General features: G+C 39.9%; 2 protein-coding genes across 4 annotated transcripts; both read left to right on the top strand.

Annotated features, from left to right (window-relative positions):
• Window positions 1-17746: 17746 nt before the first annotated feature.
• On the top strand, window positions 17747-68663 carry LOC114666649 (Fc receptor-like protein 5). Of its 2 annotated transcripts, XM_028821586.2 has the most exons (14): window positions 17747-17783; window positions 18006-18041; window positions 32482-32748; window positions 33984-34262; window positions 36462-36728; window positions 40666-40950; window positions 45511-45786; window positions 54423-54710; window positions 57960-58265; window positions 58390-58512; window positions 59906-60013; window positions 61817-61894; window positions 66333-66364; window positions 67882-68655. In XM_028821586.2, exons 1-14 carry the CDS (start codon window positions 17762-17764, stop codon window positions 68098-68100), a joined length of 2586 nt encoding a protein of 861 aa, XP_028677419.1. In that variant the 5' UTR covers window positions 17747-17761; the 3' UTR covers window positions 68101-68655. The 2 variants fall into 2 exon arrangements, with proteins under 2 accessions (XP_028677419.1, XP_028677421.1); XM_028821588.2 differs by lacking the exons at window positions 57960-58265; window positions 58390-58512 and having other exon boundaries at window positions 67882-68663.
• A 10514-nt stretch (window positions 68664-79177) lies between these two features.
• leng8 (leukocyte receptor cluster (LRC) member 8) lies at window positions 79178-96470 on the top strand. 2 transcript variants are annotated; one of them, XM_028822003.2, is made up of 15 exons: window positions 79179-79458; window positions 80859-81009; window positions 81678-81812; window positions 83606-83692; window positions 84644-85136; window positions 85378-85498; window positions 85595-85780; window positions 86968-87258; window positions 87452-87577; window positions 87839-88157; window positions 88374-88475; window positions 88580-88648; window positions 88737-88866; window positions 89650-89857; window positions 93213-96470. In XM_028822003.2, exons 1-15 carry the CDS (start codon window positions 79418-79420, stop codon window positions 93373-93375), a joined length of 2622 nt encoding a protein of 873 aa, XP_028677836.1. In that variant the 5' UTR covers window positions 79179-79417; the 3' UTR covers window positions 93376-96470. The 2 variants fall into 2 exon arrangements, with proteins under 2 accessions (XP_028677837.1, XP_028677836.1); XM_028822004.2 differs by lacking the exon at window positions 83606-83692 and having other exon boundaries at window positions 79178-79458.
• The last annotated feature ends 20365 nt before the right edge of the window (window positions 96471-116835 follow it).

Genomic DNA, 116835 nt, shown 5'->3' with positions numbered 1-116835 from the left:
CATTAAAAAAACTGGAATGGTAACACCAAAATATGATAAATATAAAGTTACAAAATAATTATTGTTCTTACATAAGTGAGTGCACTTGTGACATTTGGCCTATTTAAACACGTGATACAAGACAGTTTCTTCTGAAGCTATTGCTCACTCTGTCACAAAGCCCCCTTTCCAACTCTTGATGAACTAAAACACCAAAAACTCTTCTTTTCTGTTCATAAATCATGTTAGCCCTTCGTCATGTGCACTGTCGTTAGAAAACAGGCCTCTCTCAGTCTCTTAATTAGATTGTTTACCATCGGTGATAGGAGTTTGGTTATGCTTCTGCAAGTCTTTACAAATCTGAGAAGTGCTGTCTGGTTTGAGCACCAGAGCTATTAGGATAGATGACTGGCTGTGGCTAACCTCATTGACCAGTAGATTTCATTTTTTTTTCTGTTCTTCTTAAATATCCAATGTGGTCTGTGATAAAGACGCTTGGTTGGTGCCGACCCGACACAGACTGACACCAGAGGCACGGGCAAAAAATAAACAAAAGATTTATTTTTCTTCACCTGTGGGACACGTCTTCCCCGTAAACCCCACAGGCACAACACAATCCCAAAACATAAATAAAACACCCCAAACCACTCTCTTCTTTCCTCCACTTCTCCCAGGCAGCTTTGTCCTCCTCCTCCTTCTCCTCCTGAATCTGGTGCCCAGAGTAGTGGCTGCAGGCTCATCTTATAGGACCACTGGAAGTGCTCCAGGTGCTCGTTGACTTACTTCTGGCTGCACTTCCGGGTGTGGCTGCGCTCCCACCCAGACGGGCTCGTTAAGCCGTGCAGCTCACCCTGGCGGTGGCCACGGAGCCCAACCAGGATGAGCTCCGGTGTTCCATATTACCAGCCCTGATGCAACCCAGGGGGTCTGCCACGAAGTGTTCTGGGGGATGTAGCGTGCATCCCATGGCTGCTCCCCCGGATCCGGTCCACCACCAGTCATTTTCTGATCACTACCCAGAGTTCTGTTCATATTCAGCACTGTGACGGAGTGTCAAATCCTTGAAGAATATTTCTGTGATGCCTCCATATTAGCATTCTGAGTCCACCATGGATTGGCGGTGTAGATGTGCTCCTTTTTCCTAGACAGCAGTACTAGGAATTCTATCAATTTCTAAATGTTCCCTATTGTGAAAATGACAGATTACAATGACTTCTATGACTTGGTCCTGCAGCTGAGATTGACAGAGCAAGGGTGAAGCCTGAGTTTGCTTTGCCATTTCCAAGTACTCTTTGACTAAATAGCGTATTTTTGGTTTTTTTTTTTCAAATCTTTGCCTAAGATAGACAATACTCAAACACACTTGCATGTGCACTTACTTGATCTTCAAACACATTTCAAGGCTGATTCACATATAACAACTCACATGGTGAACCACTGGAAGCTTACGTTGCTTTTCAAAATGTACCTGAAAATCTCACCCCAATCCTAACCATGTGCTGCAGCTACTTTCTTAAGCTAATTTTTCAATATTTGGCTGAAACATTCAACCAAATCTTCACACTGTTATAATTCAACAAAAAAACGTTAATATTTCCAGAAAAGCCTGCAGCCTACACTCTTTGAAGGGTTAAGGCCTACAAAAAACACTCAAAAGGAGAGGGGAACAACCAAAATCATCAAAAACAAGAGCAAAGCTTGATTCTTACAGTCCAGTGAGGGTTGGACGGTCATAAGGCCTTGGATCCCTGTTCTCTATAGCATCTCACTGGCTTGAGTGTTTAGTTTTCTGTCCTTCCTAGTGTGATTGGTGGCCGGCCATTTATTCCACCCAATACCCCCAGGCCGCCAGGTGGAGCTCTCCTTGCACTATGGAGGTACCCCGAATGCCAGCAGGGAATTATGGACATTGGAGTTTTCCTTTACAACCCTGCTGGATACCACGGGGGCCACTAGTAGGCACTGCAGGGAGGAGCAGTAATTATTTTCCCTACGCCCCGGAAGTATGTCAGAGTCACATGAACAAGAGGAATGACGTGCTTCCGGGGTGAAGAAAAGGATTTTTTTTTCTGACCCGGAAGTGTTTCTAGTCACGTGGACAGAGAGGGTGAAACACTTCCGGGTCAAGGACTATAAAAGACTCAGAGAAACACCAGAGCGTTGAGCTGAGTTGGGAGGCAGGGTGGCTAAGCGTCTGGGAGAGTGGAGGATTGGTTATTGTTATTTGATTATTGATTTGTTATTGAGTATAGTGGAGTGGTGGTGCTTTGTGCACTTTATTATTATAATAAATATTCATCTTTGGACTTTTACCTGGTGTCTGACGTCTGGTCTGAGGGTTCAAGGGGTCGACAGTGCCTCTATCTGTTACACTAGTTATTATATATAGGCTCTGAGGCTAGGTATTTGCACTGGTAATCGAAAGGTTGCCAGTTCAAATCCCGTAAACGCCAAAAGTGACTCTACTTGAGCAAGACACTTAACCTGCAATTGTTCCGTCCTGGGTATGATGTTAATCTGCATCAAGCCCTGCATGTAGGCCCTCCAACCTGCAGGGAAAAACCTGGGGATTGATGGCAGAATTGGCACTCCAGCCACCATAAAAAAAAACCTCACACTGGTTCTGTTCCATCTGAACTGGTGTGGTGCTGAAGTGTCACCCATTGCATGGCTACACTTGGGTCCCAATCTGGGATCCAGAATTGGTTCATCATGTGGTGGGTGCAGCAATGCGCTGTATCAGTGTGTGCTCCTAACCTCCTCCTCCTCCTCCTTCTAGTTATTTGATCACAGCCACAGGATTACCCTTATAATATTAAAGATTTAATAAGTGAATTTAGCAATGTAAGCCATAACTAACAACTCTACCTTATCTGGTATGTGTCTTTATTATGAAAGTGCATATTGATTTATTCATATTTATTATTTTTGGTATTTCATTATTTATTTATTCAAATACTTATTTATCTCTAATACTAGGGGGCTTTGACCCCTGTTTGCTTTGCCAACCCCCATGCCTGCGCTACACACTAGCCTCTTTGTGGTTCTGCCACTCGCTTATGCTTATGCAGAAGTACAATTTAAACAGATTGTTATTTTCATGGGAATTATTACGTATGCATAATAGAAATAACTATTTTACATTACAGCAAGTAATTAACCATATTAAAAAAATAGTACAATGTTATAATTTGAAAGTAAATTATGTTTCATTAGAGTTATTCATTGCGTAATATGTTTTCATTCTGTTTGGCTTCGAAATTAACACGCAAATACTTTTCACGCTTATAGTTTTACTGTAAAGCTTCAGTTAAAACAATTTTTTAATTAAATTTCATTAAATTGATTAAATATTGCATTGAATTTTGATTCTGTGTTTTGACTTTCATTTTGACAACGTAATGTACAACTGCCTGTGATTGAATTTTGTTTCTCTCTATTAAGTAAAATGACTTTTTCTTTTTCTAATGTTATCCCCTGAAGATGCACTACATTACCTTTCTTGGATACATCCTTCTTTCTACAGTAATTCGTGTGGTGGAAGACCGGATGGTGTTAATGGTTGTAGATATTCTTCTGGATATTGTAAGTTCATTTTTTCATCTTCCACATGATCATCACCAACCGTTTCAGCAGAGTCTATTGATACGCATTTAACCAATAGACATTTTTGACGTAAATTTGTTTGACTTTTTCGTTTTTCGGTGCTAGGATTGCTCGTTTACTCATTTTTTCTGTTGATAACCCTTTGTGATGAAATTCTTCAATAAGATTTGGACATAATACGTCTTCTTTAATTGGGAACTTAATGTGAGGAAAATGTTAAAATTTATAGGATCTGAGAGAGCAGGATCTGTGTCTGTCAAAAGCATTCACGCAAATCAGAGTTGAGAGTTCCATGTACATGGTTGAATATGGTTGAGAGGAGGGCGTGACTTTAAAAATTTCTCATGGCCAAAGTCTCGTCTTGCGGGACTTGAAAAAATCTTTTAAAGTCTCGCCTCTTAAAAAGTCTCATCTCGTCCAAAGATTTTTTTATATAATAGAGAGATATTATTTTTCCTTTTTCTTGCGATGAGAAGACAAGCAAAATGACACCTTTTATTGGCTAACTGAACAGATTACAATATGTAAGCTTACGAGGCAACTCAAGCGCCTTCTTCATGCAGTTTTTAATTAGTTAACCTATAACTGGTGTCACACACGGCGAGCAGAAGGAAGCTGAGTGGACCAAGTGAAGGTAATTCCACGCCATGCCAGGGGTGGCAGGGTGTGCTAAACCTACTTCTGTTACCTCTGCAGGCCAGATACAGGAAAACCTACTTGATTTATCATTAACAACGTCACTTCCAGTTCCAGTGCCACAAATGACGTCATTTACGCTTCAGGCCACAGGTGACGTGACTTCAAGTTTTGGCCTTCAAAGCCACCATCATATCACTGCTTCAGCAGTTCAGTTTTGGAACTTAATGAGAACACATCTCATTGTATTTCTATACCCTTTTTCAGCCAGGGACCATATACGGATGGCTGCCCCAAACCTTTTTCTTGTGTTGAACTGATTCTTTTACACTGGTTAGCTTATAACAATAAAAGGTGTCATTTTGCTTGACTTCTCATTGCTTCCATAATGGCTAACATGGTACAACACCCTTCCTTTTATTTGTAAAGCACTTTGAGCTACATGTTTTGTTTGAATGCTACAGAAAATGAATGTTTTTGTTATTGCTGTTAGTTTATTTTCTAAAGAGAAAGTCCAAAAGTAATCCAAAGAAGTCAAAAAACATTTCAAAAGATAGCAAATTTAAAAAATAAATAAAATAAACACAAAAACTAGGAAATCCCATAACAGACAAATTAAGCTTGTTCATTAAGTTCGGTTAAGATTCATTAAGTCAAGTATGAAAACCAATCCCAACAAAAATGGTCAAAGACCAAAAACTTACACAAGGGGAAATCCCAAAGGGAACACCACAAAAATGGAGAGCTAATGCCACAGCATCAAACTGAAGTCAACAGGTGGCTTAAATAGGGCTGCTTAGGTGACACCTGATGGTCCTATTAAATTAATTATGAGGAAATGGAACTGGGCTAGAATTAGAAAAAATCATTACAAAAGATGGTAATGTATTCTGGCCAATATCCAGACTGTGAATTCTAATAATTAAAACAGTGACCACTGAGTATTTAGTTAGGAATATGTAGCAGAGTGTATTAGGATTCTTGGCATTGATTTTTGTTTTCAACATTTCCCTTTTGTTTTGATTTTAAAATTTTTGGGTCCATCCCATGTGGGTCTTGACACAATATATGCACAGCAAGAGTGCTATCTGTTCAACTCATTAGCCTCCAGCTAAATCCATATAAATCGTGAATCTTTATTTTGTATAGTACGTGGTGCTGTTAACTAGCATTTTTGCTATTCTTTCCTTCACTGTCAAATGGCTTTATGTTTTTAGATTGATTTCTGATCAGGTGTAAATTAGCGACTTATGTGCAGGTGCTCATTTGCACGGGTCTATAAAGCAAAGCTTTAAACAAAAGCACTTCATAATTTGAAATGGGAAAGTGAAGTCACTGAAGTTACAGAACAGCATTGTACCAAACCTAAGTATTAAAATAGTTGATTGCTCAATGTTAGCTAACTTCATTTTTTGCTATGAAGACCAAAAGAGTTTGGACAAACAAGAAGCTTGTTTGGTTAGCTAACAGTTAAATTGTCCCAATATCTCCTCCAGATATATTTTAAGATTGTCAGAATAATACAGTGATACCAGAATAAGAATAATCTGCTGGGGTTCTTGTCATTATGCTTTATAATATGCATAAAACATACCAATGACTCATAATGTGCTGAAAGTATTTGATCATCTGGTGTGTCTCATGATCAAAAAAGCTTCATTTCTTGATAAATAAAACTAACAACTTCCCATTTTTAATAACAATTATTTAATATATTTAGACACGGCTAACACAGACTGTGGTAATTCACTTTGACTTTCACAGCACATCAGTAATGAAAAGTAAACTGGGGGCTTTAGCTGATGTCTTTTTTACATTTCCCTGTAGCAGTTATCCATCCATTTCTGAACCCACATAATCTACTTAACCCGTGTGATGCCCAAGGACGTGTACAGCCGCCTTAACCCTGACACAGACAGGCAGGACACAAGTGCAAGCACACACATTTTTAGTTTTCTTTCTTTCCTGTGGGAAACACCTTCGCCTGTTTCCATCGGTACAGCACAGTCCCAAGCACAAAGCACAGGTCAGCACACAACAATCTCTTCTTCCTCTTTTCTCTTGACTCCACTCCTCCTGGTGAGCTTCTCCCACCCGACTCTGGCTCCCAGCGTGGAATGAGGTGGCTCCTTTTATTCAGCACCTAGGAGTGCTCCAGGTGGTTCATCATGATTACCTGGAATATCCCCCAGGTGTGGTGGAAGTCCATTATCGGGCTCTGCAGCTCTCCCTGGCAGCCCCCACGGAATCCAACAGGGCTGTACCAAAGTCCAACTCCCAGTGTGCCCTACGGGAATCCATGGTGCCACAGCTGCCTAAGAGGGCTACCCTCTAGTGTCCCAGGGGAGGTATTGCCTCAGTGATCAGGCCAGATAATGGGCATGGCCACCCATCACTTCTAAACTCAGCCTCATTTTTGTCTGCTACTTTGATTTGACTGGCTTATAACTTCATCCTTTACTAAATATTTATGTTCCACCCCTCAAAATAAAGGCCAGAAATTTCTCTTTCAGAATTTTTTACACCTTGCAGCAGAATAAGGTGAAAAATTCAGTAATGTTTTTACCAAAAAAATGCACTTTGAATATTACTCTTATTTCCATTCATGTTAGAATAAGCTTCCAAACACTATAAAAGTGTCAGTGAACCAGAAGAAATGGTTCTGAAATATCTACAAGTTTACATATCTAGTTTTACTATTTTGAAGTATGGGCATTGCCCATTTTGCTAAGCTTTTAGTGGCACAACAGGGGCCTCATGTATAAACGGGATGTATGCACAAAAATGCTCACATCGCTATGTACAGTATAAAAACTAAACTTGGCGTAAAGCCATGCACATTTTCACGCCAGCTCAGTCCCTTGCGTACGCAAGTTTTCGGCTCGATTTTTCAAACTGGCGGCACCCAACGTCAAAGCAGTGCTACAGTTCCTGTGTGGTTTCCCTTTATTTTTTAGAATCACATCCCTGACGTGGCTTTATCAAATACACTGGAATTACCGGCATATCGTTTCTAAATTTAAGGTATCTGATTGTAATCAACCTGTAACAATATAATGGTCTACGGAATGGCTAAGCTATTCCAAATACCATAGCAGTTTTAGCATTGGTACTATCAGTGTACCACTCAGAGTATTTTAACCTAGTGTATCTGAGTGTGGAATCACAGCTCTACAGCAGCTGATCGGAAAGAGAATTATTGGGATTCAGTATCTAGCACATGCTGCCTCAGCCATGCGTACAGTCTATTTGAACTTCTCTCATATGGCAAACGCTTCAGAGCCTTTGCTGCACGAACCTTGCGGTTCAAAAACAGTTTCATCCCAAGAGATATGAACGCACTCAATCAGTCCATCAAGTGCTCCTGGTAGAACTGTTTGTACTCAGAATTACAATTACTTCGCTGTAAACGTGCATTACAGTTGTGATATCTGCACTATATTTATATGTATATTGTACGTATGCTTTCATATTGTATAATTTCCATTTTCTTATCATTATTATTATTTATTCAATTACTATTTTATAGGAAAATAAGTTTATGTAGGATTTGCATAGTACATCTTATTGTACCATACAATAACAATAAAGGAATTTAATTCAATTTATTAGAAGACAGCGCGTATTTACAGATGTTGACGACTGGCTGCTAAATCGATTTAAACTTCTATGCACTATCTCCTTGGAGCTCTTGATATCATTTTTAAGATGAATTGCAGTAAACTAGGTATATTACATTATACAGATACATTTTTAACTTCATTCAAATAATGTATACTGTTAATAATAATGTGTGGCCATGGTGGCATAGCGATAGTGATGAACTGGCATCCTGTTCAGGGATTGTTCCTGCCTCACACTGTATGCTTGCTTGGACTGGTGCAGCACTGGATGGATAGATGGATGGAATAATTAAACATGCACTACAAAGATATTTCAATGTTCCTTAAAAGTTTTAAAGAATCTGCGTTGTAAGCTTACAGATGGCTTGACATTAATTACAGAGCTGATTGTGTGGTGACTGGTTACTTGGAGAAAGAAAAGGAAGGACAGGAATTGGGGGTTAGTACGTTTGAAAGAGACAGTACTGCTGCAATAAATTATTTCATCGAGGGTCGCGCATGGTGCAGCAAGCATCTTGCAGGAGGCAGGAACAGCACATCTGGGGTGTTATAAAAGGTGCCACCTCACTCCATTAGTGGAGCTGGAGTTGGCAGGAAGAGGACGGATCTTGATGGGGAGGAGAGAAGGCGGCAGAAAGAAAAGAAGGGAGAGAGAAGAGAGAAGGGTCTGAATATTTGGCTGCTTTGAGCATTATGCTGTGTGAACGAAAAAAGAGTAATGAAGTGTGTTTTTGGACATCTAGTGTCTGTCTGTCTGTGTTCAGGGCTGAACCCTCCACATGTTGTAAAATGATGTCACCACGCACAAAGGCAGAATGTTTTTAATACTCAGGTATTATCAAGCATACGAAAACACAACACACCCTCAGCCTTCAAATTTAAGATAAGGCACAAAGAAGTATTGGAACTGAGATACATGTGTGTGCTGTCCTGCTAGCTGAGATGACAGATCTCTATCAATATATGAAAAGATAGAAAGAACAAAAATATGTTACATAAAAAGTACAAATTACTGCATGGCGCAGAGTGTTTAAAAGCAAACCAGACTCTAAAAGTTTGCATAAGTTACAAATCCACATCCTGCGCCAGAACCAACAGGTTCTTTATGTGCTCTCATTATGAGCTCCAGCTGTGTGATGGCACTGCCCTCAAGAAACTGAAGAGTAAGCCACACAGACCCTGTGTGCATTGGCATCATTGGAAGACTGATGCTGTACTCTGACGGTAACATCTATCCATGCATTGCTGTCAGAGTATGAAGAATTTTGGTTTGTGTTCGTCTTGCCAGGCAAACTCCTGGACATTGCAGATTGTCAGTCCATCCATATATAGCATTGTGTGCTTGTAGAATGAGTAAAGGAAAAAAGCAAAGGTTTAAGCACTTTTTAAATGGTAACCCTGTTGTTATTGTGGGCTGTCCCATCTGTCATCAACACTGCCTCTCTATCAATGTCTCTGCATTTGTGAGTCAATAATTTGTTCTTTTTCGGTGTGATTTGATTCCAGAATTGTGCTAACTCCTTGCTAGCTTGTAACCGCAAACACTGTTATGTCTGACTCATACTCATAGTTCAAGGTGCACAGTTCAGGTTAGGTTGGGGAGCATATACTGGTAAGAGTGCGTTGCCGCACCCACCACACGACGAAACAACTCGGGATCTTGGTTGGCAACCCCCCAGACACACACGCGGTTCAGTCCCACCCTCCTGAAATGGCCATCTATCTGCTGCAGCCAGGTGTTACGTGGGCGTCCTCTTGGCCTGGTCCGGCCGCTCGGGTTTTCAATAATAAGGACAGTTCATTGTTCTTAAATTATGAAGGAAAGCTGACAAAGCAGGAGTTAAACAACAGCCCTTTGATTCTCCTTTGTGTTGCACTGAACTTCCACTCCTGATCAAACCTCACCCCACACCACCCACCAAAGAGCATGATACTTCATTTTATATTATAGTAGATAGAAACATCACATGGCATTGCTAGAGTAAGTAAGGATAAGCTCTGGTCATTGTGTCTACTAGTCTGGCTTCAATCTGGTCAGGTGCTTCTGAAGGCAGTGTGGTGTAGTGGCTAAGGCTTTAGACTTCATATCTTGAGGTTATGGGTTCAAATCTCACTATTGACTCTGTGTGACCATGAGCAACTTGCCTGACCTGCCTGTGCTCCAATTGGGAAACCAAAACAAATATAACCAATTGTATCATAAATGTTGCAAGTTACCATGGATAAAGAAGTTAGACAATGAAATGTTTCACTTGCACTAGCCAGGAGGTGTGCAAACAAAAAAAAAAACATGGGGACCCCCCAGGGTCAACATTTTGGATTCTAAAGTAGTCCATATGGTCCTAGAGAGCAACTTTGTAAAATTTGGTTCAGTTTGTTCAAAGGGTATAGGATTGCAGAGGGAACATACTAACAGGCTTGCAATTATAGATATTGATAAAGATATAGATATAGATATACTGTAGATATAGATATAGGTAGTACATTATAGCAATCATAAGTAAAAAAAACAACCAAAGCTTTGACAGGGTTTCTGTTATGTTGCTTACCTGTAATTTGAATTGCAATTTGCCAAAAAAAAAAAGAACTTTATTTAACTGATACTATCGAAAATAAAAAATAATGTAACTCTGCAGAGGAAGACAAATGCTCCCTGGTGGGCTCTTTTTCCACTGATGGTAGAACTGTGGCTGAAAATAAGGTGGTGCCAGTCAAAGAGAGACAAAAGCTTATAAGGGAAGTGAAACTTTGTGATTTTTAGACTGTGCATTGTGTAAAATTAATTTGAAATTATAATAACAATAATTTCTATTTATATTGAACCTTTCTCAAACCAAAGAACACTTTACACAGTATTGAAAAGCTTAAGAAACCCAAAAACAAATAGCAATAACAAAATCCAACAAAAATGAGAAAAATAAACAGTATAGACAAGTGGTGATAGTACAGCATCTCCATCCTGATGCTGACTACCAACTACTGTGCCACAGTTCTGCCCATCTGCATAACGGTTCAAAAATCAAATTAATTAAATTAAATTCATTAGTTCAATTATATTAAATCACATACAGTGCTTACATTTAATTGACCCCAACAGCCAGGGACGATCCAGGCAGCATTGAGCAAAAAGTTGGATGCCTGAACTTTACTGGGCCTATTCACACACACACACACACACTTATACAGGTTCATTTGGAATAGATTATAACATGTTTTGGTTGCATGATGCTCGCATTCGCTGGACTCATGAGGTCTTTTCACTTGGGTTGACAGTGCCACCAGTCAACCCACCCCACCCGGATAGGAATGCCACCATTTGATCAAGGACATATCAAGGACCTATTGGGGACTTGTTGGGTTGAGGATGGTCACCCACCTAACTGCATGGGCCCATTTGGAGTCTCCTATGTGTGATTTGGGTGTGGAAGTAGAAATGGAAATCCAAATGAAAACCAATGCAGACATCTAGAAAACATGTTAACTCAGTGGAGAGAGCAATGATGAATATTAATCGAACCTAGGACACTGGAGCTGTATAGAATAATTTAAATAATAAAATATCATAGATGATACATAATAGATGTGAAGCTAATACTCATCACTCATCACTGTGTACATTATTACACAAAATGAAACTTTGCCTACTTCTGTATTTGAGTGTTGCACCTTTTATTTGTGGAAAATTAAACATAAATTATATATGCATCATGGGTTGCCTAGAAAAAGGATTTCCATGTCTTAGATCACTGACTCTGTCGTTAAAAAATGCCTTTTAGGTGCAAATTAGAAGAAGAGAATTCTTTTTCAGTTAACTGTCATAGAAAAATCTTATAAATTTAATTTTAAAATATAACACCAAAAAATACACTTTATTATATGTAATAAATAATAAGTATTATAATTAATATTTATTATTATTATATGTATATAATATATATTAAACATCCTTCCAAGGCTCTTTACAAGTAGAGGTATATTACAATTGTTCATATATACACTGAATAGACAGTTTTTAATTATGTCCACCTTCTCACTAATGCAAATCTTCTGCAATTCCAAAAAGCCAGTCAGGTAACTGCAACTCTGTCTATAGCACATACACATGGTCAAGAGATTTAGTCCAGTGAATCGAGAGTGTAGCTTTAAAATGAGTTCATCAAGAACACAGGAACACAGTTGGAAACTTGTGAAGGGTAAATTTCACATAAATATTAGGAAGTTTTTCTTTACACAGAGAACCATAGACACCTGGAATAAGTGACCAAGTAGTGTGATAGACAGGAGGACTTTAGGGACATTCAAAACTCAACTTGATGTCATTTTGGAAGAATTAAGTGGATAGGACTAGCAAGCTTTGTTAAGCTGAACGGTTTGTCCTCATCTAGATTGTTCTAATGTTCCAATGAGATACTTTATAACTTTGCCATCACCCTTCTAACCCATGCAGTACTTTATACAAGAACAGAGTGTACAATTCAATACAGTTTATTGATTCTCATAGCCTCATATACAGTATACTACAAAAGATGATACAGACTTTACTAAAATGTTGTCATAAAACTGTTATATTTGAGTTACTAAGAAATACAGATTTTTATTCATTTTTTGAACATACAATACCCTCCATAATGTTTGGGGCAAAGATCCATTTATCCTTGATTTACCACTCTGCTCCACAGTTTAAAATTAAAAAAATCACAAGTACTGGCACACTTATCTTCAATAATGTGAGAACCTCTTTGACTTTCCTTGGCACAGCTCTTGTATGTTGAACAATGACAGCCACAGACTTCAAAGGGTAGAAGCAAGCCAAGGTATCTTATGGCTGCACTAATGTAACAATGAAACACGCCTAAGTAATTAGAAACCCCTGTTACACCAATTGTCCCAAACATTATGGTGGGGACCATGTATAAAAAGTGTTGCCATTTCTATATGGTGTAACTGAAATGTATGCAAAGACCCATAAATGTGCACTATAACCCCAATGTCTGAATTGTTTGATTTGTAATTTTACATTGTGGAGTAGATGCAGTAGGATGCACAAACCAGTGTGTTTCTTCGTGCCGGTCCCGAGCATGGATAAATGTGGAGGGTTACGTCAGGAAGGGCATGTGGTGTAGCGGGTCCACAGCTCATGTCAAAAGGTCACTTTTTAAAATAAATAATCGCTGCACTCATGGTTTGTGTGTGGCCAAGCGGTATCCGGGGAATTTGTGATGCGGGTGGTTCTCACTTAAGTGCACAGGTGAGGAGTCGTCCGAATCCGTAATTGTTCCCAGGAGCTGCTGATTGCCACAGCTGATCCACGTCCCCGTAATAAATAGAAGCCTGAGGTGGCTAGCAGGGTAGATAAAGAAAGAAAGAAAGAAAGAAAGAAAGAAAGAAAGAAAGAAAGAAAGAAAGAAAGAAAGAAAGAAAGAAAGAAAGAAAGAAAGAGAAAGAAAAGACGGATGGAGGTTGAGGAGGAGAAGGTTGGCTCACCGCAGCGAAGGCAGCAGGAGTCGGAGATTTGGAATAGAATCCCCAGCGTGAGCGTCCTGGCCGTTGGGGGAAAGCCAAGTCTCGGTCTGGTAGGGACTAAACGAAACCAGGGATCGGGAGAACACCACACCAATCGAGTAGAGCAAAGAAGGTCAGCTGCATTTAGGGTGACTCCCCTGGTGCATAGCCTGGATGGGAGAAGCAGTAAAAGAAGGCACCGTGCTTTGTGTTTTTAAAAAGACTGTTCCCAGCCATTGTTTTAACTCCGTTGTTTTTTTTTAAAGGATGATTTTTTTTTCCAATGGATTTTAACCGCCACCCTTTTCACTTGTTTTTATGGATTATTTAAATATATGAAGCACTGCACTATTTATTTGGACACTGTGTTGTTTGTTGTTTTTAAATAAAAGTACTTGGCATTTTTGCACCATCCCCTTGCTTTGCTGTGCCTCACTGCTAAGCTCATCGGTGACATTACCGACGGTGTCGGGATCAAGGGCTCCCAGAAGGAAGATGGGAGCGTGGAGCAGAACCCGCTTCGTCACAGGGCATCCAATGTAAAATTTTGCCAGATCAATATGCAGACAACAATACAGATTTCCATACCAGATCGGTCGAGGCCCGCATTAACAATGGCTGCCATCAGTACTGTTAGCCAACAGGATGCTGGTGGAAATTGGGCTACTGTTGGCCGAAGAAGAAGAAGATGAGAGGGGAAATGTGTCTGGAGTCAGAAGGAGAGGAGGAGGAAGGCAAAGAGAGTGGAACAGAGGGTAGGAACTTTGAATGTTGGCAGTATGACGTGTAAGGGGATAGAGTTAGCCGATATGATGGAGAGAGGTGAGGTTGATATGTGGTGCATGTAAGAGACACAATGGAAGGGGAGTAAGGCCAGGTGGATCGGAGGTGGATTCAGATTGTTCTATCATGGTGTGGATGGGAGGAGAAATGGAGCAGAGGTTATTCTGAAGGAACAGTATCTCAAGAATGTTCTGGAGGTGAAAAGAGTGTCAGACAGAGTAATGATCATGAAGCTGGAAATTGGAGGTGTGATGATGAATGTTGTTAGTGCATATGACCCACAAGTTGGGTGTGCGATGGATGAGAAAGAAGATTTCTGCAGTGAGTTGGTTGAAGTGATGGACAGTGTACCCAAGGGACAGGAAGTGGTGATTGGAGTGGTATTTCAATTAACATGTTGGTGAAGGGAACAGAGGAGATGAAGAGGTGATATATAGGTATGGTATCAAGGAGAGGAATGAAGAAGGTCAGATGATAGAGGAGTTTTGCGAAAAGGATGGACATGGATGTGGTGAATGCGTATTTTAAGAAGAGGGAGGAACGTAGGGTGACGTACAAGAGTTGAGGAAGATTCACACGGGTAGATTATATCCTATGCAGAAGAGTCAATCTGAAGGAGATTGAAGACTGCAAAGTGGTGGCAGGGGAAAGCATAGTTAGGCAGCATAGGATGGTGGTCTGTAGGATGACATTAGAGATCAAGAAGAGGAAGAGAGTGAGGGCAGAGCCAATGATTAAATGGTGTAAGTTGAAAAAGGAAGACTTCAAGGTTGAGTTTAGGGAGAACGTGCGACAGGCACTGGGTGGTAGTGAAGAGTTACCAGACAGCTGGGCAACAGCAGCAGATGTTGTAAGGGTGACAGCAAGAAGAGTGCTTGGCATGACATTTGGACAGAGGAAGGAGGAAAAGGAAAAGTGGTGGTGTAATAGGGAAGTACAGGAGAGTATACAGAGGAAGAGGATGGCGAAGAAGTGGGATAGTCAGAGAGATGCAGAAAGTAAACAAGAGTACAAGGAGATAAGGCGCAAGAGGAAGAGAGAGGTGGCGAAGGCTAAAGAAAAGGCTTATGATGAGTTGTATGAGAGGTTGGACACTAAAGAGGGAGAAAAGGACAAGTGGGCTAGTCAGAGGGACCAAACTGGGAAAGATGTGCAGCAGGTTAGGGTGATAAAGGATAAAGATGGAAACGTACTCGCAAGCAATGAGATTGTGTTGAGCAGATGGAAAGAGTACTTTGAGAGGCTGATGATTGAAGAGAATGAGAGAGAAAAGGTTGAATGATGTGGAGATAGTGAATCAGGAAGTGGAATGGATTAGCAAGGAGGAAGTAAGGACAGCTATGAAGAGGATGAGAAATGGAAAGGCCATTGGTCCAGATGACATACCTGTGGAAACATGGAGGTGTTTAGGAGAGATGGCACTGGAGGATTTTAACCAGATTGCTTAATGGAATCTTGGAAAGTGAGAGGATGCTTGAGGAGTGGAGAAGAAGTGTACTGGTGCTGATATTTAATAATAAGGGGTGATATGTAGAGCTGTAGTAACTATAGGGGAATAAAATTGATAAGCCACACCATGAAGGTATGGAAAAGAATAGTGGAAGCTAGTTTAAGAAGTGAGGTGATGATTAGTGAGAAGCAGTATGGTTTCATGCCAAGAAAGAGCACAACAGATTCAATGTTTGCTCAGAGGGTGTTGATTGAGAAGTATAGAGAAGGCCAGAAGGAGTTGCATTGCGTCTTTGTGGACCTGGAGAAAGCATATGACAGGGTGACTGAGAGGAGTTGTGGTATTGTATGATAAAGTTGGGAGTGGCAAAGAAGTATGTAAAAGTTGCACAGGATATGTACAAGGAAAGTGTGACTGTGGTGAGATCTGCAGTTGGAGTGACGGATCCATTCAATGTGGGGTGAGATTACATCAGGGATCGGCTCTGAGCCCTTTCTTATTTGGCGAAGGTGGATGAGTTTAAATACTTGGGATCAACAGTACAGAGTAACTGGGATTATGGAAGAGAGGTGAAAAAGAGAGTGCAGGCAGAGTGGAATGAGTGGAGAAGAGTGTCAGGAGTGATTTGTGACAGACGGGTATCAACAAGAGTGAAAAGGAAGGTCTACAGGATGGTAGTGAGACCAGCTATGTTATATAGGTTGGAGATGGTGGCACTGACCAAAAAACAGGAGACAGAGCTGGAGGTGGCAGAGTTAAAGATGCTAAGATTTGCATTGGGTGTGACGAGGATGGACAGGATTAGGAATGAGGACATTAGAGGGTCGGCCATGCTGATTAGTTATAGAGAGCAGGGCTAATGGCTATGTGGAGGTTGAGCACTGGAGCAGAAGTAATGGAATGAGGCCACAAGAGCTTGCTGAAGGCAAAAGAGGATCAAGGCGTGTCGGCAGCCAAGTGAAAGGCAAGGCACCCTTTCCAGCTGCGGGTTACTGGCTAAAGTGACAGCTCCAGTACCTGAGGGTTACCGACAGAGATGGCAGTTCGGGTCTGCGTGGTTGACCAGGATGCGGTGGCTGCGTTGTTGAGATTCCTGATGTCCTGGTGATGATAGAGAGAGAGAAACTGAAATGGGTTTATCTCTTGACCTGGATGGTTTTAAACATTTTTATTGGATGTACCTATTTATTTGCACCCAGGGACCTGGCATGGTTTTAAAAGCATGATTTATTTTAAAGGAAGAACTGATTTATTGATTTTTTTTATTGAATGCACTTAACTATCATTGATAATAAACTCTACTTTGCTTTTGAGCAAAAAAATCGAACTTGTCGTCTTGCTCTCCCTGATCTATTTCGGTTATGACTATTGATGTTTGTAAACTGAGGGTTGTGTCAAGGCTGCAGGCACAGGACATCACAGGTAGCTGTGATGACTCAATTTCAACTAAAATAAGCTTCCTGAATTTTAGATGCCTTCCTACAGATTTTCCCCTAGCACTGGACCTGTTGTCTTATAACTCCAAATTAAGAACTGCAGTCCTGGTGAATGCCAGTGTGAAAGTTAAACATTCTCCCTGTGTCTTTATGTGTTTTCCCTCCCACATCATAAAGAGGTATTGTTTAGGTCCATCCACAACTTTAAATTGTTTTGAGTGTGAGTGCATGTGACTTACAATGAACTAGTTTCCCGAACAGGGTTTCTTTTCTTTGTACCTGTTGCTGCCAGAAAAAAACTCAAGATTCCTGTTACCATAAAACTGGATTTAAAGTGTTCTACAAATTAATGGATGGATGCATTTTACCTCACTGATTGATGCCCCCTCCAGGGTAGGTTAGTGTCTTTCAGCCTAGCGCTCCTAACCTGTCATGGTATGTTTGTCTTAGGATGTTAAAAATTTGTGTGCATTTTTTGAGGCATTTTAAAGGGTCTGTGTTAAGGTGTACCTTCCATCTATTAATATGCCCACCCACCAGGCTTCAAGCATAAAATTGTAGTTTCATAATAAACCAAAACCTTTGGCCAGATTTGCATTTAGTGAAATGTTGTGCACTTCCTATCAGTCCAATGAGAAATAGATGCTGGGGATTTCCTCATCTTAATTCAATCCAAATCCGAAAGCAAGTGACAGAGTCACTAAAAGAAACTGAGCAGAACTGAGAGCACATGGGCACAGTGCAAAATGATCACAATGCGTCTGTTTTGTAAGTACAATGATTTATTGTCTGCTTTTGAAAATTCAATTCAGTTAGATGAGACAAGCCGAGAGACCATGGTGATAAAAAAGCAATGAAAGAAATCACAGCTCCTTGACTTGTAGCATCCTCTGCTTACAGACGTTCTGCAGCGTTCTGTTTTTTGTGTGTTTGAGGTTGTTTGGGAGGTGACATTTGTTTCATTTGAATTGTTTTTTCTGCTTGTTACAGTCCTGTGCTTGCTTGCAACTCCGGCAGCTGTACACGGTAAGACTCATTTAAATTAAAAGTATTTAATATTGAATATAGTGCAGTGAACTGGCACTACCTGCAGAGAAGGTTCCTGCCTTGTGCCCAACATTTTGTAATCATTTTCCATGCCATGTTAATTAAGCTAAGACATTAAATTATTTCAAATCAATGTGACTTACGTATTACTGAGAAAATGAATTTATCTTTGGATGGTAAAGCTGGAAAAGTTGTAGATCCAAGATATGCAAAGTTCAAGAAGGATAAGATTAAAAAAATAAATAATGGCAGACTTCAGGAGATTCAAAGCCAGAATTATTCCAGTGAAAGGTTAAAAGTAGCTTAGATGCAATGATTGCAGTTATTAAAAACCTCTGCCGAGAGAGAGAAAGGATAGGTGCGGTTAGAGTAGAAAGTTGCAGCAAGTTTGAAGAAAAGGGAAAGAAAGAATCGTGGAGAGGGAACACCCATATAGTGGCAGAGGGCAATGGCCTGAAGACATTCCTAGGAAATCTGGAGAAAGGCGCCAGGGATTTTAAAGGGGGCAAAGATGAAATAGTGAGTCTTGTCCTAATGACATGAGATGTCTTCTCCAGTGGCGTAGAGTACAGTCTATGGACAAATTTAAACTGTTTGGGCTGGTGATTAGGATTTTTAGAACAATTTGTGACATTTGCAAAGATATTATGCCAGTACAATGCAGAGAATGAATAAATGTCTGTTAGTGCATTAGATATGATTGGGAGAATTTGCAGAGCTTTGTGGAGCAGGAAGATTAGACACAAGTCTAGAAGAGGAGAAAGTGTCGACATAAATGACTACAGGGAATGAACAGCCACTGCCATACAAAGTGCCTTTACTACTACAAGACAGTTTATTTAATTTTAGACGCTTTATCCACCACATGAAACTTTGCAAAGTTAATCAATCCATCATGCCTACATTCTCATAATAAAATATTCTCAAACCCACTTAATCTAATTTGTGGGAGATTGGGTGGAAGGCAGGAAGCAAACCTGGACGGGGCACAAATTAAAAACTGCTAATGAAACTGGCACATATACCTTTCAGACGTGGGTGATAAAGCAACAAACAAACCTGTATGAGATGTGCAACTTGAACCCATGAAGCTGGAGCTATGAGGCAGCAGTATGCTCAAACAATCAACTTTTTTTAAATAGTGCCTCTTAACCTCACAAGGTTCTTATAGTGCAGATTACAATGGAGCTCAGCAAGTCAAAATTGGCAACAAAACATTGCTGGAGAGGAATATCACCTTCTTGATTTCACTTTTTCACTTACTTTGAACAAATTCAGAGAAAAATAGAATCGAACTTACTAATTAGCACTAAAATAGGTGAGCAGAAATACAGAGGTCAAGCAGCAGCAGATGTGCATTAGTCCAAAATACCTGCATAACTGAGATATTGGAGAAAATAATCATCAGTGACCCAAAATGTTCATAAAAATAAATTAACCTTGGCTATCCAACAGCCCATCCTCTCCCTATTCATTCATATAGTATGTAATCTGAAAGTGTCCAGTATGGCACAGAAGAGTTTTGCTGGCCTTCTGCCTGTCCCACTTGATCACACTCTCTCATTTGATTTGATGCCAACCCTTCATCATCATCAAGAAGTCTTCAACTCCAAGACTGAGCTTTATCAGCTGCCCTCAAGTGTCTTAGCTTGGAAAAATGGTAAAAGCTTATTCAAGGTGAGGGGTGGGGGGGGCACAATCTCACTGTCAGAGGAGTCCTTTTTAGATTACTCTGTGCATTTACTGTCTGCTAACACCTACATATACCTGCATCTGTCTTACTATTCCCAGGATTTTCTTTGCCAAGGGAACAAGCCCCCTATTTTTGGAGAGTATAACATAACATAACATAACAACATAATGGAGAGAAGAGCTAAGAATTAGAGAACATTATTTGTCCCCAGTGGGAAATTTGATTTTTTACAAAAGCTCTTTAAAGAAATAAATACATAAATAGGTAGTTAAGAAAGTAAATAAATAAACTCCGTCTGAACACACACTGGAAAGACCATAAAGCAAGAAAATTCAAAAGAAACAGATGTTCTGACTTGGTTGTCACAGTCACAGTGAGGCGCTACACAGGCATATCGCTGTTTTATTAAGGAGGCCCTGTTGTATTTCTTGACATACTTCTGCTGAATGATTTGTTGGCTGAAAGTCCTCAGTGTTAGTGTGTTACAGAGAAGATGTTCAGCATTGTTCGTAATGGCACTCAGTTTTGTTTTAATTCTCACCTTCACTATGAACTCCAGGGTGTCCAAGGTGCGTCCCATAATTGAGCCAGCCCTTTTAATTAGCTTGTTGATTCTGTGGGCTTTTCTTGAAGTGATGTTAGCCCACCAAGGGCTATCACAAGAGTTGTATAAGATGTGAAGGATGTCACTTCCCATATAAAAGGAACGCTGTCTCCTTAGGAAAAAGAGCCTGTTCTGCCCTTTCTTATAGAGGTCCTCCAGATGCTTAAATGCAGCCATCCATCCATCATTTAACCCTCTTAGGCTGTTGAGAGTCATAAGAAGTATATTCGTAACAAAGTCGTAACATTCCCAGGCTAAGAGTATTGGATGCAAGACAGTAATGGGCACAACTCAGTTTCTTCATGTGTATGAGAGCCACAAGATGCTTGTTCCAAAATAAACTATTTGAAGAGCCCTTTGCAGTTTTCTGCTTCTCATAGTATGGCTTTCACAGAATGCACTATCACAAGGAGCTTTTGTGGTGCTGACACCTCGGAGACCCCATCATTTAGCTTGCACATTTCGCTTTCCACCATGCATCTAAAATTAATTTGGGGACAATGGTTTCTTTATGAGTCCAATATGACTCAGTTGTCAACTCTGCATCTTCTGACTCAATTGCTACTCATTTTGAGTCTGCATATTTTCTTTGTGTCAGCATGAATCCTCCTGGGCAATCCCAATTTTAATCACATTCGTACATGCTTATCTCAAAGACATTCATACTAGATTGATTAGGAAATCTACATTGGCACGTTATGTGTGAGTTTGCTCTATAGAGCACTATTGTCCAATCTGGTGTTTAACTGCTCTTTGTGCCAAGTGCTGCTGGTACAATAATAAGTTCCAAATGTCCAAAACCTTGCAGGGGCAAAAGAAGGATTATAAAAAGGCTGGACAAACCTATAAACAAAAACCTGTCCGCAAATTTGAATGAATGGATCGATAGTTTACATATAATGCCAGTGGCTAGAAAATCTTTGGCATGCTGTTTGAGAGGGGCAAAGATAAAAGACTGACTGCAACAATTGTTCAGCCAGTCCTCTCATGGCTTGTAGCTTGTGTGTGCCCACTGTCCCCACTAGAAAGAAGATGCCAGAAGGTGCCCTTTTGTTTCTTACAGTAATGCTGCCTGGTGGTGAACCAAGAAATGAATCAAGCTAGAAACTGTATATGGTGTAGCATTCACATGCGTTTGGGGACTTTATTAACTATTTTGAAAGTTGGAGCATTGTTCATTTTTGCTGTTTTTATTTATTTCATCAAAGACTGCGGTACCACTTTTTTTGTTTATTAAGCAATAATGAGTCCTATTAAAAATAATGGTGTGAAAAGAATGTAGTTATGTGTATTAGTAGACTACATAAAATACTTGTTTTTAATAGCATTTTACAATATCATGAAGTTAAGCATCAAGCCCAAATCCACCTGTGGTGGCTGCATCAGCCTTCAGAGACAGCAGATTTCAATTCAAGTGATGCACAAACTGCATTGATTGATGCACCATTGTTAGTTTTTGGTTGTGGAGGATCTGTAGATTGTTATAGTTCATATTTCTTCAGCATAACGTTTATGAAAATAAGTATCCAAAGGATACTTAAAATCTACAGTATGCAGGAGTTTGACCAAGTGAGGTGACATTGATATCTACCACCTGCATACCTCTCTGTTGGCGCTTCAAGAACTTGTGTTGGGATCTCTTTTGACTTTTGGAGTTAAACAGGAAAATAAACAAAATATGCAAGTTGAAACAACCTTGAAGGTAAATAGTAAAAAGCAAAGTAATTGAACTTGTGCAGAATGCTTCTCCGGTTTAAGATAGACCAGGGGATCCCAAGTTCAGTCCTGGAGTACCAACTGTGACTGCAGGCTTTCATTCCAACCAGTGTCACAAATCAGTGGGTCACTCTTACGTCTCATCAATCTAATTGTTTAGCTGGTCTTTTTTGTTTTTTATTCTGCATTTAGAAAAGCGCTCTAGTATGACATTTGCATTACTCCTTTATTTGTTTCCAAATACTTAGTTAGTGATGAGCAGTACAGTCATGGGTGCAAATGACACTGAATGTTAAAGCAGAGCCACAACTTCACTGTTAATATACATTCATTTGTGAGCTAATCTCTCTGTCTCTATATATACAGTAAACCAATAAGATATCTGCCCGTTTGGTGTCCGTACACTTTAGTGGGCGTAATGTCATCCAAGGTCCACAGAAGGGTGGGCACGTTCAGTGAACAAAGGCAAGTCCTGTGGACCACCATAACTGCAGATATCAACTGCCTTTAACTGGACTCCTCCCTTTATTAAGCAAACTGCTATTTCCCATTTTCCACATTTTTTGCATCAATCCAGGAGTTACAAAATTGTACATTTATGTGAACAATGCTTAAAAAGGCAAATTCTAACATTGTGCTAGGGACCTTGAGTAATCTGTCCTTTCCATTTACTAAACCCACATAATCCAATTGGTGGTTTCATAATTCAGGTTATACTGAATGGTCAGTGTTGATGTTGTTGTCCTCTTTTGCAGACACACTACAGGATTAGTGCCAGGGTTCTACAGTATTCTGTCCATCCATTACCTTAAGTCTGTGTTATCTAATTATAGTATCAAAGCTCTTTCTGTATGCTACACACATGTCAAAGTCCTGTCCTGAATAAACTGTGCTCCTTGCAACTCATAAAGGTATCAAGATATCCAGTGCTATTAGTAAAAATCAATGAGCATCTGACCCATCGGAGATGCATGATGGATCAACCACCTCATGGGGCCATACTGTTCACCTGTGTCAGTTTATCTGAAGTTATTGCATTTTATTATATAAGAACGAGGACCTTTGTACTTCAGATACACCAAACTTTCAAGTGTCCAGACGCTATAACTGACATCTGTGGACCTCAATGAAAAGCCTCAGTTAACAGGAAATAATAAAATAACCCTAGCTGCCAGGAAATCCCAAGTGATCGTGTGCATTTTATTTTTTAGCATAACAGGCAGATATGCAAATATAAAAAAGTGGAAGTCGTAAGTGCACGTATTTTTTTTTTTATTAAGAAATGTTCCAGAGCAATATGGCTACAGTAACACAGTAATTGTAAGAATAATCCAGTAGAGAAGAACAAAATGGAGGCAGATTCATGGGAACAGTGCATCCCTAACTTTTCTTTGCACTCTCCCAACATTTTGTGCATCTCCTACAGTCCCAACCTGCTTCTCCTACAGGGTTCCTGTTAATCCAGGACCTTTTGGTCAGTCCAAGTAGACACATATGCTTATGCAATAGTCAAGCACATTAAAAGACAGGAGGGTTAAACCTCTACATCCCACCGTTAAACTGTTAACTTCCTACCATCACCCATCATGACTGTAACACTGAAGTCTTGAAGTGTGTGTCAATGTAAGAGCCACATTGTGGTCTGCAGTTATTCAGTTTTACCCTTAAGGGATCAATAATAAAGTTTTATAAAAAATATTTATTCCATAAATACCTGATCACTCAATCAGGGTACAAAGTGTACAAGGCTAACATGATCATCACAAAGCATTATTCTATGTAAATATCTCCAGTGAGGACATAGATGAGAACTTTTAATTAACCAGCCCACCCTGTAGACCTTTACAACAGAAGGTAACCCCAGAAGTGGCATAGACACCCAAATGAAAACAGTCAGACTCCACCTGCAGCTCCTGAATGCAGAGCTGAATTGAGACTGCTGCACCAAGAGAAAACAGGTGCCAAGAAATTCTGGTTCGAAGGCAACCCAGATTTATACAATTAAGTGGCAAAGATATTCCACCCCAAAAAAGTGATACACTGTAACAACCCTGGCACATCACAATTCTAAGAGAACCTAAAAAGTGTGTGGACATATGGACAGCAAGCAATGACATCACAAATATCTCTAAGGAAAGGAAGAATGAGTACAGGTTAGGAGATCACCCAACAAATCAATCTGACATTTATCACATAGAGTAGAGTAGTCTAATTAATGTTAAATATTTAAAGAATGCATTCCATAAACTGCTGAAGACTACAATTAATGGATATAGACTGATATGGAAAACCAGACATTAGAAATAATATGAGAAACATGGTCCCAGAGAATCAAGGAACAACTGTCTGACACAGTATACATCCTGAGGCCAATTCTACAAGAAAAAAACAAACCTCGACCTCATCACTGCTGCCTCATCTCTAGAATTGATCTGGCAAAGAAATATTTTCCAATATCATGCTAATAAAGTTCATCTTAATTGAAATGACTAATTTAATTTAAGTCTAAATGTCTTAATTGGCATGTATAATAAGAGGACAAAAGATGTAAAATCTTTTGGGAATACATTTTCCTTGTATTGCTTATACAGCAAAGAAACACAATAAAGAAAAGACATTGTGTATCAGTCCCACTGTGCCACCTTCACTCATTGATTCATTCAGATGCCATCTTACCAGTCTTGAAAGGCCAAACATAATTCTAAAAAAAGAATACATGTTTGGAGACAACCCGTTAAAAAGTATGTGGTGAATATCGGTGAAATCCACCTAATTTCGTTGTATTTGTTACAATGACAATAAAGATATTCTGATTCTGATCTGATTCTGCCAAGGTTACAACCACAGCGATTCTTCCTAAACAGCCACCCCCAATTTCTCCTGTTCATGTGTTTTAAACTACCACCAGGGTTTCAGGAAGAGAGTAAAAGATACTTAACAAAAGACCTGACACCAACAACAACAATATTTATTTATATAGCACATTTTCATACAAATGATGCAGCTCAAAGTGCTTTACGGGATGAAGAAAGAGAAAAAAGACAAAATCTAAAAATAAAATTAGGCAATACAAATTAACATAGAATAAAAATAAAGTCCGATGGCCAGGGAGGACAGAAAAAAAAAAAAAAACTACAGACAGCTGGAGAAAAAAACAAAATCTGCAGGGGTTCCAGGCCACAAGACCACCCAGCCCCATCTAGGCATTCTACCTAACATAAATAATTTCAATCAGGCCTCATGGATTTCAGGCTTCACATGGAAGAACTTGATGATGACGGTCATGTGGACCTCTGGCCTGCAATCCATCAATGCAGGGACATCACAGTACTTTGATCAGGTGGTGGTGGCGCAGATTGCCACACAGAAAGCCAGAAAAAGAACAGCAGAGAAAGTAGGTGTTAGTACGGATTTTGGAGCCACCATGAATGAAAATGATAATTAAATGCATATACAGAATATCAGGATTAAACTAAAATGAAGCTATGAGAAAGCCATGTTAAAGTAATGTGTTTTTAACAGTTTTTTAAAGTGCTCCACAGTATCAGCCTAGCGAATTTCTATTGGTAAGCTATTCCAATTTTAGGTGCCTAACAGCAGAAGGCCGCCTCACCACTTCTTTTAAGTTTAGCTCTTGGAATTCTAAGCAGACCCTCATTTGAAGATCTAAGGTTATGATTTGGAGTGTAAGGTGAAAGGCATTCTGAAATATAAGATGGAGCAAGATTATTTAAGGCTTTGTAAACCGTAAGCAGTATTTTAAAGTCAATTCTAAATGACACCGGTAACCAGTGTAGTGACATCAAAACTGGAGAGATGTGCTCGGATTTTCTTTTCCTAGTTAAGATTCTGGCAGCTGCATTCTGCACTCATTGCAATCGATTAATGTCTTTTTTGGGTGGTCCAGAGAGGAGTACATTACAGTAATCTAGCTGACTGAAAACAAAAGTGTGAACTAGTTTCTCAGCATCTTGCAAAGTTATAAGAGATCTAACTTTTGCTATATTTCTTAAGTGAAAAAATGCTGTCTTAGTAATCTGATTAATATGTGATTTAAAATTTAGGTCAGAGTCAATAGTTACCCCTAAATTCTTTCTCTGTCTTGACTTTTAAGCCTAATTGGATCAATTTTATTTCTAATACCCTCATTATATCCATTTTTGCCAATCACTAATATTTCTGTTTTCTCCTTATTAAGTTTGAGAAAATTACTACTCATCCATTCAGAAACACAAGTAAGACATTGGGGGTCAGTGAATTAAGAGAGTCAGGGTCATCAGGCGCTATTGATAAATACAGTTGTCTGTCATCAGCATAGCTGTGGTCGCTCATGTTATGCCTTGAGATAATCTGACCTCATGGAAGCATGGAGATTGAAAAGAGCAGCGGACAGAGGATAGAGCCTTGTGGAACACCATATAAAATATGATGTGTTTTTGAAGTATAATTACCACAACTAACAAAGAATTTTCTACCTGCCAGGTAGGATTCAAACCAATTTAAGACACTGCCAGAGAAGCCCACCCATTGAATAAGGCGATTTCTAAGAATATTGTGATCAAGAGAAAATAATACCCCCAAATTGTGGCTATCCATTCAGGAGCTCAGTAGCATAAGGCAACTGAAGCTTGATAATTAATTTTAAAGTTGTAATGAGTGCTGGGGTAGTGGAAGCTCACACACACTCACACAGACATACACAGACCACTGAGGCTACTAGGCGCCACACTTTTGAGAAGTGCCCCTGTCTGCTACGATATCTTTCTATCACTTTAACTATTTCATTATGTTATGATGTAACAACTGCAAAGTTTTGATAAGCATTTTGCTCTATGGATATACGATGTGTTATAATGTTGTAGCTATTTTTCATGGCATGTTTGTATTTCAACGGTAATGTTAAATTTCTGTAGTTATTTGTTTAGACATGCAGTCAGAAGGTGGATGTTGAGCAACCTCATCTGTGTATCTACTGGTGTCGATAGGCAGACTTGTGGATTCTGATGTTTTGAATACTGAAGTCTGTATCTCCTGTGCATCTCAGTTATCAGCTCTCTTAGCAACAGTCCTTTTCATGCAGTGTGACACACCATTCACTTAAAATGCATATTTTGCCATTTATATCTTCATGAATATTTCTGCCAATTCTTTCAAGCTTACATCAACTCCTACACTATTGCCATAACACTGAAAAACAACAGAGAGAAAAAAAAACAGCACCTGTGACAACGTATCATTTACATTTACCATTCATTCATTCATTCATGACGTTGAATGCCAACATATAATCTGATGCTACAGAAAGGTTTTTCTCTTTGCACCAGGTTATGTTTACTTTTAAAACGTGCAATGTGCTCTCTACACACGTAACATGCATTTGTATGTTGAATTAGGGTTTATTTTTAGGAAACTTGACGACTGTAGACAGTTCATCAGAAACTTGCTGTCTAACAAACCAGGTTAACGAGTGCACCTCTGCTCTTTGCAGTTCAAAAATTACCATCCTGTATATTTTTGCATCGCCTTCATGAGTCATTGGATTGGTTTAGAAATGTGGCACTCAGTGAGCCGTCTAATTGTTCGTACCCAGTTTTAAGCAAATTTTACTCATGGTTGTCTCCAGGCATATATACAGTATTACCTGTATATATCTGGCTTCAGCAAGACTAACATCTTGCTGATTCCACAAGGCAAAATACCCCTGGGGATCTGCAGGGATGGTGTTACTGGCAAGTCAGAGGGAGGCTCAAAGGAATTTCTCCAGGCTGAGATCCTCTTAGCTGTAAAGGATAACAATAAACAGTAAGCTTCTGGTGTTACCTCAGTAGCATCAACCCCAGAGTTGAAGGTGACTAATCATTTTCAATGACCCTGCAGAGCTGGACAGTGACTCTGAAAACTCTGAGGTAGTAGGCCAGGACACCTCAAAACTAGTTCCCAGAATTAAAGTCATAGTAATAGTGGAAGACTCAGTAATTACAGGTTTGCTCTAGAGATAGAGCCTTGTATCATGTGTTGCCTTTAGGGTTGAGTTATAAAGATTAATATTTAATATTTTAATAACTTTGTGTAAATTATCATTTAACAAATAATAGTGACTTAAAGAAAGAAGCAGTTTTCTTTAAGTAAGCCATAGTAATTTCTTTCATTCCCCCATCTTTAGGAATACCATTTCCTTTTGTTAAGATTTATGGTGGGGGATGGGAGAATACATCAAACTGGTTTGGGAAGGGGCTTTGTTATAACTGTTTGAAGTTACATAAGCTGGAACAGTCTTGTAGGTAGCAACATATAGACTCAAACACTTTTCATCTTAATTTTATGAGCACAACGTCTCTCTAGCATCATTATATTTTGTATGCCCTGGAGGGTAGATATTGTTGCATTGTCCAAAACACCCACATCCCTTATTTCTCATCACTGTATTATATTGTTCCTCTGGGTAGGCACTCATTGGTTTTTAGCCCCTAAGACTTAAGACTTGATGCGATTTTATTAGTGCAAGTTGTGCACTTGTAATGTACACAAAACTTCCCATTGGGATTAATAAAGTATCTATCTATCTATCTATCTATCTATCTATCTATCTATCTATCTATCTATCTATCTATCTATCTATCTATCTATCTATCTATCTATCTATCTATCTATCTATCTATCTATCTATCTATCTATCTATCTATCTATCTATCTATCTATCTATCTATCTATCTATCGGTATACCAGTTGTGGACACTAGAGAGTAATGTTGCTCCTCTAACCCAACACAACAGACACCAGGCACAAGTTAAAGCACAAAGATCTTTTTATTTTAAGGAAACTCTTCATAAAGTGTTTCCCATCACCACTGCCACAAGTAAATAAGCAGCACACACAATAAATCTTCTTTCTCTGTCTTTTCTCCTCCACTCCTCCCACAAGCTTCGTCTACCTTCCCCTTGACTCTGGCTCATCGCTGTGAGGATGGCAAGTCATTTTACAGTGGCCAATCCAGATGTACAGTACTTCTGTTCTTCCGCCCACATGGTCTGTATGCACTTTTGGGTTAAGCAGAAACTCCATGCCATATGGCTCCTCCATTTTTACAGCACACCCTGACGGCACCCACAGTACCCAACAGGGCTGAGATAAAGAACTCCAACTCCCATATTGTCCTATGGGCATCCGGGGCACCGCTGCAATCCAGGGGAGCTGCCATCTAGCATTCTGGGGGGAGCAGTACCCAAAAGAGTATGCCTTCCCCCATCCTTTCACTTCTTGGGTGTCCCAGCTGGGCTGGGCTGCCAGCCATCCCTTACACTGCGCACGTGCTTCTTGTCTGGTAATAATAACAATGCTGGTATTGTTACTTCAGTAAAATAAGTATTGTGTTAGGTTACTTGTTATGACTACTTAATTTATATTACCCCAACACTGCTCTTGAGATTGTGCTGCTGAGCTCAGCACTTTATGTTCAGCTATCCAATGTAAAGCTTGCAATTTCTGAAATATTGAGACAGATTATATCAACCAGAAGATGGAGTAATGTGATTGCACAAGCATTTGCCTCAGCAAATTTATCTTGTGGACACTTGTACCTATGACTTTTGAAAGCATGTGTGAAGCTATGTAGATTGAAACAGACATGTGCAGACTACGAAATCATTAACTGAAAACCCGTTAAGGGTTTACAGGGCAAAATAACCAGGTTGCGTGCAGAGAAATCTATGTGTGTTAACCAGGCTTCTAAGAGATCAATAACCCAGTATCTCTAACTGAAATAAGATTTTATGTGGCATTTTAGAAACCAGGGACCATATTTATCATGTGTCTCAGAATTACTCCCAGGAATTGTACTAAAAGTCTTACTAGGATAAGAATGTTTCCTACGTCAGGGTAGGATATAAGAAATATTTATGAAGCACCCTACTCCCAGTCCTAGCTAACAGTAATAATTCCTTGCTATAAATTTCCACTCATGATGATGTTTTGTAGTTTTCTGGTACTAACACTAAGGCTTCATAACAATAATAATAATAATAATATGTATGGAAAATGTATAATATGTATACTTCACGCATTGTAATGGCATTCAAAATTTGCAAAAATTTGAGAAAAGGTGGGTTGTGACATAACAAATCTTTGCTATTGAAAAGCTGAAGCTGCATTTTCCCTTTGGCCAAAACATTACCAATACTTTTGTTTTGGCTGTCAGCGCATGGCTTCTTGATGTAGATGGATCGATCATCATTTGTTACAAATATTATTCCATCCCTGTCAGACAGATATCTTTTTATGAGTTCATTGTTATGCAGCATTTTCAAAACATTCAATCTTTCGCGGGATGAGTGTGCTGATCTCTGTTTGAACTCTTATCTTCTGACAGTCCCTAGTGAGTTAAGATAGCTCACAAGCTCTACTAAATTCTGGTGAAGTTAGGAGTAGTTTCCTAAATTAGGAAAATTGATAAAATGCTTTTCCTCTTACTCCTAAGTGTTGGACCAAATTTGCTTCACTCTAAATATATGGAGCCAAATAAGACTACTTTCCTACTCTGAGATGCTTAATAAATATGGGCACAGTTTCTGTGGATAACCAGGTTATTAAATAGCACGTAAACACACAGATTTTCTGGACCTTAGTGTGTGTTAAAATTGGCCATTCCTTTCTTTTGTACTGCCTAATGTATGAGTGAACAGATATTCACTTGATAAGGTTGACATAAAGACATTCATTCATTCATCCATTATCTGAATCTGCTGTCAACTGTTCAGGAAAGGTGAGGATAAATGCCTATCCATTTAGCACTGGACAAATTTTGTGCCAAGGGAAAGGGTATCAGCCTATCCTAGTGCCTACTCACTCCAATCAACTTAATTGGTAGGGGAAAAAACTGAGTTCTCAGGGAAAACCCACTCAAATGAAGGGGCAATGTGCAAATGCTTAAAAGGCAGTGACCAGGCTGGTATTTGAACCAAAGGCATTAAAGGCAGGAGGAACCAGAACTAGAATATCCACTATGCTGCTATAATGATTTACTAAGTTTATTAAGTTTAATTAGACTTCATACTCAACTTTTGTTTTATCATAAAAGATGGACATTTTGGGTTAGCTGGCCCCAATGTGAGTATGAGTGTGGGTATGTGCACAAGCCTGCCTTGTGAGGATTGTTTTTCATCTGTGTCCCGTTGTTGCCTCCCAACCCTTCCTGAGACCCTGTATTGAATTAATTTTATCATAGAGAATGTATGCATGTATTGATTGGATAAACACATGTGGGATCTGCTCTGAAGTTACTCCAACAAGAGGATTTTCCATTAGCTATGAAATCCACATAAGCTTGTTAGGTTCAGAGAAGGATTTCTGCCAGTGGCGACTGCTCTAAGACTACAAGGGAAGCTCCGCTTCCTCTACTATGTCAGAAAATAAATGCTCATATATGCACTGTCGTATTTATATTGGTTTTAATAAAAGTGCGCTAGAACGCGTTAAACTTCATGACTAGCTCGTTCAGAATCGGGTATTTATTGTAGATTGTTTAACGCGATTTTCTTGTCATACATTTCCATGAAGCATAGCGCGTTAAACCCTCCTGAAGCCCAGCTTCACTGGAGCTCTACGAGCAAGCACAGAGGAGCTTTTTTCACTGCAGAAAAACTGGACGGTAATTGGATAAATGCACCAAAATCGTCACTTCCAGGGAAGCTCAGCTTCTGTGGGAGTGAATGGAGCAGTGGGCGGGCCAGGACGCTGGGCTACTGCATGATGATTGGAGGAGCTGTTTAAAGGGCAGAACCCCTTTTTTGATTGACAGAATTTGAAAGTGTGCTGAAAAGTTATGGCCATTTCTTTGACTCAGGGACACTGATATCTGAACTTCAAGTACTATATTCAGATCATGACTTACAGGGGAGCAGGGGTAAGCTGTGTGATTTCTTGGTGTTTTTTAAAGACATGGAGTTAGTGCAATGCCTCAGCTATACAAGCTGTTGTCGTTAGTGGCAACAATTGGCGCTACATCAGCAGGTGTAGAGAGGAGCTTCTCCTGTTTAAAACGGGTCAAGTCATACACCCGCAACACGATGGGCCAAGATCGTTTGAGCAACCATGCCCTCCTGGCCATTGAGAGGAAACTGGTTAAGTCCCTGGAAAAGACGGCCAATTGGTACGACAGGGTCACAGACCATTTTCTGCAAAAGGAACAGAGGGCAGAATTTACGTACAAATAACATAATGAATTTTATGATGAAGGCCTAATATGAGCTTCCCCTGTTTCAAAAGCTAGCAGCCGCCACTGATTTCTGCCTGCTACCCATCTCAATATTCTCACTATTCACTGAAAAGTATGCCAGATGATTTATCCCAGACACCTTCACTTTATTCATTCATGTATAACTGGTTCTGAATTCATATTTTTCTCCTCACAGGAGGCACAACAGAAGCACTGCTGACCATGCAGCCTACTTGGACTAGGTTTTTTTCATATGAAAAAGTCACTCTAAAATGTAAAATTATTCCTTATAAATATCCATACCATTGTAAATTCTGTGATGAAAGTGGCTATTGCCGTGACGGTGAGTTTTGGCACTACAAGGATTATTGCAGTATTCAAATAACCACCAGATACAGTGAAAAATTCTACTGTGAAGTTAATGGTGGTATCAAGAGCAACACCATCAACCTGATAGTAACTGGTAAGTTATTAAAAACTTAATTTCTGTGGTTATGTATCTCTGTGATGTAGAAATAGTACAGCTACTCTATAAGGTTACTTTGGCATCTATCATTATTAGAAGATTATAAACATATATATTATAAAGATCCCAGTCCATCGCAGGGAAAGGTCACACACACACACATTCTTACTCAAAAGAGCCAATTTAGAGATGGTAACTCACCTTTAATGGATGTCTTTAGGATATGGGAGGAAAATTTATGCAGACACAGAGAGAAAGTGTAGACTCCACACAGACAGTGGAAAGGTACATGATTCAAACCCAGGACACTAAAGGCCTTGTCACATCAGATGACTTTCCAGCAATTTTCAGCCATAGCCTTCATTTACATAATGTTAGAGAATTTGAGACACACGGCAGCACGCTCCCTTGAAGCTGATCACCCAATGTGACGTGCCCAATGACTAAGACTGACTACTCTAATAAAACAGGTTTGAATTTGTCTTTATTCCAGAGGTGGCTCTGTTTGCAGGAGAGCTGAAAACAAGTCAATGCTCATCCAGAGGTTCTCTCTTCAAAATAATAGTTCTTTAATGGTACTTTACATGCATTGTTCTTTACTTTACTGTGTAGTTCCTTGTAGAACCATCGCTTGACAAATAACCATTTGATTCTAGGAAGGGGAATTTGCATATAAAATTGGCTCTTTGGACTTTGAAAATGTTTCTAATATGTGGACAAAACAGAAATCTTTAATGTGTAGTAGGTATCCTAACAGATCAAGAAAACCTAAATCCCAAAAATCTTAAGCCCATTTGAATCATACAAATCTAGTATCATCTTTTAATAATTATTTATGGACCCTGTAATGGATCTGAAGATTGTTTCTAGAGCCTTCATGTGGATAGTTGCTTTGGACACCTCAACTGTGCTGAAATATTATTGCTCAGTTTGTAAATGTTTCATGGGTAGAAATTTTCAATCATTTAAATGCACATCGTCTTGTGACAAGATCAGCAACTGTAGATCAGTGAATCTGACACACCCCACGACTAGATGAGGTGTAACATGACATTGGCTTTAATCCTTGTGCCACAATGCTACTCCCGTTCAAAATAATTAGTCCTGAATATTAGCAAACAAGTCATCACCTTCTATATAAAGTCATAGTTATTCAATGTGTTTGTAGTGGTGATAGGATTGATGGCTCAAGACAAACATTACAAATTTTGATTTTTTTTTCTTTCAAACAGATAACTACAGTCCCCTTTTGACCCTGGAGCCAGAACCAACTGAGATATTTGAAATGGATACTGTTACAATGAGATGTCGTTGTAGATATAACAACAATGTACGGTTAACCTGGTACAAAGGAGGAATGGAAAAGCACAGTAACTCCTCGAAAAGCTCTGCTGGGGTTACATATCGAATTATTTCAGTCAGCATGTCTGACAGTGATATCTACACATGTAGAGGATGTCATTCTTATTATAATTCTCCAAAAAGCAACATAATTACATTGCAGGTTTCAGGTAATTTGATTCATATCTTTAGATATTGCTATAATATAATTTCAAGACCAATAAAGTTTATTGAAATATCTGTATTGATTCCTAGTATATAAGCTTTTAAAACTCAATAGAAAATGTCTCTTAAATTGTGTAGATTTTAGAATTTTTTTTCTAGGTGCTAAATGCTCCCTGTGTAGCAGAGGGTAGTGCTGCTACCTCATGGCTTCAGATGGCTAGGTTCAAATTCTTTCCTAGTCACTGTCTTTGTGGTGTTGGCTTGTCCTTTCACTGTCTGTGTGAAGTTTCTTTTCATGTCAAAAACATGCGTGTCAGCTTGACTTACATCTTGAAATGAGCCTGATATAAGTGAATATACTCTATGATGCACTGGCACCTCATTCAGGGTTGGTTCCTACTTCACATCTGATACTCTGATCTGGATTAAGCTGATTTTAAAAAGGAAGCATGGATTAATGATTTTTTATTCCATAAAGTATGGCTTGCTTTGAGATTTTAGTAATAATAATAATAAAAAAAAAAAAATCATTGCACCACATTAGTACTGTTGCCCTATAGATCAAGCAATTGCATTTTCCTCACATATTTACAGGATTTGTTTTCTGTCTGTCCCAGTTTTTCTTCCACATCCCCAAAAACATGTGAATTGGTGACTCTAAATTGGCCCAGTATGAGAGAGTGTGGATATGGGATGTGAGTGTGCTCTGTGTTAGACTGACATTTCCACAGAACTGGCTCCTGTTTTGTGCCTAAAGCTGTAAGGAAAGGCTCCAGGGACTCATGTCCTTGAATTGAAATAAGAAAGTCTGAGACACGCTACACTACTTTTCAGAGAAGTAGCCCTTATTTAGCAATTTCTATACATGTTTTTAGAAATGTGCAACACTTTAAATTATTAAAATTAGTGCATTTTATATAGAATGCTATCAGTAAGCATTTTATAAAGTAAAACACTGAACCAGGACAATGTCCTCTTTCTCTCTCTCTCTCTCTTTAAATTGCCTCTAACATTTGGCTGTTTGAAAAAGTGGCATCCTATTTCAATGTGTATAGTAATCAAGCATGCACTGCAGCAGACCTGGTGAATATCTCATCACCAGAGACAGACAGAAAAAAAAACCTTCTGTGCATTGGAGATTGATTCAGAAATGTGTAGCAGGATTCTGACTCCAGTATTGTTATTGTTATGCACACTTAGTGTAAAATGAACCTCATAGTTGCACGGTAATTATTTTTTTCTTTGTCCTTACTTTGTTCTTTTGGAAAATTTTAATAAATAGAGCAAAAGAGTAAGAAGTTATCAAAAGAAAAAATTGACACAGAGTACAAGTAGAAAACATGTACAGTATGTAGTATTCCAATGCCCAGTTTAAAATCTTTTGTTAGGTATTAATAACCTTATGGCCTGCACACCAGAACCTTTCAAGCCAGCCTGTGACTGATTTTATTAAATTGTCTAACTGGTTGCTTGCCATGTTCGCAGGGGTTTTTTAGATACTCTAATTTTTCTCCCACATCTTTGAAATGTGTATAGTTGGTGAATTTGCAGTTATGTAATTGTCCTAGTGTGATTAAGTGCAAGTGTGTGTGTTTTTTTGCTAAGCGGAGGTATGGTGTTCTGAGCAATGATTATGCCTGATACTTTAGGGATAACTTTGAAGCTATATTAAGACTAAGTGTAACAGACAATGGATACATTTCACATTTTATGAAAGGCATGATAAATGTTGGAAGCAGGAGATGCTACATACAAAAAGCATGATGAAATAACTCACTATGGTGTCATCTTTTGATACGTGCTCTGGTGAGGGCAGCAGGTGCTAACAGGTGCCAAAATTATTCATTGAAACTGAGGAGCTGCAAACAAATAAATAGTGTTAGTCAATGATGGCCAAAGAATAACAGATTTTATATTTTTAGACATTTTAAGGAATAATGGAAATAAGTAATTTACGAATTTTTATATGAAACCATTTAATTCGTTAGTCAATGGAGAAAAGAAAAGAGCTGCACATAATGAAATGTGAGCAGCATACAAAACAGACCACAACATTTTAATCTCTGATTTAAAGACTCGGTCCTGAAGCACCCTTAGCCTATATCTGCTACGTATTAATTCAACCATGTTACTCGCATTTCAAGTGCAGATGTCTTTTTCTGTTTTGTAGTAAGATTTGTCTGATTTATTCATTTTCATTTCAGAACGTCCTAAGGCTGTCTTGAAAATAGAAGTTGAATGTTCTGACTTTAAAAAAAAGAAAGTGAAACTTCGATGTGAGATACCTGGGAAATACAATGACTGGGAATATGAATTTAACAAAAATAGAAATATAATTAAGACAAATTGGAATAATGTTTTTGAAATTGAACATATACCTAGATATGAATACCAGTATACTTGTCAAGGACATCTGGAAAGACCACCTTCCTACTCAAAACTAAGTGATCCTATCACACTCACACCAGGAGGTAAGTAACATCAGAATCTCAGAATTAATGATATGTCGATGCTAAGCCACAGAGATTCTTCAACTTGAAACATTTTCTCGCAGGAAGCTGCCAACAAACCTGCTGTTACGACTACACACAATGACACATATTTGCTTTTGGCTTTTTAATTCTTGGGCAACTCTGTTATTTGAACCAATGAAAAGCCACTTAGGGTTAGACAAAACTTAGGATGGCACTTCTGCTTCCTAACCTGTACAGCTCAAACAAGAGAGGTGACAATTTCCCTCCCTAGCTGTGCTGGAAGCTTCTTAGATTTCTCCAAACAGGCATAAAAGAATCCTTATTCAGTTCCAGCTCCAGACCAAAATGGTTAAATGGGCACTTGAAATGTATGGGGGTCATGGTTTGATAAAGTCTAAAAAATCTAACATGTAACAATATATCCAACAGCAAGGCTGGTGCGTTTAACCAGCAACAGTTTGGAGCTTCTGGAGTTTTCATAAAGCCATCCGAGTTAAAGAACATTTTTCCTGAACATTCGACCAAACCCCATAATATCTTTATAGCTATATTAGCCATGGGATTATACACTTAATTCACATACAATATGTATTGCCGTACAGACTTTGCATGGTGGCTCTGAGGCTAGGGATCTGCACTGGCAATCAGGAGGTTGCCGGTTCAAATCCTGTAAAATGCCAAAAGAGACTCTGCTCTGTTGGGCCCTTGAGCAAGGCCCTATGCCTGCAATTGCTAAGTGCTTTGAGTAGTGAGAAAAGCACTATATAAATGCAAAGAATTATTATAATGGTGCATTCTCTGAACATCAAGCAAAAAAATATATTTTTTGAAAAATGTAAAACATTAAAAATGCTACAATAAAACTCACTAAATGACTATTAAAAACAACAAAATATATAATATGAACCTTGAGAGGGGCTGGACTCTGTACCACTCTGGAGATGCCCCCGGTGAGAGGCGCTGAGCGGGTGTGGGCATACTTATTGCCCCCCGACTTGGAGCCTGTACATTGGGGTTTACCCCGGTAGACGAGAGGGTAGCCTTCCTCTGCCTTCGGGTGGGGGGACGGGACCTAACTGTTGTTTGTGCGTATGCACCAAACAGCAGTTCGGAGTACCCACCCTTTTTGGAGTCCCTGGAGGGGGTGCTAGAGGGCATACCTTCTGGGGACTCCCTCGTACTGCTGGGAGAATTCAATGCTCATGTGGGCAATGACAGTGAGACCTGGAAGGGCGTGATTGGGAGGAATGGTCCCCCCAATCTGAACCCGAGTGGTGTTTTGTTATTGGACTTCTGTGCTCGTCACGGATTGTCCATAACAAACACCATGTTCAAGCATAGGGGTGTTCATATGTGTACTTGGCACCAGGACACCCTAGGCCTCAGTTCGATGATCGACTTTGTGGTCGTGGCGTCGGACTTGCGGCCACATGTCTTGGACACTAGGGTGAAGAGAGGGGCGGAGCTATCAACTGATCACCACCTGGTGGTGAGTTGGCTTCGATGGTTGGGGAGGATGCCGGTCAGGCCTGGTAGGCCCAAACGTGTTGTGAGGGTCTGCTGGGAACGTCTGGCAGAGCCCCCTGTCAGAAGTAGCTTCAACTCCCACCTCCGGCAGAACTTCGACCACGTCCTGAGGGAGGTGGGGGACATTAAGTCCGAATGGGCCATGTTCCGTGCCTCTATTGTTGAGGCGGCTGACCGGAGCTGTGACGACAATCCCCGAACCCGTTGGTGGACACCGGCGGTGAGGGATGCTGTCAAGCTGAAGAAGGAGTCCTACCGGTCCCTTTTGTCCTGTGGGACTCTGGAGGCAGACCAAGCGGAATGCAGCTTCGGTGATTGCTGAGGCAAAAACTTGGGCATGGGAGGAGTTTGGGGAGGCCATGGAGAACGACTTTCGGATGGCTTTGAGGAGATTCTGGTCCACCGTCTGGCGTCTCAGGAGGGGGAAGCAGTGCAGTGTCAACACTGTATATGGTGGGGATGGTGCACTGCTGACCTCAACTCGGGACGTTGTGGGTCGGTGGGGGGAGTACTTCGAAGACCTCCTCAATCCCACTAACATGCCTTCCAATGAGGAAGCAGAGCCTGGGGACTTGGAGGTGGGCTCCCCCATCTCTGGGACTGAGGTCACCGAGGTGGTCAAAAAACTCCTTGGTGGCAGAGCCCCGGGGGTGGATGAGATACGCCCGGAGTTCCTCAAGGCTCTGGATGTTGTAGGGCTGTCTTGGTTGACACGTCTCTGCAACATCGCATGGACATCAGGGACAGTGCCTCTGGATTGGCAGACTGGGGTGGTGGTCCCCCTCTTTAAGAAGGGGGACCGGAGGGTGTGTTCCAACTACAGAGGGATCACACTCCTCAGCCTCCCTGGAAAAGTCTATTCGGGGGTTTTGTAGAGAAGGGTCCGTCGGATAGTCGAACCTCGGATTCAGGAGGAACAGCGTGGTTTACTTCCTGGTCGCGGAACAGTGGACCAGCTCTACACCCTTAGCAGAGTCCTGGAGGGTGCATGGGAGTTCGCCCAACCAGTCTACATGTGTTTTGTGGACTTGGAAAAGGTGTTCGACCGTGTCCCTCGGGGAATCCTGTGGGGGGTGCTCCGGGAGTATGGGGTACCGGACCCCCTGATAAGGGCTGTTCAGTCCCTGTACAACCGGTGTCAGAGCTTGGTCCGCATTGCCGGCAGTAAGTCGAACCCGTTTCCAGTGAGAGTTGGACTCCGCCAGGGCTGCCCTTTGTCACCGATTCTGTTCATAACTTTTATGAGCTTTTATGAGCTTTTACTCTACTCAGAGTAGAGCCGCTGCTCCTCCGCATCGAGAGGAGTCAGATGAGGTGGCACGGGCATCTGATCAGGATGCCTCCTGTACGCCTCCCTGGTGGGGTGTTCCGGGCACGTCCAACTGGGAGGAGGCCCCGGGGAAGACCCAGGACACGCTGGGAAGATGCAAAGCTCACTGGTTAGCAAGCACACTATGACGCTCCTGTGAAGGGGCCGTGGCTGTGGGCATAAGTGTTGCTTCGCTATAAGGAAAAAGGGAGGGAGAGAGAAGTAGAGGCAAAAGTGGCATCTTCAGATCCAAGACAAGCTGGGACTAATGGCGTCAGTTTAAACTTAATGAGTTCCCCATTAGCTGCTCCATTGTAACTGACATTCTGCAGAGCTTGAAAGGGGCCCCCACTCCCAACTTCTGATATCATTTACATTACACGTGTGCCTGCTTATTTTGAATGGGGATGCCACTCTTCATTATTCTTTGCATTTACATTTGCATTTGCAGAAATTTAAAGGACGACCACATACAACTGAAAATACTTGAGTCAACAACATATACTCAAATCTCACATTATTTCTACTGATAACCTTTTTCAATTCAAAAGAATATATTTTCCAGTAAAATTGAAAAGCAGGAATGTTTTACTTATGGACAATTGTATCTAGTGTATCAAGCTCCATTGACCCAATAATATTATTTCTTGACTGACGCCTTTATCCAAGGTGTCTTACAACATATGAGGTACAATTGGTTACATTCATTTTATTTTTCCAATTAGAGCACAGGTCGGTGAAGTAGCCTGCTCATTGTCACACAGCGTCAGTAGCAGGATATGAATCCACAACCTCAGGGTTTCAGCTCCAAGGTCTTAATCACTACACCACACTGCCTGCCAGTAATATTAACCCTTGGTGAAAAAAATATATATCTTAAACAGAAAAGTAGTTATAGTATGTAGTTAGTTACATAGTACTTCTGATACACTCAATTAATTGAGAGCACAATAACTGATGCCCATTGTCTTATGAAATTTTCCAGGTAACACAGCTAATTTTTGATATAATGATCACTGAAAGTAAAAAGCTGTGAAGAATTTCTAAGTGCCATTTATCTCTGCTTTGATGTTTTTACTGTTTTTTTTTTATTATCAGGAGAGGCCATAACTGAACCCATTCTGGAATTTAGTCAGAACCAAGTCTGGGAAGGAGACCTGGTTACTCTCCACTGTGACACCCAAGTAAATCGATGGTATGCTGTCTCATCACTACGTTACACATATTACAAAGATCAGGAAATTCTGAAAACCGTTCTAAATGAAAGTACATTGGAACTCAGACTCACCCGTTTCAATGACATGGGGAAATATTCATGCAGAGTGACCAATGAGGGAACTGAATGCACAAGATCTAGTAATCCTGTTACCCTCCATGTTTCAGGTGAGTGAGGTTCACTTTGATCTTTTATTCAAAAAATACAAAACATCAGGAAGACAGAAAGCACCACTCATTAGTTTGAATCTTCTTTAATACAATAGGAGGACTTAATATTGTTCAAGACCCTCATTTCTCACTACCCCCCCACCCCCCACCCCCTTTATTTATATAGATAAATGAGCAGGAAGGATTCAAGGGTAAGAATCAAGTGGCAGAGGCAGAATGCTGCTGTGCCCAAAGGGTCTGCGTGAGCCTGTGTGACAGGAAGGTTTCATCTCATTTTATGAGGCAGGACTGCTGACTTGTGCACATCAGCAGTGGTAAATAAAAGAGTAACTAGCCAACTTTATTAAAATTTTTTGGTGGGACAGCATGGGTGTTAAAATCAGTTAAGGTTGCAGTGGATAGAAATTTTCATTCCATCCATGTTCTCCATTATTAAAAAATTACTAATGCTAATGGCGCATATTATATTTCCATAATTTTAAATTACTTGCATCTTATGGGGTGTATTGATAAAGGGAATGAGACAGACGAGAGGAGCTGTCTACATCTTAACATCAGCAAAACCAATGAACTGCTTATTGACTTTCACCTCACCAAAGAGCCTCTATGTCGGGCCACTATTCAAGGAGTGGATGTAGAGGTGGTCCACTCCTACAAGTACTTGGGGGTTCACATTAATGACAGGTTGGACTGGTCTTAGAGCACAGATGAGCTATATAAGAAGGGGCATAGCAGACTCTTTTCTTCTTAGGAGACTGTGTTCCTTTAATGTGGGAAGTCACATCCTTTACATCTTCTACAACTCTTTCATAACCAATGCAATTTTCTACACTGTGCAGTGGTGGACTGGTAACATCAATTCAAGAGATTCCCTCCACATCAACAGGCTAATTAAAAGGGCAGGATCTGTTATGGGACACTCTATGGACCCTCTGGAGGTTGGATCAAAGGAGAGAGTTAAAACACACTGAGTGTCATTATGAACAATGCTGCACATCCTCTCTCTAACACACCAACACTGAGGACTTTCAGCCAAAGTGAATTGTCTGAAACTAAACATCAGCAACACCAAGGAACTGGTTATTGACTTTCTCTGCACCAAAGAGCCTTTATGTCCTGTCACTTTTCAGAGAGTGAATATAGATTTGGTCCACTCCTACATGTACTTGGGATCCACATTAATGGCAGGTTGAACACAGAGGATCAATATATGCTAAGGCAGAGCAGGCTTTTTTTTCCTTAGGAAGACTGCATTCTTTTAATGTGGGAAGTGACATCCTTCACATCTTCTATAACTCTGTTATGGCCAGTGTGATTTGCTACACTATGGTGTGCTGGGCTGGTAACATCACTTCAAGGAGAAAAATCAACAGGTTAATTAAAGGGCAAGCTCAGAGACAGGACACACTTTGGACCCCCTGGAGGTCATAGCGAAGGAGAGAATGAAAACAAAACTGAGCGCCATTCTGAACAATGCTGCACCACCTCTAACTGACACACCAACACTGAGGACTTTCAGCCAACAAGTTTTTCAGCAGAAGTGTGTCAAGAAAAGTATAAAGGGGGCTCCTTTATACCAACAGCAATACTTCTGCTTAATGCCTCACTGTGACTGTAACAGCCAAGTCAGAAGTTTTTATTTCTTTTTAAATTTCTTGCATTCCAGTGATTCTGGTATGTGTTCAGACCAAAGTGTGTGTATGTTCATTTATTTATTTAAAGAGCTTCTAAAAAAAATGAATTTCCCCATGGGGACAAATTAAAGTTCTATCTATCTATTTTAACAGTTTCTCTTTTCTTTTTTTTTAACAAGCAGGCAAACAATAATGAGATGACAAGTGAGATGAACAAGCTAACTTTGATCCCATTTAATATCTCTGTCTTTCATACAATATGTGTCTCAAAAAATATTTGAAAAAAGTGAAGGTTATATTAGAGAATTACTGATCTGTTCTGATCAAAAAAGATATTGGATGGTGATCACAGAAAAAAGTTTTGGAAATGATTAATGTGGTAAAATGATAAGACGAAAAGGAATTGATTGACATAACAGCTTTCATTAACAGACCCCTGAATAAGCTGGTCATCTGATTGCTCACTTTGCATCTCTGTATTGTTTGGGTGCCATTTAAGGAAAGAAAATTAAGTCAATTATAATTTAAACAAATGAAGTAAGTTACATTAGCAGCAGTAACTGGTTAGTAATTAAGAAAGTGGCAGGAACATAAACATGCAGCCACTGCAGCACTTTATGATTCGATTTTAACACCTCTTCTCTATGGTCAATTAGGTTTTTTCTGTATTGAATCTGAATGTTCTCCTTGGAACGCTTTTCTTGGTTTTCCTCTACAGACTCAAATGTCCATCCCATAATATAATGACTTGCTTTCAGGCTATTTGGGCCATGTTAGAAGAAAGAATTGTGCATCAGATAGCACCTTTTGGATCCTATTCTGAATCTCAACTGGAGTCACAACACAAACACGACTTCTGTCAAAGTCCAACAACATCCAGTTGGGTTAATTTACAAACCTTGATTGACCTAATCTGAGAGGACAGTATTGTGGTACAACAAGTAATAGTACCACTTCATAGCTATTGGGTCTTGGGTATATTCTCTGTCAGCTATATATGTTCCTTGTATGGTTGTGGGGGCTTTCTTGTTTACCCCCACATTCCCTCCACATCCAAACACATGTTGTCAGATGTTGTGTTTCAGCTAGGATTCTTTCCCTGGCTGGGGTTGAGATCTTTGTTTAATGTCCTATTTGTCCATTTTTTATTTTTTGTTTACATTGACATTGCTTGTGTTTATTATTTATATTCTTTATTGTTTTATATCTTTGTATCAATGCTTTGGTCATGTTCCATGTGTTTTGAGGGTGGCCTCCCAAGAGATGGGGTCACCTGCCAATCACTATGGCCTATAAATCTGGAGGGACTCCCACAGTTCCTAGTGGTTCACTTTGAATGTGTTTGGGAGGTTTTGATGAGTTTCTGTCTTTCTAGTGTGCTTTTCAATATTTCCGGATTTTTGACATTCTGCCCTGGATTTTGACATCACTCTGGATTTGTGATTTTTTTAAGGCTGTGTTTGTTTGGGATATCCTTATTGCCTAGGCAAATACTTAATATGTTTTGTGCTCTGCAAAGTTTTATTGTTTGACAGAGCATGTTTGTGGAAATAAAACCTTTTCATTTTTATAAAGGTTGGTGTTTGCCCTTGTTACTGGCCGGGTTTAACAGTTTTCCCTTCTAGTGGGCATTTTTAAATGTGTTTGGGACTGCACTCTTTGAAGCGTATTGGGATTTATGTGCTTTGGGACTTCTGTGTCGGATTGATTAGTGACTTTACAGCTGACCATTTTCAGAGGGTGGTATTGTGGTTCAGCAGATACCTAAGCCACTTTAGATTATCTTTTGATTCCTTGGAGATGTGCATTCTGTGTGGAGTCTGCATTTACAGTACTCTGTAAAAATTCATAGTTACTTTGATTTGAGATTCCAAATTGGTCCACTATGATACAATGGCATTGTAGTGTAGAAGATAGTATTATCACCTTGTGGCTCTTAGATCAAATTTTGATGTGCATTTTGGAATTCCTTCTTAATGGAATGTCAGTGTTCTCCCAGTGCCTGTGTATGTGTTTATCTGGAGATTACAGCTACAATCTGAAGACAGGCCATCTTGTTCATTGGTGACTTTAAGTTAGTTTTGGGTGTAATGGTGGCATTACTTTTAGATCCCAATTTAATTCCTAGCAGTGGTGCCTTTTGTGGGTATTTTTCATGTCGTCCCCCACCACACATACATGTTTTCTCATAGTCTAGACAAATGTCATCAATTTAATGCTTTGCTCTAAATTCACCCAGAGTGGCAGGCTGAGACTGTGGTGCAGCAGGTAGCGGTGCAAGTTTATGGTTGTTGGATCCTGATTTGAGTTGCCTTCTTTACAGAGTTTGAAAGTTGTCCCTGTGTTCATGTATCCTTCCTCTCACAGTCAAAAGCCATCTAGCTATGATGATTTAGAAGATATAATTGGCTTAATGAGAGAAGAATATAAGGAGTAACAGTAACAGATCATGGCTCTTGGATCTTCACTTCATTCTTTGCTGGTGTTCTATTTACGTGGAGATTGAATATTTGCTCATTTCCTCCTGCGATACTAGTACATGTTGTCAGGTTAACAGATGACTGTAAATTACCTGCTGTGACGGGCGACACTGATTTGATTGTCAGAGTGTGCATTAATGTGCTATGTAATGTATGGCTACCCATTTGAGTTTAGATGTTAGGAGATGTTTCAGGTCCCTAAGGTCCTGTAATGTCAAACCTGCATTGAGAACATTGATTATTAGTGTTTTTGCCAAATAACCTTGAAGAGTTCAACAGTCTTCATTAGTTTTTAACATGTCTTAAGGTTTTTCTCTACAACCAAGTTCTATTTCAGTGTTCAAGCTTGTGTGTGGCCGGTGGCAAAAGAAAAGTCTTCTTCATTTCAAAACTATTAAAATGTATAGACAAAGGTGAAAGAAACATCTTCTGCTTTATTTCAGAATTAATTTCCAGTGTGATCCTACAAGCAGACCCCACAGCCTTTGTGAGAGAAGGTCAGCCTCTCATTCTAACGTGCAGTGCCAATGTGATGAAGCCTCATTTCACTGAACCCCTGCTATACACGTTTCTAAAGGATGGCGAGCCAGTGAAAGAAAGCAGCTCCTCAGCACAGTATACGACAACTGCCAATGAAAGCCACGCTGGAAAGTATGAATGTGAAGGGCAGTTAAACACAGTGACAAAACGAAGCCTGCCAGTGTCTGTCCATGTGCAGAGTAAGAAGTAATCCATTTTGTGATTTTTCAAGAGCCATGTGATCCACTCAGAGCTGCACTTGGTAAATAAGTATTAAGGTGTGGGGCCAAAATAAGTTTCATGAAGGTTTGGTTAAACTTTAGGAAATCAAAAGCATCAGGAAAAACAGAAACATAAGGGTCACCAACCATGAGGCACACAGTGAGGTTTGGTAAGTATTTGAAGTAAAATTTCCCTAAGTGGAATGAATTATGCCTCACAGTTAGGAGACCCGGGTTCACTTCCCTGGTCCTCCCTGCGTGGAGTTTGTATGTTCTCCTGTGTCTGCATGGGTTTCCTCCAGGTACTCTGGTTTCCTCCCACAGTCCAAAGACATGCAGGTTAGGTGCATTGGCGATTCTAAATTGTCCCTAGTGTGCGCTTTGTGTTTGTGTGCTCGCCCTGCGGTGGGCTGGCACCCTGCCCGGGGTTTGTTTCCTGCCTTGTGCCCTGTGTTGGCCGGGATTGGCTCCAGCAGACCTCCGTGACCCTGTAGTTAGGATATAGTGGGTTGGATGATGGATGGATGGATGGATGGATGGATGGATGGATGGATGGATGGATGGATGGATGGATGGAATTAATTATTTTAAAATTAAGGATGCAAGATAAAATATAGTGACATTTTTATAGGTTTTTGTTAAAGATACTTGCATTCTGTACTTTTATGTCATTGCACCACAGACAGACAGGTGACTATCAGCCTGATCACCAAATTCCCATCTCTGAGCTGAGGTTGTTGGCGTTAACGATTTAAGTATAGAAACTAGGGAGCTTAGTTGTACAGGCAATTGAGATTACCCTAAATGTAAGTCAGCCAGGCACACTGCTTGGCTGCTGTTTCCTCCCAACTTTAGGGCATACCTCATTCATGCGCCTTCTCTCACTGGTCCATTTTTTAACATAATTATAAGTCTGCATGCACCATGTCACTTTGACAGCAGAAAATGACCAATAGCAAATGTAATACAATACTGGTCAAAAGTTTTAGAACACCTCAGTTTTTCAAGTTTTTCTTAAAATGTAGTCAGTTCAAATGCAATGAGTAACCTAAAATGGTGAAAAGGTAAGCAGTAAACTGTTGGAGGTTTAAATTTCAACTTTAGGTTAGCAAACACTGAAAAGAGGCAATTTCAGAATATGAAAAATGGCCCTTCTTCAGGGAACAATTAATAGGTTTCAACCTATAGATGTTCTGCAGCAATAAATGTAAATTAAGCCTTGCAAGTTGAAGCAAACAATTTGCACAGGTGTCCCAACTTCTATTGATTATTAAAAAACCATCTGTGTGTCTTAAAGCAGAGCTGGAACAGACTGTGTTACAACACCCTCTAAAGTCCTACTTGGACAATATTACACTGTACAAAGTTGTGATAATAGCAAGAAAACAGCAATTACAAATTAAATGAGACAGAGCATTATTACACTTAGTATTGTGGGCCTTTCATTTAGAGAATTTGCAAAAAATAAAAAATCAAAGAGTCAGTGAGTCCAGTGGTGTCCTACACAATTCAAAGGCAAATGGAAACTGGAAGAAACTCTGATAGGAGGAGACATGGCAGACCCAGCGTCACCCCACAATCAGAAGTCAAGTTTCTAAGGATCACCAACTTCCGTGACTGGTGCCTCACAGCACAACAGCTTCAAGCACAGCTTAACAGTCTTCTTCTTCTTTCGGCAGCTCCCGTTAGTGGTTGCCACAGCGGATCATCTTCTTACATATCTTTCTGTCCTCTGCATCTTGCTCTGTTATACCCATCACCTGCATGTCCTCACTCACCACATCCATAAACCTCCTCTTAGGCCTTCCTCTTTTCCTTTTTCCTGGCAGCTCCATCCTTAACATCCTTCTCCCAATATACCCAGAATCTCTCCTCTGCACATGTCCAAACCAGTACAATCTCGCCTCTCTGACTTTGTCTCCCAACCGTCCAACCTGAGCTGACCATCTAATGTCCTCATTTCAAATCCTGTCCATCCTCGTCGCACCCAATGCAAATCTTAACATCTTTAATTCTGCAACCTCCAGCTCTGTGTCCTGTTTTTTGGTCAGTGTCACCATCTCCAACCCATATAACATAGCTGGTCTCACTACCGTCCTGTAGGCCTTCTCTTTCACTCTTGCTGATACCCATCTGTCACAAATTTCTCCTGACAATATTCTCCACCCATTCCACCTTGCCTGCACTCTCTTCTTCATCTCTCTTCCACAATCCCCATTACTCTGTACTATTGATCCCAAGTATTTAAACTCATCCACTTTCTCCAACTCTGTTCTCTGCATCCTCACCATTCCACTGACCTCCCTGTCATTTACACACATGCAGGTTTAACAGGGCACGTGACAGTAAAAACACGATTCCTTAAAGGACAAAATGGGCATTGAAATACCAGCTGTAGATTACTGCAGACTTATGGGTCAATGAAACAAAATTTGATATCTTCACTCAGGGTTTTTATACACTGTCAAGTTGGTGAAAAGATGGTCCCTCAGTATGTGACACTAATTGTCAAACATGAACGAGGAAGTGTGATGGTCTGGTGTTCTTTTGCTGGAGACAGAGTTGGTGACTTGCACAAAGTGACTGGCATTTTGAATCAAAAGGTTACCACAGTTTGGCTGTTATATCAGCAAAAGGTGGTTACTTCGATGAATGCAATATTTGAAAAACAGTTGTACACTTAACGATTCCTTGATTTTTTTTTTATTTGCCATTGTTTATTTGTTCTTTGCCTTGATTTCATGAAACATTAAGACATTAAGTTGAGTGCATTTCCATAAAAACTGAAAAAAGTGAGGTGCTCTAAAACTTTTGACATGGGAAACATCTGTGGACTGCCACCTTCAGGTCTCTCCACAGATATTCTATGGAGATTAGGTCTGAGCTTTGGCTGGGACACTGAAGGAAACACAGAGACTTGTCTTTAATCCATTTCAGCATTGTGTTGGCCACACACACTGGAGCAGATTTTCTTCAAGGACCTCTCCATATTTGGCTGCTTTTATCCTTCCATTCTGACCAGACTCCCTGTATCTATTCAATTTTTGACTCATCAGACCAGATAATGTTTGTTTCTCCATTTGCTCTCAGAGTTCGTGCAAGGTGTCATATGCCTTTTATTGAAGAGTGGCTTTTGTCTAGCCACTCTACCATAAAAACCTGATTGATAGAGAGCTGCTGAGATGGTCTTCCTTCTGATAGATTCTCCTATCTCAACAGATGATTTCTGAAGCAAGATAAGTCTGCATGCCAATAGTGTAGTAAATGCAATCACAATTTTTTGTCCTTCTCCACTTTAAGCCAATCTAGAATTACACCAAACACAGCTGTTAATGAATTAGGAGGGATTGGGACCCCAAGGCTGTCTGAAAGGCATTTAAAGATTTTGGTCCAAAATGATGTTAATGTGGTGCAGGCCCAAAACATGTGGCCTAGTGAGTCTGGAACTTGATTGCAATGTTTGCAGGTTGGATCTTGCACTGGAAACATTCTGGACAATTTTTAACAAGACAGATGTGCTCGATATAATGCCCTTCTTTTATAGTTACTCAGTTTGGTCGGACAGCCAACTCTAGGAAGAGTCCTGGTGTATCCAAACTTCTCCCATTTCACAATTTGTGAGGCCACCATGCTAGTAGGAGCACTTAAAGCTTTAGAAATGGTTTTATCCCCTTGTCCTGATCTATGCCTCAGCACAATATGATTGCAGAGTTCTACAGAGAGTTTCTTGGATTTCATGGCTTGGTTTTTGTTCTGAGATGCAGTGAGATTTGTGAGACCTTATATACCTTTCTAAATTATTATTACTTACTAGCTGTGTAAGCCTTTGATGTAAAAAGCCCTCACTCATAGAAACTATTGAAATCGTCAGAAAAAAAATTGAAATGCAGAGTCGGCGGTTCATTTTGTGGACGTGCTCGCCCACCTTTGTCTATCAGCAGGTAAGCGAGTTTTTCTCTCCTTGGAGGTTTCGTTTTGCCGATGTGCTCACCTTGATTATGTATTAGCGGCTAAGCGAGTTTGTCTTTCGTCTGTGGTTTCACTTTGGCGATGGAGTCGCTTTCTTTCAGTTTCATGTTGTAGCCTCATACTTCTTTCTTCTTCTGGCTCGTTAACTTGGGGCCGCCTTACTGGCTCTTTGAGCTTCATGCTGCAGCCTCGCACTTCTGGGCTGGACAGGCAGACACACAGACTTTTACGCGTAGACGTTTTTTATATATGATTATTTGGCTGATGCCTTTATCTAAGGCGACTTACAAGATATGATTGGTTCCATTCTTGTTTTTCCAGTTGAAGTAGAGACGGGTGAAGGGACTTGCTCATAATCACACAGTGTTGGATTTTCAACCCACAACCTCAGAGTTTAAGGTCTAAAGCCATAACCACTATGCCATACTGCCTATCCAATCAATTCTCTTTGACATAGGTAGACTCCAAACAAGTTCTAGACACATCTCAAGGACAATAAAAGCAAACAGGATGCCGCTAAACACCATTTGGAGGGTCACAGCAGAGGGTGTGCACACTATGAATGAGAGATTTCAGTTTTTGATTTTTTAGAAATTCACAAACCTTTTTGAAAACATGTTTTCACTTTGTCATTATGTGTTACTGAGTGCAGCTTGATGGGCAAAAGTGGCAAATTTATTCCTTTAAAATTGAATCTACAACACAATAAAGTGTGCAGAAAGAGAGAGGGTCTGAATACTTTCTGAATCCTTTCCACAACTAGCTTGGAGAACACCAAGGCACAACAAAAAAAATTGGAGAATTTGTAGTGACTACATTGTAAAAAACTTATATTCTTAAAATGACATATAAAATTGCCACATGAACCATAATCATTGCAAAGTTATCAGACACATTCATGCACATTAACATATGGGAGTAACATGCAGCATTTTCAAACCCGCTTAATCCAATTCAGGGTTTTGGTGGAGATGGGAGCCTATCATAGAAACATCACATGCAAGGCAGGACCTGAAACTGAATGGGGTGGAGGGCTGCACATCTCAGGACCCATTCACACACACAGAATTACAATCTAAATTAACAAACTTGCTTCTGAGATGTGGAAAGAAAAAAAGTACCTGGAAAAAAACAACACAAATATGGGGACAAAATCTAAGCTCTAGATGGAAAATAACTAGGAGTTTGATTTAAACCTACTACAAAAGAAAATTGTCTTGATTGCATGTTTTAATAGTTGTGACCAGTAAGGGGTGTTGCAGCATCCCAAACTCCAGACTCGACTTCACAGGCACAAGCTTCGGGTGCAAACACAAGGTTTATTATTAATAATTACCTTTACAAAGGCTTCTTAAGTAGTAGGGTGTTGTACCGTGTTAGCCATTATGCATGCAATGAGAAGTCAAGCAAAATGACCCCTTTTATTGGCTAACTGAACAGATTACAACATGCAAGCTATCAAGGCAACTCAGGCACCATCTTCAGGCAAGATGTAATACAGAAATTTTGAATTCTCTGTGTTTATATTGACACCAGGACAGATACAGCATTGGAAAACCTTTAAGTGGGACATCTTAAATATAAAAAAATAATATAACTCTCCAGGCTGAGATTCATTTAGCAAGAGAGAACAATATATAGTATATATCTTTTGATTTGATAACTGTCTAACAAAGTCTTTTGAAGTATCTGATGAGTTTTCCTTACAATATGGATCTGTACTCAAATTGTCTGGATAAGTCAGAGAGATGTAAACAATCCTCATACCTGGCCATAAAACTCTTGTCTCTATTTAAACCATGTTGCAATGTTTTGAATTTTAGCATCACTTTAACTTCCCATTCATTTCTGTCTTGCTGTGTTCTGAAGTTGCCCGTAAGCACTATGACTTTAAAGTCCTTCTCACAGTGTCCATGGCTGATGAAGTGAGCTGCTACAGGAACATCCATATTGCCATGCTTATGATAGATAGATAGATAGATAGATAGATAGATAGATAGTCTGTCGCTGAAGCTGCTCCTCTGTCTGGAGATGATCCTCTCCAGTGGATGCAGTGGATTCTCCATGATTGACAGAAGCCAGCTCAGCGCCCGTCGCTCTGGCACAGATGTCAAACTGTCTAGCTCCGTGCCTACAATAGAGCCTGCCTTCCTCGCCAGATTGTCCAGGTGTGAGGCGTCCCTCTTCTTTATGCTGCCTCCCCATTATAAACACACTCACATTTCTAATCCATTCTTATATTCCTCCCTGGCAAGCTTTGTCCTCTTCTACCCAACACCAACTCTCCTGGATGAGGTTGAATGCCTCCTTTTATCTTAGACCTGGGAGTACTTCTGATGTTAGGGCATAGCCTGTTCAAAGTCAGGTCAAACGAAAGTTCCGCAAAGTAGGGATCACATATCCCTGCTGCACCCCGTGGCGGCACCCACGGAACAGGACAAGGCTGTGCTATGGGACTACAGTTCCCAGCATGCCTTGCGGCTGTTGCACATATATGCTCACCAAGAGAAAGCTATCACCTGGCATGTTGGGGAGTATGTAGCCCTACTAGGTTGTTTTCCCATGCCTATACATCATTCTGTCCTCCCAACAGGGTTAGGGTCGTGCCCACCTGCAAATCGGCATGCTTTATCAGTCTTCTGGCAAGACAAGGAATATCCTGCACTTCTTTGTGCCCACTCACTGCTTTCACCTCCTGGAGAGGTAAGTTGTACCACCCATCACACAGTGCACACCTTACCAAACCCAAATAAGCTTATCCATTAATCCATTTTCAGACCCACTTAATTCTATTCAGGGTAACAGGGTACATCACCTTTGATTACAAAGCAGGCACAAATCTGGTAGGAGTGCCAGTCTGCTCTAAGACACCGTACGAATTCAGTTGTCAGAATTTTCTTACCATGTCACATACTGGATAAACCAGTGTCCAGTCCCACTAATCTCTTGGTTACCAACACCTTTTGTTCTTTTTGTGTAATTGCAAGTAAAGCAAAGTCAAAACACGACAGACTGAGAGTTGCTCACTGGCTCAAGTTATGGAATGTGACAGGCTGAACACACCAGTGCTTCTTGAAAAACCCTTGGAGGGTGCTGTCAGTTTATTCATCACTAAGACAAGGCCTTCATCGGGCTATTTATTCAAAGATAGAAGCCATTGGAAGCGCATGTTCCTAAAGACCTCTGAACACTCAGATGTCTCAGAGTGGAGTTTACAAATGATTCTTCAAAAATGGTTTATATGAGGAATCTCTAATGAAGAAAAGCTATATGATGAGTCAAACAAAAATATTTATGGATCACAGTACACACGTGGCTAAAGATCCAGTGGTCTGATGAGTTTAGAGCACAACTTTTGGGTTTCACTTTAAAGTGATCTGTGTGGCCTAAACCTAACTTGACATGCACTAAATGGAGAGCACTAAATACGGGAGGAAAATCTGTTCTAGTCTGTCTGGGACCAAATGAAAAAGGAAACAGCGCATCTTTAATGGGACACTTGACAATGGTTCAGAGAAAAGTAAAAGATCATCCTGGCACTTTCCACTCATTACAAATTATAACTAGTATGGCCACTAGGGGATCTTTGCCATTTATTGATTCTTGTATGGTGAAGACATATACTAACAAGAAATTGCTTTTCATTTTGAATTATTTTTGACATATTCAATATTTTCTCTTTTGAACATGTTATACAGAGCAGAGGAATTGTAGTGTAGGGTGCTGCTGCCTCCCAGCTCTTAAGCTCATCCAATCATTAACAAATCTTAATCCAGTCTACCTAATCCAGTTCAGGGCCGCAAGGAACAGAGGCCATACTGGTAGCATTGAGCAAGGCAAGAAACATCATTGCATAGTAATGAATACTCATTCACACATTTTATATTTATAGGTATTCTATTGGTACGCTCAAAATGTGTCAGAATTGTCCCATTAGGACTGTATGTACATGTGTGAGTCCTGAGATAGACTGGTACTCTGTCTAGGAATAGTCCAGGATTGGTACTCAGTCCAAATATATTTCAGCTATCCATGGCCATTTACTGCCAAAAGAATAAATGAACAAATGTGTTCTGAAGGGACTGGTTTATGGTTCTATCTATCTATCTATCTATCTATCTATCTATCTATCTATCTATCTATCTATCTATCTATCTATCTATCTATCTATCTATCTATCTATCTATCTATCTATCTATCTATCTATCTATCTATCTATCTATCTATCTATCTATCTATCTATCTATCTATCTATCATCAAATGATGGCTCCCCATGACCATTATAAAGGCTCAGAAAAAGAGTCAATCGAACAGTCAGTCAATGAGGCTGTGTGAGTGTGTCCTGTAATGGATGCATATTTCTTCCATCGACACAGCCCTTCACTGAAAAAAGTTGATTTAAGAAACAAAGAATGAACTCCATGTTTAAGCAGGGACAGCGCGACAATCATCAAGTAATTAATTCATAGTTACAGACATATCTGAAAAGGTACATAGTTTTAATGTTGAGTAATAACAGTTCTTCAGCTAGCTAACATTTCATTTCAATCCAAATAGTTTAGATTACTTGAGAAGGAAGTCTTGGAGCCATGGCTATGGAATGTTTTTATCTTCAATGTTGCTGACTGTTTTTTTCTGCCTCCAGTTCCAGTATCCACACCAGTGATGGTCATCAGTGGAAACAGGACAACATCTCCAGGGGACAGTCTTCATATCAGCTGTCAGTCATCCAGAGGCACTGACCCAATCCACTACCAGCTCTACTTTAAAAATCAACAAAATAACAACATCCAGCTGACAGAAGACTCCAAACCCATCTCTTACAAGCTGAAAATCACTGGAGAGGTCCAGACTGGGTCATACTGGTGCAGGGCTAATAACAGTGAAGAAGATGAGCCAGCACTCAGCAATGCAATCAACATCACGGTCATTGGTGAGTGTGCCACACCTGCTTCTTCTCCTTCAATTTTCTAGTCACTCACTTTGCCACGTTTACATTCCTATAAATTCAAAAGTCTTTCACACTGAATAATAAACTCACTCTACTGTACATTTTTAATGTTAATCTTGAGCATACCTAGTTTGTTGGTGTGCAGTTGTTTCAAACTTTGGGCCAATTTTCCCTTTGGTTGTTCATTTTGGTAAATGCGAACATGCCTATCGCACTCTGGTGTAGGCCAAAACAACTAAACCAAGACCTTTTAGAAACAATGGTCTCAACACAGCACCTAGCAAACCTAGCGGGGCACTTTTGGTATGAATTTGATTGACAAAGGACCAGTTGAACTACCAGTAACACACCATTGTGCATTAAGGGAAATATTTCCGTGTGCTGTGGTAGTCACGTTATGTCATTGCTGTTGGCAATTAGACAATCTCAGCATAATAATGAATTTGCACTAAACAGCTGGAGCAAGTACAAGTCAGTCTGATCCAGGCTCTGAACTTCTCTATGTCGCTCATGGTCTGATAACAGTTGACCACTTTAAAAAGATAAGGTCTAAATTCAGTTGTGATTGGGATGATCAGACTGTAGCAAAGGTGGTAAAAAACAAATACCCTGTGCAATCAATGATCAGACCTCCTAAACTTACACTGCAGGAGTGATATGAACAGATGGAGCCTGCTCTTACTTTTTGAGCACAATATGGACACTGGAGGCACATTGGTTTTGATACTATGTTGTAAATGTTAATGAAATATTTCAGAATGAAAGTTATTAAATGTTTGCAGGAGCAAAGACAGTAAACATGTGATTTGAGATAAACTAAATAAAGATTACATTTATATAGTAGGCTACTGGAAAGGATACACAACATCATACAGTGAAATGAAACTCACCCTGTATGACTACTGTGAGATAACTTTGAATACCTTCAACAAAGGTTTCCGTTTACTGTAGATTTTCCTACATCTAACATGCCCTTTCCAAAACATGCAAAGCAGTGCATGATTTTCATGAACTCTTGCAGTTATCAGAAAATAATCATTTTGCTTTGTGGAAGTTCAGCCCCCGTACACAGACAGACAGACACTAGATGTCCAAAATCACAGATGTTTAATGGGTTTTCTCCTATATAGCACCACACAATGCTCAATTAGCCAAACTCAGTCCCTTGTTTTCTCTCTCGTAAGTCTTCTGCCACCTGTACTCCTCTCTTCATAAGCTCCGTCCTCTTTCGCCCGACTCCAGCTCATCTGATGGAGTGAGGCGGCCCCTTTTGTACTGCCCCAGATGTGCTCCAGATGCTTCCTGATGATCTTCTGACGGCACTTCCTGGTGTAGCAGAAGTGCCGCATGAGCACCCGGAAGCACTCCAGGTCTGCCTGGAATCTCATCCAGCAGTACTTCCGGATGTGGTGGAAGTGCTGCAGTCCAGGGCTCCATAATCCTCCGGGCACCCCCTGTTGGTGGCCACTGGCCCCAATAGGGATGAGCTTCTAAGCTCTGATCCCGTTACCCCCATGCAGACCAGGACGGCTGCTCTCTCATAGCCCAGGGGAGGCATTGTCCCTCTCCCAGTCCTTCCAGGCATCCCGGCTGGGCAGGATCCCCAGCCATCTGCCACAAACATAAATATATTCTTTTTCCTACTGTTCAAATACCTTTTGTCAAAACACATTTTGTTTTATGCTAAGGGCAGCACAATGTTTAGCATTTCTGCCTTGCAGCTCTAGAGTCCTGGGTTTGAATCCTGGGTCCAGACACTGTGCCTGCTTTCTCTCAGTATAGGAAATTTGTGTCTAATATCAGAAAAATATCTGATTGATTGTTGTTAATCAATCAATTAATTAATTTTCAGTTTTGCCTTTGCCAATGCAAGCAATGAATTAAATAATTTGGTCCGCCACAGCTTATAATGCTGCATTTGAGAAACAAACCAGTCATTATTGTGAATGCATTGGTGCATAAATGTAGCTGTTGCCGACCTTCTGTGATTATTAATCCCAGGTATAAATTGTTTCTGTACATTAACACACCCACGGGGAGTTTATTGTTATGTTCTGGTTTTCTTAAAGGTTTGCTATGTGAAATGCAACTGAACTATCTGGAAATTGAAATAAGGTAGCTAATCATCTCCTGATTCAAATTTAAAAATGTCTTAAAATTTCACAAGCTCAAGATTACCAAAAGAGTCCAACAGTTCAAAATGATCCAAAGCCAGTGACTGTGAACTGTTTCAGCTGCTTTCCTTCAACAGCACTAAACCAAGTGAAGCACTAGAGGGCACTGCAGTACGTTTATGAAAAACAAAGTCCTCCATTAGAGGAGGGAGCTCTTGTGCACAAAATGGAAGAAATTGGAACCAGCAACACATAAAGGCCAACAAAAGCAGCCATAAAGTGTTATTTATTTGTTTGTTTGTTTTAAAATAGCAGAAGAGGCAGTAGTTACTATCAAGACACCCCACCTCCTGAATCTACAATAATACAGTATGATCTTTTCTGTCAGACTATGCTTCAGCTAAACATGTCAGTGGCGGTATATGCATGTGACTGCACCAAATAGCTGGAGCTCTATGGATTTTTCAGAATTTCATAATATTATGATTTCTGTGCAGGTGAGATCATAGTGGGGCTTTGGCCAGAAAATCTGAGGTTTGAGCTATAGGTGCAGAAATGAAATCTTTGAGTTATATTCAGGGGGTTTCAATAAGTTGAACTATGCATTCAATTATTGCTAAAAAGCCATGATATAATTCTACAAATCCCAAACATGAGGATATTTTTTTCAATTATTTTCTTTAATTTCTTCAGAATTTTTTTCAATTATTTTTTCATTTACTATTTGGGCATGTTTTCAGCCCTTTGGTGCCCAGCTGATAATGTTGACCTCTAAAGATTATATGCTCCATTTATCTGTTCTCTCATTACACCAGAATATCACCCAAAAAACAAATTCTTACCCAAAACACATAATTAACCAGCACGTTTTCTTCCCACTTTATAATAGTAGCTAGTGATATTACATTCCAGCCATGCTGCCACATCTGACTTAGTAAGCCTTCCCCCTGACAGGCAGAGCAATCAAATCTCACTGAATGTATTCCTAGAGCCCTCAGGTGTTAGTGGTCACCCAGTGCACTTTTATCTCCAGGTGGCATGTCACTATGCCATCTAATATTTTTACTTTCCAGACCTTACAATAGTAATTTAGTGTTGCTCTTCTTCATTCCCTCAGTGCCAGTGTCTGGCGCTAGTCTCATCTCCAATCTGAGTGGCACCGGAGTTTCAAAGGGCGTCAGCGTCTTTTTGACATGTACACTGAATGCAGGCACCCGGCCCCATTTCTTTTGGTTTCATAATGGACATGAGCTTCCAAGCATCGATCCAGCCAAGACATACGCACTGAGTGAGGATGGGAATTATCTGACCATCTACTCTGTGAGCGAGCGCCACGAAGGCGACTACTACTGCGTTGCTGTCAATGGACATGACGACAGTGAGACCTATACCTCCAGCAGCAGTATTGTACAGCTGAGAATAGGTAAAGCAAATCTACTCTGTGGGCTTTGTCCCACCACCTTCAATGCTTTCCAGCTTATAGACCATCTGTTCAATCTGGGCATCAGATGTCATGTTAATATTTTCGTTTGCTATACATCTTTCAGCTCACTCATCTTCTGTAGCCCTTATCATCACAGCCATTCTGATCACCTTTCTTCTGGTTATCTGCATCGCCTTTCTTGCAATCAGATATCGTTCTTACTGCAGCGAATGGAGGAAATATGTAGGTAAGAGTCTGTCAACCTTATTTGCTTGCCTAAGAGCAGTACTAATGTTTGTACGCTTGTGTATTTCTTAACATTGTTCCCTCATAATGGAGTGCACTGTTCAGAGTGTTTGATGAAGTTAAAAATTGAGCCTACAGAGGAACAGAGTGCAGGAATAAAAGTCAGAAATACCAGGAAGGTGGTGTAATATCTTAATGATTAGGACTTTGGACTCTAAAACACCATGTTACCATGTCCAGTTCTCACAATCTGTATTTCCATCTGCCAGCCCGCTGCTCCAATCCCCAGGTATTGTCTGTGTGGGATATGCATGTTCTTCCCATTTCTGTGATTTATTTTAGGTACTCTGATTTTCTTTACACGTCCAAAAGATATTGGATTAACTTGGGGATTCTAAATTGTCCCAATGTGGGCATGACATGACAGAGAATGGCATCCCATCCAGGGTGGACTGACACTAGTGTAGTCTTCAGCCACCTATCACAATGAATTGGAAAAAGTCAGTGTATGGATATACACTGCGTGCTGCTATATAAATTAATATAAATGAGAAAAGAAGCAATGCCCCTTTATAACAGAATGTTTCAGGCAAGGAAAGGACATGGATGGAGTTAATAGGGTGGCCAGAGCATAGTGTGGCATACAGGTTACCTTTTATCGCAGAGTATGGTGGAGCTAGGTGGCATATATGAGCTGACAAAGGGATGGAGCAGCTGGAAGCACATGCTGCCATCTAAGACCAGGGACGCAAGGCAGAAAGTGCCAATGGTCCTTATTCAGCCAGTGACCAATAGTTAGTGTAAAGTGGCTGATTCCATTCCTTCATCTCTCATAGCCTTGGGTTGTTACACTGCTTTTTCTAAAGTTTAAATACACTTTGTTTATTTAAACATTAGAATAAATGAAAAATACATATTTTATATAGATTATGAGGTCATGGAATGCATTTGAATGTCTTGGAGTGAGTTTGGAGGTCAAAGAGTGCTAATGGGCTTAAAGTCAGGAGTCCGGTAAAGATTAAGTGCTGGTATCACAGTCAATCTCTACACACAGTTACACATACACCTACTGTACATTCACTTTAATGGAGATAATTTATGGTGTAAAATTAGAGATGTGATAGAACCTGAAGGAAAATCTACACCAACACAGGAAGAACACGGCAACTCCACATATACCGTGACCACGAAAAGGATCCAAACCCAATCTGTTTTAGTGGTGAGTCAGCAGTACTAACAACTGCACATGTTCCAAAACATTTTAAAAATCAGTCATTTGTAAGTGTGTGCTTGGCCTACGTGCACTTTAAGAGCTCACAGTAATTTATGTCTGCATCACTCTAGCTTGTTCCCTCAAAACAAAATACAAATGTTTCTGAATTTGTGTCTCACAGAGAAGCCCAAAGTAAACAGACAGAACTCTAGGCTACCAGCTGTGCCAACAGCCCCCCCTATGGATGAGTGGAGGGAGGAAAACAATCCGGTGCCAGCTGCCAGTTCAGGTTGGTAACTCAGGAGTTGCTTAAGGGATTATTAGTACAGACTTGGGTAGCTACAGGCATTAAATATGATTTATCATACTGGAATAAATATATTAAATAAACATTATAATGTAAAATACACTCTGTTATGAGATGCTGGGGAACAGATGATATGAAATAAAACATCGTTTGGATATGCATAAGTAAGAAATGATTTCAAACAACAATAACAAAGAGGTATATTAGTGGCCCTCCAGAAGCTAGGTTTGACACCCCTACTGGAGATAATGGCTACAGGTCCCCTAAATATATTTACAGTAATCCCTCCTCCATCGCGGGGGTTGCGTTCCAGAGCCACCCACGAAATAAGAAAATCCACGAAGTAGAAACCATATGTTTATATATTTATTTTTATATTGTCATGCTTGGGTCACAGATTTGCGCAGAAACACAGGAGGTTGTAGAGAGACAGGAACGTTATTCAAACACTGCAAACAAACATTTGTCTCTTTTTCAAAAGTTTAAACTGTGCTCCATGACAAGACAGAGATGGCAGTTCCGTCTCACAATTAAAAGAATGCAAACATATCTTCCTCTTCAAAGGAGTGCGCGTCAGGAGCAGAGCATGTCAGAGAGATAGAGAAAAGCAAACAAATCAATAGGGCTGTTTGGCTTTTAAGTATGCGAAGCACCGCGGCACAAAGCTGTTGAAGGCGGCAGCTCACACCCCCTCCGTCAGGAGCAGAGAAAGAGAGAGAGAGAGAGAGACAGAGAAAAACAAACAACCGAAAATCAGTACGTGCCCTTCGTGCTTTTAAATATGCGAAGCACCGTGCAGCATGTCGCTTCACGAAGCAGCTGCACAGAAGGTAGCAACGTGAAGATAATCTTTCAGCATTTTTAGACAAGCGTCCCTATCGTCTAGGTGTGCGGACAGCCCCCCTGCTCAATCCCCCTATGTCAGGATCAGAGAAAGTCAGCGCAAGAGAGAGAGAAAAGTAAGTTGGGTAGCTTCTCAGCCATCTGCCAATAGCGTCCCTTGTATGAAATCAACTGGGCAAACCAACTGAGGAAGCATGTACAAGAAATTAAAAGACCCATTGTCCGCAGAAATCCGCGAACCAGCAAAAAATCCGCGATATATATTTAAATATGCTTACATATAAAATCCACGATAGAGTGAAGCCGCGAAAGGCGAAGCGCGATACAGCAAGGGATTACTGTATCTCCCCCTAGCAAACAGTAGAGGTAACCTGCTTTTGAAGGTGACGATAAATGGTCTCTTAAACATACTGTTTTGCTGTCCATATTGTATTGTCATCAACAGCAGCCCAGTCTACTAGAACTCAGTGCCAGTCCGGGCAAAATTACCAAAGGCACGTAGTTTGTAATGGATGCTGTGAATGAAGTCATACTGTATCTCTGAGTTGTTGACCCTTAGTCAGATGTGTAATTGATCACAAAGAGATGAGCTACTGTCAAATTTCAGATGAACCTCCTGTCATGGGATGGCCACACGATTAATGTAGTATGGCAACAGAGACTGATAGTAGGAGCCAAATACAGAATATGAACAAAACGAATGGTTGTGGGCAGAATGAAGCACCCCTTTATATTTCTCTTGAACCACTCATCATATGACTGCCCCTGATTGATGTTGCATGGCAAAAATACACCGATAGTAGGGGCAATGGCAAATTGCAGGGAAAATAAATAAGCCCGACAATATTAAAATGAAGATATGCTTAGAAGGGTTTTTCAAAATATATCCTAAATATTGTTTTGAGTCAGAAAGTAATAAGTTGGCTTTTTTCCTCAATACAGATGATAGATTCCCTATAGACGATCAACCTACAGGTGAAGGAGTGGTCTACTCTATGGTGGACATCAAGAAGACAACAGGTAACAGACACTTCTTCTCTGTCTACCTCACTCATCCTCTCTGTTAGTCTCTGCTGTCCATTGTATGCCATAGTGACTACATTGCCTGCCAACGTTGTTACTTACACCATTCTCTTCATAATAATCCCCCTGATTACCCTCTCCATCATCTCTTTTCCTACAGTGACCACAGTCAGTGCGGTTACATGCGCACATATAACCAGATTAAGGTGAATAACCCGGTTCAGGCAGAAACCTGGCTTCTTAAAAACTTCTGTTTACATGCATGAGTCCATTTGTGCAGTCCTTCTTTGGCACATAAACATGTGCTAAAAAAGAAAAAATATTAAACATTAATGGACCCCCTAAATACAAAAACCATAATGGAGCTAAATAAATATGTTATGTAGTTACTTATCATAAAATGTAATGCTTTACAAACAGTGCGTTACATTTGCATTACTTTATCTTTTTGTATGAAAAACTATATCTTTCACTAGCAAGCATTTGTTATTAAATCCTAAGCTTACATATAAACTTTCATGAAACTGACTAGAAACACAGTCAAACGTGATAATTTTCGTGTGCTTTATACTGTGTAACACTAGATGGCGCTATAACAGCACTTAACCCAACACACAGACACTGACAACACGAGTTAAAAGCACCAAGAAGTTGTTTAATTATTTTCTCCTTGTACAGTGCTCCTCAAGCACCACCGCCACCAATAAACAGGCAAATAACAACAATAGTAATCACAATTAAATCACAATTCTCCTCCACACCTCCCAGCAAGCTTTGCCCTCTACCTCCCAAATCCGGCTCGCTTGCTGGGTCTTCAGTTAGTCCTTCCTATAGTCCTTGACCAGGAAGTGCTTCCATTCTTCCGTCCCCATGACTTGCCAGCACTTCCGGGTCAGATGGAGTACTGGAAGTATTTTAGGGCTTCCGACCCCGTGACTTGGAAGTTCTTCCGGGCTATTTGGAAAATAAAAATCCCCAGATCTTCCTGCAGCGTCTCCTGGCGGCACCCATGGTATCCAGCAGGGCTGTGATGCCGAACTACATATTCCATGATGCCCTGCGGAAATCCAGGGCACCACTATGCTCCAGGGAACTCACCATCTGGCATCTTGGGGGGAGGCAGTGTCCCACAGTAGCTGCCTTCCCCCATCCTTCTCTTCTTTGGGTGTCCCACCCAAGGTTGAGCAGCCGGCAGTTCACCACAACTGTAAATATGTTTAATCCTTAATGTGCTATGAAGTTAATAACAATCATCCTCTTTATAAATCCCCAAACTGAATCACTGAAGATACGCAATATGAACACTGGCCACCCAATCACACTGTTTCAACATTTCAATAGAAAAAAGCCTGGATTAATACTAAAGTGACTCTTTACTAATATTTTTCTGTTACTGGATTACATTCAGCTCCTTTTTGCTGGGCTGTGTGATTGAGCCCTGCAGAGGAACAGTGTACCATACATTTACTTCTTAACTTTCTCCCAATGCTTCTGCAATAATAATAATACAGATATTTTAATTTCAATAAAATAAACATTGTGTTAGGTTACTCATTATTTTAAAAAGTAATCACACCACATAATGCACGTTGCTTTTAATGCATTACCCCAACACTTTCCTTAAAATGTGCTACTGAGCTTAGCACAGTACATTCAGCTCATCAACATACATTTAGAGATTTCTGAAATATGGAGGCAGATTATTTCAACCATAGGAATAGTTCAATCGCCTAAGCATTTCTCTCAGAAAATTGATCTTTGTTGATGCTTTTCTACCTGAGGCTACTGGACGCATATGCGAAGTTAACATGTGCACAGGCTAACCAACATGAGCAAACTACGAAAGGTTTACATAGCCAAATAATAAGGTTACTTGCAATGAAATCTACACATATCAGCATGGTTTCTCAGAGACCTGGCTTCTCTGGCTGGAATAAGTATGTACATAGCATTTTTGAAACCAGATTTCATTGAATAACTGGATTGTTAAAAAGCATCTAAACACACTCAGTTGTCTATTCTGTTTGTTATACTTTTCTTATTTTACTGGACACACTAGCTGCCTTTAATCCATTAAGAAGATCTTGTTGTGTTTCGGCTAGGGCTGCCCTCCTAGCTGGGTTTCAACTGGTGTTTTTTTATGTCTATTTTGTTCATTCTTTACGTTAACAGTGTGGATAATTTTATTTGTATGTGTATAAGTATCTTCAGTGAGTGGGACTGCCCTCAGCTCTCTGAAGGCTAAGGAAAACCCACAGTCCTTTGCGGTTCATTATTATTATTATTATTATTATTATTATTATTATTATTATTATTATTAAAATAATAATAATAATAAGTATTATTAACAGAACCCCTTCCATAGAACACATTACTCCTGTCCTTCAACAGCTTCACTGGCTCCCTATTAAATATCGCACTGATTTTAAGGTTCTGCTTATTATTTACAAGACCCTTCATAACTTGGCACCTCCTTATCTTTCTTATCTTCTTCACATATCCATTCCTTCTCATATTCCTTAGATCTTCTTCCTCTATTAATCTTATTATACCTCCTGCTCGCTTGACTACCATGGGGTTTAGAGCTTTCAGTCGAGTGGTCCCTTGCCTCTGGAACTCTCTCCCACAAGACATTCGAAATATTGACTCTCTTCCTACCTTTAAATCTCATCTTAAAACACATCTTTTTAAGCTGGCTTATTCTGTCTGATCATTTTAGCTGATAAATATGAATGTAATTTTATTATTGTATTTATCCTGGTTTTGTTGTACTGTAATATTTTATTAACTTTAAGTTGTTATTAATGTGCTCTGTAAGGTGTCCTTGTGTGCAATGAAAGGCACCTATAAATAAAATAAATTATTATTATTGTGGGTGTGTTTGTGTGTGTCCTGCGGTGGGTTGGCACCCTGCCCGGGATTGGTTCCTGCCTTGTGCCCTGTGTTGGCTGGGATTGGCTCCAGCAGACCCCCGTGACCCTGTGTTCGGATTCAGCGGGTTGGAAAATGGATGGATGGATTATTATTATTAAATACACTTATGGTGTGGTGGCTTATCTTGTATTTTTTTTTTTTGTTCTTTTTGATTTTTTTTTTTTGTGATTTTTGGAATTTTTGACTATTCTTCTGATTTGTGTTTCGGGACATTGTTTGTCTTGGATTGCCTTTTCTGCCTTTGTGTGGCTTGGAGCTTATTTTGTACCACAGAGCATTTTTCAAAAATAAATATTTTAATTTATAAAGATTCTACCTTTGCCCTTTTCATTTTTAGCCTAGGTTTGATGGTTTTCCTCCCTCTAGTGGGCATTTTAGAATAATCTTTGAGATTCTGGTGCTCAGGAACCCTTTAGTTCACAACAGATTGAAAAATCAGAAAGATAAGCAAAAAAGACAGTCTGAGAGATACTGTCACAAAATTCAAAATCACAATTCTACTTATAATATCTAAACTATGCAAAATGTCAGAACACTAGTGTTCAGAATAAAACTAAACATATAACAAGGTCAAAGATCAAAAAATATAAAAATCTAAAATGTACTAAAAACATACAAGATGATCTTTTTGGTGATGACAATCACAAAGACTGGTATGCAAATACTGCTGTCACTATTTGAAGTTCCATCCAATCATCCATCTAAACCTACTTATCTATTTACCCACATTTTCTTTAATTAATTAAGAATCACTCCAAATTTGCTGTGGATTTTTTGTAGTAAATCTATTCACTGACACACAGTTTATACTGGCAGTGCCTATCAGGATCCTGAGACTTTTTGTAGATTATTGACAGGTTGTTATTGGCTCTAGCATTGAGCTGCATATCATTAGAGCAGTTTTCAGCACTGAGGAATCTGATACAATCATTTGTTTTTTGATTCAATGCCTGGTTTTGAAGTTCATTTTTGATTTGGACCATTTTCCTGCTGCCATTTTGTTTTTTTATTCAGTTACACTACTTGCCCACTTTTGCCCAGTAAGGGGCGTGGTTTCAGAGGTTGTGACCTTGTCAGTCATTCCTCATCAGGGTTAAAGGGTCATTCTAGGTTTACTTCCTTATCTGACTACTCAGATTCCAAAACCCTCCCAGAGCTTGCATTTCATTATTTCATGCTTACTGATTTTGATCTCTGTTTTTGTTCTTCCAGTTCAGACTCTTGCTTCATTTATACTTTTTCTCTACGTCTTTTCTTCAAGTTGTTCTCATTTTTTTTGAGCCAGACAGTAGCTGACCTTGGTCTGACTTTTTGCTTTCTATTTCGATTACCGGTTCACCTTTTGGCGACCATTGTTTTTCCTTCATTATACTCTTCTTTCTCCTCTTTCTTTTTCTTTTTTGTAACCTATTATCCTTATAACCTTTTTCCCTTCTTACGCCAACATGCCTTTTCTCTGTTCTGTTGACACGTCTCTAACATGCCTCATTTGTATCCACAGGAGCAAACTGGAAGGAATCCAAGGGCAGAACGGTGAGTCCTTAAGCCTACAACTGTACACATGTGCTTTTCCTAGAATACCCATGTGCAGTACAACTAGCTTAAATGAATATGCTAATGTAGGGAATCCCCAACTTGTTTTAGGCCAAGGACCCCCCAAAATGTCATACCATCTGCTCAAGGCTCCCCACTAAAATAAACTCCATACGGAGAAGTGGAATATGATATTGTTTCTTGGTTACTGAATAGTAGTAATCCAATTGATCAAACCATATTCATAATTATAGCAGACTAATGATACATTGGTGATCAAATGTCACCTGATATGTCTAGGCCAGGAGTCCTCAACCTTATCTTTTTGCATACCACCTCCAGGAATTGACATATTTTTTGAAGAACCATAATTTTTTTAGTACTGAACTCTTACTGAGAATAACTGAAGGTCATAATGCTTAAATTTAGTAATTTTAACTAGGAATTACAGAGAGTTTTCTTTTGTTAGTATCTTTTTTACTGTATACCAAATGTTTTTAATAGATTATTTTTAAAGTAAGAGCAGTGTGGTTTGACATGAAATCAAAATTAGAAAACCCCTAATTTCTATAAGTTTAAATTTACAAGCATTATATAGTTATGCATGAATTCAGATCAAAAGAATGAGACAACTCACAAGTTACATATGACTTTAGGTCAAAAAATGGAAATTAACTCGTAAATGCTTCCAAGGCAGAGTCTCCTTCATGGCTACGCAGTTCTTCAAGGTTCATGGTATCCCTGTATTTATTTTATAAGGGAAGAGGAATGTACTGTAAATGAACATTGAAGAATTTATTTGTCCTGTTCCACAAAAGATGGGAAGATTGACCCATTTCAGACCACATACCAGCCCCCCGATCCCTTTTTATAAAATTATACTGTCAAAGTTTGTAACCGGGAAAACATTACTTTAAACATCAAAATTAGAACACTTAATGAAACTGAAGTGTAAAACATTTCAGACAGCTAAGGATCACCATATTTATTTTAAAACTATGTCAAGAAATTTAAAGATAATCTTATAATCTGAAATTAATTTTTTTTTTTACAATGATATCCCTAAGGTGGCATTGGTGGTGCAGTGGGTAGCGCTGCTGTTCGCAGTTAGGAGACCCGGGTTCGCTTCCGGTGTCCTCCCTGTGTGAAATTTGCATGTTTCCTCCCACAGTCCAAAGACATGCAGGTTAGGTGGATTGGCGATCCCTAGTGTGTGCTTGGTGTGTGTGTGTGTGTGTGCCCTGTGGTGGGCTGGCGCCCTGCCCGGGGTTTGTTTCCTGTCTTGCGCTCTGTGTTGGATTGGCTCCAGCAGACCCCTGTGATCCTGTAGTTAGGATATAGCGGGTTGGATAATGGATGGATGGATGATATCCCTGACAGGACTGGGGAGAAGCAGCCCCCAATCTTAAAACATCTTGTACCGGGTCGTGTTATAAAGAACCTTTCATGCCGAACACCCACAATTCATAGTTAATACCAATTGCCTGTTCCTGTTTAACCTGTAGTTTTCTTAATAGGGATCAGCCAACTCAGACTCTGTGGAGTATTATGTGACATATGCTAAGGTCAACGTGAGGGGCTCCGTTAAGAAAAACGTCCATGCATCTGAAGAAGAGGAAGAAGGAGGGACAGATGATGAGGCTGAAAGACAAGAAGAGAGAAAAATTCTGGAAGATGTCAGAGAGAATGTATACTGCAACAGCGAGAATCTGTATGAAAATTTTAAAATGAACTGAGAACGAACCAGGCACAAGAGCATCGGAGGTGCTTCCTGGATGATGAACTCACTTGAAGTGATGTAGCTGTTAGAGCTAATGTACAGTAATGGTCACATATGTACAGAAGAGCTGACATGCAGGTCAAGAGAACATATTGATGTGCAAACCAGTGGCCTGCCTTTCTGTAGGATATTCACACAGTGGGACTGCTGACAATCCATTACTACTCCACAAAGAAAATGATGTGATGCCGTAAAATTATATTGGCTTTTATCATCATGTATTTGATGAGGGGCTATCTTCAAAATGTAGCTGTCATAATAGTGACCTGTAAATAAAGAAATAACATTTACCCGCCTGTCCAGTTATTTAATAGCCTAGTGCTTCCAGGAGAACACTTTGGCTGCTTGTTTTCAATCTGAGCACTTCTGTAATCAAAGTCCATTTCCTGCTTTTAGGGAAAGCCTTTGCTGGTATTTTATATGTCTAAATGTAAGATACCAAACATAATCAAACCCACTTACACTAATTCAGTGTTGTGAGAGGAAGATCTTATGTCAGCAGCATAAGTCCATAAATTAGCCCCAAGTGAGTATGTTTTGTTTAAGAATCTAGCTCTTACAAAACAATAATTTCTAATACACATGGAAATGGAAGACTGACTGTGTTTAACGTTAAGACATTTTACACAAAATAAAAAATAAATTGGCTAAAAAAATGATATAGAAAATAAAGATACTATATCGATTTTTTTCCATAATCTTCTTTTTCATAGTGTATGTGCAACGGATTTTCTAATCAGATGTAACTTTAACATCCCCAGTAAGAGACCTGATTATCATAAGCAAGTATTTGTTTTGAACATAATATTTTGTCATAGAAGACATGAGTTGACTGGCGCCACAGCTGCAGTTGATGGTGCCTTACCCGGCTAGGAAGCCATTGATGGACGGGCAGCCAAGACTTGGGTTGGTTAGTGGTATCTTTCCCAGTTGGGAGGACATTTTAAAGGAAGGACAGAGGGTGACTGCCTCCTAAAGGCTTTGTGTTTCACCCAGTATAACGGGTAGCAGTGTCCCTCTGGTATTGTTCCCGTTTGGACACCCACAGGGCTACATGGCTGTTGTAGTGTTGCTGGGCAACCATGTTGGAGTTGTCAGGTGCCGCTAGGGGGAGCTGCAGGGAGCAGGCTCCTCTATTATAGAAAGGTTCCATTGGACCCAGAAGTGCTTCCAGGTGGCAATCTTGTTCCATGGTATAGTACTCCAGGGTTTGTGTTGAAAATCAGCCACTCCACCATATCCAGAGCTGGACAAGACTTGCTCTGAAGACAGTGGAGGTGAAAAACAAAGGAAAGGAAAGGAAAAGAAAGGAAAGGAATTGTGACTGATTTATCAGGTGTTAAAAACCTGTAGAAAGTATTTTGCTTGACTAAAATCTTCTTTCTTTGAACCCAGGACTGTGTGTCGTGGTTGTGTTTGGGGTGCAGGGGCACTGCCCACAGGTCACAGTTTAAATATGATGCCTCCCCACATAAATGTTTTAATAAAGCAGTATAGACATTTTGGTTAAAAATATAAATCTTTATTTAATAGGAAATGGTTTAAGAAGAAAATCAACTAGAAATGTATCAGTTGAACAAGAATGGAAATTAATTCAGTTACTTAGAATTCACTGAAATAGTAAAAGTTATTAACAGTAAGGAGTATGCAGTTGTATTTGATATTATTCCTAATGTGCTATTAGTGTCATTAAAAAACAAAGATGCTAGCCAAAATGAATAAACAAATATTTCTGCAGACTCCTTACATTTCAGGAATTACCCTTTATGAGATGAATGTTTTATCTGCGGTGGGTTGGCACCCTGCCCAGGATTGGTTCCTGCCTTGTGCCCTGTGTTGGCTGGGATTGGCTCCAGCAGACCCCCGTGACCCTGTGTTCAGATTCAGCGGGTTGGAAAATGGATGGATGGATGGATGTTTTATGAGATGAATGTTGTAGTCTCTGTGTCTGTAAAGCACAATTTTGGTTTGTTTGTTCTTTATGCACAAGTTTGTTTCTCAAGCCACAGACTTGAAGTATGGCACACAGGAGCTTCTCACCATAAGCCAAAAATGATGTAAATCACACGTCATCAGATGGTTTACAATGAACAAATCCATCCCCTCTGGAAGTTTTGTTGTTGCATATGAATTAATTTTAAAATCAGCTTCATTGCTTTCATAATGAGAATATTCACAACTTTAACCGTTTCTAAATGTGACTCCAGAATAGTTAAACAGATGGTTACCATTTTTCTTTCCAATATGGTCCAGATATTGAAATGAGCCCACTAGATTTGGCTTGACCTTTGTATCTTACTGCCGTATATACAGTATACTGTGTGGTCAGGTGCAGGAATGATAGAGTGAGCAGCAATGAAAAGTTGGAACGCCAACCATGTTATCCCATTTAATGCAAACGTTCTAAGCAAAATTACACCAATAAGGAAAAGGCCACTCGGGAACAATAATAAATAAAAGAATAAGCTGTTTTGGCTTTCAAAAGTACAGTAAGTGTTGTTCCATGGAGCTCTAAGAGGAAACTGACACATCCTTCCCAGCAGCTGAGCTTCTTATAGTGTGCAAACTATAGTGCCTTCACTGGGCAGTTTCTCAGCAGTGTGGGGAGAGAAGGAGAAGAGAAAGTTTGCAACATCCTCTCGCTCCAGTGGGTTATCATATACCTTGATTGAGCCCGTGAGGAGATCCTCCTTCATTCATGGATGACAACTAATAGAACATAAAATGCAGCATTTTCTGGAATGAGAAACCTCTAGTTCTAAAGGTGCATTTTCACAAAAAGTGGTCAGTTTGTTTTAGCCTTCTGACAAGCAATATGACTTGTCAAACACACAAAAACTCATCTGGCATACCTCTACCCTACAAGTAGACTCAAGTGGAATATTATCTGATCAGGTCACCATAATTCAAAACTTATGTCACAGCAAATACAAAGGCCACACTTATTTAGTTTTCTGTTCATTCCTTAAAGTGTCAAATGAGACCAGAAGCAAAAGAAGATGGTCACTGGCATGCTGCAGGCAGACATTATTTTGTGTGCCAGCATTTCCAGACTCCATTGATTAAGCTGCTCTGCTGTGTCCCTACTTCAGGTAAGGTTTTAGCAGACCCGCAGAACAGATGACTGACTGCCCAAGAGCTGATTGCCCTCAAGTGACCACACCATAGCAGGGCTGACTAATCAGATTGGCCCATCGGAGAGATCATTTCAGATATGCCACCTGTATTGCTTCTGAAATTGCAGGCAGACACAACACCTGTATCAGTGATAGGACAATGAAGAACAGCTCTGCCGCCTTATATTAGGGCAACCTGTCAGATGTCATCTGCTCATAATTCCTAGATGACTGTCCCAACAGCAGAACAACGCCAGGCCACACACACCTATTCTGAGGAATGAACACTGGCAGGCAGATGCTACCTTGGCATACTTTCCCTTTTGACCTGACCTTAACCCTTACAGCCCCTTTGGGATGCCCTGGAACAAAATATCTAGAGACGTAATCCTCTGTCTGCCAAACGCCAGAAACTTCATCAGGCCCTTCTGCAGGAATGGGATAAAATTAGACAACTGCAGCTTCAGAGGCTCATTGGCATTGCCAGAGGTGTCAAGCAGTGGTGACTGCGAGAAGTGGCCACGTAAAAAGGACTGTGAGACACTTGTTGTTAGTTGTCACCTTTGTTTTACTGTTGACACCTTTTGTTGTACTGTTTTGCTTTCTTTTTTAAAAAAAAATGTTTCTTGTTATCTCAACAATAGCATTTGCAATTTCAGCCCAACAACAAGTCTTGTTCTTCTTTTTTCCTTTCACTATTGTAAACAAGACAACATGAAAGACTTGGGACACCACACTGGTGACCCTGGCAAAAGCACAGAATGCACATAACAAGCTGAGGGTGCATATTTTCAAATGAGATCTCGAAATAGAACTGATTTCAAAATGGCCAAACTTCCGGTAATATAGGTTCCAGGCAGAAAGAGGTGCTTCCAGGACACCAGATAACAGAAGTGATGTCAGTGGTGGAACGGCAGCAGTCACTTTTCCATTCTGCAGAGGGAGAAAGAAAGAAGGCATAAGAACACAGTGCCAACCCCTAGTTCGGCAGGTAATTACTATCACTACAGCCCTTAAGCTGTCTCCCATGCACACACACATGACACTGTAAAAGAGAAAAAAAGAATACATACAATAATAAATAACTAAATTAGGTGAGAAGTCAAAATTTCATCACAGCTTCATGAAATAATAAAATTATCGTACAATTTCACTAGTGGAAGTGGTGACATAAAATTTTTCAAACAGACATATTGTTATCAGCATCTCCTACATCAGCAGTTCTCAAACTGTGAAGTAACAAAAAAGGGGCGCGAATGTTGCCATATGTGGCGTAATTTCGCTATTTGTAGGGAAATTTTTAATTTGTAGTGGTGTATCAGCAGCAAAAAATATAGGAATAAATTTTATTAGGGTTTCAAAAAAACGTTAGGGGGGGGCGCGATTAAAACTGTTATGAAAACTCGGGTCGCAAATACTTAAAGGTTGAGAAACGCTGTCCTACACAATGTAAATGCAGGATCAGCTTTTACCCAGCAACAGAAAGTGGTGACATGTCGAGTGTTAATTAACACATGACAGTAAGATTTTCACTATACTCTGTACACGTGACAATCCATCCATCCATTTTCCAACCCGCTGAATCCGAACACAGGGTCACGGGGGTCTGCTGGAGCCTATCCCAGCCAACACAGGGCACAAGGCAGGAAACAATCCTGGGCAGGGTGCCAACACACCGCAGACACGTGACAATAATGACCCTAAAAACCTTTGGCTGCAGGTTTTCATTCTGACCCTCTTTTTGCTTAGTGACCAGTTTTTGCTGCTAATTAACTTTTTTGCCTTCATCTGAATTGACTTTCTATTGATGACTCAGAACCCTTAATTATTTCTTTTTCCTTAATTAGCAGTCAAACAATAATGAGGTACAAAACGAGCTAACACATGACCTATGTCCATCATACAAAGTAAAGAGAGGTCTCAGTAATGTTGATATGTTCAGGTCCACAAAACATTTTAATGGTGTCCTTGGACTGCCGATCCTAATGTGATGTGGGAGACCTTCCGTGACAAGACCCTGAAGGTTGCTGAGGGATGTGTTGGTGTTACCGGTGTTCCCAGGAGGAGGCGTTACATCTCGCAGGGCACACTGGATATCATTGAGAGGAGTTGCAGTGCACAGCTCAATGGCAACTCTGGTCTGTACCAGGAACAGAGAGGGATGGCTGAGAGGGCTCTGAGGGCAGATAAGGAGGCATTTGTTAGAGGAATCTGTGAGCAAGTGACACACCATCTGTTGTCTAGCGACCCACGTCCTGCTTACAGAGGAATCGAAGCATTACAAACATCTGAATCTGTTCCTCGGAGAGTCGCAGTCAGGGCAGCTGATGGAACGGTCCTTACGGATGACACTGCAGATGTGACCCGCTGGGCTGGCTACTTTGAGCAGTTGTTCAAAGCTGATCCTCCGGCTAGGACGTTGGATATCTCTGGGTACATGGTTCTTGAGGCTGATCCTCCAATTAGCTGTGAACCCCCCAATCTCACTAAGATAGCACAGGTGGTGAACCAGTTGAGGGGGGGAAAGGCTGCAGGGATCTGTGGTATCCAGGGTGAACTTTTCCAGGCTGGTGGTCAGGCTGTCCTTCTGGCATTGCAAGCAATCTTTGCTTCTCTGTGGGACATCCTGAGGATTCGCAGGATCCCCTCAAGGTTGCTGAATATCTTGGCCGGCCTTTACACTGGTACTGTGAGTGCTGCGCAGAGTGGAGGCAGGACCTCTGCGTTTTTCCCAGTTGATTCTGGGGTCCGTCAGCGGTGTGTTCTGCTCCTACTCTGTTCAATGCTTGTATGGACTGGGTGTTGGGCAAGGTCCTGGGGTCCAGCAGCTCTGGGGCATCTGTTGGTGAAAAACATTTCACGGATCTTGACTTTGCTGACGATGCTGTGATCTTCGCGGAGTCAATGGAGGCTCTGATCGGGGCGCTTAAGAGACTGAGCAAGGAGTCTGAGTGTCTGGGCTTGCGAGTGTCCTGGATAACAAACAAGATCCAGGCTTTTAATGACCTCTTGGGCACAGCCATCAGCAGTGTGTCTGTCTGCGGAGAGAGTGTTGACCTTATTGAGAGGTTTACTTACCTTGGCAGTGACATTCATGTCTCTGGTGACTCTTCTTATGAAATCAGTAGACGGATTGGGAGAACATGGGGGGTCATGAAGTCACTGGAAAGGGGTGTGTGGCACTCCTGATGTCTATGCAAAAGGACGAAGGTCCAAGTCTTTAGAGTCCTGGTGCTTCCTGTCTTGCTACATGGTTGCGAGACATGGACGCTATCCAGTGACCTGAGACAAAGGCTGGACTCCTTTGGTACTGTGTCTCTCCAGAAAATCCTTGGGTACCGTTCGTTTTAATTTGTGTCGCTCATGGAGTCCCGAATGAGGCACATTACCTGCATTGGTAGTGAGCGTCAGTTACGGCACTACGGCCATGTGGTGCGTTTCCCTGAGGGTGATCTGGCTCGTAAGATCCTCATTGTTGGTGACCCGAGTGGCTGGACCAGACCAAGGGGTCGCCCACGTAACACCTGGCTGCGGCAGATAGAGGGTCATTTCTGGAGGCTGGGACTGAACCGCGTGTCTGCCTGGGGGGTTGCAAACCAGGATCCTGAGTTGTTTCGTTGTGTGGTGGGTGAGGCAACACACTGTACCAGTGTACGCTCCCCAACTTGACTTGACTTGACTGTTGAAAATCAGCAGTTTTGGAAATGTCAACTGTAGCTTAGTGAGACTACCAACAAGCCATAAAATTAAATAATGGAGTTAATTAACAACAAGAATCGGCTTCTAATTAAGGGACTGGTTAGAGTAAACTGGTTGGAGTTTGAGGCTCTGACTTAGGGTGTACTCACACTAAGCCTGTTTGTTCCATACTGTAATTGTTCCCCCATTCCTACTCCGCTACTGGCCTGTACTCATACTGCATTTAACTTTCTGGGCCCAGGCACACTTTCGTCATGACCATGCGACTTTGTGTAAAGCCAAAACAAGATCTGAACATGGAGTGACAGCAAGCATGTCAAAAAGATTTGGCTTATTTTGTGTAGGGCAGAATAATATACAGAAGTATTGAGTGTGCAGCGTTTGGGTGCAGTTTTGGGGTCAATGAAGGAAGCAAACAACACAGATAACTGGCAAGGCAAATTAATATGAAAAGAACAGAAGAGAGTTCAGCATTTAAAGCTAAAAATAAATACCTATAAGACCTATGTTTTTTCCTCTACTAAATACTATCAAAGAGTATAATGTACCTTGAAAAATCATTTTTGCATGCCTGTTTTCATTTAAAATTGATTTAGCATTTTCCTTGTTTCTTTTATGAGAAGACATTTAGAATGTCTAGTCCTAAATCCAGTAATTACAATTAACTGACGCTAAAGCACATTTTGCACATTGATCAGATATGCATTTTAGGTTTACACTGGACTCTGTACTTGTGACAATATTATTGTTAGAAATAAGTCTATCTAAATGCCATGCCTGTAATTTTCATACACAAGCGTAATCCACACTTGTGAAATGTAAATTTGTCGTAAATTAGTTAGTGGGAAATGCAAATAGTGTTTACATTTCTTTTAAGAAATACTGTTTTTTTTACTGGGGGGGCGTAAACTGAAACAGAAAAGTATAGGCCAATGGCAAAAATTTGGTTGAGATACCTGATAATAAGAACACAACCTATATTTTTGGTATAATAAGATTGATTGGCTCACTGCTGCTAAATAGCTATACTTAAAAGAAACTTTCAGTAAAATTAAGTTAATTCACTTAATTCAGCGCTAAAGTGTGTAATCCTTTTTGAGCCATCACTTTTTTTTGGAGGTGGCTCGCAAGAAATTCTAAAAACAAAAAAGGGTTGCATTTTAAAAAAGGTTCAAAACCTCTGCCAGTGTATTACTGACAAAGCTTGGTAGGGTGAGAGTGGCCCATCTTAAGGGTGCTCGATATCATGTGGTCCAGCACAATAAAATGGTGAGAAAAAAAACGGGGCTGTCCCCAGAAGTCTAATAGATGTAACGTCACAGCTTTGCTTCCACAAGTCAGCAACCCAGGGGATGTGATGAAGACAGAGATTCTGTCAGTTAATAACAATCCGGTTATTCACAGAATCCTGGTTTCTAAAATGCTATGTAAACCCTCATTCCAGTTGGAGAAACGACAGTTTTTGAGAAACCGGGTTAACAGATGTACGTTTCTCCGTGAGTAACTTGGTTATTTGGCCATGTAAACCTTTAAACAGATCACAGTTAAGGAGTTTGTCATCGGTGCTACGCATTTCCGTTGCACTCTGACAGCTTCGCAAACGATTTCAGCGAACCCAAGCATTGACGTCCATAAAGTCAATTTCATGAGGCAAATGGTCCTCCTGGTTGATATAATTTGACTCAATATTTAAAAAATTTATGTTGATTAGGTAAACTTACAGAGTTAAGATCAGCAGTAAAATCCCCGGAGCAGTAACGTGCGTTAAGCAGTCCGATTACTTTTTAAAATAACGAGTAACCAAATGCAATACTTACTATATTAGAGCAAAAATATCCGCATTACTATCACCTTAGTGGCATTGGGTGTAAGGCACGAAGCACAAGTACCAGAGCGCCGCTCCTTTGCAGGGCTCAGTCGTGCAGCATGCAGAGGTGTGCGTGTACATCCGGCTACAGAACCATATTAATAAAGCGTATGTTTAGTTTTAATTCAGCTGTTTGCTATAGATATGTTGAAACAGTGTGATCGGGTGACGCAGTGGTCAGTCTGTGTTCCTACTGCGAATCACAGTGAAAAAAAATCCTAATATGTAGAAAAAGACTGAAATCTTTAACGTATGGTAGTTCTGCCTAGAGATTAGGAAAACCTGAACTTAGGCTGTGTTATGGTATACAGTAAGAGTCTTTTTAATTGGTATTTCACAAATCCGTTACCATACTACATGGAACCTACGGATCTAAATAAATACAAGATTCTTTCTGAAACCTTTATAATGTACGTGGATGTGTATTTTGAAACCAAATATTGTTCCCCTATATCATTGCTCTGAAGAACCGCTCTGGCACCTTTGTTTTTAAGAGTGTAACTGAAAGAAAGAACACCATTCCCCTCCTCTTTCCAAGGACCTCACACATTGTGCAATCCGTGTCACCACTAACAGCTGAGTCGGACGCTTTCAATCTTAATGGTAAAAACAAAAAAAAAAAATCAAACCACGCTTTTATCACATGGGGATGTCAAAATAGGTACTTTAAAAACGAAAAGATTAAAACTTTTGACCTTTCATCTAACCTTACAGCATTCCTTCATAAAGTTCCTTCAAGAAGTTATACTATTAAGATTCTCATAACTTGCAAAGTAACAAATTGCATCTGGATTGCATCTGGATACTGTGTAGTTATGATGCATGAAATGACATTTTTGTAAATGGAACTTGAGAGTATCTGATGTTGAACCGATTCATGTCTCTATGGCTGTGCGGTGGTAAGGGGTGCAATAGGCGGAACTTAATATTTGACACAGATATTGCATGGCATTTTTTGGTAATTTATTTTCAGATACTCCACGTTCACTCTGTGAGTCGTTATGTCAGGTCCAAGGTGAACCTGGGTTCATGGGCTCCGCCTCCTATACTGACGTCTTTAATGCAAAATGAACAGCGTGTCAGCACGACATTGTTTGTTTAGTCTGTAACACCGCAATTTAAAAGCACCAATAAATACATTACTTAGGCTCCCATTATACCAAAACAATAAGTATGCAATGAAGAAACTTTCAGTGTTCAAGGTACTCAGCCACTTCCATTTCTTGACTAGAGAAAAGTGTAGATAACTACTCCAGAACGGTTACTATTGCACAACTCTATCGGTTACTGTCGTTTCTGCCTGGTTTGTCCCCCTGACCAATAGTGCTTTAAAAAAAAGTTAGGGCTGCTCACCTCATTAACATAGAGATGAAGAAATCTGGAAATAAATCAGTTAATACATGTTTGATGTAAATAAATAAATAAATCGTATTTATTCATTTATTCTACTTATGTATTTATTTATGGTATAGATTTATTTATTTATTTAATTATACTAAAGATGTATTTACTGATTGATTGATTTATTTTTAAATCAAGTTTCTTCCTTTGTATTTTTCCAGGTGACCATATGTTCCCGTGTTATACACCATTTGGTACGGGATTCGTTAAAATAACTGTTAATGTTTGTGATGCTCCATTTATTACAATGACAAATGCATTTTACTACCAAATAGTAAATGATTACTACATTTTATTACTAAAATTGTTTGTGATGCGCCATCTGTTGGAAGGAAAGAGACACAGCAACCGGACGGACACACGTACAGGCACATAGACACTTAACGTTTTATTAATGTGATTACTTCATAGAACAAAAAACTACAATAAAAAGTGAAACGTTTTGCAAAGTATTTGTAGATTCAATGAGGTATTGCTATGGCAGGAAAATTAAGTCAGTTTTTCGTCGACTAAATGATTTGCCTAAGACACGCTGCATGATTATATAATTCTACTTTGTTTCGGACGGACTATAAACAAAAATGTAACACTTTCAACATTGACAGGATTTTTTGCACTGTTTTGCGGATATTGTTAAAATGTAACAGTTTCACTATTTTAATATACTACATTGGTCCTTTAAATTAAAATATGTTATAACGATGGTAATATAAATACCCCTGTATACGGTAATGAACCAAGGAAACATAGAACGCGCACGCGCACTACTTTCATCCTCTTCCCCGATGAACGGTTAGGTGACGCGATCAACAACCAATTGAAAACGAACTTTGATTTCTCGCGATGGTTCCTGATGTGATTGACGTTAACGAAAGCCAATAATATTTGCGAACCTTCACGAAGTCAGTAATTTACACGACCATTTATCAATAACGTAGCGCCTTCAAGGCGGGCTTCCATTTTCACAGTTCGACGCCCATGTTGAGTTTTCGTCTCAATGTCGCCGGTCTAGTGTTTCGGTCGACAAACAATATTACTTCTTTTTCATTTCCATTTTTTTTCCCCCCGTAGAAGTAAATTAGGAATTAAGACACGAATAATATAGGATAATAGGATTTCAGAAATTGAATATTGTGGGAAGTGAAGTTTCCACTTTGAGGAGTGGCGCAGCCGTGTAAGAGAGAGAGAAAATGGCCGCCAACACGACTCAGCAAAGCCAGCTTGCTAGTTGGTGAGTATTTATCATCCTCATTTTTCATGTTGTAAATTGGTAACTTATTAACCTTATTAATGGTAACCTATTTTTATTCTAGCATTTATAGAGTTAAGTAGTTAATATCTGTAAGTGTTAACGAGGCTAGTTAATGTCATAATGTCGTTGATTCTTTAGCATTGACCGTCTTCCGGATTGTGAGTAGAACATAACTTCAATGCGTTGTAAAAGAAAATATTTAGTTGTTTTGTATAGGCATTTCGTCGTAAACGCATATCAGTCTCGTACCAAATAAACTCCAGTCAAATTCTTATTTAGGAGTTGTGTGACAAAGATTTTCGATTATCGAGTTATACCCGTGCTGTAGTCAATGCGAAGAATGGCTGCGATCGTGTTAATTTCCTGCGGAGAGTTGCTAAGACTTATTTTTTTTATAAACCTTTTCTGCAGAATTGCAGTTTTTGGTCAGGTTTCTGGGCATCCTTATAAATTATCCAAGTACCCATAGCAAGGTAACGATTCTCGGCTATTCAAGTAGATTCTTTGGGTGTACGGTATCTGTTTTCCTTTAAGCCAGGACGTGACGTTAGAGCTAGAAATTAGTACAAAAACATATTTATCAAACCTGTTCAATGAAATTTTAGAGAGACTGTATTTCCTAATTATTGACTTTTTTATTGCTTGGTTTACCCGTTCAGCGTAGCGTATCTTGTATCTAATGCGCCATTCAAATTTGGGAAATTGGGCGATTTCCTCTTGTGAACTGTAAAAGCGTGATTTTAATACGAACGCCTGGACCCGTCGGCTCCCGCACCTTGTAGTTCAGGGTTCAGATTCCGGCTGTAATGCTATTTCCTTTGTGAAGATTTTTTTCGACGTTCTACCCTTTCCTGTACCTTTTTAGTGCCCGCAAAAGGTACTTCCTGAACACTAGTCACTTGCAGATTACCTGAAATATCTGTAAAATGGTCTTTTGTGGTGTTGTGCGTATTTGTATGAGTTTTTTCCTGTCTGTCATCACATTTTGAACGGCAAGTTCCACCCCATGTTAAGTGCATTATAATCTTCTCGGTAAATCGCCGAGGTCTGTATATTTGGAGATAAAATTTAAAGGGTAGACATTTTACAGCATTCTGCATATTTTTAATGTACTTTATTACCTGGGGATAAAGTGATGATCGTTTGCTGATGGTTGCGGTTATTAAGTTAAGTGAGCTTTAAGAAAATGGATACAGTTTGGCTTAGAATATATAGTCCAGCTTCATAAGGTTTGTGTTTAAATGTTTTTCTTCAAGCCAATACTGTTTTGATGTTTCAGTTTTCATTTATTGTCACACTTCTTGCTATTTGTTTACCAAGATTTTTTTTCTTTGTCTTTGAATTAATTTTTTCATTGCTTATTATATTACTTAATGTAGGTCTCAGCAGTATAGTGGTGGAGGTTCTGGGTCTGATACTACAGTCCATGAAAATCCAGAATGGGAGAAAGCTCGTCAGGCTTTAGCTTCCATCAGCAAGAACACCAATACTTCTGCCAAAAATGTTGCAGTGGGGCAGAGTCAGGCACAGGTAGTAATGTAAAATGTTTATATCCATAGTTTGAACACTTGGTTGGGTGTATGTGGGTTATGTCTAATGAATGAAATGTACTGTATCATTGTAGTACTGTAAGCAGTACTGTATATTGAACTTGCAATCATAGACCACTTTGAATTAGTGTATTGTATGGATTAAGGTGATTAGATCCGTTTTTATAAGCCTCATTTCATTCATTTAATTTTTTTATCATTTTTTTTTATTTGATTTCAGAAATAGGAAAAGTTCAATAAAATTAAAAAAAAAAAATCATGTGTAAATTTGAAACCACCTTGTTCCAGAGATTTGGGAATAGAGTAAAATTATATTAATAAAACGTGCAGGTCACTGACATCCCAGAGGCCCACAAGTCTGACTGAGCAAAAGAAAATTGATAAATTTATGTCCATTTGAATCGTGACTTAATCTTGGAAATACTGTCTTTCCATTTACTGATAGATGGAACCGGTACTTATTTGATCTGCGCAACTAACAGTTTTTGCATTATGACGTTCACATATTTTAATAGGGGGAGAAGCAAGCCTTTGGGGTAGCTGTCTTGGTATAAGCATTAGTCGTTTGAGAGTGCATATTTTAAAGTTCAGGGTATTCTGCTTTGATGCCATGGTTGCTTGCTAAACCAGTATATTTTAAATCGACAGGGCCAGCAGTATTCTGCTGCTGCTGGGGATTCAGTAGCCTTACAGCAACAGCAATATTTCCAGTGGTACCAGCAACAGCAGCAGCAGTACAGTGGATATGCCTACTCCTACAACTATTATTACCAGATGCCTGCAGTAAGCTGAAATTTAACTTGTTTAGGGACAGTGGGTTACATCTTTTAAAGTGATGTATGTACAGTGCATCCGGAAAGTATTCACAGCGCATCACTTTTTCCACATTTTGTTATGTTACAACCTTATTCCAAAATGGATTAAATTCATTTTTTTCCTCCGAATTCTACACACAACACCCCATAATGACAACGTGAAAAAAGTTTACTTGAGATTTTTGCAAATTTATTAAAAATAAAAAAAATTGAGAAAGCACATGTACATAAGTATTCACAGCCTTTGCCATGAAGCTCAAAATTGAGCTGAGGTGCATCCTGTTTCCCCTGATCATCCTTGATGTTTCTGCAGCTTAATTGGAGTCCACCTGTGGTAAATTCAGTTGATTGGACATGATTTGGAAAGGCACACACCTGTCTATATAATGTCCCACAGTTGACAGTTCATGTCAGAGCACAAACCAAGCATGAAGTCAAAGGAATTGTCTGTAGACCTCCGAGACAGGATTGTCTCGAGGCACAAATCTGGGGAAAGTTACAGAAAAATTTCTGCTGCTTTGAAGGTCCCAATGAGCACAGTGGCCTCCATCATCCGTAAGTGGAAGAAGTTCGAAACCACCAGGACTCTTCCTAGAGCTGGCCGGCCATCTAAACTGAGTGATCAGGGGAGAAGGGCTTTAGTCAGGGAAGTGACCAAGAACCCGATGGTCACTCTGTCAGGGCTCCAGAGGTCCTCTGTGGAGAGAGGAGAACCTTCCAGAAGGACAACCATCTCTGCAGCAGTCCACCAATCAGGCCTGTATGGTAGAGTGGCCAGATGGAAGCCACTCCTTAGTAAAAGGCACATGGCAGCCCGCCTGGAGTTTGCCAAAAGGCACCTGAAGGACTCTCAGACCATGAGAAAGAAAATTCTCTGGTCTGATGAGACAAAGATTGAACTCTTAGGTGTGAATGCCTGGCGTCACGTTTGGAGGAAACCAGGCACCGTTCATCACCAGGCCAATACCATCCCTACAGTGAAGCAAGGTGGTGGCAGCATCATGCTGTGGGGATGTTTTTCAGCGTCTGGGACTGGGAGACTAGTCAGGATAAAGGGAAAGATGACTGCAGCAATGTACAGAAACATCCTGGATGAAAACCTGCTCCAGAGCGCTGTTGAACTCAGACTGGGGCGACGGTTCATCTTTCAGCAGGACAACTACCCTAAGCACACAGCCAAGATATCAAAGGAGTGGCTTCAGGACAACTCTGTGAATGTCCTTGAGTGGCCCAGCCAGAGCCCAGACTTGAATCTGATTGAACATCTCTGGAGAGATCTTAAAATGGCTGTGCACCGACGCTTCCTATCCAACCTGATGGAGCTTGAGAGGTGCTGCAAAGAGGAATGGGCGAAACTGGCCAAGGGTAGGTGTGCCAAACTTGTGGCATCATATTCAAAAAGACGTGAGGCTGTAATTGCTGCCAAAGGTGCTTCGACAAAGTATTGAGCAAAGGCTGTGAATACTTGTGTACATGGGATTTCTCAATTTTTTTATTTTTAATAAATTTGCAAAAACCTCAAACTTTTTTCACATTGTCATTATGGGGTGTTGTGTGTAGAATTCTGAGGAAAAAATGAATTTAATCCATTTTGGAATAAGGCTGTAACATAACAAAATGTGGAAAAAGTGATGTGCTGTGAATACTTTCCACATGCACTGTGTGTGTATAATATATAATATGCATTTTTTTTCTTCTTCAGATAATTTTAGCGTTTTTCTTTGAAACCTAAATCTATCTTCTTTTTCCCCCCAATGCCAGTATGCTAGTGGTTACCCACAGCAGGGTCAGTATGCAGTGTCTGCGACATATGGATCACAAGCAACCCCTACCACACCCACTGGACAGGTATTGACATAAAAACTATTTGGCATTATTTCAGCTAACTCAGGTTTTTAATGTTTCTGGGTTTGAATTTTGGGCATATTTCTGATATAACTACAAATATTGTTAATGGCTTACCAAAAATATATATATTTCATATGTTGCCCCGTGTAGTTTGTAGTGATGGCCAAGGAAAGTTTTATTCTCCTGTTTTAATGCAGAATGGAAGTGGGAGGGGCATGACCTGTCCATGGGGAAAAATATCACCATTACTCTTGATACATAATCCATGTCAAGTCATCCAGTCTTATACTAAAAATGTGCAAAATGCATTCATTTTTTGCCAAAAAATTGTTAAAAAGATTGCATTTTACCAGAGTAATCAGTTTTATATGGGGTTTTGCTTTTGAATTGAAGACAGAATTCTTGATCATTGAATGAGGAGGGAGGCGAGTTTTCAGTTCAAAACTACATTCTTGTTTGAAGGGACTTCCAGTCTGTTGGCAGCTTTATTTTCTGGGGGTATTTAACAATCTTTAAGAGAAAAAAATGCATGTATTTTGAACTTTTGAAATATTTTTGGATTGACTATTCCTTTGATCGATCAGTTTTTTGCTAAAAAGATGTGATTTCAACCTAAGCTAGATAATTCTGCAATGATTATTGTGAGACCCTTTAAATATTAAAAAAAGTATATATCAGTTACTCGGATTACTGTGTGTTACATTGTATTACTCTTGTAATGAGTTTTTACTTTTGAGGTAGACTTCTTTTCAGGATGATGAAGTGTTGTTTAGTGTCTTTTTTTAAATATTAAAAAAAGTATATATCAGTTACTCGGATTACTGTGTGTTACATTGTATTACTCTTGTAATGAGTTTTTACTTTTGAGGTAGACTTCTTTTCAGGATGATGAAGTGTTGTTTAGTGTCTTTTTTTTTCTTCTTCTTTTTGTGTTTTGGTTGTTGACGACAGCCTCCTTTGCCACCAATGGATGAGTCTTTCCAGTCTCAGTCACAGCCAACTACCCCAACAACTCCACAGCCTGCTACTCCTAATCAACATTCAGGATCTGTGGGGCAAAATGACTTATCCCAGCATCATTCTCAAAATGCACTAGGTCATCTGTCTTACCACAGTTCTCAGCCTGGTTCAGTTCAGTACCAGAGTTACCAGAATTCTGCTGCCGGCTCCCAGCAAGGATACCAGAATACAGGCACAGGTTCTCATGAATACAGCAACAGTAATCAGGGGAGTGGACCTGGCAACTCAGGACAGCATCATTATCAAAACTCAAATTCTGCATCACAGAACTCCAACCAGCATCTTGCATATAACCAGAACTCAAATTCTGGTTATCAGAATTCTGGAGGCAACCAGCAATTTCCCCATCAGCAGCAAAATCCATTTTCAGATGTTTCCAGCAAAAAGAATAAAGGGGGGCAGCAGCTCTGGCATAGAATGAAGCGTGAGTTACTTGATTTTTAAGTCAATAATTCAGAGAAGTTGGTGATTACTGTACATATTGAATTATATTTACATTTTTAGTGTAGAGTTGGAGGTAATCATGCACTATTATGTTACCACTATTATTTTTTTAAAAAGGATTCTGAAGTTCAGTATTTTTTTTTTTTCTTCTTCTCTCATTGTCCTTTTTTTAATATGGTTACATACATTCACACATTCGTAACCCCACAAATGTTTTACAGAGGCCCCAGGAGCTGGTGGAGTGAAGTTCAACATTCAGAAACGTCCATATGTGCTAACAAATCAGTCGTTTGCCTCGTCTGAGCAAAATAATGCAATGGCCACTTCACCGTCTCAGAACAAGTATGTAAATTAGAGCTCATATCTCTTTGTATGAAATATTTGTGAGTAAAATACATGTATACAATGGTTGAAGCTTTGGTTTCGTTTCTAATATAGCGTGACAACAGCAAAGCCAGAAGACTGGCCACAAGCCATGAAAGAATATGTTCAGCGTTGTTTTACTGCTTGCGAGTCTGAAGAGGATAAGGATCGCACAGAAAAGGTTCTGAAGGAAGTCTTGCAGGGGAGGTTGCAGGATGGCTCAGCCTATACTATTGATTGGAGCAGAGAACCTTTGCCAGAGTAAGAAGTTCAAATTGTCAGAGGTTGTTGTATCCTCTCTCTCTCTGTCTATCTCATATTCCGTGCCCTCCTCAAGGTACAAATGACACTTAAGTTTCAGGTTTGTTTACAGCAGAGTTTGTGTGTGGCAGCTCTTTTCATGTTTCTTCATGTACTGCTGAAGTTGCTTTTTACATTCTTGGAATCCCCATAATGTTGATATTCTAAGTAATGCTTTTCTGGCAACATTCTTAGATTTTTACCATATAGATATCGTAGTTTCCTCTTGTGAATATCCTGGTACTTTGTTTTGCTCACACACACGTAGCTAGGTCAGTTAGGCTTGAATGACTTTGTTCCAAATAAAATTTTAACGTGTTTTGTGTGTGTATATATATATATATATATATATATATATATATATATATATATATTATATAATATATTTATATAATATATTTATATGTGTGTGTGTGTATATGGACTATTTATAGATTTTCATTTAGTGACTTCAGGTTTTCAACAAGTTGTCCCAGTGAGAGCTCCCAATTTGTAAGACATTCTTGTGAAATGTACCACAGGGAAACTTGTATTTTTCCTCAGCCTAATGGCATGTAAACACACATTTGAAGCTATAATATATTGCAGCGTGTACAGAAAAAGCATATATGCTCTCCAGTCGGAAGGAGTAATAGCCCAAAGACCCTTTGGCTGCTTTTGTGTGTGTGTGTGTGCGCCAGATTATTTATGCAGCCAAAAAACATTTATTGCCACATGTATTGTGGAGCAGGACCTGTAACTTCATTTGTCTCTTTTTGTGGATAAAAAGGGGTTCAATGTTGTGCAGTTATTCTTAATACTTATAGCGTACTCGGTCTGTCAGTAATTATTTGGCTTTTTTTTTTTTTTTTGTTTCACTTAATGTTTTGTGGTGTTATGCACTATAAATTTGTTAACAAATTTAGTAAACCTGAAAATGTTTTTTGTTAGTTTCATTTGTTGCACGGGATACATATGTTGTAGCAAAACGATACACTTGAAATATGCTCGTTGGACAAGTTTATTAAAATGTGCTCAGCCCATAAATGTGGTCATTGAATGTTTACATTATATAATCTACTTTTAGACATTTCTGCATAAGTTCACTTTGTTTATTATAGGTTTTTCAGTAGCCCCTAGAAATTTCATCTTGCCTTTAAACTTTTTAGGTTGAAAAAGAACAGATGGGAAACTGTGTCACACAGAGTCTCTGAATCAATAAGCCAGACCAGTGGTAGACTTGGCAGTACTGCAAGTGGAGGTTTATCTGGGAGAGTGACCATGACCGGCAGGACCAGGGGAGGGGGCTCTTCAACCAATTCCTCCCACTCCTCCTTCAGTCCTCATAAGCTGGGTCACTACAGGAATGTTTTTACCAAAGACCAGAGTACCTCTTCAAGTAGTAGTCGCTCCCGATCTCGCTCCTCTTCACCCCACCGGCGGCAACATCACAGGCGAAGGTAAAATTTGCTTTTTGTGCCTTAAATTTTTAATACATAATTTGTTCAGATTAGCACTAAAATGACCCAAGTGCTTTAAATTAATAATTGGTGTCAAGTTAAATCAGCAAGTTAAGTGGTAATGCCATATGATTATGCATTATTAAACAATTTAAAATGTTCATTTTACAAAACTGATATGCTTTCTCTTCAGTGACTCTGGGTCACAGTCTGATAGCAGTCTTTCAAGTGATGCCCGACCACTTGTACGGAGAAATCAAAAAGGAGACAGAGGCCGTGGAGGAAGAGGACGAGGTGGTAGAGGAAATCGAGGAAGGAGGTAGGAGTGCCAATATTATCTGAATTTTTTTTTTTCTGAATTGATTTCATTTCCTAAAATAAGTTATTAAATTGTTCAAATAGTTACTAAACCAGTATTTACAGTTACAATAGTGCTAGTTTTTTTTATTTTTGAAGGTTCCAACCTTTTTCTGAGTTTTTGTATTTTCATTCTTGCATTGAATTCTAATTTAACGTGGTTCTTTTCAAGAAGAGTGGCATTTAAAATTTAAGAGGTGTCCTTTTTTTTTTAATGGTGTAGGAATGCAGATGATTCTGGCACAGCACAGAAGCGTGGCCGAAGAAAAGGTGGTTGTGCGGGACTTGACTTTGAGGACCCTGAGAGAGAGTTCAAAAAGCAGAATCGTGCTGCTAGGTTTCAAACAGGCCCAAGTGGAAAGAAATTGCGGACAGAGCCCCTTGTTCTTCAGATCAATTCATTTGATAACCATAGCTCTACGACATGTGGTGATGGCCTAGATTGGGAAGATTTCAAGATTGTTGGTACCAGTCAAGAAATTACCAAGCACTATTTGAGGCTTACTTGTGCTCCTGATCCCTCAACTGTTCGACCTGTTGTTGTAAGTTAATCGTACACTTAAAATCTGGAAAAAGATAAAAGAATTCCATTAGCACTAAAGTTTACAGTAAAAACAATTAAAAAAAAAAAAATTCCATAAGTTAAGTAAAATGAGAACATAACCAACTGTCAAGTTTTCCAAGTAGCATAGTATGTCCAGAATATTTGAGTTGCTTGGGGTAGAAATAACATATTTGAATATGTTGCACCTTTTTAGGTACTTAAAAAATCACTGCTGGCTGTAAAAAGTCATTGGAAGACCAATCAGGATTATGCCTTTGCTTGCGAACAGATGAAGTCAATTAGACAAGATCTGACGGTATCTATAACTTTTAACATGTATAGTTCTTGAATGTACATTTTCACATATGTTATTGGTATAAATGAGAACTTCACAAGATTTCCTGTTTTTGTTTGTGACAGGTTCAAGGTATTCGCACTGAGTTCACAGTAGAGGTTTATGAGACACATGCCAGGATTGCTTTGGAAAAGGTATTTTTTTTTTTTTTATTAATATGCTTGTTTTTTAATGGTTTATTGTAGTGGGTTAATGGAAAAATCTGGTTTTGTTTGGTTATAGGGTGATCATGAGGAGTTTAACCAGTGCCAGACACAGTTAAAAGCCCTTTATGGTGAGTCTCTGTCTGGCAATGTGGGAGAATTCACTGCCTACAGAATCCTGTACTACATCTTCACCAAAAATTCTGGAGGTAATACTATCTAAAATTCCAGTGTTTGTATTTCACAAGGCAGTCAGTGTGTTCAGATATAGATCATCCACCAAATGAGTCCTAATATTTGAATATGTACAATTGTACAATTTTGCTTTAATAGTTTTCTTTATCTTGTTTATGGTTAACAAATGTCAGATTTAGTTATGTTCCTTTGCTGCTTATTAGTGGAATTATTCAAGAACAAAGTATTATTCCAGGAGAGTGCCTGAATGGTAAAAAGCTATACTTTGTCACACAGTATTAATCAGAGGTATCAATGTTGTCTTTCACTCATTCAAGCAAGTGACACGCAACTAATGGCTCCAGGCAAATGTGGTCTATTAAGGGTATACAGTACAAGTGTGTTTGGTGTCTGTGTAGTTAGACAAGAAAATACAAATAGTGTTTACTTTTGTTATTATCCTTCAGGAAAATTTCAACAAGCCAGTCTACCATGGAAAGCTTTATAATAGATGTTAGTATGCTTAAGTGTGCATTTTCACTACCTGTAAGAAGTATAACCAGCTGAGGGACCCAGGACTACCCCATGCCAGTGGTATCCTGCAACTAACATTTTTAATAGGCTCCTAATGTACATCAGATACATTAATGTTTCTTAGTTTGTGATTGCTTTCAAATCAAATTTTTAACTTCTTGAACCTCCTTTGCATAACTTAATTTCCATATTAGTACCAATTGTTCATTTTGTTAGTGTTGGACTCTTCATTTTGTATGTAATGGTTTTCCGGTCTTTTTATTAATTTTTATATATATTTACAGACATAACTACTGAGCTAGCCTACCTGACTCGAGAAATGAAGACTGATCCATGTGTATCTCATGCATTAGCGCTTCGTACAGCGTGGGCTCTGGGAAACTACCACAAATTTTTCTGTCTTTACCGTACAGCTCCTCGGATGGGAGCCTACCTCATTGACAAGTTTGTGGAGCGAGAAAGAAAGTTGGCTCTAAAAGCGATCATCAAAGCGTATGTATATGGGAGAGGGAGGTTAATAGCAATTTTAAGTTGGTTACAGGTTAAGGTACAAATTCATTGTGTATTTTGAGGAGCCATAACGCTGTGCCTAATGCTTTGCTATGTTGTTTCTACTGGTTACCATTCTCTCAGCATAAACGTGGTCGAGTCTATTCATTTAATGCATTGTTTAATACAAGAAGTATTCAGTAGAGGACATCAAATGTTTTTGGATATTTGTTTTGCTTGTGCATTTCTTTTAGTTGGATTGTTATACCTGGGCGTGTCTTGTTAGTCTTTCTTTTTTATAGCACTGGTCAAGGTTTAACATAAGCTACACAAATGTTAATAGTGTTAAGCTAATCCATATTACTAACCGAGAATGCTAAACCGGATGATGGACGCAGGCACATCCGGCAATGGGCCGTAGCTGCAAAAAGACGTACTGCGCAGGCGCAAACAAAATAGACGGCTATGCAGCATAGGTGGATCTCCTTACAATAAGGCACTATTAACCGTTCAACCGCAAAAAAAGGCTCCATATTAACAGTGAGTGCAATACTCCGTATTACTTATCCATATTTCTAAAAGAAAAAATGACTCGACTCCAAAAACGCAAAGCTCAACTAAAGCTTCTAACTAACGATGTACCTAAAAGTAAAAACTTTATGAACTGCATTAGATCCTACAATATTTCATTTAATATGCACAAATCTACATCCTAGATCCACATGACGCAAACTATCAATCAAAGTGCTGCATCGCAACAGGCACGGATTCAAAACGAAACACCTCCCGTCTCAGACATACGTTAATGGCAGCGAAGGCTACAACGGGCTTCTCACACAGCACAGGCAAATCGATTACAGCTCCAAAACAACACGTCCCAAATACTACACATGCAACAACGCGCCTCTCAAACGGCACAAGCAAAACGTACACCAGGAAAATTCATTCGGATTAATGAATGTCATTTGCAATCATTGTCATTCAGTTCACTTCCCTGAAGAAACAACTGGCAATACAAGTTATACATTTACACGTTGTTGTCAAAAGGGTCAAATTAGACTGCCTTCTTTACATTCATATACTGAATATCTACAGAAGCTTATAACTGACGATGTACCTGAAAGTGAAATCTTTATCAACTTCATTAGATCCTACAAATCGGAATCCACTATGAACATTAACGGTGGCACTGCACGTGACATCCGTCTTGAAAAAATGTTGTTTATTGATGAATGTTCAATGGCATGAACAAACGTTTATGAATAATAATATTCGATTTGGAGGAAAGGTACTTTTATGAGGAGGAGATTTTAGACAGTGATTAGCTATTCTTCCAGATGCCATGCACTCAGCTATTGTTCAGTGCACCTTAAAATACGCAGACAATTGGCATTGCTTTCAAAAGATACAGTTAGTAAAAAAGATACGATGTCCAGAACCAGATCATAACAATTGCTTATTACAAGTGAGAGATGGTACACTCACCAATACAGATGGACTTCAGCCACATATTATTACAATTCCTCAAGCCTTTATCTGCGACGACTTAGTTACAGAGAGATTTGGAACAGCAATCTCATTAGACCAAATGCCCCTTTTAACACAACACACTATATTATGTCCAAAAAAATATTAATGTGGAAAACATAAATACCCAAGTCATTCCATTACTTCCTGGAAAGACACAACTCTTTCTAAGCTCTGACAGACTTGACTCTGATCACAACAATAACCATCTTAAATGACCTTACAAGTTCTGAGCTGGAATTACCTTTTACACTTAAACGGCGTGTACAAAGAAATTTTCAAATAAACCTTTACACTGTGCCACACACTTTATTGTTTGCTTTCTATTTGCATCATCTACACCAAGGGTTCCCAAACTTTTTTCAGCCGCAGACCCCTTTACCAAAAACTTTTAAAATCGTCGACCCCCTAATTACATGCAATGGTTTTTCATATCCGCACTTGCTTTGATATGTTCGATAAGACAATGAACAGACATGTTTGTGCTACGTGTATTTTCATGCATTCTTACGTGTGACTCTTTTAATGACACATTTTACCTTTTCGTTCGCAAATTTGGTATGTAATGTGTTTTTTTTAAATGATTTTACTTCTTAATTAGGTACCTATTGGAATCATACATATTTTGAAGTAACAAACAAATAGCAGTAGTAAGGGGGTCTATTTTTGCTGTCGTTGACCCCCAAATTTTTTCATTGAAACTATCGACCCCTAGAAAGTTCAAATCGACCCCAGGGGGTCAATATCGACCACTTTGGGAACCCTTGATCTACACCGTCACACTATTCCATATCTCATTCATACATCACGCTCTTTGTCATTCCCAACACCAGGGGTTGGCGAGCGAAGCGAGCAGGGGGCGGAGCCCCCTAGTTGATTTTCAAACTTAGAACACACTGCAGACACTAGCATATGCCTCTGCTAAAGCAGTCATGCAGAATCTTGTTTTTAAAAAATCTGAAAGGAACTCTTGAACACTAAAACATGAGGGTACTAATTTTGCCAAAAATGTACATTTTATGCAAGCTTGTAAATGGTCAGTCCTCCCAGTGAAAGCATTTTAAAGTAAAAGGTAACTGTATAATTTCTTGTAGCATTAACAGTTCTGGTAATAAGATTGTTATATGTACTTCCCTTTTATGTTTTCTTCTCCCTTACCTACATTTGTTTTAGGTTTGTAAGCAAGAAAAACAGTAACCAGTAGTAATAACTGGTCTATTTAAGTGCTGTACCAGCCATAGTTGGTATTGTGAGCATCATCTTGCTGTTCTGTGAATGTTTTTTTTAATCCTGTTCAGCACAGTTACAAGGTAGATAATTGCTTCTGCCTCATGGATCCAGAGTTTTGGTTATGAACCCTGCTCAGTGTCATTCTTTGTAGAACTTGTATTTTCTCCCATGGTGGGTACAGGTTTTATTCGGTGTACTCCAGCTTTCCTCCAACATCCTCCATACAAACTAATGGGCACTTCTAAATTTGCCTTGTATAGGGATTAAGTATTTTAGGTGGACCCTGGAATAGAGTAGAACCCCAGCTAAACTGAGTTTATTGTTGTATGGAATAGTCCCCAGCGACCCTGAATCTTACTGAGCAGGTTTTAGAATGTTTCACTCCTTATTTGTTGTGTAGTGTTTTTTTGGTCCCTCAAGGTGCGGATTTACATAATCAGGTTTGTATGTTTTCAGGTACATTTTTAGATGAATAGATGTTAAACTTGTTTGTATGATATTATATTTCTTCTATAATGTTTTAACTTGTATGCCTAAGATATGTACAAGCTTTTATTTCTTTTGCTTTAATTTTTATTTCTCATTGTCCTTCAATTTTTAGTTTTCGTCCAGCGGTTCCCATCGAGTACATCCAGTCAGAGCTGGCCTTTCAGACGCAAGAGGATTGCCTGGCTTTCCTCAACGGTCTTTCCATCTCTTATCTCGGGAATGATCCCTCCAAAATAGACTGCAAACTCAGTGTTTCTGTACTGGCCAACTTTTGATGTTTCAGCACATATTCTATTCTGCCTCATTAGCAGAAATATTTAACCAGAGGAAAGTGTCTGCCAATGTTCATGCTGTGGATATTGGCAAAATGGCTGTACCCAGATTTGATGGATGGTTCCACTAAAGGTTTACACTGTACCATGAAAAGGAGAAGGGTTCTACGAGAGGTCGGTCTTCTGATACTCCCAATAGTTGGAGCCCCTCCCCTGGATATGATCAGTAGTCATTGTTTGGTCTTCTTGAAGAGTGCTACAAGCAGATTAAAGGGAAGAGACTAAAAGGCTTGTGTTGTCGCCAGAAGATATGGGATTTTCTGGTAGTACAATATGGACATTGTTGCCCAAAGAGGAGCTTTGCATAATTATCGTGCACAGAAACTGAACAGTAAAGCTGCCAGTCGATTATCATTTTCATAAAAGAAGGCTTTGGAGTTGGTAGCATATGTTACCTGCCCACTTGTAAGAAGCCAGCCCTTCATTCAGTCCAGAGCAGATCAGCGGCCACTCCTTGGGCCATCTTTTTTTAAATATTTATGAATGATTTTATAGTAATTGAATGATGCTTGTGGTCCCTTGCACTAAGTATTCAACTATAGGAGAAATTTGAACATGGAGAGAGACTTGGCTGTCCTGTTTTATAAATTGGCTGGAAAAGGATGGCATTTTATTCTGGACTGATTACAAGAGAGCCTTAAAGTAGCTGCACTTAGCCAAGTTCACTTTAAACCTACTGCAGTTTTGAGCTTCTGTGCAGTAGAAAATGAAATCAAGAGATCAATTAGGACAATTCAAAGTGGTATATAAACATCCTTTTTTAACCGCCATGTGGGCCGATTTATGTCAGGTGTTTTTTTTTTTGTTTGGTTTTTTCGTTTTTTTTTTTTTTTTTTTCCCCCGCAGAGAGTCAGTATTTCTTAAAACCACCGAAAAAGCTCATCTGACCTCAACCAGTTCTCAGGTCCACATAAACTATAGAGAGGAAGATGCATGTAGTATTCGCCTAGACAAAATGGTATACTACTCTGTCTTTGCTCCATATAGTATGCTTGTAGCAATGTGCAGTGAACCATTTGCATTGCTGGACTGAGTAGTGAGGTCTTTCTTCAAAGACCATCTTTCTCATGGAGTTCAAAGATCTGGTCCATCAGGTGAAAGCAGTTTTGGGAAAGGAGAGGTGAAGATGTTGCCGAACAACCTTTTTTCCTGCCACCAACTAAAAATACTCTATTGATGTGAGGAAGATCTGATTGGAAGATACAAGAGGCATGCTGTAAGGAAGATCTGATTAGAAGACACAAGGCACTCCAGTTATGTGAGATTCATCGGAAACTGCCGTCCTAGTTTTTCTCTTCCAGCTCAAGTGTTACGGCTCTTCATAGCAGCTTAAAAAGGGAAAATGATAGCTAGTAATATATATATATATTTTTTTTTAATTCAGATCCCAGCCATTAGATTTTACTCCACATTTTCACTGTGTAATTAGTGTTAAGTTCATCATGTGTTTTTAAATGTGAAGGTGCCAAATTGTTTGTGTGTGAGCTTTGTGTGATTGTTTAGGCAGTTAAAATGGTGTGCTGGCATGCTCCACAAATAACTCTGAGTCTCTTTCACAGTAGTTTGTCCAATGGATCTTGTGTGTGTGTGTGTGTGTTTTTTTTTTTTTTTATATAAAGTTAGCAGTTTAGATTTTTGAGCCTCAAGCAGTGGTATAATTGGTAAGTCTGGATTGCATACTTATTGTTGTTTTTTTTTTTTTGTTTTTTTTGCCTTTTTTTCTGTTTAAGGAAAATTTGACATTAGGACAGCATTTACTTCATATCAACTGTGAAGTGTTTATTCCTGTTAGCCATAATGTCGGTTTCCAAATACTTTTAAATCCCCCCAAGCAGAAAGTTAAAAAGTTCAGATTGAATATAGTTGCTGAGTTAATTTTGGGGAAACATGGGTCCAGCTTTCGTAAAGCTCAATTCTCATGTTTGGACATCTTTGATATTCTGCTTTGTTGCCTGCTGTAAATCGGTATCTTCACCACATTACCTTGCATTTTGTGGTGGCTTTGTTTGGTGGCTATTCTTATCTAGGTTCATCGTCATTTATGAAGATCATGTTGTCTTTGTCATGTTTGTAAGAATTGCATTTGTGGAGCTCGGTTGGTATGTGCACAAGGGATGATGTCTTCAAGTTTATAACAGGCCTCTTACTACTAGGGTCCCATTGGGGTTTGAGGCTGTTTTATGGAATCAGGCTTTTTTTTTTTTTTTTTTTTTTTTTTTAAAAAAGAAGGAAGTCTATATAATTTGTTAGTGTTTCTCATTTATACATGAATAGTTTATGTGTTGATATACTTCTGTTGTGAAATTTTTGCCTTAATTTCTTGAATTTCCCTGTGTGTGCTTGTTTGTGTATGGAATGACAGAGTAAGGGCTGGATTGGAGAAATAGGCAACACTTGTGGGCCAGCAGCTTGGCAGCGATTGTACAATCCACATGTTTAGTGGGTTTAGCTGGGTGTTTTTGTAATATTTATATAAAACAATACGACGGGTGTTGTATATTGAAATTTTTTAGGAATCTATACGTATGCTATAAAGTATAAATACAGGATATTCATTGAAGTTATCATTTTCTTACACTGAATACAGATATGGTTCAGAACATCAGCGTTTTCTGATGATTGAACAATGTGCACTTTTTATATGCAATTTTTATACCTTTTTGTGTATATGTATATTGTGTATATATATATATATTTTTTTTTGTTTTGTTTTGCTGGTTTACTGTCTTGTGAACACCATGTTTGTTTCATATTTATGACCAAATTAACTTGGTTAGTTCTCAAGCTTTTTGTCTTTCAGTATTTGAATGGATCGATCAAAGGCAAGGGGGAAATTAATATGAATATCAACATAAAGAATGCAAAGCAGTGATCTGAGCACATTCCCATTTTTGTGGTCAGTTCAACAACATTTTAATCAAGCAGCAGCCAAGCAAAGCCAGTCAAGAAGAAAGAATATTGAAGTTCCTTTCTTTAGAATGGCGGTCATCACTTTAGGAAGATCATTTTGGAAAGAGACTTGCTATAAAAGAGGAGTCGTCAAATAAAAATGAAGGACTATGCAGTTTTTTTTTTTTTGTATTTTTTTAATCCCCTAAAAGTAACCAAGCTTGGTCCTGCAGAAGCCTACAGCGTAAGTTTGTCTACCTCGAAGAAGGAGTTATTCCACTATAGTTTTCAGATGTGGCTTGAAGTTTGGGTTGGTGGTGTGGGAGGGTAGTTGGGGAGAGATTTTCTAGTGGGAAATGGGGAGGTGCAGGTGTAAGATCCATTTGAGTTTCTATCACTAAAGCGAACTACTGTAGTTTGTAATCTGTTCCTCCACTCCTCCTTTAGAAATATTCGCACACAGGTAAAAGGCGTCAATATTGAAGGAGTTGTTTCTGTTCATACCTGATTATTTTGCATCTGTTCTCTTTTGTGTAAATGTGTATTCTATAGTGCTGCATGGCTTCATGTGAAGCCAGAACAAGTTTGATTTTTGATCTTCTTATTGCTCATTCACCTACCACTTCTTTTCTCTTCCTGTTCTTTTAGACAGCTAAACTTTTCCCTCCATTCTACTTTCTATAATCCTTCTTTTCTCTCCCTGTCTAATGCCCCCCATGCCCCTTCTCATGTTGAGTGCCTGTCATTTAAATCTGTAATACAGAAGGGATCCAAATTATGTACTTTTTTTAATTGCCGTGTTCAACTTTTTTATTTTACTGTATTGTAATGTTTTGTTTACTATTTGCTCCCATTCTACCCTTTCCTTTTTTTTTGTTTTCTTTTTGTTTTGACACGTTTATGCTGCTTTTTTGTGGCTTATTCCCACCTACCCTTGCCCTTTTTGTTCTCTTGGATTCTCTTTGTTAACCTTGAGAGATGCAAAGAATAAATGCAAAATTAAAATGTATTTCTTTGATTTATTTACAAAATTGCAACATTTCACATGGACCATTGCAAAATGTGATTATTGCAGATTTGTTGCTGTCGTATGCTGATGTGTTTTCTATTGGCTAACAGAAGTAGATGTTCTTTGAAGAAAGACAACATACTGCAGTTTGTAGAGGCCATTTTCTTACATTCCTTCATTAGGTCAGGCACAGTTTAGTTGCCCAAGAATGTGTGCTTCAGCTGCTTGGCATATCTTTCTTTTACTGTAGTTGGAGCCATATGCCAAGTTTTACCAGTTAAACTGCCAATTGGTCATGTTTGTTCAGCAATTCAGTCACGTCCTTCAATATACAGAAGAGCGGCATTAAAACCCGTAATTAGGTCCTGTTGATGTTTTGAAATTGAGTTGCCTTGTACCAATAAATTAAAGCACAGCAGAGCCCGTTTAGGTAAAGCATAGGATTCACCAAACGTCCCACTGCATGATGGGAGAAGTTAATGATGTTTTTGTAAGCTTAAATTAGCAATACGAATGTTACACTTTTCATTGTTCACGTAATATATCCTAATGTAAAGTCACAAATTAATTAAATACAAGTTGGTAAGTTGCACAATGTGGTGTTTAAAATAATTGGAAAAATAAGTTGTAGGTTTGCTTTAAAACTTGAAATTGTGATTTTTATTTGGCAAGACACTCTAGGTGTAATCAAGATTCAGAATTACTCCCATGGGGATATGTACTACTTTGGCTCAAGAAGCGTATTGGTTGTAGATCCCTTTAATGTTTACTAAATAACAAATGTCCAAAATGTCATTTTGCTTATTTGTTCATACATATGCACAAATTCAAAACATTAATTTCATGTGAAGCTAAGTCAATGTGTTTTAGTTATTTTAATAGTCCTTAGTTATTTTTGCTTTCTTACTCTGTTGTCCTTGGTGAAAAGCCCCTCCCACTTCTAGGCTGAAGCGGCGCCCAATATATACAGCCATCCATTTTCCAACCCGCTGAATCCGAACACAGGTTCACGGGGGTCTCCTGGAGCCAGTCCCGGCCAACAAAGGGCGATAGGCAGGAACCAATCCCGGGCAGGGCACACACCAAGCACACGGTGCCACACACTAGGGCCAATGCACCTAACCTGCATTTCTTTGGACTGTCGGAGGAAACCTCCCAGCAGAAACGGGGAGAACCCGGGTCTCTTTACTGCGAGGCAGCAGTGCTACAACTGCACCGTATATATATTAAAATAATATATATTAATATTGTTAACATATACAGTAACATCCAGTAGAATGATTATCGAACTAGCATCGGGCTCAAGGCAGGATCAGTCACTTGATAGGGCGCCATTCCACTAGGGGTGTGAACAAACACACACAAAACCCTCCAGTCGCCCAAGTCCACACACACTATTTAGCTGTGCCAATCGACCTAACCTGTATCTGTATGGACTTCGTCATATGGGGGATTTCCATGCACAAAGTTCATTCAACTTCAATGGCATTAAAGAAAACAGTCAACTTTTTTTGTCACACGCACGGCTGTTGCGAGTGACACGTTTAAAGATGTTTTGGATAACCGCTTGCTCATCATTTGTGAATTTCCTCCACACCATCCTTTTGCAGATTGCACACAATATGCACATGAAAAGTTGGAATTGATTTTTCATACAACTGTCGCCCGAGTCTGCGACTCGGTCATATAAATCACGTGTACAGGTGACAAGACCATTTTTTTACAGTGACGAAGTGTTCCGTTTTTAGAATCGGCCAGTATTAAGTGTGTAAAATAGTAAACGAGGTTTATTTTCTTTAGAACGAGGGGAACATTCTCAAAATGAATGAACGTTTGCTTGCCGCTGATGATTTTGACTGAGGTGCCTGGAAGCACCTGTCTGGAATTGAACACAAGAGGGCGCTGTTTAATTACGTGAGTTTGTCTGAATCTGTAGAACTGAAACTAAGACTTTAAATTCATTCAACTGTTCGCATTTAACACGATGCAGATATTACGCTCCGTACACGAGTGAAACGATCTACATTTTAAGTTGTAGTTCGTTGTGTTTAAATATAGGGCGAAGGCTTCCACGAAACGCTGACGTCATGTCCGCGTGCTTCAGGTGGCCTCGCCCGAATATTTGGGTGTCCTTATCTGTCATCTGTCGTCTCCCGTTTGCGTTCCTCCACGCGTGCCTCCCATTTCCATCTTTCTCTTACGTGCCCGGGCTTGAGGCGCGTCGGCCAAGCCTGAAGTCGCTGATCCGCATTCTTTGAGCGAGCTGAAAGTTCAAAGGGGGCTGAATTTGGGACGAGCGCCATCTGTGAAGGTGAAGTGCGAAAATATCGAGAAGTGAGGAAATGAAGCGACTCTGGGGAAGACTCGTCCGTCCGGGAGCAGATCTCGGAGGTGCGAGGTGACTGCGGACAGGACGCCAGCGTGTTGTCAAATCGGGAGAACAATGACACAAGCTGGCGTGTCCTCGGAGTGCGAAGGGACAAAGAAAAGTCCTGTGGTAGTGTGACTGCAGCCTGTAGGCGGCTCGGGACTGGAAATGTGACGGCGTGATCGCGTTAGCCTTCTCAATTACCTTATACAAAACAAAAAGAAGAGGAAAGGAAACGCGGGGTCTGGAAATGAAATGTGCAACAAGCTAAACACAGCTGAACCTGGAATCGGACTGGAGTCCGACAGCATCCACCATCTTAACGAAATAAAATGGTCGAACCTGGAACGAAGGAGGCAGGGGGCTTTTTGCACTTTTGAAAACCCACCTTAATAAAAGGACAAATGTCTAAATGTCTATGTATCAGTGTGTCTACCTGGTTCCTATGCGTCTGTCATTCTAACAGCTGGTGTATCAAACATAAAACATTTGTAGTGATAAAATGCAATGCATTTAAGGGCGGAGTGGTGGCTCTGAGGCTAAGGATCTGTGCTGGCATCCAGAAAGTTGCCGGTGCGAATCCCTGTCAAAAGAGATCCTACTCTGCTGGGCCCTTGAGCAAGACCCTTAACCTGTAATTGCTCCAGGGGTGCTGTACAATGGCTGACCCTGCGCTCTGACCCCAAGGGGTATGCGAAAACTAACAAATTCCTAATACAAGAAATTGTATAAGCCGAAATAAAGAACAACAACAAAAAAAAACTTTTGTCATTTCAACCAACATTAGCTTTGAATTCCATACCAAATTTGTATGTAACATGGACATATACATTGCAGTTGTCATTCCAACAGATGGCGCACCACAAATATTAACACTGCTTTTACAAATCCCATACCAAATGGAATATAACAGAGACATATGCTTGGCATTTGTCACTCCAAAAGATGGTGCACCACAAATATAACACTGTTTTTACAAATCCTATACCAAACAGCATGTAACAGAAACATATTTGTCCCCTTATGTCATTCCAATAGATAGTGAACCACAAATATTACCACTGCTTTTACTAGTATATAACAGAAATATGCATTGCAGTTGTCATTCCAACAGATGGCGCATCACGAACTTTAACACTGCTTTTACAAATCCCATACCAAATGGCTTGTAACAGATACATATGAATTGCATTTGTCATTCCAACAGATGGCACACCACAAACATCCATGAAGTCAATCGTAATAAGCCGACAAGAAACAAGTTCATCACAAGTATCATCATCGGCCATCGCATAGGTAATAAAATAACGATAATGAGACAAAAAGGTCAGGAAATTGATTATCGCAACAGAGCCACAGGAGGCACTAAGATGTTAAATGAAGTCTGCAGATGTGGACTTATGGTAGAAAAAAAGGGAAGCAAACTAGAGAACCAGGGGATCAAAGGGAATAAAAGAATGAGGCAGGAGCTTCAAAACATTAGATAGATAGATAGATAGATAGATAGATAGATAGGAAAGGCATTATATAAAAGATAGACAGATAGATAGGAAAGGCACTATATAAAAGATAGATAGGAAAGGCACTATATAAAAGATAGATAGATAGACAGATAGATAGATAGGAAAGGCACTATATAAAAGATAGATAGATAGGAAAGGCACTATATAAAAGATAGATAGATAGATAGATAGATAGATAGATGATATGAAAGGCACTATATAATAGATAGATAGATAGATAGATAGATAGGAAAGGCACTATATAAAAGATAGATAGATAGATGATATGAAAGGCACTATATAATAGATAGATAGATAGATACTTTATTAATCCCAAGGGGAAATTCACATGCTCCAGCAGCAGCATACTGATAAAAAAACAATATTAAATTAAAGAGTGATAAAAATGCAGGCATAACAGACAGTAACTTTGTATAATGGTGATGAGGTCTGAAGCCCAGATCACAGTTTCTTAAACAATGGGTCACACAATGGGTCACAGGTTTCCACATTTTGGGTCGCGCATGGTTGTGACTGACCATTGTATTAAATCAGAAAGGGTCGTGTGCGGTTTACAAAATGTCTTGTGATGGGTTGTCATGGGTTGCTTAAGCAATGGCCATTCATCCACTATAACTGTCAGCGGCGATTCTCCAAGACCCCCCACCCCGCTATGAATATTGACGGTGATCCTCCAAGGGGGACCCTCTTTGCCCTGTCTGATGATCGTCATGTCATAGACCGAGTCTCGAAGACACTAAGAAGGGCAAGATTGAGTCACGAGAAAAAAAAGTTCAAGAAACACTGGTCCAGATAGTAAAAGAAAATATCAACTTTCACTGGTGTAAAAGCGAAAAAAATAAAAATCGGGAATCAATGATGGAGCCAAGCAAGGGAGGAAATGAAATAATCGACTCAGAGCTACAGGGGATAGTCAACATGAAGACCACACATTAGCACGTGAACAGAATTTAAGATTTATCAAGTAAGGACAAAGCCATCTTTTCCATCAGCCTCTAGCGTAGTCGGAAGGATATCACTGTTCATTGTGTTCAAAGAAATCAAGGAGAAGGACAACGGCCGACACTTTCCAAAATTTCAGAAGTCTTAGAACTATTGACTGTAGTTGGTCCAACATGATGAATAGGCCTTGTCGAAAAATGAATATTTTCTGCCTCAACGTGGATGGATTTTTGAAAATCACTGCTTGATAACGGACCCTCCACCCTACACAGTGATTAGTTATTCCAGCATTTCTCAACCTTTAAGTATTTGCGACCCGAGTTTTCATAATAGTTTTAATCGCGCCCCCCCTAACGTTTTTTTTGAAAGGAGTCCACTAATACCAATTTGTTCTTTTTTAATTAATGATATATCATAGAATCATATTTTATTATACCTAGTGTCACAGACGACTGGGGTCATTACCTGGCCGGGATGCCTGGAGGGACCGGAAAGGGACAGTAATAGCTTCCGGGTCACGAGGGGGCAGCCACCCTGGATAAAAAGAGAACCACGGGAAAGGGACAAAGAGGTTCTGACCTGTTGGGAACCGTGGCCACCACCAGGGGGCGCCTTAAGCCTCATGGGACCCGGGGAACTGTCACTTCCGCCACACCAGGCAAGATGGCGGATGAACCTGCCAGGGACGCCCGGAGTGCTTCCGGGGCAAAGGGCAGCACTTCCGCCACACCAGGAGGTGTTGCCGGAAGATCGTAATCAGCCACCTGTAGCACATCTGGGTGGGAATAAAAGGAGCCGCCTCCTAACAGTCAAGGAGCCAGAGTCGGGAGTGGGAGTTGGACGAAGCTCCCAGGAGGAGAGTAGAGGCGGCCAAGGACTGAGAAAGAGGATTATTTGGGTGATTATTGCTGAGTGCATTGTGTGTAGTGTTGGGACTGTGTTTATTTATCTGTGTTTAATAAACGTGTGGATTTTATAAAGATGTGGTTTCCAACTGGTGGTGTCCGGGCAAGTCTCACATTACTTAACTTTTATCGACATTTATCTAACTCTGTATTTATTTTTCTAGTATCAGAATGTAGTTTAAGTTCATTTGTTTTGGTTTCAATAGATGTATTTTTCATATTTTCGATTCTTGTTTTCTTTTTTTCACATCTTCGCGCCCCCCTTTTTGTTACTTCACACCCCCCCTATGGGGGCCCACTCCACAGTTTGAGAACCACTGAGTTATTCTGTGTAGCCAGCAGTTCTTCTATCAAGGGTTCTGCATTTGCTGTTTCTAAAGTATATGGTGGCTTCTGGGGCTGTGGTGAGTGCTTGTACATTTAGCTGGTGGTAAGAGGAGGTGGCAGGCGTGAAGCAAACCCCCACCCCCAAAAGCAGGGTGGCAAAGGGCAAATCTAAGCCAGCCCCCCCCCCGCCCCCCAAAACTCGTCTGTGTGATCTATAAAAGTCCAAAGTGGACCACCCATCAAAAGACCTTTAATCAATCGTCAATCACCTGAGTCACTCATTTCCAAGGAGGAAGGTACCTTAGACTGAGCGTCAATGAATCGAGCCCCTCCAATCTTCAAGGTGGTCCCGATCAAACGGTACTCGCCCCCCAGTCGACGAAAAGCTTTTGATTTTAAAAGCAGCTTATGGCTTGCCCATCCAATCGCTTCCCGTTCTCCCAAACGTACTCTGCAGTTTCTCACATTGCTACTGGGATGTGGTGGTGTGGGTGGGGAACACCACTCAAAGACCCGACCCCACTATTTCTTCCTCAGGTCTATGTAATGCTACTCGTGATGGCCATGAGCCCCACCTGCTTTCTGGATGGGTAGACCTCGCCCCCCCCCCCCATCCCATCCAACCAATATGTGTTTTTGGCTTCAGTCACGCCCCCCCACTCATTCCTCCAGCTTGTTTCTTGAATCTCTAGGTGTTTTGGCTCATTCGAGTATCCTGCAGCACTGTGCACTCCATCCAGTGATTTTATTTTTATGGGTTTCTCGTTCAGCTGTGGACCAAACAGACCAAATTCCATTTTTAAAATAACACCTGGCTTCAGTGCAAGTGCTATTTTTTTGTTGAATCACATTTACGGTCGAGCGCTACTCTGCTTCCTGAGCTTTTTCAATACAGCAATTTGCTTGGGCAGCACCAGCCAAGAATGTAAATGGATAGGTTGTGTGGGCTTGATGCGATTCTACTCCGAGAAAGACAAAGCTGCATCTGGCTTAAATTCTGAAAATACGCCCACTCATCCAGCCACCCGTCCATCCGTTTGCCAAATCTGTGTTTTTTTGTTTTGTTCTTTTTTTTTGACACGACTAAGTACATCCATTGATCCATCTATCCGCTTTCTGACCCCAAATAAACACTGGGGGGCAACCTCGGGGTGAATGCCAAGCCATCACGGGGCACAATGATTCATTCCAGAACAAGTTACCAGTCTACAAATAGTAGCAGGCATGTGCTCTTCTCAATCTACATGCTTCCGTTAGGCCAGATTATCTCGGGACATAACGTGAGCTACCACAGCTATGCTGATGACACACAGCTGTATTTATCAATAGCACCTGATGACCCCAAATCTCTTGATTCGCTAACACAATGTCTAACCTGTATCTTAGAATGGATGAATAGTAACTTTCTCAAATTAAATAAAGAGAAGACCAAAATCTTAGTGATTGGCAATAATGGATACAATGAGGCTATTAGAAATAAACTTGATGCATTAGGATTAAAAGTCAAAACGGAGGTGAAAAGCTTTGGGGTAACCGTTGACTGTAATCTGAGTTTTAAATCGCATATTAATCAGATCACTAGGACAGCATTTTTTCACTTAAGAAACATAACAAAAGTTAGACCTCTTATATCATCGAAAGATGCAGAGAAATTAGTTCACGCGTTTGTTTTCAGTCGACTAGATTACTGTAACGCACTCCTCTCAGGACTACCCAAAAAAGACATAAATCGTTTGCAACTAGTGCAGAATGCAGCTGCTAGAATCCTTACCAGGAAAAGAAAATCTGAACACATTTCTCCAGTTTTGATGTCACTACACTGGTTACCTGTGTCTTTCAGAATTGACTTTAAAATTCTGCTTATGGTTTATAAAGCCTTAAATAATCTCGCCCCATCTTATGTATCGGAATGTCTGACACCTTATATTCCAAATCGTAACCTCAGATCCTCAACTGAGTGTCTCCTTAGAATTCCAAGAGCAAAACTTAAAAGAAGTGGTGAGGCGGGCGGCCTTCTGCTGTTATGCACCTAAAATCTGGAATAGCCTGCCAGTAGGAATTCGCCAGGCTAATACAGTGGAGCACTTTAAAAAACTACTGAAAACACATTATTTTAACATGGCCTTCTCATAACTTCACTGTAATTTAATCCTGATACTCTGTATATCTAATTCATTATAATAACTATTCATTCAAAATCTGTACTAACCCCTACTCTCTCTTCTGTTTCCTTTTCCGGTGTCCTGTTGGTGGTGGCGCATACCCAAAGCACCATGATGTTCCAATAATGATGGATGGATTAAAAGCCAGAAGTGTGTATGACCATCAGTATCAAGTGACTCCGTGAGAACCCTAACTACAAAGAGGACTATTTCATTTATGTTAGGTAGAATGCCCAAAGGGGACTGGGCGGTCTCGTGGCCTGGAGCCCCTACAGATTTTATTTTTTTCTCCTGCCTTCTGGAGTTTTTTTTTGTTTTTTCTGTCCACCCTGGCCATCGGACCTTACTCCTTTCTATGTTAACTAATGTTATCTTATTTTAATTTCTTATTTTGTCTTTTATTTTTCTTTTCTTCATTATGTAAAGCACTTTGAGCTACTTTTTGTATGAAAATGTACTATAGAAATAAATGTTGTTGTTGTTGTTGTTGCTTGGGGTTTCAGAGGACGTCCTGGGAGAACAAACACACTTGACTGAGGAATCCAGCCGGTGATGAGACTCACTTGGGGTCACCTGGTAAACCAATGGTGGGAAATGATTCAACATCGTCTGACTTCACAGGATAATGGCACTGTAGAATTGAATCAACTTGATGTAGTGCCTTTCAGCCTAAACACAGTGTTTTATTGATACAGTAAGATTCTTTTCCCACTTCTACACCCTGAGATATGGCACATAAAGTGAATCGTGTCATGGGGAGGGACTTGCAAAATAGTGCCGTAGTCACTAGGGGGTCTGTACTATCATGCGGTGAGGGGACTCACCAAGTCAACGCTCTTTGCTTAAGGACACACTCACCCTGTCCACTTAAAGGAATTGCATTTGTCATTCCAATGGATAGTAAAATGCATTACTCCGAATGTTTGTGATGCGCCATCTGTTGGAATGACAAATACAAGCATATGTCTCTGTTGTTTTCCATTTTGTTGCTTTCCATTTGGTATGGGATTTGTAAAAGTAGTGTTAATGTTGATGATGTCTCATCACTGGGGGCAAGGCATGGCTAGAACAACAACAACATTTATTTCTAGATCACATTTTCATACAAATGATGGAGCTCAAAGTAAATTACATGACAAAGAAAGAGAAAAAGGACAAAATAAATAATTAAAATTAGGAAACACTAATTAACAAAGAATAAAAGTAAGGTCTGATGGCCAGGGAGGGCAGAAAAAAAAATAAAAAATTCAGATGGCTGGAGAAAAAAATAAAATCTGCAGGGGTACCGAGGCCACGAGACCACCCAGCCCCCCTCTAGGCATCCTACCTAACATAAATGACCTCAATCAGACCTCATGGTATTCAGGGGTCTCATGGAAGAATTTGATGATGAGGGTCATGTGGACTTCTGACCTTTAATCCATCAATGAGGGGGCATCACGGTGCTTTGATCAGGCGGTGGTGGCGCAGGTCGCCACTACAGAAAACCGGAAAAAGAACAGAAGAGAGAGTAGGGGTTAGTACGGATTTTGGAGCCACCATGAATAATAATAATTAATTGAATATACAGAACATCACGATTTAACTAAGATGAAGCTCTGAGAAAGCCATTTTAAAGTGACGAGTTTTCAGCAGTGTTTTAAAGTGCTCCACCGTATCAGCCTGGCAAATTCCTATTGGTAAGCTATTCCAGATTTGAGGTGCCTAACAGCAGAAGGCCGCCTCACCACTTCTTTTAAGTTTAGCTCTTGGAATTCTAAGTAGACACTCATTTGAAGATCTAAGGTTACGATTTGGAGTGTAAGGTGTAAGACATTCAGAAATATAACATGGAGCAGATTATTGAAGGCTTTGTAAACCATCAGCATGATTTTAAAGTCAATTCTAAATGACACCGGTAACCAGTGTAGTGACATGAGGACTGGGGTGATGTGCTCGGATTTTCATTTCTGAGTTAAGATTCTAGCAGCTGCATTCTGCACTCATTGTAATCGATTGATGTCTTTTTTGGGTGGTCCTCAGAGGAGTGCGTTATAGAAATCTAGTCGACTGAAAACAAAAGCGTGAAGTCATTTCTCAGCATCTTGCAATGTTATAAGAGGTCTAACCTTTGCTATATTTCTTAAGTAAAAAAAATGCTGTCCTAGTAATCTGATGGCTAGTCTTATGCTGTCCCCCCAGTATCTCTGGTGTGGTCGAAATGTAACATTTTATTAAAGAAAGAAACATCCTCTAAAAGGACAATTCAGTAATCAAGCTGGAGAAAAGCTGTTCATTGTATCTTTTAATGACTCCTCAGCAAAATGCCTTGGAAGGAGCGTTCATCAAAAACAGTCCGTTACAGCCTGGTCAGAATGAACAGAATGGTCAGAGAAACAAAGGATAGAGGTTCATTTTATAAATTTACATCCAGTGTCAATCAATGCATACATTTTACTCTGGTTGGTTTACACCCAAATGATTTATATAAACTGCGGTGGGTTGGCACCCTGCCCGGGATTGGTTCCTGCCTTGTGCCCTGTGTTGGCTGGGATTGGCTCCAGCAGACCCCCGTGACCCTGTGTTCGGATTCAGCGGGTTGGAAAATGGATGGATGGTTGATTTATATAAAAATAAAAGTCTATTATATTATATTCTGGTTCTTCTTTTACCTTTTGAGATGAGACACCACCCTTGAAATTTCTGTGCATATAACAACTGTCCATTCTCGCTTATAGTCATCTCTTAGTCATCTTTCAGTACGTTTTGTATATGACATCAGCCTTTCTTCTTTAACATTCTTTATTTACTTAACCATTTCAGTATTTTTCCTAACCCAATTCTTATATTTCAGTGTACATTTTGGTGTTCACTTGACCTTTATTTGGTTACCCACATTTTAAGATGAATGCTATGTTACCCTAAAATTATTCTTCGCCACTGATTCAAAAGGGGGCATTGACTTCAAACCTCTCAGTTTTTAATGAAAAGATTTTAAATACTTTCACCTACTTTATATCCATCCATCCATCCAGGGTATCCTATCTACAGGGTCACGGGGGTCTGCTGGAGCCAATCCCAGCCAACACAGGGTGCAAGGCAGGAAACAAACCCCAGGCAGGGTGCCAGCCCACCGCAGGGCACACCCCCACACACACACACTAGGGACAATTTAGAATCGGCAATCCACCTAACCTGCATGTCTTTGGACTGTGGGAGGAAACCGGAGCGCCCGGAGGAAACTCACGCAGACACGGGGAGAACATGCAAACTCCGTGCAGGGAGGACCCCCTACTTTATATGTGCCCCCAAAATATATCAATTGTTTGTCAGTGACCAGATAAATGACGCTGAGCGCTAATTCACACCAAAGGCAACACATCGGCTTGTCTGTTTAATTCACACCAAACTTCATCCAGCAGTGAAACACGTAAGCGCAAACCCTCTGTGCACTTCTCGGTACAAGCAGGAATCAAAACAGAAAACATTTGTGAATTTGATGGCAGTGTTTCTCAAGCTTCTTGATGTCACGGCCCACTTCTTCCTATGCAAGGGTCTTTGCAACCTACCATGGGGGGGGGGGGGAACCCCCCTTGATGTATCAGGCATAATTGTGAGGGGGGAATGAACAGGTTTGGTCTGAAACGTGGAGCAGCGACCCTCTCACAACCCCCTTCCCAACACACCAGTGGCAGACCTGATGGTTGAGAAACTGTTTTATGGTATTTTCTCAAGGTTTGTGTACCGTTATGGATGTGACAAGTGCATTATTGGCTATTTTATTTACTTTTTGAGACTTTACTGCCTGTTTAGGAAGTGAATTGAACTAATTAATTAAATTAATAAAACTCTTAATTGATTTGATAGTACCAAATGTTTGTGAGTATTAGTGTTACTTCAGTATTGACTGGGACAGAAAGTGAAAGTAAAGCGTTGTTTGTGTAGCTGGAACGGCTTCGTTATAACCGAAATATCACCCCCCCTCGGACAACCCCAATATATTTTTTTTGTCTGGCGCCGGTGTTCTACTTCCTTCTACACTTACATCTGCGATCCACGAAGATCAAGAAAAGACGTCAGTTCTGCTGGACTCTTATTTATCCACTCTTGTTAAAGGCCCCGCCTTCCTTCTCCAACATTCTCCAGGCCTGTGGAATGAGGCTCTCCCAGTCCCTGCCGAACAGGCTGCTGTCACTCAGCCGTGTAGCTCCGCCCATCTGAAGTGCGGCCGAGTTCGTTCATTTCTTTGACAGACGCGCGGAGGTTTTATTCTGCAATACTCAAGTCTGCATTGTCACCAAGTAACGGTAAGTCAGTTGGCAGAGGACACAACGTCGCTCCTAAAAAAATCAAAGACAAATTCCTGCTTCCCTTGAAACTGCTGACACCACTTCCAAAGCGTCACGGCTAAATTTAAATTAAAAATCTTATGGTTATTCATTAGTATGAAGTATTACGTTTATACGACATACCAGTTAGGTCTTATTATAATCAACGGTCCCGATGTATTAGAAGTGGCAAACATTCTGAATAATTTAAAGAAAAGTAAGTTAATTTTGAAGTTAGTTTTGTCTTCAGACGGATATTAAAATATGCTTACCAAAGTTAAATGCTTATATTGACTAATTTATCCTGCTAATTCTTTAGCGGGTGCCATCAAAGTAATTAAAAAGGCTGATAGGTTAAATTATTACTGTATCCATCCATTATCCGACCCGCTATATCCAAACTACAGGGTCACGGGGGTCTTCTGGAGCCAATCCCAGCCAACACAGGAAACAAACCCCGGGTAGGGCGGCAGCCCACCGCAGTTATTACTTTATTGAGAGACTCAAGTGTCATTAAATAAGAAAGACGAACGAAAATGGCGGGTTACACTTTATTGATTTTGATACCACGTACGGACGATTAAATCTAAAATGGTTGCAATGTCTTATTGTTCATAGTCCGTCTGTTTAAAGCCCATTGTGGCACTTCTTGTGTGATTTTGGGGTATATAAAATAAACTGTGTATTGTATTGTTTAATTTAAAATCCCTTCGACAATCTTTAACTGTGTACGCTTTATAACATTTCCTTTTAAATGTGATTTTGCGTTCTCCAGGGTGCCTTTGAAATATTCAAATTTTCACCAGCATGTCCTTTTATACGGAAAATAACTTTATAAGCGTACTTTCTCTCTACAATGTGTCAGTATGGAACAATAGGTATATTTTATTTTAAAAGCAGTGGCGTAGCTCGAGTTCGCGCCACTCGGGGTGGGGCGGGGCTTCAATTTACCGCCCTCCAACGTATCTGAATATGTTAACTTATTTAAATAGAAAATTAAAATGACGTATTGAGAAAAATTAAGATACATTTTGCATAGATTTATTTATATAGAGAGAAACAGAAATATTTTTTCACATATTATTACTGTATTTATAAGCAAGAATATAGTATAGACGCACTGATAAGCTGTGTTCTGATTATTAGTTTAATATAATTACGCTGCGAAAACCAGAACCGGTGTGGTGTACAAGTGATAGGTGGGGATGAGCAAGAACTCATTCAGACTGATAACGAAATGAAATTATAAATTGTGAATTAGTTGTTCATCTTTCTAGAAATTATTATCGGTGTAATGTTTCTGTTTATTTTTGTTATTGCCTCCTAAATTTCAACTGCCGTGTCTGATGCCGTCACAGAAGGACTGTCTGAAAATGATTTTTGAAGCATTTGTGGATGAAAATCAGAGAATTTGACTTTTTTTCATTCATGAGTGATATTTTTCCGAACCCTGCTGCTTACACGTGAAGTGTTCTGAGCTTTTTGGCCAATAGAGCCGCCCCCAAAAATGTGCCGCCCGCCCCTAGCTATGCCACTGTTTAAAAGAAATCGTTATTTTTGCAAAAATGGTGGGATAAGAGTATACAGGCTTTAACTCACATTTTGGATGTTTACTGGGATTTCATGAGCAATTTAGATTGTTCGGTAAAATACATAAAATGGTTTTAAAGGCTATATTATATTCCTTTAGCTTTAGTTAATATAGTAAAAGGGTATAAACATATTTTACTATATACCGTATTTAATGAAGCAATTGTCATTAGGAAACTTCAAATCAAAAAACCGTAATACAACTGTTTTTAAGATAATTCTGAGTAATGTGCTATGACCAGAAACGTGTAAAAGAAATTATATGTTCAAAGATTATTAAAAATGTTACTGCTAAAATTAGAACAAAATATCTTTCCTTTCTTATCCCCCAAAAGCATAAGAAGTACAGCTTAAAGTTTTGAACAATTAGCAGTATTCTTTAGTTCCTTAAAAATGATAAATTCTAATCACACACTGAAATTATCCTGTCAGTTTGAAGAATTTAATTTGATTTAAGTTCCTCCTTATCTTGTATTTTATTCTTATACTTGGTATTGATCAGCGAAATTCGCCACTTTCCCAGTGCCCCATGGTGCTTTGCAAGGCCAGTGTGACATCACAGAGCTGCAGCAGCCACCTGCAAAACTTTCAGGCCCCCTGCAGGCCCATGCATGATGCATTTAAAAAAAATCAAAATTTTGCAGTACTGTATTTTAATTGAGGGGTACATTAGCTGAGCGTTATGACTACAGGATATATAACACTGATCCCTGTTGGAGGGCTCAGTCAGCAGCACCTGGCTAATTTGCATGCATAATTAGCCATGTGCTGCTGAGAAAAAAATACAAGTCTTAAAGGGTGTTACCTCTGAGCCTGTCAGAATTAAAGTCTGTGATATAATAATAATAATAATAATTAATAACAAAAGATTTATTACCATTCTTTCATTTTGATGGAAGAAAAAAGTACAAATTATCTGCACAGATAGAGAAAAAAAAGACAAAGGGTTTGTCTGAGCCTGGAGCCACAACGTCAAACAATGGAAACAGCGGTCCTACAAGCCGCTTCATGGTGCCATATGTATACATTTATTTAGAATGTTTGCCACTTTTAGGTAATTTTTTGCATCTTCTTTTTGCTTATTGTGCCATCTGCGTCTTTGTTGTTTGAGGTAAGGTGGCACTGGCGACTCACTGCACAAATTAAATTTTTGGCCACAATAATTGGTCCAGCATAGTTGGCAGAGGCCTTCCTAGCCCTCAGGGACACTTGAAACACCACTGCACCATTATAATCCTCTCAAAACCAGTTCAGTTGGTCCTTTATTGGCTTTAATGTAATTCACCGAGTTTGGCGAATATATGGGACATTTCCGAGATTTTGCTGAGCTGTCAGTAAAGGAAACTCTGTTATTTCAATGTATAATGTATTTTCTTAAACTCCTTAGATGTTAATTGTTTATATACCATATGTTTACATGCCTTTTATATTTGTATTTCAAAGTATTATAATAAACATTCTTAAAAAATTATGTCTACATCAATATGGAAATGAAATAATGACTTGTCTGGAAAGTAGTAGACATTTAAACAGAATGGCGTTTTAATATTTCGCACTTGAACTCACCTTTGCCTCTTGGGGGTCCTCCGCTCCAAGCCTGGTTGGCTAAGTGAACTCTATGGTCTGCTTGGCTCCCGTCTCTGCCTTGTTCTTTTATGATATGTTTTCATTATCCTGCAGATCTTCTTAACACCTTCCTGGTAATCAATGGCGATGATGTCAAACGCTGAGGGCCAATTTGTATTCGGCCCTTTTACATTTCTATGAGCCTATGAGCTCCAGACTGTGAGGAAAAACACAATAAAAAAAATAAAAATCAAATAAAAACTGCGAGAGGCCACCTTTGATTGATTGCATACAGTAATTGTTAGCTTTAAGGACAGGCGTTTTTAAATCAAATGCATGTCCACCATTCACAATTAACAAAGTGTAATCTATATGTATAAAATCCCTATGTGCGTCCAGGTGTCCGTGTGTGGGTGTCTTCTGGTGAAGTGCGCATGCGCGGGGCACGGTGCGATGCGCGATATTACTGTCAGAGAAAGTTAGAGGTGTTTTACAGAAATACAAACCAGTATTACTGCAAGAGGAAATTAAAGGTACACAATACAGTGACGCATATTACAGCCACATACAAGCCAGTATTACTGTCAGAGGAGATTAAAGGCATATTACCGACGCGCACGCCTGTATTACCGCCAGAGAAAATTAAAGGTATATTACGGACGTACAAGCCAGTGGACGTACAAGACGGTATCCTTCAATAAGGGCGCGCACAAAAAGGCGAGCCTCAAAAGGGTGACCTCAATTGGGCGCAGCAAATAAAGGTGCACGTAAATAAAGATCTGCACCTTTGTTGTTCTTCACATATTCCAGAGCCATTTGAACTAAATTATTTACGAACACCTTTAAAAGGAAGGAGGAGCCATTTGGTGCAAAGAAAACTAGGAGCCCAGCGTTGCCATTGATGGCTCTCTTGTAAAAATAAAAAAAATAGAAGACTTGGCAAGTAAACCCCAAACTGGGTGGTCATCTCAGTGCATTCCTGTATCTCCAGGACTCCTCTGCTACGTTTGCAGGGTCCCTGAAAAGACAAGAATGAATTTAAATTGAGTTCATCAAGAACACGGGGACACAATTGGAAACTTGCTAAGGGTAAATTTCACACGGACATTAGCACGTTTTTCTTTACTTTGTGAACCACAGACACTTGGAATAAGCGACCAGGTAGTGTGGTAGACATTAAGACTTTAAGGACTTTCACAACTCAACTTGATGCTTTTGTAGAAGAATGAAGTGGACAGGACTGGCAAGCTTGGTTGAACTGGATGGCCTGTTCTTGTCTCGCGGTGCAGGACTGCTGGTAAGGAGGAAGAGGTGGACTCCCTTCACAACATCCAAAAGCATTTCTAAAAAATGTACCTGATTCAACTGTCTTGATATACCGGTAGCTTTTGTTTTTAAGTATTTTTTTTATGTAAATCTGTACTGTGCTCAGGCTCAGCCCTGGAGAGCCATACAGTTTTAGATGTTTCGTTACTTGCACGGATTGGCTTCTAATTCAGAAAATGGCGCAGGTAAGACATGTTGGCGTTATTACATTGGACTGTGTGTGTGTGTGTCTCTGTGAGTTCACTCTTGCTGAGGTGGGCTCCAGTGGCCCCATCAACCTGCCCTGGATAAGCAGGTTTGAAAACAAATGAATGGAATGGTTGGAAAGAAAAAAAATTGCAGCCATTGTCTTTCTCCAGGACTGAACAGGCAGTGTGGCGTAACGGTGAAGGCCTTGGACTCCAAACCCTGAGGCTGTGGGTTTAAATTCCACTACTAGGACTTTGTGACCACAAAAAAGTCACTTCATCTACAATATAAAAAATGTCTAAAAATTGAATGGTAAAAAAATAATGTGACTGGCGAAAAAAAAGGGAAAGTTACCTTATGTTCTACTGAAAATGACCTGTATATTTTAAACAATACTTTTCATTATTTCTTGCAGACAAGTTCTGTAAAATCGATATTATTCTAACTTCAGAAAATGCGAGATAATGTTTACTCATTCATTACGGTTACACTGAAAAAAATGGCTGTTAATTTTCCAGTGTTAAATAGCGAAGGTAACCAACAGTAAAATGTAAAACGGTAAAGCGCTGTTTCAGTAACACCGAAGGTGCAAAATTTACATAAGGACACGCCCCTTTTTACCATAGGTGAACTGCATACCTTTGCACAGCAAGGGAATAAAAACGTAAACAGAGTTAACAGAGGTTTTGTGAGGTTATGGGAGATAATTTAGGGTGGGTTGTATTCGATAAGCTGGCACACCCGTAGGATACCATACACCACAAAAGCAAACTCATTTTCTTAAACGTTGAATTCTTTTCAAATGTTTAACATTAAATGGTACAACATGTTTGCTATTTGCTAAAGACTGCATTGTTTGTTTGTATAAAGCCAAACTGCTCCTCTCCTTTGGTTTTCTCTTCCCTAAGCCTCTTCTCTATAACTCTTTCCCATTGAGAGAGACATCAACTATATCCGTCTATAGTTTCCAAAATCCTGAATATCGACCTTCTCCTTATAAAGGGGTACAATCCCAGTATTTCCTCTGGTACACTCTCCTGTTCATGGATCCCATAACACAGCTACTCCTCTGCTCCTAAGCTTTCCACAATTCCAGTGGTCCTCCATCCAGTCCTGTTGATTTTCCATTCTTAATTTTTTTTGGTGCCTCCTTTACTTCTTCCCTCCTTATTCTTGGTACTTTCATGTGTGTGACTCCATCCCTAAATCCTACTCTTGGATTGTCATCATTCAACAGGTTTTCAAATCTCTCCTTCCATCTCTTCTTCATCCTCAGACAAATAGCGAGGCCTAGTGTCAGGGCTCACAGCGTCCAGCTGTAAAGCATAGCCCAAACCTTAATGATGGAATCAACCCAATCAAGCTTTGGAAAATGTTCCCTCTGAAGACACAGTCTTAAATTAAACGAAAAACTTGAGATTAACCAAAAACAATCACATCAGTCCGTCCTGCTGGGCCCTGGAGGTCCAGGTCAGTTGTTGTGACCTCTGTGTGCAGTGTGTGTGTGTTCTCACATTGTGTGTGTGTCTAACCTACTCTCATCAGAATTTGAAATTTCGAGACAAGCTCAGAGTGAAGGATTTTGAGTGTGTGCCCTGCTACCTGTCACATAACCAGGGTGGGATCACGTACAAGAATGCGGACATTCTGAGCTCTCACCAAGTTTTCTGCTGTAATATTCTTTTGACACTGGAAGTCGAGCGGCAATTGTCACCAGTGTGTCACTTGCATGAGCGCATCTCTGTGCAGCAAGGTGTTGAATGTCTAACCAGAGGGAGTCTGTCGCAGAGCACAGTGGGAGGAAGTTGAAAACCACTTCCCGACACTGAAATCTGTGCCGCATCACGATGGGGGGACGGCTGCCCGCAGACTTGTCTGAGGCACCTGTCCTTGCTGCTACCGTGACATAAGTGGGCTTTGCAGCCACTTCTACTCCACCTACGTAAAAATGAAAGTGACATCCCCGATGACTGCAAAAGAAGAAGATATCTTTGACCCAATTGAAATGTAAATATTAGTCCGGCTCATTCAATTTGTAGCCACCAGGCTCGCATTTCTCCAGCAAGTCTGTCCTGGAAAAGGAATGGCGGTGGCATGGTGCTTTGTGCAACCTCAGGAAAGAAAACCGGTTTGAGGCAATAAGCATAACCAACATTATTAACATTATCAGACCTGCGTAATCCAATTCACAGTCAGACAGAGTGGTTACGGTTAGGGTTCCAAGGCAGGAATGAACTGCAGGTCCATGAAAAATGCAGCCATTTGTGTCCCTCTTCAGGGTGACGTCATAATATCTTGGA

Source organism: Erpetoichthys calabaricus, chromosome 16, assembly GCF_900747795.2.
Source record: "Erpetoichthys calabaricus chromosome 16, fErpCal1.3, whole genome shotgun sequence".
NCBI classification, from domain to species: Eukaryota; Metazoa; Chordata; class Cladistia; order Polypteriformes; family Polypteridae; genus Erpetoichthys; species Erpetoichthys calabaricus.
This window is presented reverse-complemented; position numbering and strand designations above follow the sequence as displayed.

Bases quoted from the DNA above. Each gene is read 5' to 3' on its own strand.
- LOC114666649 (XM_028821586.2), top strand. From the start codon at position 17,762: ATGATCACAATGCGTCTGTTTT. The intron at 58,266-58,389 runs GTAAAGCAAATC...TACATCTTTCAG, and splicing joins TATTGTACAGCTGAGAATAG to CTCACTCATCTTCTGTAGCC. The intron at 58,513-59,905 runs GTAAGAGTCTGT...TGTGTCTCACAG, and splicing joins CGAATGGAGGAAATATGTAG to AGAAGCCCAAAGTAAACAGA.
- leng8 (XM_028822003.2), top strand. From the start codon at position 79,418: ATGGCCGCCAACACGACTCAGCAAAGCCAGCTTGCTAGTTG. The intron at 83,693-84,643 runs GTATTGACATAA...TGTTGACGACAG, and splicing joins CTACCACACCCACTGGACAG to CCTCCTTTGCCACCAATGGA. The intron at 87,578-87,838 runs GTAGGAGTGCCA...TTAATGGTGTAG, and splicing joins AGAGGAAATCGAGGAAGGAG to GAATGCAGATGATTCTGGCA.